This window comes from Salvelinus alpinus, chromosome 18 (genome assembly GCF_045679555.1).
Source record: "Salvelinus alpinus chromosome 18, SLU_Salpinus.1, whole genome shotgun sequence".
Classification (NCBI taxonomy): Eukaryota; Metazoa; Chordata; class Actinopteri; order Salmoniformes; family Salmonidae; genus Salvelinus; species Salvelinus alpinus.
This window is the reverse complement of record NC_092103.1, coordinates 42,395,801-42,519,353: the sequence shown is the minus strand read 5'-3', so window position 1 is coordinate 42,519,353 and position 123,553 is coordinate 42,395,801. Positions and strand designations below refer to the sequence as shown.

Genomic DNA, 123,553 nt, shown 5'->3' with positions numbered 1-123,553 from the left:
CAAATGCCTTATACACAAAGATGATAGCCACAGTCTGTAACATTACCAGTGTAACCCAGTGTATGTGGGCGTTGCCCTGCCCTTGCCCCGGTTCGAGTCCCTATTGCAGCTCACTTTCTCCTGCTACACTGATGGCAGTGGTGGGCTCACTCCAGTGGTCTCACGTGGAGTTGGGAAAGCGTGCTCTCTCTCTCTCTCTACGCTTTTGTGGCTTGGTGAGGATTCTGCTTGAGAGAAAGGGAATACTGTAACACTGCATTTGTCAGCGTTGCGCTGTCTGTCCTAAGGCCTGTGCTTTTGTGGCAGTCTGTTTGACGCTCGTCTATGCACGGTAGGAGCCACAGTTTGATCCCCCGTTGCAGCTCTCCCTTTCTCAATTACACCAGTAATTTCCATTAGTCAAAATTACACCCAGATTGTAACTAATTTGTTTTAAGGCAATAGCCTAATAACCTGCAACATATTACCTGATTATAAAATTTAAAAAAAAATGTAGATTCTAATTTATTTTTATTTTTAAAGGCCCTAATGTAATGTTGGTTTTTATGGAATGTAATTCCTAGAGCACTAAGCCTACCATTACAAATCAATGGGATGTAGGCTACACTTCCTTCAATGTTGTTTAGCCTACCCTTGTTGGTGGTCCACTCTTTGATGGTAAGAACATTATACAGTGTATATATAATTAGCTCATTAAGATAAATTTATATTTCACATACTCAGGAGGAAGAAGTAGGTACATGCACAGTGATCAGGTGCGATGTCCTTGCAGGTGCAGACTTAGTGATTTGGAGGCCACAGGCAGAGGCCAGTATTTTTAATGGGTTATATAGTAAAGATGTCATTTAACTTTACAAATGTATTACCTTTTAATGTGCCATGAACACGACCAATCATGATGTTTTTATCTGATTGTCAAACAAATCACTTAAAAAAGTAGGTTACCTTCGCATATTCATCCAAAAATAATTCCAGCATCTGAACAGTGCACTGTGCACTTTCCTTAAATTCATAAGTGGCTGAAACTATCTCACCAGAGAAAGCATCTGAGCGAGCGAAACAGCTCCCCTCTGTCTTACTATATGTAGATAATGTATCTGATGCTGTCTGGCCAAAAAGAGTATGACATGCCATACATGGGCTACACATACATGTCCTCTGTCTCCACGGCGATGGCAGTATTATCAACAGTATTGTATTCCCATAGAGCCTTAGGTTCCGGGGCTGGGTTTCTACTAAGCTAGCCTTGTCGAGAACCAGGCTTCCCTAATACGGTAAGCCTGGGGAAGTTAATGGCAGAAAAATAGCTTGATATCAAATCAAAGTTTATTTGTCACGTGCGATGACTACAACAGGTGTTCACCTTACAGTGAAATGCTTACTTGCAGGCTCTTACAGGCTCTAACCAACAGTGCAATTTCTAAGTTAAAAAAAAGGTATTAGGTGAACAATAGATACGTTTTTTTTTTTTAAGTAAAAAACGACTGACAAATAACATTAGCGAGGTTATATACAGGCACTGGTTAGTCAGGCTGATTGAGAGAGTATGTACATGTAGGTATGGTTAAAGTGACTTTGCATATATGATAAACAGAGAGTAGCAGTAGCGTAAAAGAGGGGTTGGCGGGTGGTGGGTGGCGGGTGGTGGGACACAATGCAAATAGTCCGGGTAGCCAATGTGCGGGGGCACCGGTTGGTAGGGCTAATTGAGGTAGTATGCACATGAATGTATAGTTAAAGTGTTTATGCATATATGATAAACTGAGAGTAGCAGAAGGGTAAAAGAGGGGTGGGGGGAGGCACACAATACAAATAGTCCGGCTAGCCATTTGACTACCTGTTCAGGAGTCTTATGGCTTGGGCGTAAAAATTGTTGAGAAGCCTTTTGGTCCTAGACTTGGCACTCTGGTACCGCATGCCATGCGGTAGTAGAGAGAACAGTCTATGACTAGGGTGGCTGGGGTCTTTGACAATTTTTAGGGCCTTCCTCTGACACCGTGGTGTAGAGGTCCTGGATGGCAGGCAGCTTAGCCCCAGTGATGTACTGGGCCGTACGCACTATCCTCTGTAGTGCCTTGCGGTCGGAGGCCGAGCAGTTGCCGTACCAGGCAGTGATGCAACCAGTCAGGATGCTCTCGATGTTGCAGCTGTATAACCTTTTGAGGATCTGAGGACCAATGCCAAATATTTTTAGTTTCCTGAGGGAAATAGGCTTTGTCGTGCCCTCTTCACGACTGTCTTGGTCTGTTTGGACCATTCTAGTTTGTTGCTGATGTGGACACCAAGGAACTTGAAGCTCTCCATCTGCTCCACTACAGCCCCATCAATGAGAATGGGGGCTTGCTCGGCACTCCTTTTCCTGTAGTCCACAATCATCTCCTTAGTCTTGGTTACGTTGAGGGATAGGTTGTTATTCTGGCACCACTCGGCCAGGTCTCTGACCTCCTCCAACGTCTCATTGTTGTCGGTGATCAGGCCTACCACTGTTGTGTCATCTGCAAACTTAATGATGGTGTTGGAGTCGTGCCTGGCCACGCAGTCGTGGGTGAACGGGGAGTACAGGAGGGGACTGAGCACGCACCCCTGAGGGGCTCCAGTGTTGAGGATCAGCGTGGCAGATGTGTTGCTACCTACCCTCACCACCTGGGGGGCGGCCCGTCAGGAAGTCCAGGATCCAGTTGCAGAGGGAGGTGTTTAGTCCCAGGATGCTTAGCTTAGTGATGAGCTTTGAGGATACTATGGTGTTGAACGCTGAGCTGTAGTCAATGAATGGCATTCTCACATAGGTTTTCCTTTTGTCCAGGTGGGAAAAGGTAGTGTGGAGTGCAATAGAGATTGCATCATCTGTGGATCTGTTTGGGCGGTATGCAAATTGGAGTGGGTCTAGGGTTTCTGGGATAATGGTGTTGATGTGTGCCATTACCAATCTTTCAAAGCACTTCATGGCTACGGACGTGAGTGCTATGGGTCTGTAGTCATGTAGGCTTGACTTGTAAATCACTTGTAAATCAGTCACGACTTGCTACACGTCAAACCAATCAAATGCCTTGCTTGGGCGGAGCTCCAATAGTGCTCACTAGATTAGTGTCGTAGGTGCAACAGTGCCTGACTATTCTTTTTAGATCTGGGTAAGGGTACCAAAACATTTCTGCAGCATCGAAGGTCCCCAAGAACACAGTGGCCTCCATGATTTTTAAATCTAAGAAGTTTGGAACCACCGAGGCTCTTCCTAGAGCTGGCTGCCCGGCCAAACTGAGCAATCGGGGGAGAAGGGCCTTGGTCAGGGAGGTGACCAAGAAACCGATGGTCACTCTGACAGAGCTCTAGAGTTCCTCTGTGGAGATGGGAGAAACTTCCAGAAGGACAACCATCTCTACAGTACTCCACCAATCAGGCCTTTATGGTAGCCTGGCCAGATGGAAGCCACTCCTCAGTAAAAGGCACGTCTGGAGGAAACCTGGCACCATCCTTACGGTGAAGCATGGTGGTGGCATCATCATGCTGTGGGGATGTTTTTCAGCGGCAGGGACTGGGAGACTGGTCAGGATCGAGGCAAAGATGAACGGAGCAAAGTACAGAGAGATCCTTGGTGAAAACCTACTCCAAAGTGCTCAGGACCTCAGACTGGGGGCGAGGTTCACCTTCCAACAGGACAACGACCTAAGGCACACAAGCTTGTAGCGTCGTACCCAAGAAGACTCAATGCTGTAATCGCTGCCAAAGGTGCTTCAACAAAGTACTGAGTAAAGGGTCTGAATAATTACGTAAATGTGATATTTCCATTTTTTTATTGTAATAAATTAGCTACAATTATTTGTCATTATGGGGTATTGTGTGTAGATTGATGAGGAAAAATAACAATTTCATCAATTTATAATAGGGGTCAGAATACTTTCCGAAGGCACTATATACAGTACCAGTCAAAAGTTTGGACACACCTACCCATTCAAGGGTTTTTCATTATTTGTACTATTTTCTACATTGTACAATAATAGTGAAGACATCAAAACTATGAAATAACACATGGAATCATGTAGTAACCAAAAAAGTGTTAAATAACTCAAAATATATTTTATATTTGAGATTCTTCAAAGTAGCCACCCTTTGCCTTGATGACAGCTTTCCACACTCTTGGCATTCTCTCAACCAGCGTCATGAGGTAGTCACCTGGAATGCATTTCAATGAACAATTAATTTGAGCCAATCAGTTGTGTTTTGACAAGGTAGGATTAGTATAGAGAGATAGCCCTTTTTGGTAAAAGACCATGTCCATATTATGGCAAGAACAGCTAAAATAAGTATAGAGAAATGACAGTCCATAATTTCTTTAAGACATGAAGGTCAGTCAATCCGGAAAATTTCAAGAACTTTTAAAGTTTATTCAAGTATAGTCGCAAAAACCATCAAGCGCTATGATAAAACTGGCTCTCATGTGGACCACCACAGGAAAGGATGACCCAGAGTTACCTCTGCTGCAGAGGACAAGTTCATTAGAGTTACCAGCCTCAGAAATTGCAGTCCAAATAAATGCTTCTCAGAGTTCGTGTAACAGACACATCTCAACATCAACTGTTCAGAGGAGATTGTGTGAATCAGACCTTCATTGTCGAATTGCTGCAAAGAACCCACTACTAAAGGACACCAATAAGAAGAAGAGACTTGCTTGGGCCAAGAAACACGAGCAATGGACATTAGACTGTTGGAAATCTGTACTTTGGTCTGATGAGTCCAAATTTTAGATTTTTGCTTCTAACTGCCGTGTCTTTGTGAGATGCAGAGTAGGTGAACGGATGATCTCTGCATGTGTGGTTCCCACCCTGAAGCATGGAGTAGATGTTGTGGGGGGGGCTTTGCTGGTGACCCTGTTAGTGATTTATTTAGAATTCAAGGCACACTTAACCAGCATGGCTACCACAGCATTCTTCAGTGATACGCCATCTGGTTTGCACTTAATGGGACTATCATTTGTTTTTCAACAGGACAATGTCCCAAAACACACCTCGAGGCTGTGTAAGGGCTAATTGACCAAGAAGGAGAGTGATGGAGTGATGCATAAGATGACCTGGCCTCCACAATCAACCGACCTCAACCCAATTGAGATGGTTTAGGATGAGTTGGACCGCAGAGTGAAGGAAAAGCAGCCAAAAAGTGCTCAGCATATGTGGGAACTCCTTCAAGACTGTTGGAAAAGCATTCAAGGTGAAGCTGGTTGAGAGAATCCCAAGAGTGTGCAAAGCTGTCATCAATGCAAAGGGTGGCTACTTTGAAGAATCTAAAATCTAAAATATATTTTGATTTGTTTAACACTTTTTTGGTTACTACATGATTCCATATGTGCTATTTCATAGTTTTGTTTTTACTATTACTACAATGTAGAAAATAGTAAAAATAAAGAACAACCCTTGAATGCTAAGTACCCTAAGTAAAAAATACTTGAAAGTACTACTTGAGTAGTTTTTTGTACTTTACTTTACTATTTCTATTTTTGACAACTTTGATACTTAATTATATTTTAGCAATTACATTTACTTTTGATAATTAAGTATATTTAAAACCAAATACTTTTAGACTTTTACTCAAGTAGGATTTTACTGGGTGACTTTCACTTTTAATTGAGTAATTTTCTATTAAGGTATCTTTACTTTTACTCAAGTAGAACTATTGGGTACTTTTTCCACCACTGTCGGTTTCGTGAGAAACCGATTTTCGAGATGTATCCTAATCCGCCAGTGCGAGGCACGCGTGGCGTCACTAGGGGTTTTCAACGGTTGCTGGCCTCGCTCGTCATCTGGTTAGCAACGCCAACGGAGGAACCTGTTAATTGCTAAACTAGCTAGCAATTTTTTAGTGTGAAAAATAACAAGAAGGTGTGAATACAAAGGGCCCAATTCCAACAAACGTCCCGCCAGCAAGTGAGTCGAGACACACAGCTAATATTTATTGTTGTAAAAAAATATATATATTTTCGCGTCACCTTTGTTTGTAACATTAGCAACTAACTTATTATTAACGTTAAATTAGGCCTGGGCTGTTTGTGATTTTTTAAATTTCTGTTGACGTTGAACACATTCATCACATATTTTCATACAGTTGGATAAAATATTGGTCTCTATGTGTTATCAGATAGCAAGCTAACATTACAGACAGTTTTCAATTTAATAACAGACAGGCCTATTTTACACACAGTCATCCTCATGACAGCTGATTTCTCTCCCAGCAGTTTTCAGTGACAGTTTTATCCTGTAGCTACAGTAGCTACTGTTACCTGTTCTATGTTTGGTGTCAGTTTGAGATCAGTTTTATTGCAATAATAATCTATTATCATGCCCGTCTCCAATATTTTGTTTTCAAACATAATGCAGTCTTCTGATTCCTCCCTTCAGGTGCTGTTGTGGACTTCCCTCTCTTCCAGGAGGGAACAGATTGTTCTGCATAGTCTCAGCCGTCCACTGTGAATATTAAGCGAGAAGAGTTCTGACCTCTTTCAATGAGACATTGTGATGGAATGATAACAAATCTGACTGACTCCTCGCCTCTGTGTTTTTAAATATTTATTTTCCAATTCTGCCTCTCAACCACTAGAACTCCTTTACCCTTTCACCATCTGTCTCCTTGTTTTCATCTATTCTCTCCATCTCACTCTCCTCTGTCCCATTGGACTGTGATTGTCACCATGAAGCTACTTCTGTCTTCAGGCCTGTGTGGCATGACCCCTTACCAGGGCTCCATAGTAGGAGGACTCTATTTTTTGATGGTGGGCATCATGCAAATGGTCTTTGAGTTTGGCCATCTGCGCACAGCCAAGGAGAGCACAAACAACATCACAGGCTCCCAGTTTCTGCCCCAGGTGTGCTTCGGTTACTACTACTCTCTGCTTATCCTGGGTGGCATCACCCTACTGCTGACCCTGTGCATGCTCGGAGCAGTTTGGGCCAACCAGCATGTGGGCATCCTGGGCTTTGCGGTCTGGCTGACGCTGTACGACGTGATGATGTTGGTGGTCACTTGCCTGCTCCAGAGGCAGATGCAGGCACTGGGCTTGGAGCTGAGTGTACTAGAGTGGTACGGTGTGATATGCAGGGTCATGGGAGACCCCTTCTGGCTGGCCCTCGTAATCACACACGGTCTGGAAGTGCAGATTGAGAGGCATCGGCTTGGGACACGACAACGCAAAGGCGGGATTCCAAAGGAGGGGACACAGCTCAAACTGAAATTTAAGGCCTTTGACAGTAGTGTTTGAAATGGAGACCCTAATAGACACCGGTATGTGAACATGACAAACTGACTTCTTACAGTGCTTCCAGATGCTGGTTTATATTTCAGTCTTAACGCAATTTATTATTTTTGTTTCTCACAGGTCTCTTCAGATACGAAAATAAAAACGTTTTGGACTTTTACTTACATGCAGAAAGTATAATATGAGTATTTTTAATGTTGTTTTTTTGTTTTACTTTGATGTTCTCTGTGTTACGTATGTATCCTCCAAATCTAAAATAATACCCTGTTTTTCATTGCAATAATGCATCTGTTCAGTCATTAATGTTTACTGTCTACTTTTTGTTTTGATTACATAATGATTACACAGTAATACGAATTTGTAGCTTCTTCTAGCTTAAAAGAATAATCGAACATATGGCTACCACTGGTCAAGTAAATATATGTTTATGGTATTTGTATCGCCCATATGTGTTAAAGGTACTGTGTTCAGAAACCTAAGCAGACAGTTTTGGAAATTCAACAACATCTCTGCATACTTCCCTTTGAAAAGAGAACTGCTTCATTCATAAAAGCATTAGCTTCATGTTGATGTATTTGCATTACAAAAATGTAGCATTAAAACTCAACTTAATGTCTTGGAGGACATTGTAGCACTGAGCTGCATTGTGTGTGGGGCTTAACTCCCTGGTTCAATCAACCTACGTCTGTGTACACTTCAAATATGGAAACTAGTCAATGCCAAAGTTCAGTGAATGTATTACCAATTCCCCCAAAAGTACCAGACCTACCTGTTACTCCATATTGATGACTAGAACATGAAAGTAATTCAAAACTAAATGGACTTTCTAAAGATTCCCCCAGAGGGCAATACACAAAAGCCGCTACAGACATCCAACTAAAGGGGAGCTGAGGGAGCACTAAGAAATCTAGGTCATGTCACGTGACCTGTTGTCTGAATAACAATAGTGGATGGAGGCCCCAAAATAATATGCCCCACAGATCATCTTTGTTCGTTCATTTTCCTCTATCGTTTTAGTTACCGCCAGACCTAAATTAGGTTTGACAGCCATTGGGCCGAGCCTTTTGGTCCTTTAGGTCCGTATAAAAGCACACCAGTTGTATTACCACTAGTGATGGGAGCAGGGGGGGTTTCAATACAGTTACATATCGTGATATTATTTTTGACGATATATCGTATCGCTTTGACAATATCCCAAGACTAATTTTGCACTAGTTGGTACCTAAGACCAAAACTCCAGTATTTTTCCTTCATAGCTTGTTCTCCATCTTCTTTTTAAATAAGGAGTCAATTTGTTTTCAGCACTTTTATTTCCATGGCTGATCAAAACTTGTTTTATCATGGCACTCTCTTGTCCCTCTGCAGCAGACATGGTGAGCAATATGTTTGGACCATAGAATCACCGTATTGAATCGCAATACATATAGAATCGTGAGAATCACAAAACATATCGTATCTGCAACGAAGTATCGTGATAATATAGTAACGTGAGGTCCCTGGCAACCCCCCCCCCCCCCCCCCTAATAACCACCACAGTTGAATTTTGACCACCGATCTCATGTTATTCTGCTAGATATCCCTGACCATAACCTGTTGAAATCTGCACTCATTTCAATTCCATAACCATTCAATATGTTGAAAATTTTACTTTATACTGTTAAATTGTTAGTTTGCATTTGTCCTTTATATTGAGATTCAGGAGGCTTGATTTACCCAAGAATATATTTCTCCTCTGGCAGAGGGAGTTCTAGAAACAGTTTCATCATCTACATAAGAATGTGGTGATGAGGACCATTATAAGAGATGTAGAGGGTAATTTTAAGTATTTGTCCAAATAGATAAATTGTGATTAAATTATTTGAAGCAGGTTAATGCTTGGTTGAAGCAAGCATTGCAGTGAAGGGTGTCAATCTAACCAGCACTCAACCCAATGCTATTTAATTCTCATGTGGACTACTACCTACCTCTGTTTTATAATTACAACTATATTTCACATAATAGGCCGACTACTGTCACCTTTCGTTTGTTGTAGTTTGCAGTTGTAGGAGACTGCAAAACATCGTCGTTACGTCACTACCCGGGGTTTCCACACTCAACATCGCTAATGTTACAGAGTGAACTCGACGGCGTCATGGCGGAGACCGGCTGTAGTAGGACCCGCAGCTGAAATGTTATCTACAATCGCTGTAAATTAATCATATATTGTTTCGAATTCAAAACGGAAAATTAAAAGTGAAACATATTTTACACTTCTGGAGGAAGAAATCAAGAAACTTGGCTCGAATTCTAGTAAGATCAGTTGGGGCTGCTCTCCCCGGCCCGGGAGCTAGCTAGCAAGCTATCTTTAGCTGCTAGTTCGCTAGCCAAAGAAAATAAGAAAAAAGGACCACTGAAGTCGGACGGCAGAATCAGACTGGCAGTTCGCCGTAGCTTCAAGGTAGCCTAAATTACTAAACAAACCCCGATTTAGTACATTTTTTAGGGATTTATATGGGTATTATTGCTTAGTTTAGTTAAATACCTCCATAGAAAGCAAGGAGCCTGTCACCTAGCTAGATTTTGGGAAGTAAGCGACTGATAAACACTCTTGTTAGCTATTAGCAACGAGGGAGCTAGCTTGGGAGTGCGGGAAAAGGGTGATTATAAAACGTGATGAGTATGTGAATGTGTTTGAGGTCATGGGAATTTGCATATATTGATTAGAGCACTGTTAGAAACAATGGTACAATCACAATTGGCTACAAGTTTTATGTAAAAACCTACCTAACACTTTCCCCATGACCTGGTTTGTTAGATTAGCTAGCTTGTCAGCTAAGCTACAGTACCTAGCTAGTTTGTTTGCTAAAATGTGACTGTTAAGCTAGCTAGTAAGCTAACTAGGTCATTCAGTTGTCCACATATGAAAAAATAAAGGATAACTGGGTAAATATTTGCCACAAGTGGAAAATATTTTGTTAAACGTCCATAACTTGCTATTGTTAGCGAAATATTGTTTCACGTGGCTTAAGGTTAGTTGCTTTTTCCTCTTTCAAGGCCAGTGTGCTAGCTAGTTAGTGGTCTTGAGTTCAGTTTACTGTTTAGCTAGAACATCAGCTAGCAACTAGCTAGGTTAGCAAACAACTTTTCATGGCTAGAGAGGAAAAATATGGATTTAAATGTTGTACGCTCATAGACGGATTGCTATATATTAGTTTATAGCTGGGCAGTTAGCATCAGTATGATTCCGCCAAAAGCTAGCAGCTGAAATGATGCGCTTAATGCTAAACATCTCAGAAATAAATCTGTCTTCTGCACACAGCCAGAGCTTGGTTTGCCATTGCTAGTTTACTGGCTTGCTGCGCAACTCTGTTTGTCGATGTATGCGAGAGAAGAATACTGTAGGCGTGGTACTATCTTGCTTCGGGCCTCCTGCGAAAGAGATCTGGAGTGCGGCGCATTGTCCAGGACAGTGCGCGAAACTCACATGCTGTGCAGGCCTCACAACAGGCCTGTGCGGTCGGAAAAGCGCTGGCTTGGTAACTTACCGCTACCGTTTGCATTCAGACGTAGGAAGCTAGCTAATATGACAGGGATGAAAACAAACCAGCAGGATTTATGTGTTAGCTAATTTGCTCTATAGTTCAATGTAGCTAGCTACTAACTAGCTAACGTCATATAATGTTAAACAAGTTTAGAATAGCTGGATGGCTATAAACAACACACCGGGTTTATTGAATACTGTTTTTCTTGTAGCTATCTTACATGGGAAGCAGGGCAAACAGTCACTAGGAAGCAGTCAAACCATAATCAGGAAACGTTTATATCAATTTAAGGATAAAACATTGAATGTATTTGTTTAGCAAATTACTTGTTTCTCAGTTTGTACAAGGTTGTGAACCTAAAACACATGCAGCTATTAAAAGTTACGAGGACTATTGACGAAATGCCTATCTCGTTTAAATACACTGAATGTACATACTTCAAAATTGAATTTTATTTTTAATTTTTTGCGGCTTTTGATTTTACAGGTGAACTGCATCCAACACGTAAACCAGGGCAGCTTGGATTATAACATTTTCTCAGAAGCTCATATATCTGGGACTCGTAAGAGATGGCTGGACGAAGTGAAGACGAGGGTGTGAGCAACAGCAGTGGAGAGTCAAGGTAATGTGTCTCCATCTGTTTGGGGAATATGACAGTGCTGTGACCACCAACTGGTCCAGGGTGTATTCATTAGTGCAAACCATAGCTAAACAATTTGCAATGGAAACACAAGTTTCTTATTGGACACTTTCAGGTAGATCCGATTCCCAGTCCCAGCCCGCTTGCTTCTGTTTGGTTCCCAGAGAATAGAGAACATCCCTTGTTTGATCTTCATTGAGGACAAACTGTTACACTGGAGCTTGCTAACTGATGATTATATGTGTGTGCGCTTTTATTATATATATATATATATTAAATAAAACAACAATTTCAAAGATTTTACTGAGTTACAGTTCATATAAGGAAATCAAGAAATGAGGTTCCATTCTATGGATTTCGCATGACTGGGCACGGGCGCAGCCATGGGTGGGCCTGGGAGGGCATAGGATCTTTTACTTCAGCTCATGAAACATGGGAGCAACACTACATGTTGCGTTTTATATTTTTGTTCTGTATATATACTGGATGCAAAGGTGTGTGTGTGTGTGGACTAGCCGATATGTTGATGACAAGTTAGCGACAAAACAATCACTCTACTGGATGCTCCAAGTGAATAAGCAAGTTGTTTCGCATCCTTGTTGAAATGAACATAAAATGAGACCACTGTGTGCTTATAGATATTACCTGGAAGTTGGCAAACCATAGTTGTGTTATTTGTAATTTTTAATGCTGGCACTATATTACATTTTTTATTTAACCATTGTTTGACCAGGCAAGTCAATTAAGAACTATTTCTTATTTATAATGAGGGCAAATGCCTCCTGTGGGGACGGGGGTTAAAAACAAAGCAAGACAAATCGGATAACACAGACAAGACATTGGCAAAAGCACAAATACAACAGCAAACAGTTTGTGTGTGAGACGTAAAACAACATACTTCCTTACGACATAGCTTTTTGAGTCGTCATGCTTTTCTTGTTTCACATCGTCAGTGTCAATCCATTTGCGACCACTGTCTTCTAATGAATGTTTTTTGTTGTTGTGATATCTCACACCCTGATGTTTGTTGAGTTTTACTGCACAACGCAGTCACTAAAGCCAAAGTAATGAAGACAACAATAGTTTTTGTAGATACAGTATCAGTGTGGCTTGGTACTGTTCTTTATGTTATTTAGTCTTCCCCTTGTCTTGTTGATGCACAGAATCTGGTCAAATTCATACATGTAAAATATAGTGTATTAGATTCAGGCATGTCAAATATAATATTTTATAGGATATATATATATATACATACACTACTGAACAAAAATAAACGCAACATGTAAAGTGTTGGTCCCATTTTTCATGAGCTGAAATAAAAGATCCCAGAAATGTTCCATACGCGCAGAAATATTATTTCTCTAAAATGTTGTGCACAACTGTTTACATCCCTGTTAGTGAGAATTTCTCCTTTGCCAAGATTATCCATCCACCTGACAGGCGTGGCATATCAAGAAGCTGATTAAACAGCTTGATCATTACACAGGTGCACCTTGTGCTGGGGACGAGGCCATTCTAAAATGAGCAGTTGTTCCACAACACAATGCTGCAGATGTCTCAAGTTTTGAAGGAGCATGCAATTGACATGGTGACTGCAGGAATGTCCACCAGAGCTGTTGCCAGATAATTTTTATGTTCATTTCCTTACCATAAGCCGCCTCCAATGTTTTAGAGAATTTGACAGTACGTCCAACTGACCTCACAACCGTACACGCGGTGTCGTATGGGCGAGCGGTTTGCTGATGTCAACGTTGTGAACAGTGCCCTATAATGGGGTTCTGGTATGGCATAAGCTACGAACACAATTGCATTTTGTTGATGTCAATTTGAATGCACCAATATACCGTGACGAGATTCCGAGGCACATTGTCGTGCCATTCATCTGATACAGTTACCTCATGTTTCAGCATGATAATGCACAGCTCAATGTCGCAAGGATCTGTACAGAATTCCTGGAAGCTGAAAATGTCCCAGTTCTCCCATGGCCTTTGTACTCACCAGACATGGGATGCTCTGGATCGACGTGTATGACAGCGTGTTCCAGTTTCCGCCAATATCCACCGCATTTAATCATAGCAAGGCGACTGGGAATATGGCAGAATACAAACAGTGTAGTTATTTCCTCCGCAAGGCAATCAAACAGGCAAAAGTGTAGTCGCAATTCAACGGATCAGACACGAGACGTATGTGGCAGGGTCAACAGATAATCACGGACTACAAAAGGAAAACCAGCCATGTCGCGGACAGTGTCTTGCTTCCGGGCAAGCTAAACACCTTCGCCCGCTTTGAGGATAACACAGTGCCACCGACGCGTCCTGGTATCAAGGACTGTGGGCTCTCCTCCGTGGCCAACGTGAGTAAGACATTTTAAGCGCGTTAACCCTCGCAAGGCTGCCGGCCCAGACGGCATCCCAAGCCGCGTCCTCAGAGCATGCACAGACTAGCTGGCTGGTGTGTTTACGGACATATTCAATCTCTCCCTATCCCAGTCAGCTGTCCCCACATGCTTCAAGATGGCCACCATTGTTCCTTTACCCAAGAAAGGGAACTGAACTAAATGACTATCGCCCTGTAGCACTCACTTCTGTCATCATGAAGTGCTTTGAGAGACTACTCAAGGATCATATATCACCTCTACCTTACTTGTCACCCTAGACCCACTTCAATTTGCTTGCTGCGCCAATAGATCCACGGACGATGCAATCACCATCACACTGCCCTATCCCATCTGGACAAGAGGAATACCTATGTAAGAATGCTGTTCATTGACTATAGCTCAGCATTCAACTCCAAGCTCAACATTAAGCTTGAGGCCCTGGGTCTGAACCCCGCCCTGTGCAACTTGGTCCTGGACTTCCTGACAGCCGCCCCCAGGTGTTGAAGGTAGGAAACAACACCTCCACTTCGCTGATCCTCAACATGTGGGCCCCACAAGGGTGCGTGCTCAGCCCTCTCTACTCCATGTTCACCCATGACTGTGTGACCAAGAACGCCTCCAACTCAATCATCAAGTTTGCAGACGACACAACAGTAGTAGGCTTGATTACCAACAATGACGAGACAGCCATCAGGGAGGAGGTAAGGGCTCTGGGAGTGGTGCCAGGAAAATAACCTCTCACTCAACATCGTCAAAGCAAAGGAGATGATTGTGGACTTCAGGAAACAGCAGAGGGAGCACCCCACTATCCACATCAACGGGACCGCAGTGGAGAAGGTGGAAAGTTTTAAGTTCCTCGGCATACACATCACTGACAAATTGAGATGGTCCACCCACACAGACAGTGTGGTGAAGAAGGCGCAATAGCGCCTGTTCAACCTCAGGAGGCTGAAGAAATTTGTCTTGGCACCTAAAGCCCTCACAAACTTTTACAGGTGCACAATTGAGAGCATCCTGTCGGGCTGTATCGCCGACTGGTACGACAACTGCACCGCCTGCAACCGCACGGCTCTCTAGAGTCTGCCCAACGCATCACCAGGGGCATACTACCTGTCCTCCAGGACACCTACAGGACCCGATGTCAAGGACATCAACCACTTGAGCCACTGCCTGTTCACCCTGCTATCATCCAGAAGGCATGCTCAGTACAGGTGCATCAAAGCTGGGACTGAAAAACATCTATCTCAAGGCCATCAGACTGCTATAGAGGTCGACTGATTTAATTGGAATGGTCGATTTTCAAGTTTTCATAACAATCGGTAATCGACATTTTTGGACGCCGATTACATTGCAATCCACAAGGAGACTGCGTTGGCAGGCTGACCACCTGTTACTCGAGTGCAGCAAGGAGGCACGGTAAGTTGCTAGCTAGCATTAAAGTTATCTCATAAAAAAACAATCTTAACATAATCACTAGTTAACTACACTTGGTTGATATTACTAGGTGAACTAGCTTGTCCTGCGTTGCATATAATCAATGCGGTGCCTGTTAATTTATCATCTAATCACAGCCTACTTCGCCAAACGGGTGATGATTTAACAAAAGCGCATTCGCGAAAAAAGCACAATCGTTGCACCAATGTACCTAACCATGAACATCAATGCCTTTATTAAAATCAATACAGAAGTATATATTTTTTAAACTTGCATATTTAGTTAAAAGAAATGCATGTTAGCAGGCAATATTAACTAGGGAAATTGTGTCACTTCTCTTGCGTTCAGTGCAAGCAGAGTCAGGGTATATGCAGCAGTTTGGGCTGCCTCACACAGTTCGTTGCGAACTGTGTGAAATCAATTTCTTCCTAACAAAGAACGTACTTATTTTGCCATAATTTTACATAATTATGACATAACGTTGAAGGTTGTGCAATGTAACAGCAATATTTAGACTTAGGGTTGCCACATGGGAATATTGAAGACTCGTGTTAAAACGAACCACCAGCTTTTATATGTTCTCATGTTCTGAGCAAGGAACTTAAACGTTAGCTTTTTTTACATGGCACATATTGCACTTTTACTTTCTTCTCCAACAATGTTTGCATTATTTAAACCAAATTGAACATGTTTCATTATTTATTTGAGACTAAATTGATTTTGTCTTTTAAGTTAAGAAAAGTGTTCATTCAGCGTTGTAATTGTCATTATTACAAATGTGTATATATATAAAAATCGGCCAATTTAATCGGTATCATTTTTTGGGTGTCCTCCAATAATCGGTATTGGTGTTGAAAAATCATATTCGGTCGCCCTCTAGACTGTTAATTAGCCATCACTAGCACATTAGAGGATGCTGCCTGTATACATTGTCTTGAAATCACTGGTCACTTTAATAATGGAACACTAGCCACTTTAATAATGTTTACATATCTTGCTTTACTCATCTCATGTATATACTGTTTTCTATACTATTCTCTACTGTATCTTAGTCTGTGCCGCTCTGACATTGCTCATCCATATATTTATATATTATTAATTACATTCCTTTACTTAGATTCGTGTGTATTGGGTATATGTTGTGAAATTGTTCGTCTATTTTTTTTTAATTGAACCTTAAATTAACCAGGCAAGTCAGTTAAGAACAAATTCTTATTTACAATGACGGCCTACCCTGTCCAAACCCGGACAACACTGGGCCAAAAGGTTGGATATTAGTGCACTGTCGGAGTTAGAAACACGCATTTCACTACACCAGCAATAACATCTGCTAAACACGTGTATGTGACCAATAAAATTGGATTTGACTTCACACAGTCATTGAAGAGGAGTGGGGCAACATTCCACAGGTCACAATCAACAGCCTGATCAACTATGCAAAGGAGATGTATCGCGCTGCATGAGGCAAATGGTGGTCATATCAGATACTGCCTGGTTTTCTGATCCACTCCCCTACCTTATTTTATCTTATTATTTTTACGTAATTGTGACCAACAGATGCATATCTGTATTCCCAGTCATGTGAAATCCATAGATTAATGCCGAATTCATTTATTTCAATTGACTGATTTTCTTATTTGAACTGTAACTCAGTAAAATCTTTGAAATTGTTGCATTTATATTTTTGTTCAGCACAGTATTGTTTTTGTTAACCAAAATATGGCATAGTGATTTATTTACATGCTCATGTAGAGAGTACAGATATGTTTTGCATCACCATTAACATGTTATTTAGCTTCTACCTAGTCCTTACCAACGGCCTCCATGAGCACCACATATGCTTTATGTTGTTGTTTTGAGGCAGAGTGAGATATGCACATTCGCACGCAGGAAGGCAGTGTGCTCACAACTGAGTCATCTAAAATGAAAACTCTTTAGACATGGCTCTAGGATTTCCTAAGAGTTCTGTGTGTTTAGTTATCAGTGCTAGACTTGGGCAGGAACACACCTAGAATTGTCTACTGCTTAAGTACGGGCACCTCTTAGAAGGCATACATTTTTATTTAATGAATATTGCAGAGTTCTGGCACCTAAATGTAAATGGTACAGGCACCCAAAATGACTACAGAGTCCAGACACCTATTTCAGTCTACTTCAAGTATAGGTTATCGTGTTGATCTTAGTCTAAGAAATAATTTGTTTGCTTACAGCAACTCGGACGATGAGTCCGGGTCGGGCTCTGGATCAGGCTCCAGCTCCAGTTCCAGCTCCAGTAGCAGCTCAGGAAGCGGCTCAGGAAGCGGCTCAGACTCCGGCAGCCAGTCCGATTCCGACTCTGGGAAATCCAAGGAGAAGAACGAACCAGAAAACAAAGCCAAGATCGACGGAGCTGAGGTAGGAACACCGACATTCAACTAAAACTACGTGAAATGTAATTTTGAAATTAGCACAAACATGATCTTGTCAGGTTGAAGTGAAAGAGTAGAGGTTGGATAGTTCAAACAAGATAAGCGATCTAATCAAAAGATCTGAGTTCTGGGGCTGTATGTGTCAAGCATCTCAGAGTAAAAGAGCTGATTCAGTATCAAGTCTCTCCTTACCATGTCATCTTATTCATTGCAATCTAAAAGGCCAAATTGAACCTAAATCAGACCATTGATACATACGACCCTGGTCAACAGCCCCATTTTGTATTTCTGTTGAACAAGAACTGTCTTGTCCACGGGGGAACTGTCCTTGACTTGTAGCTGACGCTCCTATCTTTATCTCAGTTCTGGAAGTCCAACCCCAGTATCCTAGCAGTTCAAAGGTCAGCTATGCTCAGGAAACAGCAACTCCAGCAGCAACAACAACAACAGAGCTCTTCAAACAGTGGATCGGTGGGTGGCGTTATTAATCATTCTAATTCCATCGTTATTCAAAGTGTGTTCTAAGGCTCAAATTCAGTGAAGATGGGAGATTTTTAATCTTTAAAATTTGAATAACATTTCACTCAGATTTATAGCCTGGTGTTTGGTGGTAGTTAGTTCTGTCATTCATTGATTTGGTAATATATAGGTTATAACGCACAACATTACACCCAGGTAGGCTAGAACATGTTATTTGGGACTTCTTTTCTAATCTGTTTTCCATTTGATGTTTTTTAGGATTCGTCGAGCAGTGAGGATTCAGATGACGATTCGAGTGGAAAGAGAAGAAAGTGAGTTGTACTCCCTGACACCGTTCAGTGGTGATATCAAACACACTGACTGTGGGCTATACTGTGGGTTATACTGTGGGCTATACTGTGGGTTATACTGTGGGCTATAATGTTGGTATAATGCTCCCTCTAGATCGGGTTCTGGATCTTCCTCCGGGTCTGGGTCGGGTTCTGGAAGTGGTTCCGGTTCTGACTCGTCAGCACAGGAACAGGAGCACAGTGAAGAGTCGGATGATTACGAGCCCAGTCATAAAGTCAAAAGCAGGAAGCTTCCAACCAAGTAAGAGTGTTTTTCCCCCTCGAAAGCTGTTGTATGCCAACAGATTACTATTTATCTTATCGAGACACCTAATTTTTGCCCTTTCACTGTGGAAATAGTTCATTTTCAAAGTTTATACCTATTAGGTCCATTGATCCCATAGATCAGTTTGATTTTAGCCCTAGTATCAGCATGGTAACAGTTTCTGGATCCAAACCAATCCTTTTAGAATGGATGCTCAGCCACCACAATTCATCAATTGACGGTCAATGCACTCTGGCTATAAAGATGTGCTATGTTGTTGAGGCAGCTAGCACGTAAGCAGTTCACTGCACCTTTTAGACCTGCTGTAATCTGTGTATGTGACAAATATAATTTGATTTGAAGATCAAATGACCTTTAAGGGTCAAAGAGAGTAAACACCCTTTCAGTCATTGACTAGAACTCTCACAGAACGACATTTCTGCTCATATGTTGGGTCCGTATGTTGCGGCACCACTGTCTGGTACTTCGTAACTCTCCTGTTCTCAAAGCAGTTGTCCAGAACTCACCGTAACGTGTCTGTCTGCTCTCTCTCCCTTCAGGGCCAACGCCAGAAACGGGAAGAAGAGCAATGTGCAGAGGAAAAAGCCCTCTGCGGGCTCATCCTCGGACGACGACTACGACGGCAAGAAGTCGTCGTCGAACCAGGGGCCCAGGCGCCAGGCCACGCAGAACGTCAGCTACAAGGAGGACGAGGAGCAGAAGACTGACTCTGACGACTTGGTGGAGGTGTGCGGGGAGGATGTGCCTCCGCCAGACGAGGATGAGTTTGAGACCCTGGAGCGCGTGATGGAGACGCGGATAGGGAGGAGAGGAGGTAAAGGGGGAAAAACCAGAAGAGTCAATGTACCCACTCAACTAAGTTGATAGTTGCCATGACGCCCTGGTAGCAACTTAGGACAGAGGTCCTGTACATTTTTACATATTTAGTTATTTATTGTGTTCTTTTCATTGTTTTTTAAAATCATTTTCTTATTAAGTTTTTGTTGCATATATCTGGTGTTTTTGAGCCACGGATTTGCAGATTGACTGACCGGTCAACTCTTTGTCTTGGCTGGCTAGGTTGAACATGTTTTGTTTTTAAAAAACGCATCTGGACAGAGTACCAGCTTTTTTTATTTCACCTGGCTGCTTGTAGCGTGAGAGGAACGGGAGAAAGTGGTGAGGCAGAGTGCTCGTAGTGAGGATGACTGGCTACTGCTCTGATCTTTGTGTAGTGAGCTTTCTGGCACTCAGAGCTGCTGAGGCATCCCTTCATCAGAGTGGAAGAGAAGTCCAGTGACTATAAGACTCAGGCTGGTACCCAGACTTGCCCTGTACCAGATCAAAAGAGTAATTTACCATCCTCTGACCTGCTCACTACTCTGACACCATGAACTGACCCTCTCCACCTGCAGAGGAAGCAGCTTTCAAAGACATAGTCTCTTTTAGTTGGCCTGACCTGGCATGATATATTGCGTGCTTGTTTGTTAGTTTTTTGATAAAAAAAATAAAAATAAATATTCCCATACTAAACACTGGTTGTTATTCCCCCCCCCCACAGCGACGGGAGGCACCACCACAGTGTACGCAGTGGAGGCGGACGGAGACCCCAACGCCAACTTCAACACCAACAAGGAGGCGGGTGAGCAGCAGTACCTGTTCAAGTGGAAAGGCTGGTCCCATATCCACAACACCTGGGAGACGGAGGAGACGCTGAAGCTGCAGAACGTTAAGGGCATGAAGAAACTAGACAACTTCAAGAAGAAGGAATCGGACAAGAAGAAATGGTAAGATAATTAACCCGCGAGGGGAAAACAGATGTGTACGTTTCAATTGTAATGTGGCCTTGGCTATTGGTTGAAAGATGTGTTTTTGAGTTCCAGGTTTTTTTACTATAATGTTTTCCTTCTCCAGGATAAAATGTTCTTCACCAGAGGATGTGGAATACTTCAACTGTCAACAGGAACTCATGGACGACTTACACTCACAATATCAGCTGGTGGAGAGGATAATTGGTGAGATGTCCTACTGCCGAGGCATTCCTTCCATTGTTTACGGTTTGGGGCTGGGACATAGGATTCAAATGTATAGAGCAGACTACACTACTTTATGCAGAGTCAGTCTTGTGGTAGTTCTATAAATAACATTCTTAAAGTATTGCCTAAACATTTTGTTTTGTTTGGGAATTGCACCTTTTTAACATGTATTCTGTTTTAATGTCACCCAGGGCATTCAAATCAGAAGTCGGCGGCGGGTTTTCCGGACTACCTGTGCAAGTGGCAGGGCCTGTCGTACTCCGAGTGCAGCTGGGAGGACGGAGCCCTCATCTCCAGAAAGTACCAGAAGAGCATAGATGACTATATGCGCAGAAACCAGTCCAAGACCATTCCCTCCAGAGACTGCAAGGTAAGGAGTAGGGTGATATTGCCCCTAGACCAGGTATAGGCGACTAGATTCAGCCGCGGGCAGATTTGTCGGGGCTGGAACATAACTATAATAATTTCTACACTGCAAATTGACCACAACTAAGCCCCAAAATAAATTGTACTTAGAAAATAACAATTTCATACACATAGACAGGAGACCGGTGTAGGCCGTCATTGTAAATAAGAATTTGTTCTTAACGGACTTGCCTAGGTAAATAAAAGACACAATCTCGTGTGTATATATATATATATTTTGGGCTGTTCTTGAGTACAGATTTCCTTTTAGCCTAATTCCTGGTTATTTTTCTTTTTTCTTTCTTTCTTTAACTATTTAACCAATTTCCTCCACTTATAGCCCCTCGTGGTCTGTCCTTGCGTAGCACATCCGATTGGATTGGAGAGGGGAAGTCAGCAATGTTGTCATTTTTCTGTTACCTATCCATTCCCTTTAAAAGCTGAGGACCTGGCAAGGACCCAGTTGTAGAGACTTGGGATCGTTTTAGGAACCGGGCAGTAGTTTGAGTCGTTGACTTAGAGCGGTCGTCCCATTTTTGGAATGACAGAACTGTCTGACTCGTTGCAATAACTTGTTTTAATTTTTAACTTCAAACTCACTCACGCTTTCTCCTGTCTCCCCGTCAGGTGTTGAAACAGAGGCCGAGGTTTATTCCCATGAAGAAACAGCCGTCCTATATCGGTGGAGAAGGACTGCAGCTCCGAGACTACCAGTTGGACAGCTTGAACTGGATGGCTCACTCATGGTGCAAGTATGTCATAGACTTCTTGAGCTTCCGTTGTTGTTATCACCATGGTTGTTGTATTCCAATTTTTTGCAGAATAATTTTTGTATATATATTTTTTTTTGTTGCTAAACTCAGCGTTTGGGTGTTTCATAATTAATATACTGTTCGAAGCCCAGACATCCTGAATTTTATTTCGATTTCACTTTTCACCATCTGAAACCAGACAATAAAATCACCTAGAATAACTTTACTGAAGATATAAAAAAATATATATATATTTTTTTGAATAAGGAACAACAAATTTTTTGTATAATTATTTTTTAATTAAAAAAAAGAGTTTGCATCATCCCGTCGGTGCCCCTAATACTTTTCTCACCATCCTCTCCTCTTTCCCCAGGGGGAACAGTTGCATCCTGGCAGACGAGATGGGCCTGGGAAAAACCATCCAGACCATCTCCTTCCTCAACTACCAGTTCCATGAACACCAGCTGTATGGACCATTCCTGCTGGTGGTGCCCCTGTCCACACTCGTCTCCTGGCAGAGAGAGATCCAACTGTGGGCCCCCCTCATGAACGTGGTGGTCTACCTGGGTGACATTAGCAGCCGGGGCATGGTAGGCTACAGCCGTAGTGATGGATATGATAGAAGACATGGTAGTTATGGGTATGATGGATGACATGGTAGTTATGGGTATGATGGGTGACATGGTAGTTATGGGTATGATGGGTGACATGGTAGTTATGGGTATGATGGGTGACATGGGAGTTATGGGTATGATGGGTGACATGGGAGTTATGGGTATGATGGATGACATGGGAGTTATGGGTATGATGGATGACATGGGAGTTATGGGTATGATGGATGACATGGTAGTTATGGGTATGATGGGTGACATGGTAGTTATGGGTATGATGGGTGACATGGTAGTTATGGGTATGATGGGTGACATGGGAGTTATGGGTATGATGGGTGACATGGGAGTTATGGGTATGATGGATGACATGGGAGTTATGGGTATGATGGATGACATGGGAGTTATGGGTATGATGGATGACATGGGAGTTATGGGTATGATGGATGACATGGGAGTTATGGGTATGATGGATGACATGGGAGTTATGGGTATGATGGATGACATGGGAGTTATGGGTATGATGGATGACATGGGAGTTATGGGTATGATGGATGACATGGGAGTTATGGGTATGATGGATGACATGGGAGTTTTGGGTATGATGGATGGCATGGGAGTTTTGGGTATAATGGATGGCATGGGAGTTTTGGGTATAATGGATGGCATGGGAGTTTTGGGTATAATGGATGGCATGGGAGTTTTGGGTATAATGGATGGCATGGGAGTTTTGGGTATAATGGATGGCATGGGAGTTTTGGGTATAATGGATGGCATGGGAGTTTTGGGTATAATGGATGGCATGGGAGTTTTGGGTATAATGGATGGCATGGGAGTTTTGGGTATAATGGATGGCATGGGAGTTTTGGGTATAATGGATGGCATGGGAGTTTTGGGTATAATGGATGGCATGGGAGTTTTGGGTATAATGGATGGCATGGGAGTTTTGGGTATAATGGATGGCATGGGAGTTTTGGGTATAATGGATGGCATGGGAGTTTTGGGTATAATGGATGGCATGGGAGTTTTGGGTATAATGGATGGCATGGTAGGCTACAGCAGTAGTGATGGATTTTCTAATAATATTTTGAAGATAAATACACAACGGATAGATTGAGAGGACTAGAGTACTAATGGTCAATAGCGAATTGTAAATAGGAATTGTAAATAGGAGTTGGGTTTCAGTTCAACATCAGAATCGGTGGAATGTCACTGCTGAACTCAGGGCAACGTGCGCCACGTTTTCATTGAGTCGGGGGCAGGATACTTGTTATTTGGCCATTGGCCAAGTTGTACTGCAAACACTTCTGATTGGTCAAACCCAGGCTATGGTGGGGGGGTTATAAATAGCATCCTGTTCCTTTGTTCGGGGGGGGGAGCTGAGGACGGGAGACAGAACATCTACCTCCCAAGCATAACATCTTGATTTGTCCTTCTCAAATAAACCTATTTTTTGCCTCTGATTTGTATTGGAGTTTGTTATTGAGAATAGCATAAATTTCTAACAATATGATAGATGACATGATAGGCTACAGCCTCAGTGATGGATATGATGGGGGTATACATTAATATTCCCCATTAGATTATTTATGATTCAGAACAGATGAGAGGGTTTTTCAAACTGATGATATTGCATAGGGGCTCCCGAGTGGTGCAGCGGTCTAAGACACTTTATTTATTTATTTAACCTTTATTTAACTATCACAACCGGCCGTGATTGGGGGTCCCATAGAGCTGCACACAATTGGCCCAGCATTGTCCGGTTTAGGGTTTGGCCGGGGTAGGCCGTCATTGTAAATAAGAAGTTGTTGTTAACTGACTTGACTAGTAAAATAAAGGTTAAATAATAGGGGTTTTTGGTACTTGATATTTGAGGAGTGTTTTACAATGAAGTTACTATTTATAGATTGAGACACCTTTTCTATGAGTTGACGCTGCATTTAATTATGAATTCCTCCTTTGTTACTTTTTAGATCAGAACACATGAATGGATGCACGTTCAGAACAAGAGACTCAAGTTTAACATCCTGCTAACAACATATGAAATTCTCCTAAAAGATAAGGTAAGATCACATTACTTAGATCTTTGTGAGTTTAAAGATTTTCCTCTCGAAGAGCAATAAACGTCATTAATCAATTAATGATTTACACAATAATACCTGAGCTAAACTGCACACACAGAGGACAAAAAATGCTATCCGCGAGTTCATCTGATTCTGGGGAAGTAGATCAAGTGCTTCTTTGCCAAAATCATGAAGTATCCCTTTTAATATAGTCATTTAGCTTTTGCCCAAGAGATTTACGTGTCAACATTAACATGGAAGACCCAACCCTGGTGTGGCCATCGCCATGTGCTAACCCAGTGAGCCATTGGCACCACATTGTGTAACTACCACTTTGTGTCCACTATGCAGGGATTCCTGGGGAACGTGCCATGGGCCTTCATCGGCGTGGATGAGGCCCACCGGCTGAAGAACGACGACTCGCTCCTTTATAAGACCATGATGGACTTCAAGTCCAACCACCGGCTGCTCATCACCGGCACGCCGCTGCAGAACTCACTCAAAGAGCTCTGGTCACTGCTGCACTTCATCATGCCCGAAAAGTAGGTCACCTAGCCGGTGTGTATGTGGTGGGGAAAGGGGGGGGGGTGTTGACTGTCCTATTTTGATTTAATTGTGTGTGTGTGAAGACTAGCTGTCCTATATGAGTTAACGGAGTGGCTGCGTATCCGATGGTGCTCGTTTAGTAAAGTTAGATCAAAGCTGAATCAATGTCTGAAAATATCACAATGATCACAGTATTCTACATAACAGAACCGTGTATATAATAGCATAGTATAACGCTACTGTAAGACGACAACACAGCATTTTTCTTTCATGTGGCCAAAACTCAACTGCGAACTGCACTAAGCAAAATACACTGGTATGCTATGCTACAGTTTTAACACCATCTGCTCTAAAATTAGTTCACTTGGAATCATTCCAAGCAAAACTGTAGGCTCCTCCCATGCAACACTGTAGGCTCCTCCCATGCAACACTGTAGGCTCCTCCCATGCAACACTGTAGGCTCCTCCCACGCAACACTGTAGGCTCCTCCCACGCAACACTGTAGGCTCCTCCCACGCAACACTGTAGGCTCCTCCCAAGCAACACTGTAGGCTCCTCCCACGCAACACTGTAGGCTCCTCCCACGCAACACTGTAGGCTCCTCCCACGCAACACTGTAGGCTCCTCCCACGCAACACTGTAGGCTCCTCCCACGCAACACTGTAGGCTCCTCCCACGCAACACTGTGGGCTCCTCCCACGCAACACTGTGGGCTCCTCCCACGCAACACTGTGGGCTCCTCCCACGCAACACTGTGGGCTCCTCCCACGCAACACTGTGGGCTCCTCCCAAGCAACACTGTGGGCTCCTGCCAAGCAACACTGTGGGCTCCTGCCAAGCAACACTGTGGGCTCCTGCCAAGCAACACTGTGGGCTCCTGCCAAGCAACACTGTGGGCTCCCTCCAAGCAACACTGTGGGCTCCTTCCAAACAACACTGTAGGCTCCTTCCAAACATTGTCCAGCGCCCCTGGAGCAATTGGGTTTAAGTGCCTTGCACTTACGGTCACATCGACAGATTTGGCACCTTTTCGGCTCTGTGATTCGAACCAGTGACTTTTCGGTTAGTGGCCCAACGCTCTGTGTGAAGACTAACTGTCCTATATGAGTTAATTGTGTGTGTATCAGAGAACTGTCCTCTGTAATATCATGGGGTGACTGGGAATTAAGGTACCAAGCTGGTTAAAATATGTTTTGTTCTGTTTCATTGTCCTTGTTCTGGAGCTTTTGGTCCTCAGAGCATTGCTGATGTCTGGCCTTCTGCCCGTGTTTGTGTTTTCAGGTTCCACTCGTGGGAGATATTTGAGGAGGAACATGGGAAGGGTAGGGACTCTGGCTACACCAGTCTACACAAGGAGCTGGAGCCCTTCCTGCTGCGTAGAGTCAAGAAGGATGTGGAGAAGTCTCTTCCTGCTAAAGTGGAGCAGATCCTCAGAGTGGAGATGAGCGCCATTCAGAAGCAGTACTACAAGTAAGACAGATGAATACTACTCATTCAGAAACGGTACTACTGGTAAGAAAAGATATGCATTCTTTTCAGAAACAGTACTATGAGCAAGAACAGAGAATTAGTACTCATTCAGAAACCGTACTATAAGTCAGAACAGATAGATACTACTAGGGTTGGGTACGGTTAAGCAAATATCCGGATATCCGAACGGATGTTAGTATTCGTTAACTTGAGTGGGTAACATTTTGAGAACCAAAATGTAGGCCTATTTTAACAAAAAAGCTGTCTAAATTAAATTACTATTTATTCAGAAACAGTACTACAAGTAAGAACAGATGGATATTAGAGTTGGTGATTTGAACAAAAATCCAAATTGGGCAAATATATATTTTTTGCGATTACGATAAATAATTTTTGGGAGAGATGCTAGAGCTGGGCGATGTGGACCAAAAGACATATTGTGGAACTATTTTGTTCGATAACAACATACATTTTACTTTACACTAGACCATATTTTTTCTTCTGTGTAAAATAACATAATTTAGATGGTAGACTGATTTATTTTATTTTTTTACTACTTCATACTTTATCCAGGAAGCATGATTGATATTTTTTAAGTGCAACTTGTCAAAATGGGATCCAGAATGATCAGATTTATTTGTCTCTTCAGAGAATTTCCACACATCTTTGTGCACATTGTCCTACAGGCTATATTATTCACCACATGAGGAAGTGGGAACTCAAAACACTTAGCTAGATTGCTATCTCTAAATATGATATTGTTGCTAGATAGTCATGTAGGCTAATTGATTAATCTATTAGTAAATGTAGGCTAATGTCCTACAATAGCTTTCCAACACTAGGACTAGGTTACTTGATGTAGGCCTGTTCACTGCAAATGGAGCCCTGCGCTCCCTGGGCACACCTACTCCGGTTGTAAAATTGTGTCATGAACTCAATATTTAAAGGTGAGAAACAAGCTGTGACTCTCCCCTCTGTAACTACAACCGTAGTGTCTTTGAAAACTGTATTTTTCCTGCAATTCTTGGGAATGGACATATGCTTGTGCTTCTGATTTATTTGCTTCTCTCCCTCCGTGCGCACGGTGGAAGTCAGCAGCCAATAGCGAAACGGGGGGACAGGCATACACTTTCATAGCAGGAATCAACATGATGATATTACTGTTGACCAAATAATGGTTCTAGAACAATCTACAGAAATGTTGTGTAGAAAAAAACCACAGAAAGTTGTTGACGTAAGCAAAATGTCGACGAATGTTGACGTAAGCAAAATGCTTGTGTAAGAGGAAGGCAACGTTGCTGTCTGTAATTTTTGGTTTATCGTTCAACTAGATACTACTCATTCTGAACAGAACTACAAGTAACATAACTCAACTCTCTGCATCATTGCCCTCTGCCATATCCTGCAATGCAAATGACCAGAAGCATGAAACCAATAGAAACTAACATGGGAGCAGAATAGATCAATGTTTATGCACATCAAGGACATCTCCAGATATTCAGTTCCACAGCTTAGACCCAGTTGGCCTCATTTAACACAATATATTGATCAATTACATCAAAGGAATCTCTCTGGTATAACATTTTAGGAAGATTTGAACACTTCTTAGATCCACCTCTGGAGGGTGCGCCTGTGCTGGTGCTTCAGCATCTTTCTGGCTCTACAGTCGGAGGTGTTTTAGTCATTGGCGTTGTAGAGCAGTCTACCTGCCTCCCCAGCCCTCCTCCTGCACTGGCAACTCTCAGTTATACTGTTGGGAATCAACCAGTGCAGCTTGGCTGGGGGGGTGGACAACACACCCCTTTTTTAGTTCCACTGGGACTTTGGGGGCTTCATCAGGAGTGTGCAATGTTCCAAAAGATATCAATGATGTACTTCACCTTTTATATAAATAAACCAGTCAGCCACCTCGCCTCAATATACTTGTAAACTGGCATATAAAATCAAATCAAATCAAATTTATTAGTCACATACACATGGTTAGCAGATGTTAATGCGAGTGTAGCGAAATGCTTGTGCTTCTAGTTCCGACAATGCAGTAATAACCAACAAGTAATCTAACCTAACAATTCCACAACTACTACCTTATACACACACAAGTGTAAAGGGATAAAGAATATGTACATAAAGATATATGAATGAGTGGTGGTACAGAACGGCATAGGCAAGATGCAGTAGATGGTATAGAGTACGGTATATACATATGAGATGAGTACTGTAGGGTATGTAAACATAAAGTGGCATAGTTTAAAGTGGCTAGTGGTATTCATACATATGGCTCCATAACACAGAGGGGCTATTTCCCAGACAGAAATGAGGCCTAATCTTGGACTAATTTGCACTTTTAAACTGGACTAAGGAAAATTGAACTTCTCAAACATGGTATAAAATAGATCTTAATTAATTTGGATGGAAATTAGGCCAAGTCTAGGTATTTAAGTGCGGGTATAAACTAAACCTAGGATGTAGGTGTAACATTTACATTTAAGTCATTTAGCAGACGCTCTTATCCAGAGCGACTTACAAATTGGAAAGTTCATACATATTCATACATAACTTCCGGTTTCCTGTTTATCCTGACTGAGTTGAAAGTTAATTTGGAGTGCTCCTTTTCCAAATGAGTTAATCCAGAAATGAATACAAATTGTATTAAATACATTGCAAATGGTAGTAATCATGCTGTATTGGGGGTTTTATTTTTATTTTTTAACTACTAAGCGTGTGTGTTGGGTGAAACAGGTGGATCTTGACGAGGAACTACAAGGCCCTGAGTAAAGGTACCAAAGGTAGCACGTCTGGCTTCCTTAACATCATGATGGAGCTGAAGAAGTGCTGCAACCACTGCTATCTCATCAAGCCCCCCGAGGACAGCGAGTTCTACAACAAACAGGAGGCCTTACAGGTGAGTGGGGGGGGGGGGGATAAATGTACATGCAAACTTTAACTTTTCATTTGTGTGACACTCTTTACTCACTCAATTGTCAAACCTTGGCATTAAGGCATTCTGGAGGGGCGAGAGCACATCCACTGACTTGAAGCCTAAATTGAGTTTTAAATGTGGGAAAGTAGCTGCATCTCACAGTCTTGGGTTTTGAAAAATTATATTATGCTAGCAGATTCATTACTTACCAACAACTGCTGGACATTCCAATAACACTACATCACGTTTTCCTAACAACACTAGCCACGCAGGGAGCAGGCCTGCCCCGCAAGTGCAAGGGGGGGTTGCCTAGCAACACGTGCCTCTGAGGGAGTTGACAACGTGATTATTATTTTTTTTATCTGTTCAGGCCGAACAGCTAGCACGACAGCTAAAATGCCCTTGAAAAAATATGATTTCAGCTAATAGGAACAACAATCTAATAAAATATCTACATTCACTAATCATAAACTATTTTCATATAATAAAAATGTTGGCACATTTGTGGGCAATATTTTTTACATTGCCTTAAAGAGTGAGAGCTGTGTAAACCTCAACTCAAAAAAAAAAAATGCTGAATGTGTGTGTTTCAGCCACAAGCCACTCATCAGTGTTAGTTGACATGTTTTGGCTGTTACATTGGTGCTACTCTTGTGTTACACAACTCTTTTATAAGTTTGCTCATGGACTGTGGTGAGAGGCCTATGTTTAGTTACCGTTGGCCTCTTTAATAAGAAGGTGATGCTGAGTTTTGTTCAATATCCATATTTCAGGATATTTATTATTTATATTGAATTCTTTCCAGAGTTCGCATGGATGCACACTAATCTCTCCCCCTGCCCCTCGCCCTCTCCCCCTGCAGCACCTAATCCGGAGCAGCGGGAAGCTGGTGCTGCTGGACAAGCTGCTGCTGCGTCTGCGGGAGCGTGGCCACCGTGTGCTCATCTTCTCTCAGATGGTCCGGATGCTGGACATCCTGGCCGAGTACCTGAAGAGCCGCCAGTTCCTCTTCCAGGTCAGCAGCTCACTGGCTCCTTATGTACAGATCTAGGATCAGCTTCTACTCTCCTAATCCTAAACTTAACTCATTAGTGAGAGAAATTGTAAACTGACCCAAGATCAGTGTTTAAGGGCGACTTCCCACATTCCTCTTCCTATCCCCTTCCCATATACTGGTGTATCGTAGATCTCCAGGAAGAAGTTTGGGCAGCCCTGCTTTAAGTAATGTGTGGGTTGAATCCTCCCTAAAGAAATCTGTTCACAACATTTTTTTGCAAATCTTGTATTTGCTTAAGGCACGATGGCTTACTAAAAATGGTAAATAAGGTGCTTTCCTAGTCAGGATTCAGCTCAGTGGTCATCTAAGCAAAGTACCTAGAAGGTCCTAAAGTTACCATACTTAAACCCCTAAAGATAAGCAAAATACAAAAACATTTAAACGTTGAAGAACATTGAGAGTTTGCTGGGACGAGGACTAAAATGTGTCTCGTCTTTGTAGAGATTGGACGGCTCCATCAAGGGAGAGATGAGGAAACAGGCGCTGGACCATTTCAACGCTGAGGGCTCTGAGGTAAGTGTGGAATGAATGCACCATAATATCTACTACTGCGCTAACAGCCAGGGTTGGGGACAAATCAGATTACTTCCTGAATCGACTGAGTTGAAAACCTTAACCCTGCTAATTTTACTCAATAGTTTTACTCAATAATTCACTGATGGAGTGAATATATAATTGGAAATCTACTGTAATAAACCATCTTACACCCCACGTTATTACATCTCACTTCCTACCGTCCAGGATTTCTGCTTCTTGTTGTCAACACGGGCGGGCGGTCTGGGCATCAACCTGGCGTCGGCTGACACGGTGGTCATATTTGACTCGGACTGGAACCCACAGAATGACCTGCAGGCCCAGGCCAGAGCCCACAGGATTGGCCAGAAGAGACAGGTATGCAACCAATTACTTTGTGAAGTTGACTTGCGGTCAAGTTCAACGTCAAGTTTTGTTACCAAATGACAAAGCAGCTAAGAAACCAAAATGGCGTTGATTAATACAGGTTTTAGAGCCTTGTGCTATTGGTCATTGGTCTGTCTTACCATCTATGTGTAGTGTAGAGGTCAACCGATTATGATTTTATTGGAGGACCAAAAAAAAGCTGATACCGATTAAATTGGCCGATTTTTATTTTATTATATATATATATTTTAATATATATATTTGTAATAATGACAATTACAACAATACTGAATGAACACTTATTTTAACTTAATATAATATGTAAATAAAATCAATTTAGTTTAAGTTCCTTGCTCAGAACATGAGAACATATGAAAGCTGATGGTTCAATATTCCCAGTTCTTCAATATTCCCACTTAAGAAGTTTTAGGTTGTAGTTATAGGAATTATAGGACTATTTCTCTCTATACCGTTTGTATTTCATATACCTTTGACTATTGGATGTTCTGAAAGGCATTATAGTATTGCCAGCCTAATCTCAGGAGTTGATAGGCTTGAAGTCCTAAACAGCACTGTGCTTCAAGCATTGCGAAGAGCTGCTAGCAAACGCAGGAAAGTGCTGTTTGAATTAATGCTTACGAGCCTGCTGCTGTCTACCACGGCTCAGTCAAACTGCTCTATCAAATCATAGACTTAATTATAATATAATAAACACACAGAAATACGAGCCGTGTCATTAATATGGTCAAATCCAGAAACGATCGTTTCGAAAACAAAACGTTTATTCTTTCAGTGATATACGGAACCGTTCCGTATTTTATGCAACAAGCCAGGCAGCCCAAACTGCTGCATATACCCTGACACTGCTTGCACTGAACGCAAGAGAAGTGACACAATTTCCCTAGTTAATATTGCCTGCTAACAGGCAAATCTTAACTAAATATAAATATGCAGGTTTAAAAAAATATATACTTGTGTATTGATTTTAAGAAAAGCATTGATGTTTATGGTTAGGTACATTGGTGCAACGATTGTGCTTTTTTCGCGAATGCGCCTTTAAGTCATCACCCGTTTGGCGAAGTAAGCTGTGATTCGATGATAAATTAACAGGCACCGCATTGATTATTTTCAACGCAGGACAAGCTAGTTAAACTAGTAATATCATCAATCATGTGTAGTTTGATGTTTTTTTATAAGATAAGTTTAATGCTAGCTAGCAACTTACAGTGGCTCCTTACTGCACTTGCGTAACAGGTGGTCTGCCTGCCGCGCAGTTTCCTCATGGATTGCAATGTAATCGGCCATAATCGGCGTCCAAAAATGCTGATTACCGATTGTGAAAACTTGAAATCGGCCCTGCCGATTAATCGGTCGACGTGTAGCGTATATCGATGTATACAGGGCTCATCTGTAAAATAGATCTTGGTCTCAGCATGACTCACTGTCAAAATAAAATAATTATATTAGAAAACAGGCTGTTTGCACAACACGCGTTGTCAAGTTCTATTGATACCCAATGACCGCAGGCACGAGACCAAGATACATGGTCATATGAGTCCAGTACATGTTGTATTGAATAGTTCTGTAAAGGTGTTAATCTCCTCTGATTTTGTAACTCACCCTATATCCTAAACAAACATGCTTTCCCAGTGGGAACAGAAAGTCTAAAATAAAGCATTACGTAGTTGTGGACATCCAACATGAAACCTGTATGTCTCCCAGGTGAACATCTACCGCCTGGTGACTAAGAGCTCGGTGGAGGAGGAGATCATTGAGCGGGCCAAGAAGAAGATGGTGCTGGACCATCTAGTCATCCAGAGGATGGACACCACGGGCAAGACGGTTCTCCACACCGGCACCGCCCCGTCCAGGTACACAAGTACACACTGAAAACACACTCGCGTCTCTAGGTACTTACATACAGACAAACTCACGCGAGAACACATGCAAGAGTCCACAAACTCTTCGCGAGAACACATGCAAGAGTCCACAAACTCACGCGAGAACACATGCAAGAGTCCACAAACTCACGCGAGAACACATGCAAGAGTCCACAAACTCACGCGAGAACACATGCAAGAGTCCACAAACTCACGCGAGAACACATGCAAGAGTCCACAAACTCACGCGAGAACACATGCAAGAGTCCACAAACTCACGCGAGAACACATGCAAGAGTCCACAAACTCACGCGAGAACACATGCAAGAGTCCACAAACTCACGCGAGAACACATGCAAGAGTCCACAAACTCACGCGAGAACACATGCAAGAGTCCACAAACTCACGCGAGAACACATGCAAGAGTCCACAAACTCACGCGAGAACACATGCAAGAGTCCACAAACTCACGCGAGAACACATGCAAGAGTCCACAAACTCACGCGAGAACACATGCAAGAGTCCACAAACTCTTCGCGAGAACACATGCAAGAGTCCACAAACTCTTCGCGAGAACACATGCAAGCGCACTTACTCTACACATTTATAAATTTTAGTTATTTAGCAGACTCTCTTATCCGGAGCGACTTACAGGAGCAATTGGGCTTAAGTGCCTTGCTCAAGGGAACGTCAACAGAAATTTCACATAGTCGGCTTGCGGATTCAAACCGGCGACCTTTCGGTTACTGGCCCAACACTCTTAACCACTAGGCTACATGCTGCTTTACACGCATACGCACACACACACAGCCAGTTACACCTTACACTCTCAACTACATCAACAAAATGCATTCTTCCTCAGTGTGCTTAGTCTCTTACAAACACACACCCTATAGCTACCCTCTAGATGCTTAGTCTCTTACAAACACGCACCCTATAGCTACCCTCTAGATGCTTAGTCTCTTACAAACACGCACCCTATAGCTACCCTCTAGATGCTTAGTCTCTTACAAACACACACCCTATAGCTACCCTCTAGATGCTTAGTCTCTTACAAACACACACCCTATAGCTACCCTCTAGATGCTTACTCACAAACACACACCCTATAGCTACCCTCCAGATGCTTACTCACAAACACACACCCTATAGCTACCCTCTAGATGCTTAGTCTCTTACAAACACACACCCTATAGCTACCCTCTAGATGCTTACTCACAAACACACACCCTATAGCTACCCTCTAGATGCTTACTCACAAACACACACCCTATAGCTACCCTCCAGATGCTTACTCACAAACACACACCCTATAGCTACCCTCTAGATGCTTACTCACAAACACACACCCTATAGCTACCCTCTAGATGCTTACTCACAAACACACACCCTATAGCTACCCTCTAGATGCGTACTCACAAACACACATCCTATAGCTACCCTTTAGATGCGTACTCACAAACACACACCCTATAGCTACCCTCTAGATGCTTACTCACAAACACACACCCTATAGCTACCCTCTAGATGCTTACTCACAAACACACACCCTATAGCTACCCTCTAGATGCTTACTCACACACACACCCTATAGCTACCCTCTAGATGCTTACTCACAAATACACACCCTATAGCTACCCTCTAGATGCTTACTCACAAACACACACCCTATAGCTACCCTCTAGATGCTTACTCACAAACACACACCCTATAGCTACCCTTTAGATGCTTACTCACAAACACACACCCTATAGCTACCCTCTAGATGCTTACTCACAAACACACACCCTATAGCTACCCTTTAGATGCTTACTCACAAACACACACCCTATAGCTACCCTCTAGATGCTTACTCACACACACACACCCTATAGCTACCCTCTAGATGCTTACTCACAAATACACACCCTATAGCTACCCTCTAGATGCTTACTCACAAACACACACCCTATAGCTACCCTCTAGATGCGTACTCACAAACACACACCCTATAGCTACCCTTTAGATGCGTACTCACAAACACACACCCTATAGCTACCCTCTAGATGCTTACTCACAAACACACACCCTATAGCTACCCTCTAGATGCTTACTCACAAACACACACCCTATAGCTACCCTCTAGATGCTTACTCACAAACACACACCCTATAGCTACCCTCTAGATGCTTACTCACACACACACCCTATAGCTACCCTTTAGATGCTTACTCACAAACACACACCCTATAGCTACCCTCTAGATGCTTACTCACACACACACCCTATAGCTACCCTCTAGATGCTTACTCACACACACACCCTATAGCTACCCTCTAGATGCTTACTCACAAATACACACCCTATAGCTACCCTCTAGATGCTTACTCACAAACACACACCCTATAGCTACCCTCTAGATGCGTACTCACAAACACACACCCTATAGCTACCCTTTAGATGCGTACTCACAAACACACACCCTATAGCTACCCTCTAGATGCTTACTCACAAACACACACCCTATAGCTACCCTCTAGATGCTTACTCACAAACACACACCCTATAGCTACCCTTTAGATGCTTACTCACAAACACACACCCTATAGCTACCCTCTAGATGCTTACTCACAAACACACACCCTATAGCTACCCTTTAGATGCTTACTCACAAACACACACCCTATAGCTACCCTCCAGATGCTTACTCACAAATACACACCCTATAGCTACCCTCTAGATGCTTACTCACAAATACACACCCTATAGCTACCCTTTAGATGCTTACTCACAAACACACACCCTATAGCTACCCTCTAGATGCTTACTCACAAACACACACCCTATAGCTACCCTCTAGATGCTTACTCACAAATACACACACCATCCTTCTGAGGTGTTCACGGTCATGCACACACCCTTGTAAGGTTTTTTGTGTTCTCATTTGGAACTTCCATCACTTGCAGTGCCACTCCGTTCAACAAGGAGGAGCTGTCGGCCATTTTGAAGTTTGGTGCCGAGGAGCTGTTCAAGGAGCAGGAGGGGGAGGAGCAGGAGCCTCAGGTTTGTCACTCACCTCATCACTATCACGATACTATGTTACACTTTTTTTTGTGACAAAAAAGGACACAAAGCAGACTAAACTTTAAAAACCTGCTTAATTTAAGAGTTATATATTGGGGGAGGGGGAAACAAATGTGACTGGATGGAAAAATAAGGCTGTTTTGTTTTCAACAAGATATGAATTATGCTTCATGTTTTGTTTACTTGCCATGATACTAATGAGTATCGCGATACTGATATCCTGACAACCCTAATCCTTATCATTGTAGGTCCAAACTGGGGTACTTTGCAGTTCCTATTAATCTCTCGTGTTGCATTTATTCTGGTGTCGACCTATATTGTCCCTGTGTGTCTGATGTTGGTTGACAAATTCAGGTTCCCCGCTGTGGATCGATAAAGTTAATATGTTTTTCATAAACTGACTGTTTTCGGTTTCCCTCTGGCAGGATATGGACATCGACGATATCCTGAAGAGAGCCGAGACCAGAGACAATGATCCCGGCCCCTCCACTGTTGGAGAGGAGCTACTCTCACAGTTCAAGGTATATATCACGTTCATCGCAAGTAAAGGCTTTTTAAAAATAACCACTAATGGAAAGAACGGCACTAGTAAGAATGAAAAGAAGTACAATAGTGTTGTTTTTTTAAACAAATTTTATGTAAACGTAAAGGGCAAAATTTCTGGACACCGATTAAGTTTAGTCCTGGACAAAACATTTTTTTATATGGATATTCTCCATTTACCATGCTATTTCTAGTCCAGGACTAGGCTAAATCGGTGTCCGGGAAACAGGCCCTAATAAGAGTAAAACAAATAAAATGATAAGTCAATCCGCTGAGCCTCTATGACCTCTCGACCTAACTCTGACCCCTCCCTGCCAGGTGGCCAACTTCTCCATGATGGAGGAGGAGGAGATCGTCATGGATTCTGAGCGCCACCATCGGGGCTGGGACGACATCATCCCCGAGGAGCAGCGGCGGCGGATGGAGGAGGAGGAGAGGCAGAAAGAGCTGGAGGAGATCTACCTGCTGCCCCGCATGAGGAACTGTGCCAAACAGGTTAGCTAGAGGGGCACTCCCTCCTCTCTCTCACACACACACAGCAGTACTCTCCAATGGAGAGATTTGGTTTGTCAATTAATCAAAACAGGAATGCCAGATTTGTCTAAATGTTTCTGTCTTAGCATTGTAATAGACCGGTATCTTTTTTTGTCTTCTAAATTAATATGTTGTGCCGAACAGTCCCGTCCCTGTCAGTGGATGATGTGCTGCGGGTTCCATTGAAACCCTCAGAGAACATGGTTCTTATTATAATAATACATTGTTGTTTGATATATGGTTCCAGGTCAACTTTAACGGCAGTGAGAGCCGGCGTAGTAGAAACAGACGGTATTCCGGCTCCGACAGCGACTCCGTCTCGGATCGCAAGAGGCCCAAGAAACGAGGACGGCCTCGGACCATTCCACGAGAGAACATCAAGGGCTTCAGCGATGCTGAGATACGAAGGTAATCACTACACATGAGATGCATCCCAAATGGCATCCGATTCCCTTTACTATGGGGATTTGGGGAACATTTTGGGATACGTGATGTCTTCTATCCTGTGGGAATAAGTCCCTGAAAAGTCCCCCCTCCCAATACCTTTTGGGGATTTAGCAAATACACTCACTTCCATTACCTCGACTGCGCCTCACAACTTTGTATTTTTCTACATAGATTTATCAAGAGCTACAAAAAGTTTGGTGGACCACTTGAAAGGTAAGGCAAAAACCTCAATGTTTCAATTATTTGACAACTTTTGTCAACATGCTATTTGACCAACCAAAAATCAACCTCTCTCAGACTGGATGCTATTGCCCGTGATGCCGAACTAGTGGACAAGTCTGAACATGACCTGAAGCGTCTGGCGGAGACGGTTCACAACGGCTGTCTGAAGACTCTCCGGGAGAACCCCTGTGGACCAGAGAAGACGTCAGGTACTTTCAGTGTTTGACTTGTACTGAAATAGGTGCCGATACTAATTTTGGGTGCCATTACTGTTTTATATTTAGGTGCAGGAGCTCCACAATACATTTGAGCTAATATTCTATAAAAGGAACAGGACCTCAAACAGTTTAGAATTTGAGGTGCTGGTACTCACCTCCGGTTAGCACCTGCCCAAGTCGAACACGGGGTACTTTACATTGTCTGTCTTTTGTGTCTGTCTCTATCCATCCTTCCATCCCAATATATTCATCTCTCTCTCTCTAGTCCATCTCTATCCATCCATCTCTATCCATCCATCTCTGTCCTGCTAATTCAAGTCAAAATCCACTGTTAAGTTGCTCAATAAGTGGTTGTGTTGTTATGCCCCTGGTTACTGGTTTTAAACCTCTCTCTGCCTCACCACCAGGAGGCAGAAGAGGGAAAGTGAAAGGCCCTACGTTCAGGATCTCGGGTGTCCAGGTGAACGCCAAGCTGGTGATCTCCCACGAGGAGGAGCTGGCGCCGCTCCACAAAGCCATTCCTGCTGACCCTGATGAGAGGAAGAGGTCTGTCTACATTCGGTCTCATACCTCAAACTTGGGTCCCAAATGGCTCCCTTATTCCCTATTTAGTGCACTTTTGACCAGGGTCCATTTGGAACAAAACCATGCTGCTTTTACTCAACTCCTCCATCACACAACAGTTAATTGTTTCAATTTTTACACTCGCATAGCAGCCAATACAAGCGGAAATCCCTTGGCATAACAAATAGCATAGGCCCATCTAAATCCACACCATGTATTAAATAACATAGGCCCATCTAAATCCACACCATGTATTAAATAGCATAGGCCCATCTAAATCCACACCATGTATTAAATAGCATAGGCCCATCTAAATCCACACCATGTATTAAATAGCATAGGCCAGGGGTCTTCAACATTTTCTTGCCCAGTGACCCACTTCCTGGCAAACTGGTGAACCAGGAACCCTCACCATACATTAGCAAAAACAAATGCCTATTGACTGGGTCGCCTATTGACTGTTTTTTTCAAAGCCTACTATATTTTAGATTCTCCAGTGAGTCTAATCAGCTTCGATTAGTATAATTTGCTCGATATTAGGAGTTGTCATTAGAAATAACATTATTTTCTAATGTAGGTATGTGATTTTTTTTTTAAGTGGTTTATTCTGTTGCTAACTATAATCATGAACATTTCAATACAAATAGATTAAAAAAAATCGTATTTAATATTTTTGCGGACCCCCTGCACTACCTATGTCTCTGCGAATCCCTGGTTGAAAACCCCTGGCATAGGCCTATCTAAATCCACAACATTTATTTATTCATTAAAGGACAGACATGACTTTCACAATGTTGTAAGAACTATGAAACCAATCTGTACTTACAATGTAAATATATGATTGTTACATACCTAGTTTTAGGACCAATTAATTTGAAATTAGACTTTCTACTCTTACTGAATCCAAACCCTTCTCTTTTCTTAGGTACACAATTCCATGCCACTCCAAGGCAGCACATTTTGACATTGATTGGGGCAAGGAGGACGACTCTAGCCTGCTCATAGGAATCTACGAGTATGGTTACGGCAGCTGGGAAATGATTAAAATGGACCCTGACCTCAACCTGACACACAAGGTGAGTCTGAAGAAATTACATTTGTGCACCACAGTTTATATAATACTCTAAAAACTACTACTACTATTTTGAACGTTGCCTCTATCAATGTCCGGTTTACAATCGCCTATATCAGCAGACGTCACATTTCTCTAGGCTATTATCGTAATTAACAATAACAGTTACATGTCATCGATAAGCGGTCTGTAATTTTTGGGTTCATTGTCCGGTCTCACTTTAGAACGGGGAACTGTCGTAACCAAGGTTACGGTAAGAGCTTTTGTGTTATAGTTGTATTCATTTACGCATCTGTTCCTTTGTGTGAACCAGCTCCTACCAGACGACCCTGACAAGAAGCCACAGGCCAAGCAACTGCAGACGAGAGCAGACTATCTTATCAAATTACTGAGCAAGGACCTGGCCAAAAAGGAAGCACAGAGGCAAGCAGGGACGGTATGTGTCCATGACTGGCTAGATCACACACTTATGGTGCCACGCCCACTTGACCCAGTTCCTGATCGAACTTAATTGTTTTCCTCCTTCCAGCCCATTCACAAACAAGAAAATATGAATTACTTTTGTCAAAACTATTTAAATGTGCCAAAAAAAATTAAAGATGTGTTAGTTACTTTGTAGAGAAAAATATATTTTTTAAATGTATGCTTGTTTTTACTTAGTATAAGCACTCGGAAGCCCACGTTTGTTAGCATTCTCATAGCTTTTGACTGGCGTCATTAGCATATTAGACTGTATCAAATGGTCGTAATCCATACAGTCTGTATCCCTTTTTTAAAATCAAAGTTCAATGCTTAAAATGGTAAATTTTAGACACAACATCAATGACCGAAACATTTTATGTAGATAACATTAGGATAATTGCTAGCTGTTGTGCCACAAAGCTAACGATGCCAGTCAAAGCCTAAGAGAATGCTAACTAATGTGGGCTTCCGGAGTGCCTCAACATCGAACAAACATACCTTTCAAGTTATGTGCACGTTATTTAAGTTTTGACAAATTAAATTCCTTTTTAACAATATTTTTGCTTGTTTGTGAATGGACCGGAAAGGAGGAAACAATTTGTTGCAATTGTTATGTGCCCTTGTTGCCAGGCTTCATAAGGTGAATACATAGTCTGTGTGCTTTACTGCATCTCCTTTTCCATTGGCAGTTCCTCTGTAATAAGATGATGAATTCCTCTGTCTGCATTCCTAGCTATATGCAGGGGTGAGGAGTTGTGGCGTGTTTAATTTAATCTCAAATTTACACCTTAAAGAAGTCTACAATTAAAGTTAGTCTGCGATTCTAAAAACAAAGCGGCCGCCTTGCCACTTGTTTTGGTAAGCAGATGAGAGATGAAAGCGAGGGAATTGAAGCTTTTTAAATTCATAGACTATGCTCAAGATACAATAACTGACGGTCCAGTCCAACGAGCTGCACGGTACAAGACGATGCTCTCCAACGGAGTTACCTGCGCTTCTGCACTGGTGCGCTTCACTCTGCGGCAATGTGATAGCTGCAAGACAAACAGTGGAGAAGTGTAGCCTTGTGCTTCACGTTCTTAGTTGTAGCGAAAGTCGGCCAATATTCTGTTTGACTTTGTGCATCGCTGACTATCAAGTCCAAAAATGTATGTACTAATCCCAGACTAGCTTTAGGGAATGTTGTTGATCTTGTGGATGCTGCCGTTTGATCAGAGCAGAGACCTCTTTTGGTCTCTTTGTCATGTCTGGTCTGTATGACAGAATGTCAGTTCCTCCTAATAATGTGATGAGTTGAGCGGTTTTAGTTGGTGTCAAACAAGAAGTTAGTCATGAAAAACTGGCTGCAGTTTTATCGTCTCGTACTGGCATCCTGCAACGTCAACAACGTGTCAAGTGTCTCTGAAAAGGCTACGGTGGGAAAAAAGAAAATAAATATATAAATAGAATTACATATTTTATATATGTATGGACCAATGATTGAGCTGGCTTTGGCCATTAGAGAATCCAAATCCAAGTGTGGCAAATATAATCACCAGGAGGATGATTAATCACTCACTTTAAACATCCAATTGTGACATTGAAAGTCCAAAACCCAGCACACATTCTATTTCAAGGGCCCATGTGTTTTTTCAATTAGTTGTAAAGAATTATTAAGTCCCTTTTTGTTGTTGTTGTAGGCCAATTGGCGGAAGAGGAAACCGAGGAGTAAGAAGACCAAAGCTGTGAAGCCAGCCAAGGTGGACGAAGTGGCGAAGAGTCCGTCCTCTACGCCCCACTCAGACAAGTCCTCAGAGGACGAGATTGAGGAGGAAAAGGTATGTGGAACGATCAGCTTCCTCTTCCCACCCAATCCTAAACCTTAACCATTAGTGGCGAGAACGCCAAACTGAACAGAGATCAGCATCTATGGGGAAACTTTACCCTATTCCAACTATGATCGGAGACTCCTTATGGCTGTGGATAGTAGGCAAGGGATCCCTTAATGAAATAACAATGAGTAACAGATCAAATTAACCCCAGTAATCAGTCAGCCGACCTCAATGAATGGGCCCAGTCTGAAAATAACCTTGGATACATCAGTTGTCAAGGGAGAGAGAACTGGGCCTACAGTACTGTGGTACGTTAAGCTTATTGCCTGCTCTGTATAGCAGTGTGATTAAACCCATGTGCCCACAAGCATACTTACAGAATTCAGTTAAGGTAATCTTGCATCGAGGCTGTCAAGCTATTCTAACCATCTCTCCACCTTCCAGGAGGTGGTCCCGGTAAAGCTGCCACCTAGAAGGGGCCGAGCGGAACGCGTGGTGGTGAAGGAGGAGCCTGAGCCAGAGGAGGAGCCTGAGCCGCCTGAGGAGAAGGAGCCCAAAGAAAGGGAGATGAAGAAAGAGGTTAAAAAGGAGAAGAAAGAAGAGAGCCGCGAGGTGAAAGAGAAGGACCTGAAAGAGAAGAAAGAAACCAAGCCCGTGGATCCAGTACATGAACAGGAAGAGGTCACAGGGGAGAAGGTAAGATGGTTTTGACTAGATGGGATACAGCTTTTGTAAGATTAGATTGTTTGTAGCAGGTTAGGAAAATTAATGTAGCAGGTTAGGAAAATTAATGTAGCAGGTTCGGAAAATTGGTTTAATGTTTGGAAAGGGTTTAGGCTTAACTAAAATGCATTTGACGTTAATTTGACAGTGTTTCCCCTTGGGGTTTTTTCAGTAGCGGTGGCTAGGGGGGGTAGTGGGCGTTACCAATTACAAAAATGTTGAAGTCCTACTCTTTTTTTTTTTTTTTTTTTTTTTTATAAATTTTATCCCCTTTTCTCCCCAATTTTTCGTGGTATCCAATCGCTAGTAATTACTATCTTGTCTCATCGCTACAACTCCCGTACGGGCTCGGGAGAGACGAAGGTCGAAAGTCATGCGTCCTCCGAAGCACAACCCAACCAGCCGCACTGCTTCTTAACACAGCGCGCCTCCAACCCGGAAGCCAGCCGCACCAATGTGTCGGAGGAAACACCGTGCACCCGCCCCCCTCAGTTAGCGCGCACTGCGCCCGGCCCGCCACAGGAGTCGCTGGAGCGCGATGAGACAAGGATATCCCTACCGGCCAAACCCTCCCTAACCCGGACGACGCTAAGCCAATTGTGCGTCGCCCCACGGACCTCCCGGTCGCGGCCGGCTGCGACAGAGCCTGGGCGCGAACCCAGACTCTGGTGGCGCAGCATAGCACTGCGATGCAGTGCCCTAGACCACTGCGCCACCCGGGAGGCCGAAGTCCTACTCTTGACTGCATAGACAATGTTGCTGTTTTAAAGCAAATGTCCTGCAATTCTACACATTTTGTCATGGACTTTGACATGTTTGCTATCTGAGTGACTCAAACATATTATAATAAAAATCAATGGGGGGGGGGGGGGGCCGTCACTTTTATTTACATTTTTGATTCTCCCTGACTGTCTAGTTTTTATTTTGGTGATTGTTAATTCTCAAAGATGATCTTATTTAAAAATATATAACTCCATTATCTTTTCTACTTACTTTATCTGGTTTTGGTCATTTTAAGTTAAAAAAATGATATATATTGGAGTGGCGGCAACAATTTTAACAGTCCGCTGCTGCTAAATGAATATAGAGGAAACACTGTGACAAAAGCTGTATCCCTTCTAGACATGACCAGGTAAGACTTCACCACATTGTGAATAGTTGGAAGGAACTGAAAAACTTGAAGTGCAGTTCGTTGCACTGCAAATATGAATAATGTATTAGCACTTAAGTCAAGGTTGGTCACTTGTCTTTTTCCGTGTGTGGTTTTAACACATTTTTGTGCACTATTAGTCATTTATTGTGTTAAGCATGTAGGATCTTTGGTGTCTTATTTACAAGGTTTATAATGTCTCCGCGTAGCATCTTAACAATTGTCACTTATTAATTGTGACTGTTTTTTTCCTGCAGCCGAGCGAGGTGAAGACTGAGGTACGGGAGAAGGTGAAGAAAACTTCAGACACTCCGGTCCACATCACAGCAGGGGGAGAGAACATCTCGGAGGAGTCGGAGGAACTGGACCAGAAGACCTTCAGTGTGGTAAGTCACACTGAGTTGGACAAAGTCTCAGTGATGCAAATAAGTCAGCTCAGTGAGTCGGGACGTCTAGCAAAATACTGTCTTACCAATTATGGCCCTCCGTTAACTGTCTATGTCCTGTCTGTGTCCCTCAGTGTAAGGAGAGGATGCGACCGGTCAAGGCGGCCCTGAAGCAGCTGGACCGTCCGGAGAAGGGCCTGTCGGAACGCGAGCAGCTGGAGCACACGCGCCAGTGCCTCATCAAGATCGGAGACCACATCACAGAGTGTCTGAAGGAGTACTCCAACCCCGAGCAGATCAAACAGTGGAGAAAGTAATGCGCCCAATATATTTTTCACATTCAGCATTTTGTTACAATCAATTTGCTGATTTTAAGATCAAGCTCACTGAAATACTCTACATGGTACTGTTATTTAGCCGTGGTATATAAGCAATAAGGCATGAGGCGGTGTGGTATATGGCTGTTCCTGGATACAGGCCTTAGCCGTGGTATATTGGCCATATACCCACAAACACCAAAGGTGCTTTATTGCTATTATCAACTGGTTACCAATGTAATTAGAGCAGTAAAAATACATGCTTTGTCATACCTGCAGTATACAGTCTGATATACCATGTCTGTCAGCCAATCAGCATTCAGGGCATGAACCACCCAGTTTATCATGTCTGATATACCATGATTGTTGAATACTCGTTCTGATTGGCTTGAAGGGCATTCTAGAGGGTGCATTATTTCCCTATGACACACAGCATATTTGCACGGTACAATTCAATAGCTGTAGTTCATTCTTACATGTTTGAGCTGCTTTTGAACGTAAAAGTCGAATTGAAAACATTATTGGCATTGTTGAATTCGATTTCCATAATGGCAAACTAGGACTGATTTGGTCTGTTTGGTTACCAAGGCAACTCCTGTAGCTGTCTAGTGAACTTGCTAGCTACTTCAGTGGATGTTGAACACATTTCAGCGGTAATTGTGTTAAATTATGGCCAAAGAGGGATCATAAACTTGGGGCACTATGCGTTCTAGCGTGTTGTGGAGCACACCTTCCACGTCGTGCATTATTTTCCAGAAAACGCATAGCCCCTCGTTGATTATCCCTTACAGATTCACACAGGCTGGAATGCTGTTTATAAATACAAAAAACATTAAAGATCATCCCATAGGATGATAGGACAGGCATGGCCCTGGCAAACTGACGGAATGTTAATTTCCTGATTTTAGAAGTTTTGTAACGTTTCATAACACTGGGGTTATGAAACGGAGCTCAGGGCATGTCGTTTTATGTCCTTTAGCAATCGAACTGAGCTGGTTATGTACCTTTACCATTGACTGCATTCATACCATTACTTTGTTATGGGGCTCGTTGTATCAATGACCAGTGTTGACTTAAATCACTTTTTTCCCCTTGTCTCCAGAAACCTGTGGATATTTGTTTCAAAATTTACAGAATTTGATGCAAGAAAATTGCATAAACTGTATAAGCACGCAATCAAGAAAAGACAAGAGAATGCTCAGGTATGTATAAGCCCTGATGAAAGAGTTGCTGTTCCAGCGTGTCGGAGATATGAAAATACAATTGACTCACTTCATAAAGGTTTAACTGGGTAATAAAGTGATAAAAATATAGATTGCATTATCTTTCAAATAGAATTTTAATGGCATCGTGTTATGATGATCTGTTTTACAGGCAGCAGATGGGATCACTAGCACTGTAAATACCCATGGCTTTAAACATGCAGGTATGAACTTAAACCTTCTTTTTTTTTAAAGTCTTTCTTCATTTTGTTTGTTCACCATCTTGGACTAGTTTCTTTTTTGGGGGGGGGGGTTGTCTTAATGACCACGTTAAATGAAGAATACATAAAACAAATATTAATGAACAATGAGAAAAGCAAGTGTGTGTGGCCTTATTAATCCCGGTTCTTCTTCCTCTCCTCTTGGCCCAGACATCGAGAGGCTAAAAGACAACTCTCACCACGACGACAGCAGCAGGGACAGCTACAGCTCTGAAAGGCACCACTCGTCGTCGCGCTACCACGAGGACCGTGACAGCCGGGACAGGCACACCTCCGACCCCTACAGCAGGATGTCGGGGAGCGGGGGGGACTCCAGGAAGAGACCCTACTCGTCCTTCAGCAATGGCAAAGACCACAGAGACCACTACAGGTCAGACCGGCAGGACAGCAGGTAAGACCAACTATATACTCTTTTAAAGGCTTCCCCCTTTTTGTTGTAGATGGTTCATTTCAAGTTGGTGCCAATTCAGAGCATTTTCATTATTGTTCTACTGATTAGGTTTTGGGGCGTTAGTTCTAGAATCTAGTGCAACTCGATGCTTAATAAATTGGTCCCATTGTGGATCAAACAATTCTGTAACTAATCATTTCTGTATATTGGTTTTCTGTGCTGGTCAGTCTTGCTCACAGTGTCCTCTTCATCAGATACTACAGCGACAGTAAGCACAGGAAGGTGGACGAGCACCGGTCAGGCCGAGACGGACGGATGGACAGCAAGGAGCGCTCCCACTCTGACCACCGCTCCCATTCCGAACACCACTCGGGCTCCGACTACTCATCGGGCCACCACAAGTCGTCATCGCGAGGTGACTCTTACCGCTACCATGCAGACTGGCAGATGGACCAACGGGCATCGGCCAGCGGTCCCCGTTCGCCGCGTGACCAACGCTCGCCACGCGACCAACGATCGCCCTATGACGGACGCTCGCCGTTAGGCCACCGGTCGCCCTTCGAGTACTCGTCAGACCACAAGAGCACGCCAGAGCAGATCTGGAGCAGCCGCAAGACATAACCGCCAGCGTCGGCCTGGGCTGGAGGAGCTAGCCTAGCGGGGAGAGTATCAGCCATAGACACGCGTTGAACACAGGAAATGCCTTATGGGGACTGTGGAAGAAAACAAAGCTGTACTACGCACTGTATCTGTGGTGTCCTATCTCCAACGGTGGACCACGTCCCAGGAACGATGGCGGTGGGAGCGGGTTGGCAGACAAATTGCATATTTTTGTATTTAAGAGTTAAAAGCTGTGCCATCAGTGTCGCAGCATAGTTTCTTTTATTATTTTTATAAAATGGACGCCTTTTTTTACTCCAACGGACACAAATACCCTCGAGTGCTGTCTCACCAACCCACGACACTGGATCCTGCTATTGACTGTTTGTCTCTCTCACGTTTTAATGTGGTTTTCACGTTTATTTAAAGAAGTGTTTAAATCAAGAAGAAAAGTAACGTTTATGTATTTCTCTCATAATCATGCTAAGAGTGGATGTAAGGGTTTCGTCAAAAAGCAGTCTGAATGACTTGGGCTCACCTTCCAAAGTACCTCGTTTACAGTGTTTCTAGTGACCACCTTGACGATCTGTTTTTCTTTTTTGCATCATGCTTTAATTATTTAATTTCTGTCTCCGCTGTAAAATAACCAGGATTTTTTTTGTGAGCAATTTAAAATGTCCCTTTTCACGAATTATACTACTGTAAATTATTGTAAAATAGTAAATCAATGGGCTTTTTTCTTCTCAGGCTCTTTTTGGGTTTGTTATTACAACTCTTACCTTTCCCCATCAACTCAGGCTTTTTTGTCCGTTTTAAATGTCAGTTTCGTACAACACTTAACTTTAATGATAAATGCTATTCAGAATAACTTGGTAAACGGGGAAATATTCTATTAGTTAATTATTCCCCTAGAGCAGGGGTACTCAACTCTTACCCTACTAGGTCCAGAGCCTGCTGGCTTTCTGTTCTACCTGATAATTAATTGCACCCACCTGGTGTCCCAGGTCTAAATCAGTCCCTGATTAGAGGAGAAGAATGAAAAAAAGCAGTGAGCTAGCTTGGAGGTCCAGAGTTGAGTTTGAGGGCTCTAGAGCGACTTCTTCGTTTATTTGTTTCTTTTGTGAATTCTGTTGTGAATACATGTCGGAATAGACGAGTTGAAAGCTCAAGTTTTACTACAACATGTCGTGGAAAACCAGGAGGGGTCTATCAAATACAAGCGCCTGTAAGATCTCAAATAAACTAGTCTTTTTACAGAAATCATTTTTTCTTTTTTTTAACATAGGCAATAATGTCAAATCTTCTATGCAGCCAAGTGTATTTCTGGTGAACAGCCTAACTGAGTGAAGCTGCTGTTACAGTTCAGTTGTACATAGATTTTTTCTCTATATTTCAAAATGAATTTACACTGAAAATGCATGGATTTTTAAGATCATTGTTTTATATAGTTTATAAAGTCATTAAACTCAATCACTGTACTCACTTGTAATCTGGAATGGTCTTCGTGTTGGTGCAGATGTCGGAATTCTGGATTATCTCCGGTAACAGTGGTCCCCAGTTTTTACTATGACCCAGAATCCATCTTTCCCTCAACCGATTTAAGAGACAATGGACCAGGACAGCATAAAAGCTGTGGTTATGCTATCACTAGCTACAGGAGGCATGCCTGTAAGTTTTAAATAGATCATTCACCCAAATAAGAAATTACTTTTTTGTTAACTTACTATGAGAAAATACAATTCACAAGTTGGGGTTGTTTACCTAGCTACTGTCATCAACAGTTAACTTTTAGCATTTTCTAACTGATAAACAATAGAGGTCAGAGTACCTGATATTAGCATGTTTCAATTTCATGCACAGGAGGTTGGTGGCACCTTTTAATTGGCGAGAACGGCATGGTTTCCAGATGTTTGATGCCATTCCATTTGCTCCGTTCCGGCCATTGAGCCGTTCTCCTCTGCCGCCTCCACTGTGTTATCCTCCCAAAGTGTTAAATGGATTACAGTGCGTTCGGAAAGTATTCAAACCTCTTCACTTCCACATTATGTTACGGCCTTAATCTAAAATGGATTACATTTTTTCCCCTCATCACACACAATACCCATTTAACATAACATAACATTTTTCCCTAACGACAAAGCAAAAACAGGTTTTTAGAATGTTGCATATGTATTAAAAATAAAAAACATACCTTATTAGTATTCAGACCCTTTGGAGTTAACCTGTGGTGAATTCAATTGATTGGACATGATTTGGAAAGGCACACACCTGTCTATATAAGGTCCCACAATTGACGGTGCATGTCAGAGCAAAAACCAAGGCATTAGGATGAAGGAATTGTCCGTAGAGCTCCGAGACAGGATTGTGTCGAGGCATAGATCTGGGGAAGGGTACAAACATTTCTGCAACATTGAAGGTCCCCAAGAACACAGTGGCCTCCATCATTCTTAAATGGAAGAATTTTGGAACCACCAAGACTCTTCCTAGAGCTGGCTGCCCAGTCAAACCGAGCAATCGGAGGAGAAGGGCCTTGTTCAAGTAGGTTACCAAGAACCCGATGGTCACTTACAGAGCTCCAGAATTCCTTTGTGGAGATGGGAGAAACTTCCAGAAAGACCAACATTTCTGCAGCCCTCCACCAATCAGGCATTTATTGTAGAGTGGCCAGACGGAAGCCACTCCTTAATAAAAGGCACATGACAGCCCACAGAGTTTTCCAAAAGGCACCTAAAAGACTTTGACCATGAGAAACAAGATTCTCTGGTCTGATGAAACCAAGATTGAACTCTTTGGCCTGAATGTCAAGCATCACGGTCTACGGTGAAGCATGGTGGTGGCAGCATCATGCTGTGAGGGTGTTTTTCAGAGGCAGGGACTGGGAGACTTCTCAGGATTTAGGGAAAGACGAACGGCGCAAAGTATAGAGATCCTTGATGAAAACCTGCTCAGGGCCTCAGACTGGGGCGAAGGTTGACCTTCCAACAGGACAACGACCCTAAATACACAGCCAAGACAACGCAGGAGCGGCTTCGGGACAAGTCTCTTAATGTCCTTCAGTGGCCCAGCCAGAGCCCAAACTGCTTTAACGAAACAGTGACTCACTCAATACGGAAGTGGTCAGATGACGCAGATTCTAAACTACAGGACTGTTTAGCTAGCATAGACTGGAATATGTTCTGGGATTTGTCCGATGGCATTGAGGAGTTTACCACAGCTGTCACCGGCTTCATTAATAAGTGCATCAACGACGTTCTCCCCACAGTGACTACGCACATATCCCATCCAGAATCCATGGATTACAGGCAGCATCCGCACAGAGCAAAAGGCTAGAGCTGCCTCTTTCAAGGAGCGAGACACTAATCCGGACGCTTAAGAAATCCTGCTTCGACCTCTGATGAGCCATCAAATAGGCAAAGCTTCAACACAGGACTAAGATCGAATCCTAGAAATGATAGCTTTGATGCTCTTCGGTGTGGAAGTGCTTCAAACTATCACTGATTACAAAGGGAAACCCAGCTGCGAGCTTACCAGACTAGCTAAATGCCTTCTATGCCTGCTTTGAGGCAAGCAACACTGAACCATGCATGAGTGCACTAGCTGTTCCGGACTGTGATCACGCTCACCATAGCCAATGTAAGACCTTTTAAACAGGTTAACATTCACAAGGCACCAAGGCCAACCAGATTACCAGGAAGCGTACTCCGAGCATGCGCTGACCAGCTGGCAAGTGTCTTCACTGACATTTGAAACCTCTCCCTGACCCAGTCTGTAATACCAACATGTTTCAAGCAGACCACCATAGTCCCTGTGCCCAAGAACGCCTAGGTAATCCGTGTCAACTGAACAAAAATATAAATACAACATGTAAAATGTTGGTCCCATGTTTCATGAGCTGAAAACAAAGATCCCAGAAATGTTTCATACGCACAAAAAAGTTTATTTCTCTAAAATGTTGTGCACAACTGTTTATATCCCTGTTAGTGAGCATTTCTCCTTTGCCAATATAATCCATCCACCTGGCAGGTGTAGAATATCAAGAAGTTGATTACACAGGTGCACCTTGTGCTGGGGACAATAAAAGGCCACTCTAAAATGTGCAGTTTTGTCACACAACACAATGCCACAGATGTTAAGTTTTTAGGGAGTGCAATTTTCATGCTGGCTGCAGGAATGTCCACCAGAGCTTTTGGCAGAGAATTGAATGTTAATTTCTCTACCATAAGCCTGGATCCTGGACTTTCTGACAGGCTTCCCCCAGGTGGTGATGGTAGGCAACAACACATCCACCATGCTGAGCCTCAACACGGGGGCCCCTGAGGCGTGTGTGCTTACTCCCCTCCTGTACTCCCTGTTCACGCACAATTCCAACACCATGAAGTAGCTGACAACACGACGGTGGTAGGCCTGATCCGATGAGACAGCCTGTAGGGAGGTCAGTGACCTGGCAATGTGGTGCCAGGACAACAACCTCAACCTCAACATCAGCAAGACAAAGGAGCTGATCGTGGACTACAGGAAACGGAGTGCCGAACATGCCCCCATTCACAGCGAAGGGGCTGTAGTGGAGCGAGAGTTCCTGTCCACATCACTAAGGATCGATCATGGTCCACATGTAACAGTATAACTTTAAACCGTCCCCTCGCCCCGACACGGGCGCGAACCAGGGACCCTCTGCACACATCAACAACTGACACCCACGAAGCGTCGTTACCCATCGCTCCACAAAAGCCGCGGCCCTTGCAGAGCAAGGAGCAACACTACTTCTAGGTTTCAGAGCAAGTGACGTAACTGATTGAAACGCTACTAGCGCGTACCTGCTAACTAGCTAGCCATTTCACATCCGTTACACTCACCCCCCTTTCAACCTCCTCCTTTTCCGCAGCAACCAGTGATCCGGGTCAACAGCATCAATGTAACAGTATAACTTTAAACCGTCCCCTCGCCCCGACACGGGCGCGAACCAGGGACCCTCTGCACACAACAACAGTCACCCACGAAGCGTCGTTACCCATCGCTCCACAAAAGCCGCGGCCCTTGCAGATCAAGGAGCAACACTACTTCTAGGTTTCAGAGCAAGTGACGTAAGTGATTGAAACGCTACTAGCGCGTACCCGCTAACTAGCTAGCCATTTCACATCCGTTACACACACACACCAACAGTCTTGATGACAACGCCTCTTACCCCGCTGAAACGATCATGGGCCCTCAGATCCTCAAAAAGTTCTAAAGCTGCACCACAGAGCATCTTGACTGGCTGCATCACCGCTTGGTATGGCAATTGCTTGGCATCTGACCGCAAGGCACTACAGAGGGTAGTGCGTACCAGTGGAGGCTGCTGAAGGGAGGACGGCTCACAATAATGGCTGGAATGGCATCGAAACCATGTGTTGAACGAATTTGATACCATTCCACTGATTCCACTCCAGCCATTACCATGAGCCCATCCTCCCCAATTAAGGTGCCAACGACCTCCTGTGGTGCGTACGGCCCATTACATAACTGGGGCAGAACTCCCTGCCATCCAGGACTTCTATATCAGGCGGTGTCAGAGGAAGGCCCTAAAAATTGTCAGACTCCAAGTCATAGACTGTATTCTCTGCTACCACACATCAAGTGGTACTGATGCATCAAGTCTGGAAACAGGATCCTGAACAGCTTCTACCCTCAAGCCATAAGACTGCTAAATAGTTAACCCGGACTATCAAGTCAAATCAAGCTTTATTTATACAGCACATTTCAGACATGGAATGCAATGTAATGTGCTTCACAGGAAACAAAAAAATAAAAACAATGAAAATAAAAACATTTACTACACAACAACCATAAGAGGATAAACTTAAGAACAACAAAAACTGAACGACTAAAAGGAAAAGCAAAGCTAAGGTGTGTTTTAAGATCTCTTTTAAATATGTCCACAGTTTCAGCCCCCCTCAGGTTCTCTGGCAGGCTATTCCAGATGCTGGAGGCATAGTAACTAAAGGCTGCCTCTCCATGCCTCTTGGTCCTAGGCTTTTGGATAGTTAAAAGGCCAGTGCCAGAGGACCTGAGGGTACATAACTTAAAAGAATGTCTGACATATATTGGGGTGCACAATCGTGGATTGATTTAAAAACCAATAGAAGAATCTTAAAATGAATTCTAAAACTCCAGACAGCCAGTGCAGATCTTAAAACCAGAGTAATGTGTTCTCTCTGCCTGGTCTTGGTCAGTACCCATGCTGCAGCATTCTGCTTTGCACTTGACTAATGGCTTTCTTGGATAGACCAGATGGGAGAGCATTAAAGTAGTCAAGCCTGCTTGTAATAAAAGCATGGATGAGTCTCTCTGTATCAGCCTGAGAGAGAAACGGCTGCACCTTGGCAATGTTCCTCAGGTGGTAAGAAGCTATATTGGTCACATTCCTAATGTGTGATTCAAAATTGAGGTCAGATTCTAAAATAATACCTCGGTTTTTTACCTGGTGTTTTATCTTTATTGCCCATGAATTCATATGTGCCGTCAGATTTCTTCTGTGCTTTGGCTCCAACAATAAGTCCCTCTGCATTAACCCTTTTAGCACCATTTTCTTTTTGACTCATCATATACTGTTTATCTCTCCTGTTGCCTAGTCACTTTACCCCTAGTTATATGCATTCAGAAAGTACTCAGACCCCTTGACTTTTTCCACATTTTGTTATGTTACAGCTTTATTCTAAAATGTATTAAATTCCTCATCAATCTACACACAATACCCCATAATGACAAAGCAAAAACAGGTTATTTGTTTTTGCAAATGTATATTTTTATTTTATTTACATAGAGTACCAGTCAACAGTTTGGAAACACCTACTCATTCAAGGGTTTTTCTTAATTTTTTACTATTTTCTACATTCTAAAATAATAGTGAAGACATCAAAACTATGAAATAACACATATGGAATCATGTAGTAACCAAAAAAGTGTATATTTTGTATTTTAAATTCTTCAAAGTAGCCCCCCTTTGCCTTGATGACAGCTTTGCACACTCTTGGCATTCTCTCAGCCAGCTTCACCGGGAATGTTTTCCAACAGTCTTGAAGGAGTTCCCACATATGCTGAGCACTTGGCTGCTTTTCCTTCACTCTGCGGTCCAACTCATCCCAAACCATATCAATTGGGTTGAGGTCGGGTGATTGTGCAGGCCAGGTCATCTGATGTAGCACTCCATCACTCTCCTTCTTGGTCAAATAGCCCTTGCCCTGCCTGGAGGTGTGTTGGTTCACTGTCCTGTTGAAAAACAAATGATAGTCCCACTAAGCTCAAAACAGATGGGATGACGTATCGCTGCAGAATGATGTGGTAGCCATGCTGGTTAAGTGTGCCTTGAATTCTAAATAAATCACAGACAGTGTCACCAGCAAAGCACCCCCAAACTATCACACCTCATCCTCCATGCTTCACGGTGGGAACCACACATGCAGAGATCATCCGTTCACCAGCTCTGTGTATCACTTAGACTCAGCGGTTGGAACCAAAGGACAGATTTCCACCGTTCTAATGTCCATTGCTCGTGTTTCTTGGCCCAAGCAAATATCTTCTTCTTATTGGTGTCATTTAGTAGTGGTTTCTTGGCAGCAATTCTACACTGAAGGCCTGATTCACACAGTCTCCTCTGAACAGTTGATGTTGAGATGTGTCTGTTACTTAAACTCTGTGAAGCATTTATTTGGGCTGCAATTTCTGAGGCTGGTAACTCTAATGAACTTATCCTCTGCAGCAGAGGTAACTCTGGGTCTTCCTTTCCTGTGGGTGTCCTCATCATCATAGCGCTTTATGGTTTTTGCGACTGCACTTGAAGAAACTTTCAGTTCTTTAAATTTTCCAGATTGACTGACCTTCATGTCTTAAAGTCATGATGGACTGTCGTTTCTCTTTGCTTATTTGAGCTGTTCTTGCCATAATATGGACTTGGTCATTTAGCAAATAGCGATATCTTCTGTATACCACCCCTAACTTGTCACAGCACAACTGATTGGCTCAAACGCATTAAGAAGGAAATAAATTGCAGAGTGTGCAAAGCTGTCAAGGCAAAATGTGGCTACTTTGAAGAATCTCAAGTATAAAATATATTTTGATTTAACACTTTTTTTGGTTACTATTATTCTACAATGTAGAAAATAGTAAAAATTAAGAAAAATCCTGGAATGAGAAGGTGTGTCCAAACTTTTGACTGGAACTGTATGTAAATGTAATATATTTCAGCTTTTTATTTTTTATACATTTGCTCCAGAAAACGTTTTGTTTTGTCATTATGGGATACTGTGTGTAGGTTGATGGGGGAGATGAATCCATTTTAGAATAATGCTGTAATGTGAAAAAGTCAAGGGGTCAGAATACTTTCCAAATGCACTGTAGATTACAGATGGATTCAATTGTCATTTTTTGGCTAACGATCTAAACAAAATACTGTGTCAGTGTCAGAAAAATTATATTTGTAAAACAATTAAGAAAAATAAAACACTAATATCTAATTTACATAAGCATTCACCCCTGAGTCAATAGATGTTAGAATCACCTTTGGCAACGATTACAGCTGTGAGTCTTTCTGGGAAAGTGTCTTTGAGCTTTCCACACCTAGATTGTCCAACATATGCCCATTATTGTTTTTAAAATTATTCAAGCTCTGTCAAGTTGGTTTTTGATCATTGCTAGACAAACATTTTCAGGTCTTGCCATAGATTTTCAAGCAGATTTCAGTCAAAACTGTAACTCGGTCACTCAGGAACATTCACTGTCTTCTTGGTAATCAACTCCAGTGTAGATTTGGCCTTGTTTTAGGTTATTGTCCTGCTGAAAGGTGAATTCAACTCCCAGTGTCTGGTGGAAAGCAGACTGAACCAGGTTTTCCACTAGGATTTTGCCTGTGCTTAGCTCCATTCTGTTTCCTTCTTATCCTGAAAAATGCCCGTCATTAACGATTACAAACATACCCATAACATGATGCAACTACCACTATGCTTGAAAATTTGCAGTATTACTTTTATCTTGCTGCACACATGATGCATATTTTGGAATATGTTTTATTCTGTACAGGCTTCTTTCTTTTCACTGTGTCAATTAGGTTAGTATTGTGGAGTAACAACAATGCTGTTGATCCATCCTCAGTTTTCTATCACAGCTATTAATCTCTAACAGTTTTAAAGTCACCATTGTCCTCATGGTGAAATCCCTGAGCGGTTTCCTTCCTCTCCGGCAACTGAATTAGGAAGGACGCCTGTATCTTTGTAGTGACGGTGTATTGATACACCATCCAAAGTGTAATTAATAACTTCACCATGCTGAAAGGGATATTCAATGTCTGCAACTTATTATATGACTTGTTAAGCAAATCTTTACTCCAGAACTTATTTAGGCTTTCCAGAACATTGGGGTTGAATACTTATTGACTCAAGACATTTCAGCTTTTAATTTTAAATTAATTTGTAAAAATTCCACTTTGACATTGGGGTATTGTGTGAAGGCCAGTGCCAGAAAATGTACATTTAATCCATTAAAAAAATGCAGGCTGTACCACAATAAGAGATGGAAAAAGTCAAGGGGTGTGATACAGTGGCTTCAGAAAGTATCTACCTCAATTACCTCGTACCCCTGCACATGGGCTCGGTACTGGTGCCTGTGTATTTATCGTTACTCATTGTGTATTTATTTTTACGTGTTATAACTTTTCTATTTTCTTTCTCTCTACATTGTTGGGAAGGGCCTGCAAGGAAGCATTTCACTGTTAGTCTACACCTGTTCATTACGAAGCATGTGACGAATAACATTTTGATAGAATTGTAAAGGTCATTTCCGATTGAGCCGACATATGCAGCGTTTACCGTGAATGCAGCCTCCACTAAAGCGGGAACACTTCCTTAAAATGTAGATCACGCTGTAAAGATCCATTTCTGCGACGCCGATTGAATAGAGCCCTTTTAATCTGTGGTCCGGGAAGCGGCTCATCAATGTGTGAACTGTTTTTTGGAACGAGGGACGACGTGCTAGGATGGAGCTGCTATTCAATGGAAACGTGACACACCCAGGATGTTTTGACACAGGTGGAGTAGCTCAGATCAAATGTAATATAACTTTACACTATTGAACATTGCCCTCACACTGTTAATGTATTTTTTGTTTATGTAGAATAGGTTGCCTGCCACCACTTAGCATTGATCTCTTGTCCACAGATATGCCATTCAACAGACTAGACCTGGCTATATGGTCATTTTCATACAGTACATTCTATGTGGACAAGAATGACGCAACTTTTATTCAAGCATCTCTCCATCACAGCTCATACCAATAAAAAACACAAGTGTGCGGACAGAAATTCCAGCGACATTGAACATCTATAGAAATGACTGATGCATAAATCTGTATGTGTATGTATAAAATACTGACATGAAAATGTAAATAAAGGCTTGTAAATATATACTTACCATCTACATATGTATTTTATACAGAGATTAAAACATATATAATGCCATTAAATAGCAAAGTCCTGAAGCTTGCTGTTTGCAGCCAGTGCACCTGCGTAGCAACCCTGTCCTGATCTCTAGGCTCCTGGTCCATTTACATGTTGTAGTCATTGTTGGATTACTTTACACACCAATCTATGGTCAGGATGTCTCCTCTTGCAGGTATTCCACCAGGTAAGGGTCCTCTTTTTTTAGGGCCCGGTAGAGCTGTTCCTGGGCACGAGGTCCCTTCCTCATAATCATGTCCAGAAGGGCCTTGTTCCTCTTGATCCGTGAACTTATGTTGTCAATCTTCTCTCGCTCCACATCGTTCAGTACTTTACAGTCCTGAAGCTTGAGGAGTATGGGCTGCAATTCACCCATGCGTTCCTCCAGTTTCACTCTGTGTTTTATTATGAAGTCCTCTCCTGAGAGAGTAGGAGGATTGGCAGGAGGGGCTACAGGGAGAGGGCCGGACGCTTAGAGGGAGAAAATACTATCTTTAAAATACAGTTTAGGATGATAAAATCAAGATGTATGCTAAACATCGAAGATAAATTATGACCTCAATTCAATATTATTTTTACTACACAGGAGCACTACGAATCAGATTTCTTTACTTCCATAATGTCTTTGTTTATCATTGCGATATCATTAAATTGTGATGTTTATAATGGTAAATCTCAGTGGAATATCAAGTTACCTGTAGAGATGATTTCTGTTGGTGAAACTGCAAATGAGAAAAGAAGACCGTCTGATTAACGGTGATATAAGACTGCGTCCATTATAACCTAAACTTATGATATAAAGATGTACTAATTCAATAACAACAACTGCAATACTAGTACAGCAACTTTGTGTTACCTGGAAGCCAGACAAGTCTATCCCACACAGACTCTACACCATTATTTTCTTTCAGGAGAAGATCAACTTGTTCAACAACAGTTTGTAAGAACAACTGAAATGTTGGGATGTAGTTTTCGTAGTTTTCGTAGTTTTCAAATGCTGCATCCTGGTGTAAAATACAGTTCGTCAGTTATATCATTTTAATGTGCAAATACATTTTCATTCTCATATCAGATATCACCTTTGGTCTTATTTGATGTTCATCTGTAAGATCAGTGGAGAGGGTGTATTCTTGCTTTGGGATTAGTTGGCAGTGAGCGTTAGTTTCAATGTAGATTTCTTGGTCTCCATTTCTTCTCTTCCATTCCTCCTGTACCTTTGAATGTTTTCAGAAAAGCCCATTTTGTTATCCAATGTTTAAACTATAACACATTATCCAAGTATTAATGTTACCAAAACATGCAAATTCCAGCCAAAGTATTGTTTGACATCTCTGATCTATTCACCTACCTCCCTGATCATAACATTTCTGGGAAGCAACAACACATTAAGGATGGACCTCTTCTTAGGGACAACTGGGAGTTTGTAGAATAACAAGACAAGTGCACGTATAGGGACAGTGGGTGAGTCATCTTCCCTGACGATGCCATAAGCAGAGAATCCATTGATGTTTAATATGACATGTGTGTCGGTTATCTGAACGTCACTGATAAACTCCAAACTGTCATCCATCACATGGGCTACAGACAGGAAGTCACATCCACCCGCTGGGAAAGAAAAAGAACATGTGGAGCTTATTTCTCTGACTTGATTATCAATGATGAGTAATGATAACAGCTAAATGATGAGATATCAAAAAATTATTACAATAGGCTCATTCGGAATGACAGTTGTCTTGAAGCACTATGTCTTTCATGAAATCGTCACTCACTAGAATGAAGCTCACAGTGAGGGAGTTGTAGTTGACAGATAGACCCTTTAAGGCATGTGAATTTGAACAGGGGTCCCGCAGGCCTCTTGCCTCTCTGTGCTAGAAGCCTCCTGTCCCAGGGGACTGTCCAATAGAGCACCTCCCCCTCCCCCTCCATCCCAAACCCAAGGCCGGTTACACCACTTGGGAACAGACCTGCACTGGGGCACTTGAACCTGTTTAGAGCATATGACAATGACGTGGCATCATGATATGTTCATTTTACATTCTTTAAAAAAGTATCAATTTCAACATGTTATCCTCTCGAATGAATGGAAAAGAAGAACAAGTTACCGGTATGCTCCCCTGCTCTCCTCATATGTCTCTGTTACCAAGTTATCAGGAGACGTCTAAAATTTAAAAAACAATACCAGTAGATATTGAACCCATAGACAAAATATATGTTTTATAACTTCTCTCTTTCTTTCTTGTCAGTGAGAATCTTGTATTACCTGCAGAAGGTCAGTCAGACGCATGACTTGGTCGACCTTTCCTAATACATTCCTTAATAATTGCTCCTTGGTATCAGTTAAGCTTTGAGACAGATCCTCGATCTCCTCTTCCTTTGATCGTTCGCTAAATAAAGGACGACTGGGAAGGCATGACAGGGCATGGTCTACAGAGGGAGATTTTGGGTTACAGGAAGAGAGGAGAATCTACAAACAGATAGCAAAGAGTGCAAATTGTATTTAGTTAGTTATTAGTCTACAACTGAGGTAGCAGGACGATGACATGAGTAACATTGCATTTCCTCTAAATCTATGACTGAGGAGGGGAGGGGTGGGAGAAATAACAAACACTGTAGTTACCCTCTATAGAAGTGTTACCTGTGCTTCTGATATACATCATCAAGGAGGAACTTGGAGCACAAACATTATATATTCATTAACATTCTATAATGAGACAAGTCAAGAAGCTCAGGCACTCTTTGTTTGAACACACTGACTAAGAACCTGCACTTACCTCTGCTGTGTTCTCTCTTTAATTCATCGGCAATATTATGCAGATTCATCTCCCTCAGGATCTTCAGTGTGATCTTCACAGCTCCCTCAGGGCCGAAGATCTGCACCATCTTATCAACTTTGACCCCTATGTTGGCGTACCTTAGCTGGCTATCTGGGATTGGAGGAAAGCCGGGCAGCAGGCTGCCATTTAGGAAAAACGTAAATCTCCTTTTTTTGCTCAGCTTCATCAGAGTGACCTGCAGCAGATCTGTAACAGTCAGCGTTGTGGGTCCCTTTATAAAAAAAAGAAAACAGAACAATTTAAAACTCTTTCTCGCGTGGAGAGCACCCCAAAGAGCAAAGCCTAAATGCCAAGACCAAATGTATTATCATTCATATTTTATACACAATAACAAGTTAACTGCACACATGAGTTCCAATGACAGGACTAGGTATGTTTGTGTCTGTGAACCCAAACATCCCCTTTCCTCCTCACCATGACCAGGGCATCTTTGTTGCTTTGAATTGAAATAGGTTTTTTGTTCTTTCTTTTTTTTTTTTCTTCTTCTCTTTTTACCCTTGGACAAAGATGATGTGTGACTGCTCGGTGACACATTCCATGCTGTTTTACTCCCTGTAGTATCACAAGAGAGACAGAGAAAAGAAGTATCAATAATAACAACAATTTAATAACAGGTAGATGGGAGTGGGAAAGGCAACATTTGGTAGTCAACCACACACAAAAGCAGCACCATTTTAAAATGTCATACACACCTAGCGACTTCATGTTTTCATATAATTTTACCTTGAACATAAAACATAAATCCAGTGATGTAACATGAGCAGTGCTATAGTAGCCTAGCGGTTGGAGCGTTGAGCCAGCAACCGTAAGGTCGCCGCTCTGCCCTTGAGCAAGATAGTTAAAAAACTTCTTCGGGATCGGTGTCCCTTCCACGGGACGGTTGAGCTAATGTAGGCTAATGCGATTAGCATGAAGTTGTAAGTAACAGGAAAATGTCCCAGGACATAGACATATCTGATATTGGGAGAAAGCTTAAATTCTTGTTAATCTAACTGCACTGTCCAATTTACAGTGGCTATTACAGTGAAAAAATACCATGCTATTGTTTGAGGAGAGTGCACAATTTTGAACATGATAAGTTAGGCACATTTGGGCAGTCTTGATACATTTAACAGAAATGCAATTGTTCATTGGATCAGTCTAAAACTTTGCCCATACACTGATGCCATCTAGTGGCCAAAATCTAAATTGCACCTGGGCTGGAATAATACATTATGGCCTTTCTCTTGCATTTCAAAGATGGTACAAAAAAAATACAATTGAACGGTTGTTTTTTTCTTTGTATTATCTTTTACCAGATCTATTGTGTTATATTCCACTACATTCCTTTCACATTTCCATAAACTTCAAAGTGTTTCCTTTCAAATGGTACCAAGCATATGCATATCCTTGCTTCAGGGCCTGAGCTACAGGTAGGTAGATTTGGGTATGTCATTTTAGGCAAAATTGGAAAAAAACGGTCTAATTAGTAAAACACAAGTCTCAACGTCAACAGTGAAGAGGCGACTCTGGGATGCAGGCCTTCTAGGCAGAGTTCCTCTGTCCAGTGTCTGTGTTCTTTTGCCCATCTTAATCTTTTATTTTTATTGGCCAGTCTGAGATATGGCTTTTTCTTTGCAACTCTGCCAAGAAGGTCAGCATCTCAGAGTCGCCTCTTCACTGTTGACGTTGAGACTGGTGTTTTGCAGGTACTATTTAATGAAGCTGCCAGATGAGGATTTGTGTGGCGTCTGCTTCTCAAACTAGACACTCTAATGTACTTGTCCTCTTGCTCAGCTGTGCACCGGGGCCTCCCACTCTTTCTATTCTGGTTAGAGACAGTTTGTGCTGTTCTGCGAAGGGAGTTGTACACAGCGTTGTACGAGATCTTCAGTTTCTTGGCAATTTCTCACATGGAATAGCCTTCATTTCTCAGAACAAGAATAGACTGACGAGTTTCAGAAGAAAGGTCTTTGTTTCTGGTCATTTTGAGCCTGTAATCGAACCCACAAATGCTGATGCTCCAGATACTCAACTAGTCTAAAGAAGGCCAGTTTTATTGCTTCGTTAATTCAAAACAACAGTTTTCAGCTGTGCTAACATAATTGCAAAAGGGTTTTCTAATGATCAATTACCCTTTTAACATGATAAACTTGGATTAGCTAACACAATGTGCCATTGGAACACAGGAGTGATGGTTACTGATAATGGGCCTCTGTAACAGTATAACTTTAAACCGTTCCCTCGCCCCGACACGGGCGCGAACCAGGGACCTTCTGCACACATCAACAACGGTCGCTATGTAGATATTCCATTAAAAAAATTAACAATCAGCCGTTTCCAGCTACAATAGTCATTTACAACATTAACAATGTCTGCATTGTATTTCTCATCAATATCATGTTATTTTAAATGGACAAAAAAAATTGCTTTTCTTTCAAAAACAAGGACATTTCTAAGTGACCCCAAACTTTTGAACGGTAGTGTATGTACGATAAGTCCACTCTCTTTGTCTCTCCCGCTCTTTATCTTTCCCCATCCTCTTTCCATTGTGTAACAAGCCATGAAATCGGGTTAGTCCGCAAGGGACTTTTCATTGCATTATGTTAGAAATCAATAACCTATACCATGTGTGTGTGTTTATGTATTTCTTTGTGATTATTTAGTTAATAATTTTTTTACTAAGACAGTTTGTGTATCGCTGATTCATCACTTAGGTTAGGGTTCGTGCAGATTTACGAAGTCAATGACGTTTAGAATGAGACTGATATAAGGAAATTATTGATTGATGACTGTTATGATATCAATATATTTTTGAGTTAATTCGGGAAATGGTAACTCATTAAATAAACTTTCCCGTGGTGCCCCAAATTCCTAGTGAGTTAATTGTTACATGATTCATTTAATTGAGTAATAATTAAACGTAGTAGGTAATTATTCGATGAATAGCAGTCATCACATTAATATAGTCACATCACGACACCCCTAACAACAACTACTCCCTGGGCGCTGTGGATGTCGATTAAGGCAGCCCCTCGCACCGCTCTGATTCAGAGGGGTTCGGTTAAATGCAGAAGACACATTCAGGTTGTGCAACTGACTAGGTGTTTTGATGTTTTATGTTTCTCGCTCCTGCTTATGAGGAAAGGAGTGATTCTTTTTTAAATTAAATCGACCACAATTGCAAACTTCCATATTTTTCGATTGTTCCCTCCTTACTGTTTGTAATCTTTCATGACACCCTATGCCAAATGTTGCTTGCTGGTAACAATGTCCTCATAATGCACAGATTGTTTTGTCTTGCTGTATTACCTAGTCTGTAATTATTCCTTAATTTCTCAGCGAGATCAAACCACTTCATCATCTTCAGGATCACCACTGTGATCTTCACAGCATATTCGGGGCTGTAGCTCTGCACCATCTTATCCACTGTGACCTTTGTGTCAGCGTTCTCCAGTTGGTTCCATGGGATGGGGGGAAATATGGACAGCAGGCAGTGAGCCAGGTGACTCAAAAATCTCTTAAACTCTTCTGCATTTAGCATCTCTAGAGTAGCAAGGAGCAGATCTGGAACAGATGGCATTGTGGGGCACATTTCAGTGGCTTTGCTGCTCAACTGCTTTTTGTCCAAGGCACTCAAAGAACTGCTAATCAAGCTGATGTATTCTCCTTTGTCACCGGAAACTCTGCGAGACGAGGATGGTGTTCTGACTTGAAGATCGTTTAATGAGAGACTGCGTTTCAGCATCCCTTTTAGTTGAGGTTTGATATTGGGGTAAGGGCCTTCTGTGAGCAAGAAAGAGAGTGAAAACAGGTTATCGTTTTGCAGTAGATGTCTTCTTACTGAATAATAAGTGTTGAACTATTGAAGAGTTTAATTCCAAAACGCTAGATATCCATTTTCAGAAATGTTGTTAAATTAGCTTTTATCGTTAAAATAAATTCTGAAAGAAATTGGTGTGTTTTTTTCACTATGTAATCATTGCATGGGGTTGTTCAATGACAGATTAAACAAATAGATGTCTATCACGTGATGGTTTCATTTCAGATAGACAAATAATCATGTTATTTTGCAAATTGCTACATATCTGCCTCACTCAGAGAAATAAGTAGTTCTGCTAGGTTTTACACATTCAAATGCAACAAATAACTAAACATTTTATAAAGAAATGTACAAATGATACATTGTAACACACAAATAATAATTAAATAATTCAAAACATTTACATTTTAGTCACTTAGCAGATGCTCTTATCCAGAGCGAATTACAGTAAGTGCATTTATCTCAAGATAGCTAGGTGAGACAACCACATCACTGTCAAATATACAGGATACAAACATTCCACAATGGATATATAGTGTTTTGCAAAAACACATCTAAAATCTCAAATAAAAATCTGAGAACAGTAATATTTTACACACACATGAAGATACCCATATGCAATCATTTCTGATTACTTTTTAAAATTTTAATTGTGGATATAGCGTTTTGGAAAAAAATACATACTTTTTCAGCAGTTGAAAATAAAACTGAATGACAGACATAATTGTATGTTAGCATAGATCTCATGCACTTCACCTGCTCCTCTCTCAGGAATGCTTATGTGCGGTGGAGCTGAAATGGCGGTAATGTCTATGACATCACAGGTCTCATATATATCTTCTCCTTCAGGAATGATGTGAGGTTGTGGTGACCCCACATCGCACATGGAGACATATTCTTCACCTGCACCTTCAATGTCATCATAGGTCTCCTGGTCTTCACTTGCTCCAGGGGTAGTCAGTAAGCCTTTAGAGCATGGAATAACTTGTCTGTAGTTTATCTCTAACTTTTTTGCAAGATCAAACTGTTTTAAATTCCTCAGGATCCTCAGTGTGACCTTCACAGCGTCCTCAGGGCCGAAGCTCTGCACCATCTCATCCACTGTGTCCTGCCTGTCAGGGTCATCCAGCTGGCTCTCTGGAATGGGGGGAAATATGGGCAGCAGGCTAGTCAAGAACCACTGAAATTGCTCCAGGTTTCCTCCTCCCTCAGTCAACTCCTCCAGAGTGGCCAGCAGCAGTAGCTCCTTAGCAGGCAGCATTATGGTTCCCTAAAACAACCAAACAGGTGAGTTGTCTATGACATGTAAACTAGAAACGGATATAATTTGAGCAAAGAACATGAACACATCTGTATCGTTAGTAGAATATACTAGAATCTTTCAACTGGTCTCAATATCAAATTTCATCATTAGACAGATTAATTTGGGAACTGCCAACACACACACACACTCACATTTTGCATACAGTCTCTTACGTTTTAGATTTTAGTCATAGCAGACGCTCTTATCCAGAGCGACTTATTAAGATAGCTACAGATGTAGGATCTTCATTTGACCAGTTTCTCACTGCAGGAAAATAATCCTGCAGCAACATGAAATGTGAATGATTGTGTGGAGTGTAATTAATTTACATTTGTGTAGGGGTTGATAAATTTGTTATTAGGGCAAATCAAGTGGAACGTGTAAAGTGAAAATTACAAACAGAAGCTTAAACCTTGAATCCACTAAGTTTGCATTTTCTGCTGTGCAGGAAATTTCCTGCAACAATAGGGTAATGCAATTAAGATCCTACATCTGTAGGTGAGACATCACAGTCCTAGTAAGTAAAATGTTCCTCAATAAAGAAGTTATCAGCAAAGTCAGCTCTAGTAGGAAAAGACAAGTGCAGGTTTTTGCTCTGCACTTTTAAAAGGTCCAGTATGTAGCTTTGAGGGCGACCGGCCAAATGTTATAGATCTATCATTCTCATATGCAGTAGATTCATTATATGTGCAAAATTTCTATGCATCCCATCCTTAAAGGCCCACCTCAGAGGAAGTTGCCGCACCTATTTCAGAGAAGGGGCTAGCTGCATCCCAATATGGCGACCTGAGTATGGGCGAGTGGGTGTGTCAAAAGTGGGCGTGTGGAAAAGAGTGGGTGTGTCAATGGGAAAGCAGTGGGCAAGTGGAAAAGAGTGGGTGTGTCAATGGGAAAGCAGTGGGCGTGTCAATGGGAAAGCAGTGGGCGTGTCAATGGGAAAGCAGTGGGCGTGTCAATGGGAAAGCAGTGGGCGTGTCAATGGGAAAGCAGTGGGCGTGTCAATGGGAAAGCAGTGGGTGTGTCAATGGGAAAGCAGTGGGCGTGTCAATGGGAAAGCAGTGGGTGTGTCAATGGGAAAGCAGTGGGTGTGTCAAAAGCATTCTGCTTTTACGGTTTTGATTGAGCAGTTTTTCCTCTTCCATTTCTTACCATGCAATACATTGAGCTACCATGCTGATGTTTTTAAACCAGAGGATGAGTCTGAGTCGTATTTCACTGTTAGTTTTACACAAATAATTGTACATTTTAAGTTATAAAACTGACGATTGTTTATCTGTGACTTGAGTATTGATGAGGGCTGTACTGTTGCTTCATGCGTTGTATGCGTGTGATCAAGTATGACTTTCACCCTGATATTGGCTACTAGATAGCTACTTCCCATGCAGTTGCCGGACAGTAGCACTTGTCAAGCGGGAGCAGAGGGCACTGTGATCCGGTGTTGTTGCCGTTCAGCCCTTCCCATTGAATAGTAGACTGTACAGTGCATTCGGAAAGTATTCAGACCCCTTGACTTTTTCCACATTTTGTTACGTTACTGACTTATTCAAAAATGGATTCAATTTTTTTTCCCCCTCATCAATCTACACACAATACCCCATAATGACAAAGCTAAAACAGATTTTTTTTCTAATTTATTACAAATAAAAAAAAACATACAATATTTACATAAATATTCAAACTCTTTGCTATGATACTCGAAATTGAGCTCAGGTGCATCCTGTTTCCATTGATCATCCTTGCGATGTTTCTACAACTTCATTGGAGTCCACCTGTGGTAAATTCAATTGATTGGACATGATTTAGAAAAGGGACACACCTGTCTATATAAGGTCCCACAGTTGACAGTGTATGTCTGAGCAAAAACCAAGCCATGAGGTCGAAGGAATTGTCCGTAGAGCTCAGAGACAGGATTGTGTGAAGGCACAGATCTGGGGAAGGGTACCAAAAAATGTCTGCATCATTGAAGGTCCCCTAGAATACAGTGGCCTCCTTCAGTCTTAAATGTAAGACGTTTGGAACCACCAAGACTCTTCCTAGAACTAGACAAGTATTCAGACCATTTAGTCGGTACTCAATTAAATTTAGCACAGGTAGGCTCCAATCAAGTTGTAGAAACATCAAGGATGATCAATGGAAACAGGATACACCTGAGCTCAATTTTGAGTCTGATAGCAAAGGGTCTGAATACTTATGTAAATAAGCTATTTCTGTTTTTTTATAAATGTGCAAACATTTCTAAAAACCCTGTTTTTGCTTTGTCATTATGGGTTATTGTATGTAGATTGATGAGGGGGGGGAAAGTAATTTAATACATTTTAGAATAAGTCTAACGTAACAAAATGTGGAAAAAGTCGAGGGGTCTGAATATTTTCCGAATGCACTGTATGTATCAAGGTGACATCTAGATGGTTATCAATATTAGTTATTTATTGTGTAAGCTGCTGTAAATTGCTACATTAGCTACCGATGGCGACACGACCTTGATACCCAGTAGGACGCACTTCAAGTAGGAACCACTTCAAGTCGGCAGGCACAACACCGGAGCACTGGTCGCCAGCTTACTATCGACTCGTGGTGCAGCCCAATCAGCCACGCAAAACGCTTGAGTGGCAACAAATCTGCCCATTTTGCTGATAAGCTTTCCATACACTCACTCGCCTATACTCCGGGCTGCAGCTACCCATACCTGCTACCCTATATATACAAAAGTATGTGGACATCCCTTCAAATTAGTGGATTCAGCAATTTGGCCACATCCGTTTTTGACAGGTGTATAAACTCGAGCACACAGCCATGCAATCTCCATAGATTGGCCTTACTGAAGAGCTCAGTGACTTTCAACGTGGCGCCGTCATAGGATGCTTTCCTTTCCAACAAGTCAGTTCATAAAATGTCTGCCCTGCTAGAGCTGCCCCGGTCAACTGTAAGTGCTGTTATTGTGTGGTGGAAATGTCTAGGAGCAACTATGACTCAGCAGCGAAGTGGTAAGCCACACAAGCTCACATAACAGGACTGCCAAGTGCTGAAGCGCGTAAAAATCCTACAACACTCACTACCAAGTTCCAAACTGCCTCGGGGAGCAAAGTCAGCACAAAAATTATTAGTCGGGAGCTTCATGAAATAGGTTTCCATGGCTGAGCAGCCGGACAGAAGCCTAAGATCACCATGCAAAATTCCAAGCGTTGAGTAGCACTTGTAGCCATTGGACTCTGGAACAGTGGAAACACATTCTCTGGAGTGAAGAATCACGCTTCACCATCTGGCAGTCCGACGGACTAATCTGGGTTTGGCGGATGCCAGGAAAACGCTACCTGCCCCAATGCATAGTGCCAACTGTAAAGTTTGGTGGAGGAGGAAAAATGGTCTGGGGCTGTTTTTCATGGTTTGGGCTAGGCCCCATAGTTCCAGTGAAGGGAAATCATAACGCTTCCGCATACAATGACTATAGCTCCCTTCAGTGACCACGAGCACAACCGTTCCTTGATTTTAACTGGCGGCTTTATTCTGTAGATTTAGTCAGAATTATCACCTTCCGTGAGAACTATAAAGTAAATGAAAAATACAGTTAAGCACACTCTTACAACCTTATCTTACGAGTGACTTATTAGCTTGGTACAACTCTGAAGTGCTTACATACAAAAACAGTTTAGCTGGCGCTATAACAGTATTAGATTAAACACATGAAAAAAGGAAAAATACCTCATTGGCTGCTTATTACAGAAGGGAGGAAATCAAGCTTCACACTTATTATTCCTGACATGAATTCACGCTTCATCCTTAATTATTATAACGTTACCATCCTAACATATACGCTTCAAACTTTATGAACTACACCCGATGACATGAAAACTTAGCTAACACAGCGCGGGATTGCCTTCCCTCCAAAAGTGTGTTGCTACAATAAGGATCCCCGTTACAACAGTTATTAGCTACGTAGTTCCGCTTCTCTTATCATTTCCCCGCACAGCGGACACGTAAACAATTCAAACACAAAACAACGACATAACCTGTAAATCTAACTGGCAGTTACATACAGTTAAGCACACTCTTACAACCTTATCTTACGAGTGACTTATTAGCTTGGTACAACTCTGAAGTGCTTACATACAAAAACAGTTTAGCTGGCGCTATAACAGTATTAGATTAAACACATGAATAAAGGAAAAATACCTCATTGGCTGCTTATTACAGAAGGGAGGAAATCAAGCTTCACACTTATTATTCCTGACATGAATTCACGCTTCATCCTTAATTTATAATAACGTTACCATCCTAACATATACGCTTCAAACTTTATGAACTACACCCGATGACATGAAAACTTAGCTAACACAGCGCGGGATTGCCTTCCCTCCAAAAGTGTGTTGCTACAATAAGGATCCCCGTTACAACAGTTATTAGCTACGTAGTTCCGCTTCTCTTATCATTTCCCCGCACAGCGGACACGTAAACAATTCAAACACAAAACAACGACATAACCTGTAAGTCTAACTGGCAGTTACAATGACATTCTAGACGATTCTGTGCTTCCAATGTTGTGGCAACAGTTTGAGGATGGCCCTTTCCTGTTTCAGCATGACAATGCCCCCGTGCACAAAGCGAGGTCCATACAAAAATGGTTTGTCGAGATCGGTGTGGAAGAACTTGACTGGCCTGCACAAACCCCTGACCTCAACCCCATCGAACACTTTTGGGATAAATTGGAACGCCGACTGCGAGCCACAATGCTTGTACGGCTCCGGTTAACTTGAATAAAGAGGAACTTAAGTTTTAAAGAACAGTTGTTTTCTTTACTATTTTTTAGACAAGAAGATACAACATGGTACCAAGAGTGACACTACTCGCCTTTGACTCACCCATCGAGTTTTGGTCGAAAATGCTGAACTGCGCCAAGAGGCTTCACGTCAACTAGCTAACTAGCCACTGGGCTAATGAGACTGGGGTAAAGATAACCACTCCGGAGCATGCAGTGCATGTAGCTAGTCATTTTAAGCTAGCCACAATAAGGATTAGACACAATAGTGGAATTTTTAGTTTGCCTTCAAAATAAAAGTATGTAATTGACAGTGATACAAATGAATACAAATAGTAGAATTATGAGTCGGATAAATGCCATAAATACAGGTCAAATTAGACCAAAGAGCCAATATGGGTTGAGGAAAAAGAGGTATTGAAACAATGGGGCAAAGTAGGAATAGATCTCTGTTCTCTTGAGGGCAAGAACTATGTTCTACTGATGGACTATTGCTCTCATTGCCCAGAGAGCTTTGCTGAAGGACACTACTGCTAGTCAGGTGATAACTCACATTAAGTCATTCTTTGCTCGTCATGGGGTCGCAGAGGTAGTCCGTACGGACAACGCCTCACAGTTGAGCTTTCAGGGATTTTACTAAACTGTACGGGTTCAAGCGCGTCACATCCAGCCCACTGTGCCAACAGTCTAATCATGGGTTAGTCAAGAACAGTGAACCTACTGCTTCAGAAAGCTCTCAACTCAAGACAGATCAATATCTAGCTTTGTTAAACTACAGGGCTACGCCACTAAAACATGGTATGTCTCCTGCAGAGCTGTTGTTCAACAGGTAACTTAACACTAGGTTGCCAGTACTCCTAGAAACAGAGAAGGATGACAAGGTCTTTCTTAACAAACGGAGAGAAAAGAGTGAACGGATAAGGTACTATGACAAAGGGTCCAAAGTGCACTCAGTCCAAATGATAGGGTGAAAATGCATGATGGTAAAACAGAGCGTTGAGGCCTGTGTGGTGAAAACAGTGGCAACCAGGTCATGATGTAATGACACCTGAGGGAGTTACACACAGGAGAAACGGGAGACAATTGAGAGTACAGGTCAGACAACTTCAAGCCCAGACACTCCTGTGTCAAATCCACCAGGGCAGCCTGTTGAAATGAGACTGTCAGGTAGAGAATTAAAAGCACCTCAGAGGCTGATTGAGGAAGTATACATGTGTTATTGAAATGCAGTATTCACTATGCAAAGAAGTGTAGCCAGGATTTATAAAGAATTGTTATTGTTTTATCTTAAGGGAAACGGGATATCTTGATAAGACGGAAGTGGCACATTGTATCTCAGGCCACTTGACCACTTTGGGGACGCACCGCCCGAGTGGAAGAGCGGGACATCCCAGCTCAAAGCACGAGCCTTGTACGGCTCCGGTTTACTTGAATAAAGATTTTATGTTTTAAAGAGCAGTTGTGTGAAGGATGGTTTTGTTCTCTTTTTAACAAAAATATATGCCTTATAGAAATAGGACATGTTAATCACAAAACATAGAGTGACTGCAGAAAAGCTGTTGTTAATCTAGGGTGTCAACTGTGCAAACCACAAGGTTGAGGAATGTGTAGGAAAAATGCTCTGCTTTACCCTGCGTGATGATACAGTGAACCCGTATATACGAAAATTGCATTTACCACCTGTGTTAAATAAAAATACTTAAAGTATATTCAGTGACTCTGAATCACATTTTATCCTGATACCAGATTTGATTGACGCAACCTTTTACAGTTGTTTTCTTTACTATTTCATAGACCAGAATGAACTAGTTTTAGACAATCAGCATTCAGGGCTCAAAACAACCAGTTTATAACAAATAAGGCACTGATTGACAGCTGTCAATGTAACTAGATAGCATACTAACCTTACATAGCTAATGAAAGATATATGAGCACCATTTCAGTTAAGACAGGCATACTGTAAATCAGGTGAAAATAATTATTTCAGAAAAAGACTACCTCTCATGAGACTAGTCCGTCCCAGCTTACACCGTGCCTATACGATGAGTTGAGTATTGAGGTTTGTCTGACTCTCCTTGCCTTTTGATAATTCCAGTGAAACTGTCGGATTCCAGACGTCATTAATATTTGGACATGCATACGAACAATATGAAATAGCTATATTCTTTGTTATCTCTTATCATTTCAGCCAGCTAGATATCAATGTATTATCTAAATTGCGGCCGCGAATCTGCCATAGAAATATAAACAATATAAACTCCGGTTATATGGTTAGCCTAACTATTGAAGCAATGGGCGAGTTCGATTTGCATGGCCCGGTGCCCCTGTTGTGTAAAGCCATATTTTTTTTATCAATGAAATGGTCAAAAATGAGCAATCCCTGCACCGAGTCATGCAAAAAAAACATATTTTAATTTGCTCCATGGCTCAAGCAGCCAGAGACGGAAGAGGAAGCACCATTCGCTGTTTTTTGTCAATGTGAGACACAAATGTAGACCGGAACCATTTCTTTCTCTATGATAAAACGTCTGAGTGAACTATCGTCATTTATCGACCATCTTTGCTGTGGCCAAAATTATATATTATATTGCCCAGTCCAGGCGCGATTCGCAGGTGTATTTGATTAATAAACAATGCCATGCTGGTGTGTGGTACCATTCAAATAAAACCCAGCCCTGAAACGTAGGCCAAAAATAATTTACATGTCATTGGTACGAATTCGCAGTCCTAAATATGATCATACTTTGACTTACATCGTTTAACTAGACAAGCCAGTTAAGAACAAATTCTTATTTACAATGACGACCTACCGGGGAACAGTGGGTTAACTGCCTTGTTCAGGAGCAGAACTATAGATTTTACCTTGTCAGCTCGAGGATTCGATCCAGAAACCTTTCGGTTGAACATCATGGGTTAGCTCTGGCCATCGTCTTTCATCTCGGAAAAAGTGGATTTCTACTGGTGTGGGTGTTTAAGACTTGTTTTTGCGTCTTTTTACTTTTGGTTTTGTACACCAACAACCTCTTAAGGATCCGCCCCTTTTTTTCAATTTCCACCTAAAATGACATACCCAAATCTAACTGCCTGTATCTCAGGCCCTGAAGCAAGGATATGCATATTCTTGGTACCATTTACATTGACATTTACATTTAAGTCATTTGAAAGGAAACACTTTGAAGTTTGTGGAAATGTTAAAGGAATGCAGGAGAATATAACACAATAGATCTGGTAGAAGATAATACAAAGAAAAAAACAACCGTTATTTTGTATTTTTTGTACCATCATCTTTGAAATGCAAGAGAAAAGCCATAATGTGTTATTCCAGCCCAGGTGCAATTTAGAGTTTGGCCACTAGATGGCAGCAGCGTATGTGCAACGTTTTAGACTGATCCAATGAACCATTGCATTTATGTTCAAAATGTTGTATCGAGACTGCCCAAATGTGCCTAATTTGTTTATTAATAACTTTTCATGTTCAACATTGTGCACTCTCCTCAAACAATACAATTTTATTATTTCACTGTAATAGCTACTGTAAATTGGACAGTGCAGTTAGATTAACAAGAATTTAAGCTTTCTACCTATATCAGATATGTCTATGTCCTGGGAAATGTTCTTGTTACTTACAACCTCATGCTAATCGCATTACCCTACATTAGCTCAACCGTTCCATGGACGTGACACTGATCCCGAATAAGTTTTTTTATACAGCTGAACACACGCAATTTGGTTATTTTAAAGCTATTTCACAGATGTTTAGATTGTATCTTACAATGATTCTCTATTATGTATGTAAGTCATTGTTCTCCACACTAGGGAAATGTAACTCCTCTTAAATTCAAAGACAGTGCTCTAGATGTAAGGACTGACAATCTTTGATATTGAATAAATAGTTATAACCATATTTTGAAGGTATCGAGGGGTTGGTTGTTAAGCAACAAAACTGACACCTGCAACTATGGGACAAAATAGATGGGATTGGCTTAGGTTGTTGACAAATATAAACTATATCGTCTCCAAATGTTTATTGAAATCATACATTTGCACAAATACACCGTTGCAGCTGTTGGTTAGCTAGCTAGCTAATTTTAGCCATATAAGCATTTCACATGAAATCAGTCAAAACACATCAAAACAAAACATGGGTATCAATAACAAGATACAACGAGCTGAAATGAGCCACCTACGATTCCCCACATGGCAGCTTCTTGTCATTATTGCTAGCTGTCTGACTGTTCAGAATCATAACAAAGCAAGGCTTCTGGCCTCATTGATGCATCACACATTTTTTTTCTTCACATTTATTTAACCAGGTAGGCCAGTTGAGAACAAGTTCTCATTTACAACTGCGACCTGGCCAAGATAAAGCAAAGCAGTGCGTCAAAAACAACACAGAGTTACACATAGGATAAACAAACGTACAGTCAAATACACAATAGAAAAATCTGTATACAGTGTGTGCAAATGAAGTAAGGAGGTAAGGCAATAAATAGGCCAATAGTGGCGAAGTAATTACAATTTAGGAATTTACACTGGAGTGATATATGTGCAGATGCGGGTGTGCAAGTAGAAATACTGGTGTGCAGAAAAGCAAAAACAAATATGGGGATGAGGTAGGTAGTTGGTTAGATAGGCTGTTTACAGATGGGCTGTGTACAGCTGCAGCGATCGGTAAGCTGCTCTGACAGCTGATGCTTAAAGTTAGTGATGGAGATTATAAGTCTCCAACTTCAGTGATTTTTGCAATTCGTTCCAGTTATAGGCAGCAGAGAACTGGAAGGAAAGGCAGTCAAAGAAGGTGTTGGCTTTGGGGATGACCAGTGAAATATACCTGCTGGAGTGCGTGATATGGGTGGGTGCTGCTATGGTGACCAGTGAGCTGAGATAAGGCGGAGCTTTACCTAGCAAAGACTTATAAGATGACCTGGAGCCAGTGGGTTTGGCGACGAATATGTAGCGAGGACCAGCCAACGAGAGCATACAGGTCGCAGTGGTGGGTAGTATATGGGGCTTTGGTGACAAAACGGATGGCACTGTGATAGACTGCATCCAATCATTTTTGTGATGTTTGCAATCTTGTTATTTGTAAACAACAGGATATTAAAAACGTATATTTCGGGTTATGATGAAGATGGACAACTGAGTGCATGAGGCAGGAACTGAAATAACATGCACCATCTAACTGCTTCACATGTAACAGCTTCCCAAATCAGACTAGCTTTAAAATAAAATGTAGTGCCTTGGCATTTGACTACTAATGAAATAAACTGATACATTTTATACTTGTGAAGGTTATTGTAAAACATTGAAATCAAAAATATTTTTTTCATCATTGTTGGCTGACTTTGACTGTATTTGTATTTATTATGGATCCCCATTGGCTGCTGCCTTAGCAGCAGATACTCTTCTTGGGGTCCAGCAAAATTAAGGCAGTTTATACAATTTTACAAAATATACAATACATTCACAGATTTCACAACACACTGTGTGCCCTCAGTCTCCTGCTCCACCACTACCACGTATCTACAGTACTAAATCCACGTGTATGTATAGTGCGTATGTTTTTGTGTGTGTGTGTGTGTGTATGCATGTGTCTGTGCCTATGTTTGTGTTGCTTCACAGTCCCCGCTGTTACATCAGGTGTATACGGTCAAGCTGCTCAATAGGATTGAGATCCGGTGACTGTGCTGGCCCCATTATTGACAATACCAGCTGACTGCTTCTTCCCTAAATAGTTCTTGCATAGTTTGGAGCTGTGCTTTGGGTCATTGTCCTGTTGTAGGAGGAAATTGGCTCCAATTAAGCACCATCCACAGGGTATGGCATGCCGTTGCAAAATGGAAGGATGGCCTTCCTTCTTCAAGATCCCTTTTACCCTGTACAAATCTCCCACTTTATCACCACCAAAGCACCCCCAGACCATCACATTGCCTCCACCATGCTTGACAGATGGCGTCAAGAACTCCTCCAGCATATTTAATTTTTTTCTGAGTCTCACGAATGTTCTTCTTTGTGATCTGAACACCTCAAACTTAGATTCGTCTATCCATAACACTTTTTTCCCCCAATCTTCCTCTGTCCAGTGTCTGTGTTCTTTTGCCCATCTTAATCTTTTCTTTTTGTTGGCCAGTCTGAGATATGGCTTTTTCTTTGCAACTCTGCCTAGAAGGCCGGCATCCCGGAGTCGCCTCTTCACTATTGACACTGAGACTGGTGTTTTGCAGGTACTATTTAATGAAGCTGCCAGTTGAGGACTTGTGAGGTGTCTTTTTCTCAAACTAGACACTCTAATGTACTTGTCCTCTTGCTCAGTTGTGCACCGGGGCCTGCCACTCTTTCTATTCTGGTTAGAGCCAGTTTGCGCTGTTCTGTGAAGGGAGTAGCACACAGCGTTGTACGAGATCTTCAGTTTCTTGCCCATTTCTCACATCGAATAGCTTTCATTTCTCAAAACAAGAATAGACTGACGAGTTTCAGAAGAAAGCCTTTGTTTCTGGCCATTTTGAGCCTGTAATCGAACCCACAAATGCTGATGCTCCAGATACTCAACTAGTCTAAAGAAGGCCAGTTTTATTGCTTCTTTAATCAGAACAACAGTTTTCAGCTGTGCTAACATAATTGCAAAAGGGCTTTCTAATGATCAATTAGCCTTTTTAAAATGATAAACTTGGATTAGCTAACACAACGTGCCATTGGAACACAGGAGTGATGGTTACTGATAATGGGCCTCTGTACGCCTATGTCGATATTCCATAAAAAATCTGCCATTTCCAGCTACAATAGTCATTTACAACATTAACAATATCTACACTGTATTTCTGATCAATTTGATGTTATTTTAAAGCAATGTTTTGTCCATGTCTTTCAAAAACAAGGATATTTCTAAGTGACCCATAAGTTTTGAACGGTAGTGTACATCAAATGATGTACATCAAATGATATTCGTATCTGTGGATTAACTTATTTCTACCCGTGCCTTTTTTAAGGTTTTCAAATTGCCTTGATGTGAAAATGTATCACAAGACTACAGACAAAACCAACATTATTAAGGGGAACTGCACCCCTGATTTGGCCTTGTTTTTTTTGTCTTGCTCCTCAAGAAATGCTGGCGGCCATGACAGAAGCCAAATGTGAGTTGGCATGGGGGTGTGGTTTCCCCCAGCTCAATCACAACAAACAAGCAAGGTTGCATTCAATAACTACAGGCACATGTATGGTGAGATGCTGAAGGAAGCTTTGAAGAGGTAAGTAGCCTACAGAGTAATATGAGAAGAATGCAATTGATGAATTAATGTAGATCAAATAAAATAAAAACATTATTTGTCACATGCTTTGTAAACAACAGGTGTAGACTAACAGTGAAATTCTTGCTTATGGGACATTCCTAAAAATGCAAAGAAAAATAACACAAGGAATAAATACACATTGAGTAATATTTAACAAGATATTCTAAACTGTGTTTTTATAACTTTTAAATGTAGTATCAGGTATAATAAACATCCCTTTACATGATACTGTAGAAACAGTGTTCTGCTAATAGAATGTCCCATATACAACAGGAGTTCCCTGATCCTGGTGCAGAATACAAAGGACCTGTGTTCTAATACTCACACTGTATACTACATATTAATGAGCATATACTACATACTATTAGTTCATTTTAGTATACGAACAGTATGCTTTCAGTTGAGCGTACTATCGCTTCGTATGTCTACCGGAAGTTGATGCTGTTGCTCTGCCACCTCTTGCTTGCTAGTTGACATAACACATTTACTAGTTAGACATGTTACGACTTCGGGTGTGTTCTCAAACTCAATATGGAGTGCGCTCGTAAATTCAGAGTGTTGTCAGATTGTCCGTTTGTAAATTCAGAGCGTTTCACGCTCGGACCGAAGAGTAATTTACGGTTGATTTGAGCGTTCTGACCTTACAACTGCAGTCAAGCACCCAAGCTAACGTTGGCTAGCTACTTCCAGACACAAATTAGACCACTCTGACTATTTTACTCGCCCTAGCCGTTTAATTACGTTTTTTTTTTTGCGACGTTTACTGACACGGCCATATTCAACGGTGTTGAGCACTGTAAATTCATTATTCTGCGCTCTGAAATCGGAGTAGATAGCCAGAGCAAATTTACGAAAGCACCCGAATGTCCATTGAGAACGCACGACTAAGTTATACCATTTAGCTAAGAATGACGGGAATAATCAAGTCAATAAACGTTGGGTAGTTAGACAGCCTATAGTTAATATACTGGCAAGTTTGATGTATAAGTAGCCAACTAACATACCGGTAAAACTGCTGTAATGATACTCTGTGGTTCTTAAGGACAGCGTAGCTGACAAATTGTCACCAACATAACGTGTAAGGTAACTTATTTGAAAAGTAATTACTTTATTACATTGCAAAACATTTTCTTAACATTTGCTATAATTGGTTAAAGCAATGAATTTGTATCCGTTCTCGTTGTACTTCGACTACATATTTTCTGCCAATTTCTTCAAATCTGGAAACGATGTGAAGTCAAGCCAATTTTCTGAAGATTTGCATTATGGGCCGTAAAGTACGGAAATAGTGTCCACTGCGTGTATACTTAATATTTTGTCGATTTAGTACGACATCCGGGAACTTTTGGCATACTAACTATATATCCATACTATGACCAATACGCATACTATTTACTCAATTCACGTCACAAATAGCGCGGTTAGTATGAGTATTCGAACACAGCTAGGGTTTCTCCCTCCCCATGTTGACTAATACTGTACTATTCAATTCAATAAAAATAAAAGACAATACAAGTAAAAGTTGTGTCTAGTCAAATGTTTATGCTGAGTGCCAGGTCTCTCTCCATTCAGACCTCAATATCAAGCCCGTCTGTCAGTCTGGACTTAATCACATCTTTCAAGTCTCCATGTGCTGGCTCCATGTTCTGTTACCGAAAGGCAGTTAGTACCTGTTTTGTGTCAGATATTACCTATCCTATGTTTAAGTTTGAACAGGTCAGATAAACCCTACCCAATTATGGTATCCCCATCAAATGACTGAGGCTGCCGTCTGAAACACACACACACACACACACACACACACACACACACACACACACACACACACACACACACACACACACACACACACACACACACACACACACACACACACACACACACACACACACACACAGAGAGAGTCAATGTTCTATTACCAATGGAAATTAGGGATAGGTGATGTCTCTCACACAAACATATACTATGTTGAAGTTTTAACAAGTTAGGCTACCAGACTAAATACTGTTCTCCCCATCAATGACTGTTGGTGAACAGGCAAGAGGTGAGGCTGGAGGTGAGGTCTTTGCCAGAGCCCCATTGATGGGCATGGCAACGTAGATCACCTCTGGCCCCTCAACAAAGATACTTGTTGGTCACACAGAGAGAGAGCATTGACTACATTATCAATGTATCAATATCATGATTAGCTTGGTGGAACCAACCTGATTTGCTACATTCATTTTCTATCTCACTTCAGATATCATCAAATGTGAAGTGAAATAGAATGGTGAACACAGCGATCAGGGTGGGTTATGCCCTGGACATTATATGCACCTAAGAAGTAGACAATGAACAACAAATAATGTATTACACATGACCAAAAGAATGTGGACATTCCAAAATCATAGGCATCAATATGGAGTTGGTCCCCCCCTTTGCTGCTATAACAGCCTCCACTCTTATGGGAAGGCTTTCCATTAGATGTTGGAACATTGCTGTGGAGACTTGCTTCCATTCAGCCACAAGAGCATTGGTGAGGTTGGGCACTGATGTTGGGTGATTAGGCCTGGCTCGCCGTTGGCGTTCCAATTTATCCAAAAGGTGTTTGATGGCGTTGAGATCAGGGCACGGTGCAGACCAGTCATGTTCTTCCACACCGATCTCAACAAACCATTTCTGTATGGACCTCGCTTTGTCATGCTGAAACAGGAAAGGGCCTTCCCCAAACTGTTGCCACAAAGTTGGAAGCACAGAATCGTCTAGAATGTGATTGTATGCTGTAGTGTTAAGATTTCCCTTTACCGGAACTAAGGGACCTAACCCGAACCATAAAAACAGCCACAGCCAATGTTTGACTATGGAGATTGCATGGCTGTGTGCTCGATTGTATACACCTGTCAGCAACGGGTGTGGCTGAAATAGACAAATCCACTAATTTGAAGGAGTGTACACATACTTTTGTGTATATATATATATATATATATATATATATATATATATATATATATAGTGTACATGTGTCACGACATTGATTATAGCTCAGTTCATTCTCTCAGCAATGAGTGGTACATGGGTAAAGGAAATTGTGGTTTTGACTTGCAAATCTCTCTTCCCCCACCATCAACACCAACATCTCTGTGTAACCGCTCTCATATGGCTCATCGACAAAGGACACGGTGCTGTTCTCGTTCACGGTTTATTCTGCAAATACATACACAACACTGTAAACTGCAAACTCACCACACAATCTCCATCAAGGTTTAACAAACCTTTTGACCGGATGCTGCGTGATCATGCTTACATATACAGTGGCAATAAAAAGTATGTGAACAATTTGGAATTACCTGGATTTCTGCATAAATTAGTTATCAAATTTGATCTGATTTTAGTCACAGCAATAGACAAACACAGTGTGCTTAAACTAATAACACACCAATTGTTGTATTTTTCTTGTCTATATTGAATACATCATTTAAACATTCACAGTGTAGGTTGGAAAAAGTATGTGAACCCCTAGGCTAATGACTTTTCCAAAAGCTAATTGGAGTCAGGAGTCAGCTAACCTGGAGTCCAATCAATGAGACGAGATTGGAGATGTTGGTTAGAGCTGCCCTGCCCTATAAAACACACTCTCAAAATTTGAGTTTGTTATTCACAAGAAGCATTGCCTGATGTGAACCATGCCTCGAACAAAAGAGATCTCAGAAGACCTAAGAATTGTTAACTTATATAAAGCTGGAAGGGGTTACAAAAGTATCTCTAAAAGGCTTGATGTTCGTCAGTCTGCGGTAAGACAAATTGTCTATAAATGGAGAAAGTTCAGCACTGTTGCTACTCTCCCAAGGAGTGGCCGTTCGGCAAAGATGACTGCAAGAGCACAGCGCAGAATGCTCAATGAGGTTAAGAAGAATCCTAGTGTCAGCTAAAGACTTACAGAAATCTCTGGAACATGCTAACATCTCTGTTGACGAGTCTACGATACGTAAAACACTAAACAAGAATGGTGTTCATGGGAGGACACCCCAGAAGAAGCCACTGCTGCCCCCCAAAAAACAGTGCTAGACATCTGAAGTTCGCAAAAGAGCACCTGGATATTCCACAGCGCTTCTGGCAAAATATTCTGAGGACAGAAAAACTAAAGTTGAGTTGTTTGGAAGGAACACAAAACACTATGTGTGGTGGGGAAAAAAAGGCACAGCACACCAACATCAAAACCCCATCCCAACTATAAAGTATGGTGGAGGGAGCATTTTGGTTTGGGGCTGCTTTTCAGCCTCAGGGCCTGGACAGCTTGCTATCATGGACGGAAAATGAATTCCCAAGTTTATCAAGACATTTTGCAGGAGAATGTAAGGCTATCTGTCCACCGATTGAAGCTCAACTGAAGTTGGGTGATGCAACAGGACCACGACCCAAAACACAGAAGTAAATCAACAACAGAATGGCTTCAACAGAAGAAAATACGCCTTCTGGAGAGGCCCAGTCAGAGTCCTGACCTCAACCCGATTTAAAATGCTGTGGTATGACCTCGAGCGGTTCACACCAGACATCCTAAGAATATTGCTGAACTGAAACAGTTCTGTAAAGATGAATGGCCTAAAATTCCTCCTGACCGTTGAGCAGGTCTGATCCGCAACTACAGAAAACATTTGGTTGAGTTATTGCTGCCAAAGGAGGGTCAACCAGTTATTAAATCCAAGGGTTCACATACTTTTCCCACCCTACACTGTGAATGTTCACACGGTGTGTTCAATAAAGACACGAAAACACATTGTGTGTTATTAGTTTAAGCAGACTGTTTGTCTATTGTTGTGACTTAGATCAAATTAAGATCAAATTTTATGACCAATTTATGCAGAAATCCAGGTAATGACCAAAGGGTTCACATACTTTTTCTTGCCACTGTGTGTGTGTGTATGTGTGTGTGTATATATATACACAGTACCAGTCAAGAGTTTGGACACACATACTCATTCAAGTTTTTTTCCTTTATTTTTACTGTTTTCTACATTGTAGAATAATAGTGAAGACATCAAAACTATGAAATAACACGTATGGAATCATGTAGTAACCAAAGAGTGTTAAACAAAACAAAATATACTTGAGATACTTCAAAGTAGCCACCCTTTGCCTTGATGACAGCTTTGCACACGCTTGGCATTCTCTCAACCAGCTTCACCTGGAATGCTTTTCCAACAGTCTTGAAGGAGTTCCCACATATGCTGAGCACTTGTTGGCTGCTTTTCCTTCACTCTGCGGTCCAACTCATCCCAAACCATCTCAATTGGGTTGAGGTCGGGTGATTGTGGAGGCCAGGTAATCTGTTGCAGCACTCCATCACTCTCCTTCTTGGTCAAATAGCCCTTACACAGCCTGGAGGTGTGTTGAGTCATTGTCCTGTTGGAAAATAAATGATAGTCCCTCTAAGCGCAAATCAGAATGCTGTGGTAGCCATTCTGGTTAAGTGTGCCTTGAATTCTAAATAAATCACTGATACTGTCACAAGCATAGCACCCCCACACCACCTCCTCCATGCTTCACGGTGGGAACCACACATGCAGAGATCAGCCGTTCACCTACTCTATGTCTCACAAAGACAGCGGTTGAAACCAAAAATATTAAATTTGGACACATCAGACCAAAGGACAGATTTCCACCGGTCTAATGTCCATCGCTCGTGTTTCTTGGCCTAAGCAAGTCTCTTCTTATTATTGGTGTCCTTTTTAGTAGTGGTTTCTTTGCAGCAGTTTGACCATGAAGGCCTGATTCACGCAGTCTCCTCTGAACAGTTGATGTTGAAATGTGTCTATTACTTGAACTCTGTGAAGCATTTATTTATATATTTGGTCTTCAATCTAATGAACGTATCCTCTGCAGCAGAGGTAACTCTGGGTCTTCCTTTCCTGTGGAGGTCCTCATGAGAGCCATTTTCATCATAGTGCTTTATGGTTTTTGCGACTGCACTTGAATAAACTTTAAAAGTTCTTTACATTTTCTGGATTGACTGACTTAGTAAAAATGTAATGATGGACTGTCATTTCTCTTTGCTTATTTGAGCTGTTCTTGCCATAATATGGACTTGGTCTTTTACCAAATAGGGCTGTCTTCTGTATACCACCCCTACCTTGTCACAACACAAGTTATTGGCTCAAACGCATTAAAAGGAAAGAAATTCCACAAATGTACTTTTAACAAGGCACACCTGTTAATTGAAATGCATTCCAGGTGACTACCTCATAAAGCTGGCTGAGAGAATGCCAAGTGTGCAAAGCTGTCATCAAAGCAAAGGGTGGTTACTTTGAAGAATCTCAAATATTAAATATTTAGATTTGTTTAACACTTCTTTTGTTAGAACATGATGATTCCATCTGTTATTTCATAGTTTTGATGTCTTCACTATTATTACACAATGTAGAAAATAGTAAAAAATAAAGGAAAAACCCTTGAATGAGTAGGTGTGTCCAAACTTTTGACTGGCACTGTATATATACACACACGGGATGCAGTTACTCAAATAACACAGCAAGTGGCTCTACAACTATAAATACATATTCATAACCTGGCTGCTTAATTAAGACAATACTCATACAACTAAGGATGTCTATTTCAACCCTGTTACACCTGCAATCCTCCTCCATGCCATTGACCTTCAGATTGTCTCTATATTCTAAAAGAATTCTCAGCAAAAAAGAGGTAGAATTAACGCTCTGCACACCCCGTTATTTTCCTTCACACCTTTTTATTGTACAACTATGATCTGTGATTAATGAACACTGACACTAGTTCATCTTGAATTATGTTTTTTAAATTAACAATTAAAACAAGTTTAAACATATAATTTCAAAATGTACAAATTAGCTAACTTGTTTGTAAATATTAGACATCTTAGTAAGTAGGCTATTATTACGAAAGCTTAATTTCAGGTGAACAAAAAAAGTCCATACCAGATGTGACTAACCTTGATCCACTCCTTGATTTACTTGGTGAGCATATTTCTATTCCAGCCCACCAATAATACACATTATTATCAACTCATTAGGTTTGATCATTTGAATCAGGTGTGTTAGTGCTGGGCTTGAACAGAAGCCGGCACAACCAGCATACCTCCAGGAGAAGGATTGGCCTGCTACAGTTGTAATAAGTTTGTAGCCTAAATTGTGTATTACTTTTAACTGTATTGTTGTATACAACATGTGCTAACATTTACAACCCATGGTATACAAGGATGTGCCAGCAGGTTCTTGGGACATTCACTGGGACCTCTTCATCTGCAGACAGTGTTTCGCAGCTCTCCATATCTAAGGACAGATAACAACACAAAGGAACAGGCTTCATTATATTGCAATTAGACAGCCCCCTGACTATTATCTCTGTTTGTCTTCATGGTTTTCCTATCAAGGACTAGAACTGTAGAATATTTTAATATACACTATGTCATCCCACAACCTGCCCTATCTAAACCAAGCTTAAAATTATGTTTGAGTGAACCTTAATCCAGAAAAGTTATGGTGAATTCGCTTCCTGGACACGGTCGACTCCTCCTCAACGCTCTACACACTGACTGTATAAAGATGCACTATGCAGAAATCGCTCTGCCATTTCCGGGTTGCTAAAATTCTAATAGTACACCTAGTTTCAGTTTGTGAAAAATACAATCAAGTATAATGTAGAGAATCATTGTACCATCTAAACAGCTGTGAAATATATTTTCCATAACCAAAAATATTGTATTTTCAGCTTGTGTACAAAACCTTAAGTAAAAGACGCAAAAATGAAACTTTAATCACTGAGATTAGATCTGTACTTATCTATTTCATAATGATTATGTTTTTGATCAGATATTATGCATTTTACCAACATTTTCACCAAATTGTCATTACCGTAACAGTTTTCGAAGTCCAAAAAAGTAATAAACAAAATATTTCAAATATTTTTTAACACTGCTCCCCTAATGAAAATGCCGGAGTTAAACAAAAGACTGGAAAATCTGACTTCAGATTTATGGACAAACTACAGCAACATAGTGTTTTATTCAAATAAATTAGGTTTAAAAAAGTTTTTTAAATGGTATAAAATGACCAGAGAATTTAATCCAGAAGGATTTCGGTAATGATAATTTAGGGTGAAATGTACAAAATTAAAGGGAAAATGTATTTAAAATAAGACAAAAGTTTGATAGGCTACTGACCTGAAGGAGAAGACGCATCAATTCAGTCACAACAGATAATAGGTATTTTTGGAGTAAAGCAATAGGAGTAAAAAACATTAGTGAACTGGCAATTCCTAAGGTTTGAGTCGGTTCTCTGACCGATGCATGCTTCATTTAGATTGGTTTGGGCTCCCACAGACAGATGCACTCATATCTTTTAAACATTTGAACCGGGGACCGATGCATATCGGAGAATCGTTACATCCCTACTAGCTAGCCACTTAATATAACTTGTTTTCTCTAAATGTATGTTGGCTAGCTATGTTATGAATACAACTACCATCTGCTGTCTACATCAGGATACGATTCGAGAGCACTAGTTCGCTCCAAAAGTGGTTATAGCTTTGACTGCATGCAGACAGTGAATTCAGAGCCACTATGTGGCTATAGCTACACTGCAAACATATTTTTTACCAGGCTCCCCTGAAGCAATTGTAATGACAGTCCACCACAACATACCCAATAGTATATTGATTAGCAAGGGTTATTCTGTGTTTAATTTCAGCCCCCTCTTGAATTACTCCCTGTTCACCCATGACTGTGTGGCTAAACACATCTCCAACTCAATCATCAAGTTGGCTGATGACACAACAGTGGTAGGCCTGATTACCAACAACAACGAGACAGCCTACTACAGAGCCTGGCGGAGTGGTGCCAGGAAAATAACCTCTCCCACAATGTCAACAAAACAAAAGAGCTGATCTGGGACTACAGGAGACCACAGAGACAACACGCCCCATTCACATCGACGTGGCCCGAGTGGAGGGTAAAAAAGCTTCAAGTTCCTTGGTGTGCACATCACAGAGGACCTGAAATGGTCCCACCACACAACACCGTGGTGAAGGAGGTGCAACATTGCCTCTTCAACCTAAGGAGACAAATTCAGTTTGGCCCCTAACGGTAGGTTTTGACCAGAAGCGGAGCCTCCGCTTGACAACCCTTTGCTCCAAAATAAACCTATTCAAGTAAGTAAGTAAATACATTTGGAATTAAAAAACAACAACAATGTATTGTAACGACCCTGGGTTTATAAGCACGGATATCGACACTGCTGCTCGAGCATGCTTTTGTGGCACAGTCGATAGCCGCTGGACTTTTGGCTAGAAGGTTGAGGATTCAAGACCTGCTCCCTGCCTGTTTCATTACATTGGTGTCAGAAGTGATCGGACCTTGCATCCACGACAGTGCGTGTGCTTGGCCGGTGAGCGCGTTCCTGTAAGACGTAGAGTCGCAAACTAGCGCGGGGACGCGCTCTTTGAAAGGAGGGTCGAGGGTTCGAGACCTGCTCACTGCTGTTTCATTACAGTATTATTAGCTAGCTAGCTACAACAGGCAACTGTGTGTAGGCTAATGAGCTGCTAGCTAGCCAGCTAGACAACTTTACATACTATAGCTAAGTGAAATATAATCAACTAGCTAACTTCATATTTGCTTGTTATCTTGATGTAGGCCTATTTATCGTTGTAAATTAAAAACTTATACTCCAAATTTCAACAGGGTGAAAGGATGTTCTGCTCCAGCTGTCAGAAAAGGGAGTAGGTGTATTAACTAGTTAACTATTGACAATTACAGCTGATTTCGGGATTGTATATCGATTTGCTCTCCTTAAATAAGTAATTTATTAGTTTCAATCTCTAAATTGTTTAATCAAACTTTTCGCCACCAGCTCCTGATATCAGGGCATAAAAACTACAATCTGTCTCCTGAATTAGCCTAGATGGCGCACATGCGCACCAGGCCCAAGCTTGTTTTTCCTAGCTAAACTAGCTGGCTTGCTGAACTATACTAGTTTTCGTCCTAATTGACAAACTTCATTGGTACTCCACCCTCAACTTCAAAACTACTCTACTCTCTATACAATCATGTTGTACATTTTTTTTAATTATGTTTTGTTGAATAGTCATGACTGGTTCGAGATATCTGCCGTAAGATGGCGGTGGCGAAGGATATCATTGCTACTTAATGCGGATCCAAGTTCAGTTTTAAGATCCACCGGCATCATTGACGTAGGGTTAGCTGGACTTTATTAAACTCGACAGATCGCAATGACTACAATGAATGGCTAAATTACTTCTGGACACAAAGGGTCCACTGAGCTTCTCCTCACCACTCTATTTGGTCATGTTTACATGAACATGGTAATTTCATAAAGGACTGCAATAATTTAGCATTCATTGGTCAGAGCGGGAGAAGCTCTCTGTAAAATTCCAAACGTATAAACTATTCGCTTTCGAGAGAAGGGTAAAAATTCAAAGCTGCATTATATTAATTGGCTAAATGCCATGCTAAGTGCGTACGGCCCAGTACATCACTGGGGCCAAGCTTCCTGCAATTCAGGACCTATATAAGGACCTATATAATAGGCGGTGTCAGAGGAAAGCCCATAAAATTGTTAGACTCCAGTCACCCAAGTCATAGACTGTTTTCGCTGCTACTGCACAGCAAGCGGTACCAGAGCACCAAGTCTAGGACCAAAAGGCTCCTTAACAGCTTTTACACCCAAGCCATAAGACTGCTGAACAAATAATCAAATGGCCACTGGACTATTACATTGACCCTCCCCCCATTTGTTTTGTACACTGCTGCTACTTTTATGCATAGTCACTTCACCCCTACCCACATGTACAAATTACCTCTAACCTGTACCCCCCGCACACTGACTCAGTACCGGTACCCCCTGTATATAGCCTTGTTATTGTGTTACTTTTTATTATTTTTTTGTTTATTTCGTAAATATTTTCTTAAGTCTTCCTGAACTGCACTGTTGGTTAAGGGCTTGTAAGTAAGTATTTCACGGTAAGGTCTACACTTGTTGTATTCGGCGCATGTGACAAATAAAGTTTGATTTCTAAATATACAGTGCATTTTTCCCCCCCAAAAAAATCTAACACGTATCAGAGCCCATGCATCTTGATGGGTATCGAATTGTTCATGAAAGGAGAGAAGCACATCCCTAGTAGATAACAGGCGTTAGAAACGTTTGGTGATCAATGAGACAGAGCTAGTTAACCAGCTGAGCTAGCAAACAATGTTACATAAGTAACATTTTGGATTGGAAAAATACTCCCAACAGGCTCTGCAGTTCAGAAATCACAGTAGAAAGTAATCATGATGCACTGTTAAATTATTTATTCATTAAAACATACATTTTTTGAAGAAAACGCAGTTTTTGCCACAGCCTTCAATGGCTCTCATGCGTTTTAAACGTGAGCTTGTCCAAAGTGTCGGACTGGAAGACAGCTGCTATCCATTGGAGCACTGCAATTGGTTTCCCAAAACTCTGGGGCCAGGCTTAGCAAAAGGTCATCGGGTGAAAGTTTGCAGTATTACATTCCTCGAGCGTATCAAAGTTATATGTGTGTTGTGATTCGCGAGCGGGATACATTTATAGCCTGGTAAAAACGTTATAGCCTATTGTGCAATATGTTCCAAAATGCAAATAAAATACACGTATTTTCGGAGATGCAGTTCGTGAACATAGTGTTTCTGTATTTGTCTGGCTACGATGTACATTTCAACACGTCTTTACTCCATGATTGTAACGGTGTAACAAGAACCCAGCATTATTTCCTAAATTAAAAAAATCCATGCGTCATAAATTAGAAAACATCAGAGAGTAGAAGTTACATTTATTAGACCTCGATATTTTCATGTCTCTCTTTCAATGCATTTCTCTTGAAACCAAGCAGAAAATGATGTGCGGTAAGCACAATTATAAGTTACATCAAATAAATGTAATTTGTGATTTCTAATAATTTATGATGCATGCTTTTTTTCTTTTGGAAATAATGCTAGGATCTTGTTACACCGTTACACAGTCATGGAGTAACTTAAAGACGTGTTGAAATGTACCCGAGTCCGGGTTATTCAATTGAGTATAATATCCTAATTTAGCACAAGTTGTAAGGATAGGTCTGAACAATGGCGACGAGGATAACGTTTGAAAAAGTATAGTTAAATCTGAAAAGTGTGTTCGTGACGACAAGATGGAACTAAAGTTTGACTGCTACAGTGAACCTGCTACGCTAGCTCCGCATTTTCCCTGACACTCAAAAGTACTCATTACATGTTGAATGGTTAGCAGGACAGGAACATGATCCAATTCATACACACTGGTTGATTGCGTTAAGAGCAGTTCTCGGGTGGTAAAGGATTAATACTATCTGCATACAATTCCCAACAACGCACAGAAAAATGACAGTCAGGTTGCACCTCAAGCGAGAGGGAAAACCAGACTTCATCACACCTCTATCAGTAACCATGGAGATACGTGCTGCTGCTCACACCAACGCACCACATTACAACGGCCCATCCCACGGTCCCCAACACCGAGTAGGCTTCCTTTCACCCTTCATTTCATGCACAACCAGGACATTGGCAATGTTGCACGGATATCATGCTTGAAAAACATTTCCCAAATATGATACTGGTTACCTGGCAATGGTTTCTTGTTGACAATCCTTGAACACAGCGCCAGGCCTTCAGGTACGTGTGAAATAAAGCGGAGGGAGGGAGAGAACACTCAATATTCTCAGTGGTGTCGTAAAAATACTTAAGTAGTTTTTTATATATCTGTACTTTACTATTTATATTTTAAATAAAACAATCCCTACTGCCTCTGATCTAACAGACTCACTAAACAGAGAACACGTCGTCTGTACTGCCTCTGATCTGGCAGACTCACAACACAAATACATATTTTGTGAGTGTTGTAGTGTGCCCCTGGCTATCCGTACATTTTCAAAACAAAATGGGTCCGTCTGCCATATAAAGAAATTTGAAATGATTTCTACTTTTGATATTTGAGTATATTTTAGCAGTTATATTTACAACCAAATACTTTTACTCAAGTAGTATTTTACTGGGTGACTTTCACTAGAGTATGAAAAATGGGTACTTTTCCCACCACTGAATATTCTGGCATCTCATGCACCGCTGCCAGCATGTGTTCAGCACTCTCATCTACCTTTCACCTCTGCATCTCTACCCAATAAACATACACACAAAAAAAAGTCCATTATTGATCATGGATGTACATCAATTGTTCCTCACTCATATATCAGTCTATCGTGTTACCAAAGGATACATGGGAAGGTTTCTGCTTCAAGCCCAGAGGGATATACGTCAAAACAGGATCAATGAGTTAGCCTGCTAACTTGCCTATTCAGAAAAAGTTTTGTTTAGAAGGATATGTTTGAAATTGGCATCATCTACTTAACAACCAAAAACACATATCTAAGTCTAGCTTTATGAACCAGAAAATAAATGGTTCTTTCTGGTTGTTTGTCAAAGTTAACTTGCTTTGTAGTATACCCCTCTGGACCTGGCTACATAAGCGGGAACTAACCTGGCAACAAGATGGCTGCTGATCTCTGATCCCAGGTACTATTCACTGCCGACGTGTCCGTGAGCAAGTCACTTAACCCCCTACAATTGCCCCAGCGATGCTGATCTGCAGCCGAGTCTTTGCTGCTGCCAGCCTTGTGTGCTGTTTATTAGGTTGGATTTTGTATCAGCAAATCAATCCTTTTCCATTGAAAGTTGAACAGTAAAGTTAATCTTCTATCAGTATCTTTCTTCTATAAGCAGGCCCCAATTTACAGGGGAGGTTCAGGTATGCAAATAAAAATAGTAAATCCAGCCAAAATGTTAGCTATTGGTCTAGTACACGTCACAAACTCTCTGCCAAAAATAACATTGTAAAAAAGACCATAATCCATACATAATGGAGGGAGAGAAACAATGGAGAAATAACAGCAAGTTTCTTTTTATTTTATTTGGGTACTTAAAGCGTAGCAGGAGGGGAAACAACATCACTGGCTCATCACAGCCTAAAGGTACGCAAACAAGTTAAAGGTTTCAAACGGTTTTACATCACTCTTGTGAATATGTGACCATCTATCGCTGTTTTTTTTTTTTTTTTACAGACAAACTGTGCAAGACCAAGATGCTATCCTTCAGATAATTTATAAAATAATAAACAATAAAAAAAATCCAAGGCAACATTTATTGAGCTGTGTAACACAGTCCACTCCAGAGATGACAATGCTGTTGAACTTTGGGGAACTTTGTCCTCGCGGCGCCTTTAGGAGTCCTTCTTCATCCCCTCCTCCCACATCAAGTTCGCCGTCGCTTTCTTCGCTGTGGAACAAAAACATTGTCTGTCTGTCAAGAGGCCTACCTCAACACCGTCTGCCTATCAAGAGGCCTACCTCAACAACACCGTCAGTCTGTCTGTCTGTCTGAGGAGCAGTCACTCAGACAATTTGACAATGAAAATTAATGGTCAAGACCAGAGCATTCCAATTAATGTGATGCTGACCTTTAAAAAAAATTGGACATATCAACAATGGCCATTTAAAATCTGTCAATGTGACAGGTTCACCGTTCCTCAATAATGCAATGAAGAAAACGTGTTACATTTATGAAAACTGTCTGAACCCATTCCTCAAAACCTGTCAGAGCGAAAGGCATCACCGTCAACTACTTTCAAAGAGCAGATACTGCATATTTAATCCTTTTAAAATGATAAAGATAAGATTCAAAAGGGCAAAAGCAGAGACGGTTTTAAAAAGGATTCACCGTACTTCAGAGAGACATTGAAAACAGATGCCCGGTGTGCCTACCTTCATCTTTGAACTTGTCCGCAGCCTCTGACGCCTTGCCCTTGAGGTCCTTGGCTATGTTGTCAATCTTGGTCTCGTGCTTGAGGAAAATGGGACGGATGATCCGCGTGTATATCTGGATGGAACCGTTAGAAGGAGTTGGAGCCATGCACCACACCAAGAAGGCACACTGAGGGGAAACAAACAAAATAACGTTTTCACCCAATGCTTCCAGGAAACGCCGCCAAGAATAAAGTCTGAGTAAGTGCTCTAGCAAATTACACAAGCTGGCAGGCATGAGCTCTGTTGCCATGGAGATTTAGATGGGAAGGAAATAAGGACATCTGCTTCATACCAGCACATGATGGATGTAGATTAAGGAAGGAGATTAAGTTATTGAATCGAGTCAATATAATGTTATGATTTAACATGCTTTTAATACCCTAACGATGAGCTACTGTGCCTTCAGAAAGTATTGCACCCCTGGACTTTTCCTAAATGTTGGTGTGTTACAGCCTGAATTTAAAATGTATTAAATAGATTTTGTCGTCACTGGCCTAAACACAATAGCCCATAACGTCACAGTGGAACTATGTAGAAATGTTTAGCTTTTAATTTGTAATGTCTGGGGGCAATAAGTATTCAACCCCTTTAATATGGAAAGCCTAAATAAAGTTCACGTAAAAATTTGTTTAACAAGTCACATAATAAGTTGCATGAACTCGCTCTGTGTGCAATAAGTGTTTACATTTGTTTTTATGTGTATCAATACAAAGATACAGGCGTCCTTCCTAACTCAGTTGCTGGAGAGGAAGGAAACCGCTCAAGGATTTCACTGTAAAACAATTACAGAGTTTAATGGTTGTAATAGGAGAAAACTGAGGATGGGTCAACAGCATTGTAGTTACTCCACAATACTAACCTAATTGACAGAGTGAAAAGAAAGAAACATGTACAGAATAAAATATTCCAAAATATGCATCCTGTGTGCAACAAAGAAAAGTAATACTGCAATAAATGTGGCAAAGCAATTCACTTTCTGTCCTAAATGCTAACTTATGTTTGGGGAAAATCCAACACAACACATTACGGAGTACCACTCTCCATATTTTCAAGGATAGTGGTAACTGCATCATGTTATGGGTATGCTTGTAATTGTTAAGGACGGGGGGAGTTTTTTTAAATAAAAAAAGAAACGGAATGGAGCTAAGCACAGGCAAAATCCCAGAGGAAAACCTACTTCAGTCTGCTTTCCACCAGACACTGGGAGATGAATAAAAATTTCAGCCGGACAAACCTAAAATACAAGGCCAAATCTAACCTGGAGTTGCTTACCAAGAAGACAGTGAATGTTCCTGAGTGGCCAAGTTACATGTGGCAAGACCTGCAAAAGGTTATCTAGCAATGATCAACAACCAATTTGACAGAGCTTGAATTATTTTTTAAAGAATAACGGGCAATTGTTGCACAATCCAGGTGGGGAACGCTCTTAAGAGACTTCCCCAGAAAGACTCAAAGCTGTAATTTCTGCCAAAGGTGATTATAACATATTGACTCTGGGTTGAATACTTATCTAATCAAGATATTAGTGCTGAGAGATTAGTCCTTTTTTAGGTTGGTTCAGATTAGTTCGATTATTTAAAAAAATAACAGATTTAGATTATTTAGGTTGAATGCTGTAACACAGAATAAAGTAATTAATAAAAGTTCCATGACGGTAGTGACAGCCCATTACTGCTAATCACTTATTAACCATCATGTATTACTTTAAAATATTTCAGTTGTTGTGTATTACATTTGTTTTATTTGATTACTTTAATATTTCATTCCAAGTCATCTCATCTCTATAGATCTGCTGTCTGACAAAAATCACTTTTCTAGTTCTTCAAACTAAATAAGGCATACATTCATTACTGCTGAATACCAACTATCACTTAGATCATGTATTTTCAGGTAGAGATGCCCGATACCCCTCACAATAACGCATTCTGTCTCTTCCGTAGCAGGCATAAAAGAAACACAGACCGGACAAGTAGATAAGAAATGGATTATGGTCATTATAGTTAATTACCACGTTTTATGAGCCAAACTATGTCGAATATTGGCCTGTTGATCTGATAAACACGACCAGTCAAAAGTTTTAGAACACCTACTCATTCAAGGGTTTTTATTTATTTGTACTATTTTCTACATTGTAGAATAATATTGAAGACATAAAAACTATGAAATAACACATATGGAATCATGTAGTAACCAAAAAAAATGTGTTTTTTAAAAAATCGATATATTTTGAGATTCTTCAAATAGCCACCCTTTGCCTTGATGACAGCTTTGCACAATCTTGGCATTCTCTGAACCAGCTTAACCTGGAATGCTTTTCCAAAAGTCTTGAAGGAGTTCCCACATATGCTGAGCACTTGTTGGCTCATCCCAAAATTTGGATGAGGTCGGGGGATTGTGGAGGCCAGGTCATCTGATGCAGCACTCCATCACTCTCCTTCTTGGTAGAATAGCCCTTACACAACCTGGAAGTGTGCTGGGTCATTGTCCTGTTGAAAAACAAATGATAGTCCCACGAAGCCCAAACCAGATGGGATGGCGTATCGCTGCAGAATGCTGTGTTAGCCATGCTGGTTAAGTGTGCCTTGAATTCTAAATACATCACTGACAGTATCACCAGCAAAGCACCATAACACCTCCTCTTCCATGCTTAACGGTGGGAAATACACATGCGGAGATAATCCGTTCACCCACACTGCGTCCCACAAAGACACGGTGGTTGGAACCAAAAACCTCCAATTTGGACTCCAGACAAAATGCATTAAGGAAAGAAATTCCACAAATTAACTTTTAACAAGGCACACCTGTTAACTTGTTATGGATAGGGGGCAGCATTTTCATGTTTGGATGAAAAGCGTGCCCAGAGTAAACTGCCTGCTACTCAGTCACAGTTACTAATATATGCATATTATTAGTATATTTGGATAGAAAACACTCTGAAGTTTCTAAAACTGTTTGAATGATGTCTGTGAGTATAACAGAACTCATATGGCAGGCACCAACCTGAGAAAAAATCCAACCAGGAAGTGGGAAATCTGAGGTTGGTTGTTTTTCAACTCATTCCCTATTGAAGATAGTGGGATATGGGTCAGAACCTAGTTTGATGCTTCTACTGTGAAGTGGAGCCGAATGAGAGGGGAATGAGTCAGAGGTCTACCAGAATGCATTGAGCTCGTGACGCTCGTTCACGTGAGAGCGAGCTCTGTTCCATTGCTTTTCTGAAGACAAAGGAATTCTCCGGTTGGAACATTATTGAAGATTTATGTTAAAAACATCCTAAAGATTGATTCTATACTTCGTTTGACATGTTTCTACGGACTGTAATATGACTTTTCGTCTGAACTTTTGCCTGGACCTGCCCGCGCGTCGTGAGTTTAGATTGTGTACTGAACGTGCGAACAACAAGGAGGAATTTGGACATAAATGGACTTTATGGAACAAATCAAACATTTATTGTGGAACTGGGATTCCTGGGAGTGCATTCTGACGAATATCATCAAAGGTAAGTGAATATTTATTATGCTATTTCTGACTTATGTTGACTCCAACATGGCGGATATCTTCTTGGGTTGTGTTGGTCTCTGAGCGCCGTACTCAGATGATTGCATGGTTTGCTTTTTTCGTAAAGTTTTTTTGAAATCTGACACAGCGGTTTCATTAAGGAGAAGTATATCTTTAAATCTGTGAATAACACTTGTATCTTTTATCAATGTTTATTATGAGTATTTCTGTGATTTGATGTGGCTCTGTGCAAATTCACAGGACGTTTGAGGCAAAGCCAAATGTAAACTGAGGTTTTTGGATATAAATATGAACTTGATCGAACAAAACATACATGTATTGTGTAACATGTTGTCCCAGGAGTGTCATCTGATGAAGAATATCAAAGGTTAGTGATTAATTTTATCAATATTTCTGCTTTTTGTGACTCCTCTCTTTGGTTGGAAAATCGCTGTATGCTTTCTGTGACTAGTTGCTGACCTAATGTTCTGCTTTCGCCGAAAAGCTTTTTTGAAATCAGACACTGTGGTTGGATTTACGAGAATTTTATATTTAAAATGGTGTCTAATACTTGTATGTTTGAGAAAATGTAATTATGAGATTTCTGTTGATTGAATTTGGCGCCCTGCAATTTCATTGGCTGTTGGTGAGGGGTCCCGAGTCCTAGACAGTTTAATTGAAATGTATTCCAGGTGACTACCTCATTAAGCTGGTTAAGAGAATGCCAATAGTGTGCAAAGCTGTCATCAAGGCAAAGGGTGGCTATTTGAAGAATCTCAAATATAAAATATTATGATTTGTTTAGCACTTTTTTGGTTACTACATGATTCCATATGTGTTATTTCAGAGTTTTAGTGTCTTCACTATTATTCTACTATGTATAAATAGTAAAAATAAAGAAAAAGTACGTGTTCTAAAACTTTTGACCGGTAGTGTAGCTCTAGAGAAACTGTGCAATGTGTGCATTGAGCTCGCAGGGGGGTGAAACGAACAAATTGGAATTCAAATTATTGAACAGACATCAGTAATTTAGTCGTTTAAAACAAAAAAAAGAATTGCAATTTTTTGTCTTCATGAATTGTTTTACACATTTTAGCATTGTTCTTCTACTTTGACATTAGTTTTGTGTAGATCGTAGACAAAATTAGAATTAAATCCATTTTAATCCCACTAACAACAAAATGTGGATAAAGTCAAGGGGTGTGAATACTTTCTGAAGGTACTGTAAGTGTGATTTATTTTCAGAATTCACACCTTTTGAAGTTGAAAACATTTCAGCCAATTATTTAACTATGGGGTGTGTTTGGATGTTGGCAACTGTGTGCAGAAGGTTTCACAATAGCAGGACAATTTGACAACTGAGGAAACGGTGTATGTGCACTGCACATCATGCCCTCAATGTTAATCTCATTGAATAGTATCAAAGATTAGGAAACCACTGTACTTCAGGACCTTGAGGTTAAGGACAAACACCAGTATGCATTACCTTTCCCATGTAGTAAAATGGGAACCAGGACAGGAAGATGTCAGCAAAGAACTCTGCCACGCTGAACACTCCATACACCACCCAGTAGGTCAGCCATTTTGTGTCATCATCTTTGGTTACACTCTCAATGGCTTTGATCCTGCAATTAAAGGATAAGTCCATGTTAGCGACAGGATGCCTAAAAGCATAATGGAAAAGTATTATGCAAGATGACGTGAACACACTGAGCAGATTTCATAACAAACACGAATTCGCATTGATTTTATATTTGGGAAAGAATAGCCAGGCTGTCAAGCTACAGGCTAAAGAAAGAACATAATAGATACCATACGGCCTGGCAACTAGGTTTCCATGGTAATATTGTGAGTCTTGTGTCAATGTTTTGCATGCCAAATAAGAGTGAGTGTTCCATTTTATCTTTGAACAGCATTGTTTCACTATGTGCTGACGTTTGTAAACGCATCCATATCTAAACAAGTTATGAATTTAATAATATAACTTGTTGTACAAGGATAACACTATACGTTAGAGTTCAGTTGAACTTTGTCCAGACATGTAGAGTTAATCACAAGGAGCAACTGTGGTTGGGACCAACTGAAATGACTGAGTCACTTGAGTTTTGTTTCTGTGGTTAATCATGCGCATCTGGATTTTCCTCTCTGTGCTTATTGCCCAGTCTCTTGCAACACTCCACAAGAGCAGTGGCCTCAACAATATCATGGCTGCTTTGCCCACATTTGAGCCTACATGTTGAATAACTCAAATATTGTCCTCATTGCAGATCCATAGACTGCTGTACGGTAAGTGTGTCTGGGAGAAAATGTGATCTCCTCACCCCGAGGAGTGATTTGATATCATTCATAGATGAGTTTGATTAGACCATCCACACCAAAAGTGTTAGATTGTGACATTTTAATGTTTCAACGGTTTTTGCACAATAGAGCGGAACCAGAACACAAAGTAGCAAGTTATTCATGTGGCAATACATTTCATAGGATTACGGGCTATAGCATATTGCTGCACTATCAAAGTATTTTACGCAACTTTAGACACAGGAAACCATACATTACTACCTTATGAAAGATGCCATTAACCCAGAACAGTCTAAGCCCCTGGGATACAAACGCATTCACTACATGCAACAACAGATAGTAGTTATTCCCCCCCCTCCCTCCCTTTGTTCTTTAGTGTCTGTCCTATAGGCCAAGTCGTTCGGACGCTACAGACGATTTTGAGAGATTTCCGGGACGTCTCATGGTCTGACAAACACCGCTCTAGCTCTGCCACCTTTCACCGCAGACACGGAAGTGTAACGTTGGCGGATGCGGTGGATTGAGCCGCCACCAATGCAACAAAAAGAAACATCTCTCTAGTTTAAATTGACAGATTCTTATGGGGATTTTTTGTATTGTGCTAATTTGATTTCCGCGGAGGCGCGAACATCGACTCTAGGTTTTTTAAAGGTGATATCAAACACACACCCGACCTGCAGACAAAATTGTCTACAATTGGACCTTAGTTATTATATAACAACTTGTAGTAAGATGCTGCTGGCATATTGCCGAGTACTTTACCAGTGCCATTAAAATAATCCTGACTCTCAAGCTAATAGTAAGGTAAACATGCACTTTGGACCCAGACCTTCTTCAACATGGGCTACTGTAGGACTGACTACATGGTTAACACCCATCAAGCAAAATGTGTTTAAAATTATTCACAAGATCAAATAGGTGTAACCGATGTGAAATGGCTAACTAGTTAGCGGTGGTGCGCGCTAGCAGCCTTTCAGTCGGTTACGTCACTTGCTCTGAAACACACCGCTAACTAGCTAGCCATTTCACATCCGTTACATAGGCTCTCTCCGTGCAACGTGGGTGATTGATTCCCCGTTGGGCCTTGTTTTCTGTGGGCAATGTTGAAATAGCATAGTGATGTTGTGTTTATGCTATTGGGCGTGCGTGTGAAGAACAGGGTAGGGTGTGTCAAATATGACGCAATTCATTAATTGTTTTTGCTGAGAACAGGGCAGCAACAATTTAATATTTGGACTGCTATCCTAAATGACCAATTCACGAGAAGAAGAACAAAAACTTACGATATGTAGGCTGGATAAGCAAATCCGATGAGGTTGCACAGTAGGGAGGCTCCATACCCAATAACCAGGTAAATTGCGAGAATGACGACGACAGCTGCAAGATAATAACATCTGTTTATTAGCCTATAGGCTACAAATATGTAATCGATTAATATAAGTGATTGTGTAAATATCATCTAGTAAAATAAAAATGGTGTACAGTATGCTCATGTGGAAACGTATTGTATTATGACAAAGCCCATCAAAACGTACAACCATTTATTTGATCAGAATATTGACTTGACGTTATTTGTCAAGAGAACAAACTGCCACGACCGATGCAGGCTGTGTTACCAGAACTCTTACAGCATACCCTCATTTTCTTTTCAATAAATAGATCCCTTGTGCTCCCCCCCCCATCTCATAACAGCAAAATACTTACCGATTGCGATATAGGCCCTGTTTACTCCAGTTTTAGCTTCGATCTTTGCCAATGCATCGGTCATGAAATTCTTTTCATGAAGAAACTTGTCGAATCTTTCTTTTATGTCCTGTACCATTGCTGCCATGATTTTCGTGTTGTATGGTGCTGGTTGGCTATTGAACTGCGACACCCATGCAACTCTATCCCGCTTCTTCTCGCTGTTCAGAGTAAATGAATGGAAGCACGGCCAGAATCACACTGAACGAAACGTCACTGCAATATGTCTACAGCCACACCCAATACTTTGATGACATTGCTAAATTGTATCAAATCAAATTTTATTTGTCACATGCTTCGTAAACAACAGGTGTAGACTAAACGTGACATGCTTACTTATGGGGCCTTTCCAACAATGCAGAGAGAGATAAAAAAAATAAAAAAAATAATAATAGAAAAATAATAACACAATGACAAACGATAACTTTGCTATATACACGCAGCTACTCTTCCTGGGGTCCAGCAAAATTAAGGCAGTTTATACAATTTTTAAAATATACAATACATTCACTGATTTCACAAAACACTGTGTGCCCTCAGTCCCCTGCTCCACCACTACCACATATCTACAGTACTAAATCCATGTGTATGTATAGTGTGTATGTATGCATGTGTCTGTGCCAACGTTTGTGTTGCTTCACAGTCCCCGCTGTTCCATAAGGTGTTTTTTTCATCTGTTTTTTTAAATCTTATTTTACTGCTTGTGTCAGTTACTTGATGTGGAATAGAGTTCCATGTAGTCATGGCTCTATGTAGTACTGTGTGCCTCCCATAGTCTGTTCTGGACTTGGGGACTGTGAAGAGACCTCTTGTGGCATATCTTATGGGGTGGGTGTCCGAGCTGTGTGCCAGTGTAACAGTATAACTTTAGACCGTCCTCTCGCCCCGACCCGGGCGCGAACCAGGGACCCTCTGCACACATCAACAACTGACACCCACGAAGCGTCGTTACCCATCGCTCCACAAAAGACGCGGCCCTTGCAGAGCAAGGGGAACCACTACTTCTATGTTTCAGAGCAAGTGACGTAACTGATTGAAACGCTATTAGCGCGTACCCGCTAACTAGCTAGCCATTTCACATCCGTTACACCAGTAGTTTAGACAGACAGCTCGGTGCATTCAACATGTCAATACCTCTCATAAATATAAGTAGTGATGAAGTCAATCTCTCCTCCACTTTCAGCCAGGAGAGACTGACATGCATATTATTAACATTAGCTCTCTGTGTACATTCAAGGGCCAGCCGTGCTGCCCTATTCTGAGCCAATTGCAATTTTCCTAAGTCCTTTTTTTGTGGCATCTGACCACACGACTGAACAGTAGTCAAGGTGCGACAAAACTAGGGCCTGTAGGACCGGCCTTGTTGATAGTGTTGTTAAGAAGGCAGAGCATCGCTTTATTATAGACAGACTTCTCCCCATCTTAGCTACTACTGCATCGATATGTTTTAACCATGACAGTTTACAATCTAGGGTTACTCCAAGCAGTTTAGTCATCTCAACTTGCTCAATATCCACATTATTTATTACAAGATTTAGTTGAGGTTTAGGGTTTGAGTGTTTTGTTCCGAATTCAATGCTTTTAATTTTAGAAATATTTAGGGCTAACTTATTCCTTGCCACCCACTCTGAAACTAACTACAGTTCTTTGTTGAGTGTTGCAGTCATTTCATTCGCTGTAGTAGCTGACGTGTATAGTGTTGAGTCATCCGCATACATAGACACTCTGGCTTTACTCAAAGTCAGTGGCATGTCGTTAGTAAAAATTGAAAAAAGCAAGGGGCCTAAACAACTATCCTGGGGAATTCCTGATTCTAACTGGATTATATTTGAGAGACTTCCATTAAAGAACACCCTCTGTGTTCTGTTAGACAAGTAACTCTTTATCCACATTATAGCAGGGGGTGTAAAGCCATAACACATACGTTTTTCCAGCAGCAGACTATGATCGATAATGTCAAAAGCTGCACTGAAGTCAATCAAGACAGCCCCCACAATAATTTTATCATCAATTTCTCTCAGCCAATCATCAGTCATTTGTGTATGTGCTGTGTCAGTATCGAGTCGATGTGCAGGGGTACGTACGACGTAATTGAGGTATATATTGTACCAGTCAAAAGTTTGGACACCTACTCATTCAAGGTTTTTTCTTTATTTTTACTATTTTCTACATTGTAGAATAATAGTGAAGACATCAAAACAATGAAATAACACATATTGGAATCATGCAGTAACCAAAGACATGTTAAACAACTCAAAATATATTTGAGATTCTTCAAAGTAGCCCCCCTTTGCCTTGATGACAGCTTTGCACACTCTTGGCATTCTCTCAACCAGCTTCACCTGGAATACTTTTCCAACAGTCTTGGAGTTCCCACATATGCTGAGCACTTGTTGGCTGCTTTTCCTTCACTTTGCGGTCCAACTCATCCCAAACCATCTCAATTGGGTTGAGGTTGGGTGATCAAGGCAAAGGGTGGCTATTTGAAGAATCTGACATTTAAAATGTATTTTGATTTGTTTAACACTTTTTTTTGGTTACTACATGATTCCATATGTATTATTTCATAGTTTTGATGTCTTCACTATTATTCCAAGATGTAGAAAATAGTACAAATAAAAACCCTTGAATGAGTAGGTGTTCTAAAACTTTTGACTGGTAGTGTAGCTCTAGAGGAACTGTTCAATGTGTGCATTGAGTTCGCAGGGGGGGAACAAACAAATTGGAATTCAAATTATTGAACAGACATGAGTAAATTAGTTGTTTAAAAAATGAAAAAATAACCCCAATTATAATAAAGAAAAACCCTTGAATTAGTAGGTGTGTCCAAACATTTGACTGGTACTATATGTACATATACAGTAGGTAGGGATGAAGTTACTAGGCAACAATAGATAGTGCACTGTAACAGCAGTTTATGTGATGAGTCAAAAGAGTTAGTGCAAAAAGAGTCAATGACGATAGTCCGGGTAGTTATTGGGTAGTTATTCGTTAACTATTTTTAACTAACTATTTAGTAGTCTTATGGCTTGGGGGTAGAAGCTGTTCAGGGTCCTGTTTTTTCCAGACTTGGTGCATCGGTATCGCTTGCCGTGCGGTAGCAGAGGGACCATTTTTTATATGATATATTTTGCTGCTACAGCCCAGTCACACACATCTCCTTTATGAAACATTTAATATGCCTACACATTAATATGTCAGCCTATGAAAACACAAAATATTTATAATGTCTATAATGTCATATATAATGTCACGTAACCTAATATTTGTTTTATTTTATTCATATGCATGTTCATTCAAAAAGGTCAATCCTAGGGTTCACTGACATTCTGCCATTCATATCCTAAAAGAGCATCCAACTTTCAAATTACTGTCACAAATGAGAGGTTAATTTTGTCTATTTTATTGAATTAAACAACTATTAATATCCACACGTGTAGACGAGGGCAGTAGACTGAATGAATGGTTGTAGCTGTATAATGGTTTAGTGCTTTCACAGGTCGCTCACAATAGAAGATATAGAATATAATAACTTATAAGGGCACGTATAACAATATTCTATATATTTTATTACTATAACAAGTTTATCTTATTTCTATAATAATGTAATTGTGGCCAAGGATATCGCATGTTATTCATTGTGATTACTGCTCATGAAAAAGTGTTCTAATGCCACAGGATGTCCGCGTATAAAATGTAATTTACATAGCTACACAGGCCTCGCCTCTTCCTCAATAATGTCTAGTTGTCTACTTTATAATCTTGCTCGAATATCTTTGCTTACCGTTTCCTTGTTTTGTCAACCAAACTTAATAAATTGGGCTCGAGTTATTGTGCGTCTTGATTGGTTAGAATATTTTGACAGGCCATCATTTAGCCTAATAAGGTACCACCTACTCAACGTGGCCAGCCTCCCCTGATATACGATTGGATAATAACGTCCCTCACGTCATCAACAGTGTGGGGTTTCTACCTTTCTTTTTCGATTGCGCGGTGTTGGAGTTTGTTTTTAGCGAGCTAACGTAGCTTACATGTATTTATTTGTGTAAGTTTAGGGACATTTGAAGAACCTGGCATACATAGTTCGCCTTGATTGATCAATAGAATGCATTGATTCGAGATTTAAGAAAATAGTAGCTTTGCGCTGTTTATTTTTCGCCTCATTGTTTCGCGAGTTCGGGATGTTTTTATCCTCAACATGGAGACAAAAAGAGGGGAGATTCCCAACGGTGTATTGGACGACCTCTGCAGGTAAATACCGCGTCAAAAGTGACTAACTTGTTATCAAATATCATGTTTTGTTTTCTTACTAACACTACCCGGAGGAGTGTCTTTGTTGTGCTTGTGGCTTGTCATAACCTGGTTGTGGATAGCTAACTAGATACCGAGGTAGTTAGTCTGTCTCAAGTGACAATGGGGTTGACTTAACGAAAGTGCGTTGCATCAGTGTTCTCAGGATTGTATTAATTATGTTACAAAACGTTTCTCAAACGGAACGAAACGGGGAGGGACCTATCTGAATTTGATAATCAGATTGTATTGGTCACATACACGTGTTTAGCAGATGTTATTGCGGGTGTAGCGAAATGCAAGTGTTTCTAGCTACGACAGTGCAATAATATCAAGTAATATCCAACAATTTCACAGCATATACACACAAATCTAAGTAAAGGAATGGATTAAAGAATATATAAATATATTGACGAGCAATGTCAGAGCGGCATAGACTAATACACGAAAATAGTATATACATATGAGATGAGTAATGCAAAATATGTAAACATTATTAAAGTGACTAGTGTACCATTTATTAAAGTGTCCAGTGATTTCAAGTCTATGTATATAGGCAGCAACCTCTGTGCTAGTGATGGCTAATAGTCAAATATTAACTCGTGATTTTCTCAGTTTGGTTCTTAAACGGTTTTGGTAATGAATGCGCCCATGGCTGCGTACACGGAACCTCAAGCTTCGCTACAGTCATGATGGTACATCATTGTTTGGCTACCGTCATGGTACTCAAACTGTATTGTGACATGGACCACAGTATGTTGTCTAATTAACTATGTCCATGTAGTTCTGCTACTGTACTGATTTGACTCTCCTCTCTTCCAGTCGATTCATCCTCCACATCCCTAGTGAAGAGAGAGACAATGCTATCCGCGTGTGCTTCCAGATCGAGCTTGCCCATTGGTTCTACCTGGACTTCTGCATGCAGAATGCACCAGGATTACCTCAGTGCGGGATAAGGGACTTTGCCAAGGCTGATATCCTTACATGAGAATAATGATGTGAGAGGGGGCTGGGGGGGGTTGTTATCATGTTCTTTTTGTCTTTGCTTAGTTAATTCCTGATTTTTTTTTTTTTTTTTTTTTTAATGACCGTAGGCCCACTGTGTGAAAGGTTATGTACATGTCATCACCTAACAGTTCCTTGTTGAACTTCCAAAGACCCCACCACCTTCAATTCAAATAATGTCTTGTGAGGAGCGGTACATACAACTAAACTCAATCTTTTTTTGTTGCAAATGTTCCTTATATTCTCCTTGACAACATGCTACTTTTTAATCATTGTCCATTCCTGCTGCCCAATGGGGAGGATGTACAGAAGGTTCTAGAACAGTGGAAGGAATATAAGATGGGTGTTCCAACCTATGGTGCCATTATTCTAGATGAGTCGCTTGACAATGTGCGTATAGTACATACATAATAACACTGGCTGTGTATGGTGATACTTTCCGATAAACATTTCATATCTCTTAAGTTGTCTCATGTGTGTTGTATGTCCTTTTATAAAATGTAATATTTCTTCTCTTTAGGCATTGCTGGTTCAGGGCTATTTGGCCAAGTCAGGGTGGGGCTTTCCAAAGGGAAAAGTCAATGAAGATGAGGCCCCCCATGTTTGTGCTGTACGAGAGGTAATTGCCTCTTATTAAATTATCTCGTCTTTATAATTCTGATTTGGCAAGTAAATATTTGCTCAATACAGAATGGCTAGATACTATATATGACATTTCATTCAATATTGTTTTCTCATACCCATGTCTGTATTCTCTTAGGTTATGGAGGAGACGGGTTTCGATATCAAAGATCGCATCTGCAAAGACACGTACATCGAGCAGAAAATCACTGATCAGTTGGCCCGATTGTACATAATACCTGGGGTACCCAAGGAGACGAAGTTCAACCCCAAAACAAGGAAGGAGATAAGGGTACGGTTACCCCTTAACTTTCTCATATTTTGTTCCTATTTACAGTTTGTATTTACAACGCAGATGAAGAGAACAACTAGAACTAGCTATTGTGCTGTGTTTTTCCTAGAACATCGAGTGGTTCCCGATTGAGAAACTACCATGTCACAGGAACGACATGACTCCCAAGTCTAAACTTGGACTCGCCCCCAACAAGTTTTTCATGGCCATTCCTTTTGTCAGGTAAGTGTCTTATTGCGCTTCACACATTCAGAAGAACAGGCACTTAATGAACTAATGAAAGATTCATCTTTGGTCATCAAACCTGTAGACAAGGGGAGTGAGTCGTTTTAGACTATGACAAATACAAAGAAGAGATTCAGAGACAATTCAATAATGAACGTTTCCATAGAAACCTGAGTGTTGATCCCCCACACAGGTGTTCCAAAGGGATATATGCTCTAATCTGGAGCAAGCCCTATTAAATAACCCTATCTCAAAACCTGAATATGAATACCGTTGCTGCAAATGTGTCATACATCCATGCCTGTACATTTTGCTGAAATTAAACAAACCTAAAACACAAGGCAATTATCCAGGCAGACCAGTGGTTGCGGGAATAGGTTCAACGCTAGAGCCATTGTCGAACTTCGTAGACTCTTTTATTAAATCACATGTGCAAGTATTGCCATCATATGTGAAAGACTATAGACTTCTTAAACAAGATCTCGCCAATAAAGGTTTAACAGAAGACTGTTGGTCACATTTAAACATTAAGAGTCTATGTAACAGCATTCCCCATTCGGGGTAGCTCACTATTTGAGAGACCGAGATATTAACGAATACCCACCAACAAACTTTATTCTTGAGCTGGCTGTGGATGTTTTTAATTTTATATAAAAAAAATTAAAAAATACCCCCTTTTTCGTGGTATCCAATTGTTAGTAGTTACTTTCTTGTCTCATGGCTACAACTCCCGTACGGGCTCGGGAGAGACGAAGGTCGAGAGCCATGAGTCCTCCGAAACACAACACAACCAAGCCGCACTGCTTCTTAACACAGCGTGCATCCAACCCGGAAGCCAGCCGCACCAATGTGTCGGAGGAAACACCGTACACCTAGCGACCTGGTCAGCGTGCACTGCGCCCGGCCCGCCACAGGAGTCGCTAGTGCGCGATGAGACAAGGATATCCCTACCGGCCAGACCCTCCCTAACCCGGACGATGCTAGGCCAATTATGCGTTGCCCCATGGACCTCCCGGTCGCGGCCGGCTGCGACAGAGCCTGGGCTCGAACCCAGAGTCTCTGGTGGCACACTGCGCCACCCGGGAGGCCCTGGCTATATATGTTTTGACGTACAAACTATTTCAGGTTTGATGATGAATACTACCTCCAAACGAATGGAACATCGATGGGCTTCACATTCGCTCTGAGCTATGCTAACCTTTATGTGGGTCATTTTGAAGAACTTTTTGTTAACAATGAAAACGAAAATCAATTTTTGAAAAAAGTCCTGAAGTGGTATTGATATATTGACAATCTTTTGCATATGGGGAGGAACGGGGAAAAGAGCTGTCAGACTTCATGGCATTACTCAATGACATTGACCCCCCCAATCTCAAATTCACTATTGAATGTGACACTTAACGTGTTCATTACCTCCTATGTGGATTGAGAAATGAAATGGAACCCAGTTTTACAACTCTCTGTAGAAAAGAACTGGACAGAAACACACTTTTACAAGGGGACAGGTTCCACCCTGAGCCAGTTTTTTACACTGTGCTGAATATGCCACCCCACAGAGGACTATAGAAAAAGTAGCGGAGAAGAACAATAGGTTTCTAAGAAGTGTATTCTCCACAATGTGTGGATGAAGCTCTTAATTAGATGAACTGCTCAAAACAATACCCACTAGATCTAAAGAACACTCTGTAATGTTCACATCTACAATATACTTTGAACTCGCGAAAAGTGTGGCGATGCTGTCAAGAAACACTGACATGTTTTATCATCGGACCCAGCTTTGCCTGCTGAATTTAAGAATCCACCACTTATTGTGTATATAGGAGAGGTCGCAATTTACGTGATAAATTGGTCAACGGCCAGCCACAAAAGGAAATCAGCCGTGTTCTTTTACGCACTTTTCTGACTGGTAGCTAAAAATGCAGAGGTTGCTCACAGTGCAACGATATGATGAAGTGTGAATATTTCTGCCACCCACATACAGGAAAACAGTTCCAAATAAATGGTATTATTACGTGCTCTACCACTGACATTATCTTCATGATTAAATGTCCTTGTGGGCTTTGTTATGTAGGTAAAACCTCTTGTTCGCTCAAAGAATTAGTGAACATAAAAGATCAATCAGGAGAAACGACAGGGATTATCCAGTCGCAGTACATTTTAATCACCTGAAACATGACATTTAAATGTAAAAAAAAAAAAATTGAGAGTGGCATTGAGAATGTTAAGATATCAGACAGGGGAGGTGCTATAAATAATACTCTGAGCAAAAGAGAATGTTTTGGGATTTTCACCGTCCAGACTTTATTTCCTAAAGGTCTTGATGAAATGCATATGTATGTTATGTTGTGAATATGAATTATGCCCCCATTTCAGATTACGCGAATGTTTTTCTTGCGCTGTACCCAATGATTTATGAAAACTTGCTTGGTAGGTAGATGTCCTCATTGTGGTTTTACAGACGCGTTTAATACGTTTTTATGTACACACTTTATTTGAATATATTTTTTAAATGCACATTGTTGTATTTGTTAGCACTTATTAGTTTTCCCTCGACTCCAACCCCATTGATGCGTGGAACGGTTGTGGGTGGGGCTAGGTCTACATAAGGGTGCTAATTAAAAAAAAAAACTCACATAAGCTTTGACGAAGGCCGTGAGGCCGATACGTAAAGCTTATTAAAGAGCAGTGTGCAGGTTTCTTATTTTTTTTCCCCGCTTCACACTGATAAAGATGCCCATTTCTGAAATATTATTTGTCTTATTTTTTGGGGGTGGGTGGTTCAGCTGTAATATTGTAGCTTCCATCAATGTAATCAATCCCCACATATGTTATATATATATATATATATATGGATCACTGGTTGCTGTGGAAAAGGAGGAGGTTGAAAGGGGGGTGAGTGTAACGGATGTGAAATGGCTAGCTAGTTAGCGGGTACGCGCTAATAGCGTTTCAATCAGTTACGTCACTTGCTCTGAAACCTAGAAGTAGTGTTGCCCCTTGCTCTGCAAGGGCCGTGGCTTTTGTGGAGCGATGGGTAACGACGCTTCGTGGGTGACTGTTGTTGATGTGTGCAGAGGGTCACTGGTTCGCGCCCGGGTCGGGGCGAGGGGACGGTCTAAAGTTATACTGTTACATATATACAGTACCAGTCAAAAGTTTGGACACCTACTCAAGGATTTTTCTTGATTTTTACTATTTTCTACATTGTAGAATAATAGTGAAGATATCAAAACTATGGAATCATATAGTAACCCAAAGTGGTGATTCTTCAAAGTAGCTACCTGTTGCCTTGATGACAGCTTTGCACACTCTTGGCATTCTCTCAACCAGCTTCACCTGGAATGCTTTTCCATCAGTCTTGAAGGAGTTCCCACATGCTGAGCACTTGTTGACTGCTTTTCCTCCACTCTGTGGCCCAACTCATCCCAAACCATCTCAATTGAGTTGAGGTCGGGTGATTGTGGAGGCCAGGTCATCTGATGCAGCACTCCATCACTCTCCTTCTTGGTCAAATAGTCCTTACACAGCCTGGAGGTGTGTTGGGTCATTGTCCTGTTGAAAAACACATGATTGTCCCACTAAGTGCAAACCAGATGGGATGGCATATCGCTGCAGAATGTTGTGGTAGTCATGCTGGTTAAGTGAGCCTTGAATTCTAAATAAATCACAGACCGTGTCACCAGAAAAGCACCATCACACCACCACCTCCATGCTTCACAGTGGGAACCACACATGCAGAGATCATCCGTTCACCATCTCTGCATCTCACAAGGACATGGTGGTTGGAACCAAAAATCTAAAATTTGGACTCATCCGACCAAATGACAGATTTCCACCGGTCTAATGTCCATTGCTTGTGTTTCTTGGTCCAAGCAAGTCTCTTCTTATTGGTGTCCTTTTAGTGGTGGTTTCTTTGCAGCAATTCGACAATGAAGGTCTGATTCACGCAGTCTCCTCTGAACAGTTGATGTTGAGATGTGTCTGTTACTTGAACTCTGTGAAACATTTATTTGGGCTGCAATCTGAGGTGCAGTTAAATCTAATGAACTTATCCTCTGCAGCAGCGGTAACTCTGGGTCTTCCTTTCCTGTGGCGGTCCTCATGAGAACCAGTTTCATCATAGCGCTTGATGGTTTCTGCGACCGCACTTGAAGAAACTTTCAAAGTTCTTGAAATGTTCTGCTTGGACAGACCTTCGTGTCTTTAAAGTAATGATGGACTGTCATTTCTCTTTGCTTATTTAAGCTGTTCTTGCCATAATATGGACTTGGTCTTTTACCAAATAGGGCCATCTTCATACCCACCCCTACCATGTCACAACACAACTGATTGTCTCAAACGCATTAAGAAGGAAATAAATTCCACAAATGTACTATTAACAAGGCACAGTTGTTAATTGTTAAGGCAAAGGGTGGCTACTTTGAAGAATGTAAAATATATTTTCATTTGTTTAGCACTTTGTTTTTGGTTACTACATTCCATGTGTTATTTCATAGTTTTGATGTCTTTGATGTCTTCACCCTGGAATGAGTAGCTGTCAACTTTTGACTGGTACTAGTATGTGTATATACACACATACAAACACCATTTAAAAAAATATATATATATTTTCTGCATTTCTGAAAGACTTGTTTGACAGCCAACTGCATGTGATAAGAGTATCTAGCAAACAGTGGAATACTCTAGTGTTGCTTTTTCAGTTTGTCAAATATAACCTGTCATTTCAGTGCAGCATGAATAACAAAATGGTAAAACTATTGTACGTTTAGGGTGTAGCCATAGGCGACGCCTGAGTATCTAGTTTGGGGAAGCAAATTTTCACCATTTTAAAAATGCACCTTCATAAAGCATTCCGTGCATCACCGGCATTTGCAGACTAATGTAAGAGAGCCTACAATTCATAATGTGATGATTTGGATAAATTATTAGCATGTAATGACTAACTTGATTACTGTTGGCAAAATATAGAGTTCAATGCATAGCTGAGTGTGTAGTTGTGTAGAGTAAGCCTAGGCTGTATCCAGATATGTTTCTTCTCCTTTTGCACAGGGAAATGTGGCCTTTTTTTATTAACGTATTTCATTCCTACTACACTTTTGAATAGCCTACGACAAAAATTACAGGGTAGCCTATGACGACAACTACTCTGCTGATACTGACAAACAGATTTATAAAAATGACGCTCTCTGATCCATATAAATAGGCTTACGGGTAGGGGAGACACAAATACAATATGAAGTCCATCTAACCTGGAGGACAATATTATTGTCCAAAAACTAATTTTTAGGTGGCACTGACCCAACCATGATAAAGCGTGAATATGCACACTCACCGGGGACATGGACAATGCTCTTCGCTGGTGTCAATAAGATGGGCTATACTGTTCGCTCAATTAAGTTGAGAATTTTGATAACTAAAAGACGGTTTAGTCTCTTCATTATCTTGTCTTTCCAGACTATTTTTTTCCAGAGATTGTATTTTGAAATATTGCGATATGCCTGGCTGGACCTCCTCTACATTTCACTGTCTGTTGCTACTCGACAATCATCTATTTGGTATTTGCTGTGTGCGCTGACAAAGTTGCAGGCCCTTCCGACTGCAGGCAATGCGATTTTGAAAACGATCTACAGCTTATTTTTTGGGTAAAGAAGCTAATGATCCTCTGGCCAAATCATGCTTTCTGGTGTAGTAGCCTATTATTTGAATGGTTGTATTTATTTCTGTAAAGACTGGAGTAGGCGTTTTGAATGAATATACTTTAGGGTAAGCTTTTTTTATTTAACTAGGAAAGTCCGTTAAGAACAAATTCTTATTTACAATGACAGCCAAACCCGGACAACGCTGGGCCAATTGTGTGCCTCCCTATGGGTCTCCCAATCACAGCCAGATGTGATGCAGCCTGGATTCGAACCAGGTACTGCAGTGACGCCTCTTGCACTGAAATGCAGTGTCTTAGAGCACTGCGCCACTCGGGAGCCCCTTAGCATCCCCTAGCCTTATGGAGGCGTCACCTATAGTTGTAGCCAACTTGTACAGTATTTTATTGTGTAATCTTCTATCCTATGTGTATAAAGCTAATGTCTGTTTTTAATACCATTTTAATAATTCAGTCATTGATTCTAGCAGCTCTACTTTGCCCTCCACAGACCACTCCGAGAATGGATTGCCAAGCGTAAAGGAGAGTCTACAGACAGTGATGAGGATTTTGCATCCAACGGCAGCACTCCATGCAAACCTCTGGACAAAGCACGGTAAGACACTTATGCCCATGCTAAAGACAATTTTTATATACATTTGGTGGACAAAGCTTTTTTGAATATGAATTGAATAATTTCTTCTTCTATAGCTCCAAGCATCGACGGGCCCAGATGTTGCCTGAGGCGTCTCCAGGAGAGGGGTGGGGGAAGCAGAAGCAACCTAAGCCTCTGGGACAGCTGAGCCAATACGAGGTCTCTGAACTCTTGAAAGCCAAGGTTGGTTGGTCTCTGCTGTTTGAAGGGTCATCTATGGTCGGGAATGTCTGTTGGGGTAGTGCTGAGCGAGTTTTAGTGCTTTTTGAGGTTGTTTTGGTTAGATTATTAAGAAATAGTCACGGTTTTCGATTTCTGTTTCGATAATTTAAAAAATTAAGAAAAACATTAAACGCATTATGAAATAATGACATTTTTTAAATGATTTTAGAGCTTTCTAATGGAAATTCCTAAGCAGCAAAAAAAGGTGAACATTCAATTGCCAAAACATAGAAAAGATGTTGTCTCTGTCAGGTCCACATTGGGTAGACATCAATAGAAAATGACTAAGACGTAAAATATTTCAGTTGGTTACATTATTTAGTTTTTATTTGACTAGTTTTCATTCCTTAGTTATCTCTGCTCAGGAAGTAGCAGCCACCCAGACCACATCATCTCTGTGCTTCCTGTACTGTCTTTAGTCATCCTTTTTATTTAGCCTGCCTAAGTATGCTGCAGAGCTGTCTGACAATAATTTTACTACTTCTTCAAAGTAGATAAGGCACACTGTCCCTCTTGTCATTGTGTTGTGCACATTCCTCTCTCATGCGCTCTGTGTGTAACTAACCTAATGTAGCGGGCATGAAAGTGTATCCATCCAGAGATCTGTATATATTGAAATGCTCACGTGTGCTTAACTCGAGTCTCCCATTGACATGAATAAATGACTTATGGGAAAGTCATTATCGTGCTCTAATCTCTAACGCTGAATCGGGCAGTATCAGAAAAAGTTACGGCTCAGGTACCCCACACTTGCTCCAGCAGACTCTATAAATTGGATGCTTTGGGCAGTTATCCACAGATTTAACTTCAGAGTGCTGAGGCCTGCTGCTGCTGACACGTTTAGTTTAGACCAAATGCAAGATGGGGGGGAATAGATGTATGAAATGTCTATGGTACATCTTCAAAAATACTACAACGGATCAACTAACAAAAGCATGACAAACACTCAGGTTGAAACACATTGCATGCTCACTGTCAGTCTTCCTCAGGCAAAGCCAGATTGTTTAATTAATGGGCGAGGCAACACTGAGTGCGTGTTTACTCTGCACTAGGATACTGTAGCACACATCTCTTAGTGTGATCAAAACAATGCAGCAATTGTAATCCAGCATCAATTCACTCAAGGGCAAAAGGTCTGTTTTGGGTTGTTTTTCTGTTACCAGCAGAGGGTGATGTCGCCTTAGTCTTCCCAGTTTGGCCTTGTTCAGAATCAGGCCTTGTAGAATGCAAAACTATTTCTGTGTCTAGCCTGAAATTATAATTTTTTTAAATCAAGAATTCCTGCTTTTCTGACAGTACGCATTAATCAAAACACCTAAACCAAAATCACTTTTTTTCTCCCAATTGTCTATGTTGTTCAGAGGACACTATAGTAGTAGAGGTGCATCAGTGGCTACTCAATATATGTTTTGTTGTTGTTGAATGTCCCAAGTATGAGTCCTGGTTCTATGGTACTTGCTCCTGTCTGCAGAACCTCAATGTGAAAGGCAATGGGAAGAAGCACCAGGATTCTCCCAACCTGAAGAAAAGGGCCAATGGAGTCGGCAACCAGCAGGTGAAACTTAGCTTGGCTGAAGCTGTGTGTAACGCCTCACCATAGTTTGTTAGGTGTGCTCGCTGAAAGTGAAAACCACTACTAAAATCTGGCTTACTTTTTCTCGTTATTGGCTTTTCTCCGCCACCTGTAGCCCCAAAACCGTAATGGCTACCAACATCAAAACTACTTTAAAACATCCAGGCTAGCACTAGTCTTTATTTTGTAGATTTTTTTTGTATGCTACTTTCTCACTGACTCTGCTTGTATTGGTTGCCGAAAAACTTCTGGATTTTGTGTATTCTATTACCATTTTTTTTATTTTATTACCGAAGCCCCATAGGCCATCCATTTTAGATTCGATACTGGTCTTCAACCGTTTGCTCTACAAACATCAAACTGATGTTGACAAGTGCGAGCCGTCTCAACTTAGATTTTTACATTGTCGACTCGGGGATTCGATCTTGCAACCTTTCGGTTACTAGTCCAACGCTCTAACCACTAGGCCATTGATTGCGTCAATACAGCTTTTTATAGCTACCTTTTAAGATGATTGCTCTAACTGTAGTAACTGGAACTTGCTCTGGGTGAGACTGTAGATGTAAAACCTTACAGCTTCCTGTCCCCCCCATGTCAATAGTGGACTACAGACTTCCACATTCTAAATCGCTGGTGCAGAACTATCAGAATGTTAAAACTAAAGCATTTTCAGAGCTTAAAACACATTTATATTGGTTATGATGCTATAGTACTCACACTACCCTACTGTCTTAACCCACTATAATAACGCCATACCTACAAGCCACCCCTAAAATGGCTCACCATAACTACTACCATCACTACTTCCTTTGTTGTGTCAAACTTGCAAAATGAAAAACCTTCTGCACACCCTATAGGAGAAGTGTAGGAAATCGGAACACAGCTTCGGTCGCTGTCTCCCTTTCGTCTTGTTTTTTTTAGACCAGTGTTTCCCAAACCTGTACTCCTAGCCAGTCCACTTATCGACGTATTCCCAAACTAGCACAGCTGATTCTAAATGGTCCCATTATAATCAAGACCCTCGCTAGTTAAATCAGTGGACTGGTTTGGTTGTACTCCAGGAGATGTTTATCTATCCTTATGAGGTATCAAACTTCACTATACATCTAGATCAACTAGACAGGTATCTATAACTGACCTAGACCCTCTACACGTCTAACTATAACTGACCTAGACCCTCTACACGTCTAACTATAACTGACCTAGACCCTCTACACGTCTACAGTTGAAGTCAGAAGTTTACATACTAATTGTGTATTTGGTAGCATTGCCTTTTAAATTGTTAAACTTGGGTCAAACGTTTTGGGTAGCCTTCCACAAGCTTCACACAATAAGTTGGGTGAATTTTGGCCCATTCCTCCTGACAGAGCTGGTGTAACTGAGTCAGGTTTGTAGACCTACTTGCTCGCACTCGCTTTTTCAGTTCTGCCCACAAATGTTCTATAGGATTGAGGGCAGGTCTTTGTGATGGCCACTCCAATACCTTGACTTTGTTGTCCTTAAGCCATTTTGCCACAACTTTGGAAGTATGCTTGGGGTCATTGTCCATTTGGAAGACCCATTTGCGACCAAGCTTTAACTTCCTGACTGATGTCTTGATATGTTGCTTCAATATATCCACATCATTTTCCTGCCTCATGAAGCACCCCCACAACATGATGCTACCACCCCCGTGCTTCCCAGTTGGGATGGTGTTCTTCGGCTTGCAAGCATCCCCCTTTTTCCTCCAAACATAACGATGGTCATTATGGCCAAACGGTTCTATTTTTGTTTCATCAGACCAAAGGACATTTCTCCAAAAAGTACGATCTTTGTCCCCATGTGCATTTGCAAACTGTAGTCTTGCTTTTTTATGGTGGTTTTGGAGCAGTGGCTTCTTCCTTGCTGAGTGGCCTTTCAGGTTATGTCATTATAGGACTCATTTTACTGTGTATATTGATACTTTTGTACCTGTTTCCACCAGCATCTTCACAAGGTCCTTTGCTGCTGTTCTGGGATTGATTTGCACTTTTCTCACCAAAGTACGTTCATTTCTAGGAGACAGAACGCGTCTCCTTCCTGAGCGGTATGATGGCTTCTTGGTCCCATGGTGTTTATACTTGCGTACTATTGTTTGTACAGATGAAAGTGGTAACTTCAGGCGTTTGGAAATTGCTCCCAAGGATGAACCAGACTTGTGGAGGTCTACAATTTCTTTTTCACTGGTCTTTGCTGATTTCTTTTAATTTTCTCATGATGTCAAGCAAAGAGGCACTGAGTTTGAAGGTAGGCCTTGAAATGCATCCACAGGTACACCTCCAATTGACTCAAATGATGTCAATTAGCCTATCAGAAGCTTCTAAAGCCATGACATAATTTTCTGGAATTTTCCAGGCTGTTTAAAGGCACAGTAAACTTAGTGTATGTAAACTTCTGACCCACTGGAATTGTGATACAGTGAAATAATCTGTCTGTAAACAATTGTTGGAATAACTACTTGTGTCATGCACAAAGTAGATGTCCTAACCGACTTCCCAAAACTATAGTTTGTTAACAAGACATTTGTAGAGTGTTTGAAAAACAAGTTTTAATGACTCCATCCTAAGTGTATGTAAACGTCTGACTTCAGCTGTAACTATAACTGACCTAGACCCTCTACACATCGAACTATAACTGACCTACACCCATCGAACTATAACTGACCTACACCCTCTACACATCATCATAGATGTAGGTCCATACCAACTAAACCGCTCCCTAAATAAAACCAATTATACAAACTAGACCTCTAACTAGTCTAAACTATAGACCAGGATCTAGACCAACTTACTTGACCTCTACCGAGACTATAAGAACGTGGATTAAGTCTGAGTGCCAGTCTTTTCATGGCAACTCTTTGTCAAGCCAAGCATCTATAGCTTGACAATCACAGCAATGGAGTTGGCAAGAGCACTAACCGATCTGGGACCAGGCTAGAGAAGGAGACAACAGATCTGGGACCAGGCTAGAGAAGGAGACAACAGATCTGGGACCAGGCTAGAAGTAATCTAGACCAATACTAACAACACATCTAGCTAGATCTAATTTCTTGTGGACAGATGCAGGTAACATAAATGGTAGTAGCATCTGTCGACAGACTGGTATGCGACAACTAACGAGGAACTTTGTTCCGCTAGGCTGATTTTTCCGTCGCTGATCATTTGGACAAATCACGATTTCACAGGTGCTCGCATCTTTCCAATTTCAGAACGGACTTGTCCGAAACTGGCCGACAGTTTCCGTTGAGAGGGGTGGAGACTTCGCTAGTCTCGTTAGCAGCGAAGTAGTGAACCTGTTAGTAGCGAACCTGTCCCCCCCCCAGAACTCTATCGAGCATCTGACACAATTACGGAAGATTTTAGTTCTGGGTGTCCAAGATTAAACTAGATCTAAAACAAGTGAATGGCTGAAGCAACTACACACATTTTCTAAAAGCTTTCTAGTTATTATCTACTAATTTAATGCAAATCGGTCTCGCATTTTAAATTGCAATTATATTCATGTGTTCAATGGTGATTGTGCGTATTGTTGTTTTTGGCTTGATGTTTAATCATAGTCTGATTTATCATGGGCATATTTTTTTGCATTTAAAATGTTAAAACTGTTCTTCCAGAAAGAGGAGAAGAGACTTCAGCCCAGGAGACTGCAGGACAACTTCGACACAGGTATTGCACAAAGTGAAGATTAGGAATGAGACAAGTTTTCAGTAGATATGTAACAGCTTTTATGTGCTGTTTGAAGCAACTATATGTAAAAGAAAATTCAGACACACATTGTTTTGGGTCCCTCTTTTTTTTCACTATAGAGACTTCTAACTAGCTCGGGGGTGGCCGTGACTCCTGGAGGTCTTCTAACTAGCTCGGGGGTGGCCGTGACTCCTGGAGGTCTTCTAACTAGCTCGGGGGTGGCCGTGACTCCTGGAGGTCTTCTAACTAGCTCGGGGGTGGCCGTGACTCCTGGAGGTCTTCTAACTAGCTCGGGGGTGGCCGTGACTCCTGGAGGTCTTCTAACTAGCTCGGGGGTGGCCGTGACTCCTGGAGGTCTTCTAACTAGCTCGGGGGTGGCCGTGACTCCTGGAGGTCTTCTAACTAGCTCGGGGGTGGCCGTGACTCCTGGAGGTCTTCTAACTAGCTCGGGGGTGGCCGTGACTCCTGGAGGTCTTCTAACTAGCTCGGGGGTGGCCGTGACTCCTGGAGGTCTTCTAACTAGCTCGGGGGTGGCCGTGACTCCTGGAGGTCTTCTAACTAGCTCGGGGGTGGCCGTGACTCCTGGAGGTCTTCTAACTAGCTCGGGGGTGGCCGTGACTCCTGGAGGTCTTCTAACTAGCTCGGGGGTGGCCGTGACTCCTGGAGGTCTTCTAACTAGCTCGGGTACAGTTAACACACCTGATTCAGCTAATCAAGATCCTGAGGAGCACATGACTAGAATAATGTAACAAAATGATGTTGTGAGGGTAGCGCTCCAAGAGGTTTGGCCACCTTTTATTAGTTCAGAGTGAGAATTTAAAGGTATTGTTCATTTCAACATCAGTCAGACATTTTCAGAGAGCCAACGTTTTCAAAATGTCTGGGGGGGGGGGACTGTTGAGGTGAACTCTCCCTCTGTGTCCACTGGCCTTGAGTGAAACTGCTCCCTTTCTCTTCCCAGATGCAGCACTGCCATCTGACACGTGCAGCTCCACCAATGGGCAGCAGGTGGTCTGCAACGGCAACTGTGAACACCTCTCCTCCAGGTCCTTCCTCAACTTTAAGTTCGACAGGGAAGCCATCATGAAATGCTTTGACTCCTGAAATAGCCAACCAACGGACACCTTGGTCGTGTTCAGTAGGGACCAAAAGGAAGTAAATGCATTTTTTTTTGCTTTTCGTTGTATGCCCTAATGAACACGACCCTGGAATGGCAGACTAGCAGATACTTCAGTTCAATGGAACGGCAGCCCCTCCAACCTTAGGGTTGAGATGAAGAGTACTGACCACATATATATAAAAGCCTTCTGTCGTAGGTTACATTTTTTGTCAAGCACAGAAAGGTGAACTAGGTGTCGCTGTTTGTTCATTCAAGCCGAATCCTTACTTTGGGATTCTTAGTAACTTAGTTTCGCTTCCAGGAAATCATGCAGTGATGTCAATGGCAAAAAAATAGGGATGAACAGTTTGTACTCTTCTGCACAGATCTCTAGTTAGGATTCAGCCCATATGATCCAGATTTACTAAGCATTTGCATCAGGTGCAAATGTTGTACCTGTATTTTTATAGAGGGAATTAATCACAGAAAGTAGAGTTGGGGGGGGGTTGAAAATACAGGTTCTGAGAAGAAAGACGGTAAAGGTAGATTTAAAGGTTAAATAAAAAATAAAGGTAGATGAAGATAGAGTTTTAACTTTGGGGTTTCATCCCCTGTTGACACGAACAAAGCATATGTTTAGTAAATCTGGCCAGTGAGTGAAGTCGGCGCCATAACTTGCCCAGTTCAGTGTTTTGTTTTTTTTTGTCTAATTTTAATGGATGACATAGTCCAACTTTGGTCAGTTTCACCGCCTTACCAACTGAGCTCCCGATTTATGTTTTATGGCAGTGGTTCCCAACCAGGGGTCCTAGGACCACTTGGTGTACGTGGTCTATCCACAGGGGGTACTTAAGAAGACTCATGAGACCATGGGACTGCTGGTAAAATGCACATGAGGGGGTACTGCAGGGGTACTCCGGGTAGAGCAAAATTCAGTTGCAGTGGTACAGTAACCGAAAAAGGTTGGGAACCACTTTTTCTTGTGTATAGCTGGTGTGAACTGATCTGAGGCTAAGCACAGAGTACTGTACATTGTGCTTCTACGCTTTATCCCCAAAGTCATAGGGCTGGTGTAGATTGTCTTGTACAGGCAGTCATGTTGAATGGCTCAAGCAGTGTCCGCTCTAAGTAGCCTCGTCCTACCAACTGTGATGCCAATGGCCGCGTTCCAGGTCAAGCTTTTTTTGCAGTCGTGCATCTCAGAAGTTTGCTATATGATACGAATGTGGTTTCCACAATGTTAAATGTGATTTTGCGCAGCACGACTGCAATAAAGACAACCTGGTACGTGTCCTATGTCTGTCTTGTCTGGGGTCTGTAGCAGGGCTTGGTGCAGCTGGCCTGACTTCAGAGGCTGATGGCAGAGATGTAAGACTAAAACAGCTTGTGTTAAGATTCCTCTGTGCAAAACACATCACTCTCACAATGCGCCTGGTTAACAAAGTAGCTTTACCTATTCTACACCTGGAACAAGACAAATCACATTTTACACTAGGGAACAGTAACAGGGGGATGTAATCCCAAAACAGAAATAAAAATGTCCTGTTTTCTAGCTTATCTTTGTTCTCCCTTCTAAAAATTGATTCAGAACTGAAAGCACAGGTGCAAAAGGCTTAGTAAATTTAGCCCAATATGTGTGGTACAAAGCATACTGCTAACTGCCATACGACTATGAATGAAATCAATTTACCCTTGCATCATCAGTATGCTTGTTGGAAGTATTTCAGACCTCTGAATCATAATACCGTGCCTGCTAGGCTACTATACGTTATGTGTTTCATGGCAACAAGTCATAGAACCTCAAATGTGACTGGAATGGAATGTATGATTGAACAATAAATTGACATTTACATTTAAGTCATTTAGCAGACGCTCTTATCCAGAGCGACTTACTTTACAATAGTGCATCTAACTCTTTTAAGGGGGGTTAGAAGGAAATTGACCCTACATGTAGTCAAAGGTAGGTTTTTAGAGAACTTAATGGTAATATTTTAATTCATGCTAAGTAATGCATTGTGGTTATAATGCATGTAATACTTGTCATAAGCATATATGAACCCCACTGTTTTAGTAAGTGTCATCTCTTCATGATCCTTTTAATAGGACTTCTATTTTCAGTCTGAAGCATTGTAAGGGCTCATACCTGCTTATAACTGGTAATGAAGCATCATACCTGCTTATAACCGGTAATGAAGCCTGCTTATAACAGGTAATGAAGCGTCATACCTGCTTATAACAGGTAATGAAGCGTCATACCTGCTTATAACAGGTAATGAGGCGTCATACCTGCTTGCATTAAGTGTGTAGAGCATTACAAACTTCATGTTCAGAGGTGGTTATTCAACAATACATGAACATAGGCTTCTCATTCAGGAGGGCGCAACGTTACAGAATGTTTACATAGAAATAGATTGTGTAGAAGATAAACGCATCATGTAGAATCGAGACTCTTCATCATTACATGTCTACGTTGCACCTCACGGAATCAGTCCCATGATTCAATCTGAGTAAGAGACAGTCTCAACAGGAACCTGTTAGAGATGTTAAAAGACATACGTCCCCTCTTGGGAGAAACACTCTTTGATCTTGTTCTGATGACACTTCCTAACGGCAGTCATTTCCCCGTCTGTGGTCGGCACTCTGCGCTAAGACAGGGTAATGATCCCATGTTTGTTGGTGTGTATTTCTGGAGTGGAGGTATTTCGGTGTTTCCAGCAGCAAACTCTGATAATAAAGAATTAAAATACTGGTCAGAAGTGTCCTGTAACCTCTTCACATTGCTTCATCACTCTCCCTTATTGGAATAACTGCTTTTAAAGTCATTCGAGTCTCACTGCTCTCTTACAAGTAGCTCAAATAGTAGGCTACTTTTTTAGTCCTAGAATTAGCCACTGTGAGTCCATAACCTCCTGCTCTCGCCTGTCTGCTGGAGGCATCTTTTGTCTTGCAGTAAGTCAAGATATTTTGTGGCCCTTAGCGTTTGAACAATAGTTAACCCAGGTGCCTGCTGAGAAGAACTGCTGAGAAAAAATATGAGTTTTGATATTAGGTACGGTATGCTGATGAACCCGCGGGACTATGACGAAGCAGGACTTTCCTTTTAACAGTGTTGTATTCACCGCGTATGGTTCATTCTCATGTGTCTGTAAAAAATACCTGTTCATAAGGGTACAACATTGAAATGTATTGTGTATATATGATGGTCTGTCATATAGAATAAGGAACCATGTCAGCTCTATTCGTTACATTTCTATCTGCAACGTTCTGAACTTCCTCTGTTGATTTGGAGAATTGCATTAGTGGTGTGGTTACATCTGAACGCCGTTGAACTGAGGTTGGTAGATATAAGCAGGACTTCCTCCTCTTATCTTCATGTGTAACTCGTTTTCAATGCCTATCATTATTCTTTTGAGATCGTAAGCTTTCATTTTAAATACTGTACTGTCGGGGGGGGGGTTCCCCCGTTTTTCTTTTTTTTAAGAAAGTTGAATTATTTGTAACATGGTCAGTTGCAGCTCAAGTTGCTTCTGTTATTTCATTTAGGAAATTTTGAAAATAATTTATCTCAACCATTTGCTATACTTTATGGGTAACACTTAATTTGAAAGGGTACTTAGCAAGGACTTCCTGACACATTCATTCCATCAATGGCAATGTCAACATCCACAATGTTATCTATTCATTATTTCACAGTAATGTCCTTTACTTGTGATTGTTGACATAAGCATGTACTGCTTATGATTGTTTTATGCGTGGCTTATTAAGTATTTAGGTAGGTAACCTTCAAACACTGTTAAGACTGTTTTTGTATAAAGTAGACCTGCCATTAGTTTTTACTGAAATTGTGAAGTAAATGCAGTACGATAGATAAGAAAAGCAGTCCATCATGCTTTTGGTGGGTAAAAAAAAAAGTTCATTTAATTTACAAGTTGCTTGTCTCATCTGTTGTCTCCAGGAAGTAATCCCCTCCGACTGTTTATTGTTATGTTTCTGTAAAGACACTGTTCTCTTCAGTCAGAATGGCCTCGTTCCCCCCCTTATTAGCAACATCTGATTTATCTGTCAATGGAGCGAAACGA

General features: G+C 41.4%; 4 protein-coding genes, 2 long non-coding RNA genes and 2 other non-coding genes across 12 annotated transcripts; 5 read left to right on the top strand and 3 right to left on the bottom strand.

Moving 5' to 3' along the window:
• The first annotated feature begins 9,351 nt into the window (after positions 1 to 9,351).
• On the top strand, positions 9,352 to 47,476 carry chd1 (chromodomain helicase DNA binding protein 1). Its single transcript, XM_071351928.1, has 37 exons — positions 9,352 to 9,674; positions 11,245 to 11,380; positions 17,420 to 17,603; positions 17,981 to 18,088; positions 18,356 to 18,408; positions 18,542 to 18,688; positions 19,252 to 19,526; positions 20,253 to 20,478; positions 20,606 to 20,706; positions 20,919 to 21,097; positions 21,760 to 21,884; positions 22,258 to 22,474; positions 24,466 to 24,555; positions 24,907 to 25,097; positions 26,384 to 26,572; positions 29,312 to 29,474; positions 30,355 to 30,507; positions 30,991 to 31,062; positions 31,291 to 31,440; positions 33,172 to 33,320; positions 36,275 to 36,371; positions 36,818 to 36,913; positions 37,254 to 37,430; positions 37,717 to 37,877; positions 38,088 to 38,129; positions 38,214 to 38,347; positions 38,764 to 38,902; positions 39,846 to 39,996; positions 40,306 to 40,428; positions 42,134 to 42,271; positions 42,710 to 42,961; positions 44,396 to 44,524; positions 44,659 to 44,837; positions 45,944 to 46,043; positions 46,216 to 46,267; positions 46,475 to 46,715; positions 46,970 to 47,476. Exons 2-37 carry the CDS (start codon positions 11,328 to 11,330, stop codon positions 47,334 to 47,336), a joined length of 5,403 nt encoding a protein of 1,800 aa, XP_071208029.1. The 5' UTR covers positions 9,352 to 9,674; positions 11,245 to 11,327; the 3' UTR covers positions 47,337 to 47,476.
• On the top strand, positions 28,168 to 28,367 carry LOC139544716 (small nucleolar RNA SNORA53). Its single transcript, XR_011668953.1, has one exon. It is a non-coding gene; the product is annotated as a small nucleolar RNA SNORA53 (small nucleolar RNA).
• Positions 42,507 to 42,634, top strand: LOC139544721 (small nucleolar RNA ACA64). Its single transcript, XR_011668958.1, has one exon. It is a non-coding gene; the product is annotated as a small nucleolar RNA ACA64 (small nucleolar RNA).
• Positions 47,477 to 56,228: 8,752 nt separating the features above from the next.
• LOC139544356 (uncharacterized) lies at positions 56,229 to 57,746 on the top strand. The gene is made up of 2 exons (XR_011668853.1): positions 56,229 to 57,370; positions 57,500 to 57,746. It is a non-coding gene; the product is annotated as an uncharacterized lncRNA (long non-coding RNA).
• On the bottom strand, positions 57,535 to 73,507 carry LOC139544355 (caspase recruitment domain-containing protein 8-like). 3 transcript variants are annotated; one of them, XM_071351378.1, is made up of 13 exons: positions 73,332 to 73,507; positions 65,170 to 65,683; positions 63,903 to 64,376; positions 61,026 to 61,163; positions 60,549 to 60,822; positions 60,038 to 60,201; positions 59,880 to 59,935; positions 59,547 to 59,761; positions 59,126 to 59,382; positions 58,857 to 58,991; positions 58,634 to 58,781; positions 58,473 to 58,499; positions 57,535 to 58,248 (listed from the first exon to the last, which is right to left on the bottom strand). In XM_071351378.1, exons 4-13 carry the CDS (start codon positions 61,143 to 61,145, stop codon positions 57,932 to 57,934), a joined length of 1,713 nt encoding a protein of 570 aa, XP_071207479.1. In that variant the 5' UTR covers positions 61,146 to 61,163; positions 63,903 to 64,376; positions 65,170 to 65,683; positions 73,332 to 73,507; the 3' UTR covers positions 57,535 to 57,931. The 3 variants fall into 3 exon arrangements, with proteins under 3 accessions (XP_071207479.1, XP_071207480.1, XP_071207478.1); XM_071351379.1 differs by lacking the exon at positions 73,332 to 73,507 and adding an exon at positions 72,468 to 72,983; XM_071351377.1 differs by lacking the exons at positions 63,903 to 64,376; positions 65,170 to 65,683 and having other exon boundaries at positions 73,332 to 73,493.
• Positions 69,197 to 69,730, bottom strand: LOC139544357 (uncharacterized). The gene is made up of 2 exons (XR_011668854.1): positions 69,416 to 69,730; positions 69,197 to 69,257 (listed from the first exon to the last, which is right to left on the bottom strand). It is a non-coding gene; the product is annotated as an uncharacterized lncRNA (long non-coding RNA).
• Positions 73,508 to 91,697: 18,190 nt separating the features above from the next.
• reep5 (receptor accessory protein 5) lies at positions 91,698 to 100,443 on the bottom strand. Its single transcript, XM_071351376.1, has 5 exons — positions 100,115 to 100,443; positions 99,694 to 99,787; positions 97,599 to 97,737; positions 92,573 to 92,741; positions 91,698 to 92,087 (listed from the first exon to the last, which is right to left on the bottom strand). Exons 1-5 carry the CDS (start codon positions 100,239 to 100,241, stop codon positions 92,032 to 92,034), a joined length of 585 nt encoding a protein of 194 aa, XP_071207477.1. The 5' UTR covers positions 100,242 to 100,443; the 3' UTR covers positions 91,698 to 92,031.
• Positions 100,444 to 104,074: 3,631 nt separating this feature from the next.
• On the top strand, positions 104,075 to 122,223 carry dcp2 (decapping mRNA 2). 3 transcript variants are annotated; one of them, XM_071351372.1, is made up of 12 exons: positions 104,075 to 104,404; positions 105,266 to 105,417; positions 105,711 to 105,838; positions 105,969 to 106,067; positions 106,209 to 106,361; positions 106,471 to 106,583; positions 112,733 to 112,837; positions 112,933 to 113,059; positions 114,570 to 114,653; positions 118,303 to 118,354; positions 119,337 to 121,630; positions 121,684 to 122,223. In XM_071351372.1, exons 1-11 carry the CDS (start codon positions 104,352 to 104,354, stop codon positions 119,477 to 119,479), a joined length of 1,209 nt encoding a protein of 402 aa, XP_071207473.1. In that variant the 5' UTR covers positions 104,075 to 104,351; the 3' UTR covers positions 119,480 to 121,630; positions 121,684 to 122,223. The 3 variants fall into 3 exon arrangements, with proteins under 3 accessions (XP_071207473.1, XP_071207475.1, XP_071207476.1); XM_071351374.1 differs by lacking the exons at positions 114,570 to 114,653; positions 121,684 to 122,223 and having other exon boundaries at positions 104,111 to 104,404; positions 119,337 to 120,770; XM_071351375.1 differs by lacking the exons at positions 104,075 to 104,404; positions 105,266 to 105,417 and having other exon boundaries at positions 105,510 to 105,838.
• The last annotated feature ends 1,330 nt before the right edge of the window (positions 122,224 to 123,553 follow it).

Excerpts from the sequence above, each read along its gene's own strand:
- chd1 (XM_071351928.1), top strand. The coding sequence starts at position 11,328 with ATGGCTGGACGAAGTGAAGACGAGGGTGTGAGCAACAGCAGTGGAGAG. Across the intron at positions 18,089-18,355 it reads GCTCTTCAAACAGTGGATCG|GATTCGTCGAGCAGTGAGGA; the intron begins GTGGGTGGCGTT and ends GATGTTTTTTAG. Across the intron at positions 46,716-46,969 it reads TCAGACCGGCAGGACAGCAG|ATACTACAGCGACAGTAAGC; the intron begins GTAAGACCAACT and ends CCTCTTCATCAG.
- LOC139544355 (XM_071351377.1), bottom strand. The coding sequence starts at position 73,379 with ATGATGTTCAACCGAAAGGTTTCTGGATCGAATCCTCGAGCTGACAAG. Across the intron at positions 58,992-59,125 it reads GAAATGTTATGATCAGGGAG|GTACAGGAGGAATGGAAGAG; the intron begins GTAGGTGAATAG and ends AAACATTCAAAG. Across the intron at positions 58,500-58,633 it reads TAGACTTGTCTGGCTTCCAG|TTTCACCAACAGAAATCATC; the intron begins GTAACACAAAGT and ends TCTCATTTGCAG.
- reep5 (XM_071351376.1), bottom strand. The coding sequence starts at position 100,241 with ATGGCAGCAATGGTACAGGACATAAAAGAAAGATTCGACAAGTTTCTT. Across the intron at positions 99,788-100,114 it reads CAGGGCCTATATCGCAATCG|CTGTCGTCGTCATTCTCGCA; the intron begins GTAAGTATTTTG and ends ATTATCTTGCAG. Across the intron at positions 92,088-92,572 it reads GGACAAGTTCAAAGATGAAG|CGAAGAAAGCGACGGCGAAC; the intron begins GTAGGCACACCG and ends TTTGTTCCACAG.
- dcp2 (XM_071351372.1), top strand. The coding sequence starts at position 104,352 with ATGGAGACAAAAAGAGGGGAGATTCCCAACGGTGTATTGGACGACCTC. Across the intron at positions 113,060-114,569 it reads CTGAACTCTTGAAAGCCAAG|AACCTCAATGTGAAAGGCAA; the intron begins GTTGGTTGGTCT and ends TCCTGTCTGCAG. Across the intron at positions 118,355-119,336 it reads GCAGGACAACTTCGACACAG|ATGCAGCACTGCCATCTGAC; the intron begins GTATTGCACAAA and ends TTCTCTTCCCAG.